Source organism: Ochotona curzoniae, unplaced genomic scaffold (genome assembly GCF_017591425.1).
Source record: "Ochotona curzoniae isolate NIBS_2020 unplaced genomic scaffold, NIBS_Ocur_1.0 contig_2321, whole genome shotgun sequence".
NCBI lineage: Eukaryota > Metazoa > Chordata > Mammalia > Lagomorpha > Ochotonidae > Ochotona > Ochotona curzoniae.
Window position 1 is genome coordinate 8,516,474 of NW_024465421.1, and position 121,896 is coordinate 8,638,369.

The 121,896-nt window shown below is 54.5% G+C and overlaps 7 protein-coding genes across 11 annotated transcripts; 3 read left to right on the forward strand and 4 right to left on the reverse strand.

Annotated features, from left to right (window-relative positions):
* Positions 1-12,927: 12,927 nt before the first annotated feature.
* Positions 12,928-24,532, reverse strand: FBRS (fibrosin). The gene is made up of 18 exons (XM_040973007.1): positions 23,002-24,532; positions 22,547-22,726; positions 22,010-22,045; positions 21,847-21,876; positions 20,805-20,853; positions 20,405-20,705; positions 18,804-19,102; positions 18,412-18,617; positions 18,254-18,298; positions 17,918-18,013; positions 17,672-17,740; positions 16,960-16,989; positions 16,563-16,634; positions 16,161-16,278; positions 15,977-16,057; positions 15,086-15,169; positions 14,717-14,924; positions 12,928-14,627 (listed from the first exon to the last, which is right to left on the reverse strand). Exons 1-18 carry the CDS (start codon positions 23,455-23,457, stop codon positions 14,042-14,044), a joined length of 2,946 nt encoding a protein of 981 aa, XP_040828941.1. The 5' UTR covers positions 23,458-24,532; the 3' UTR covers positions 12,928-14,041.
* Positions 24,533-25,454: 922 nt separating this feature from the next.
* On the reverse strand, positions 25,455-30,830 carry PRR14 (proline rich 14). Its single transcript, XM_040973008.1, has 12 exons — positions 30,593-30,830; positions 29,763-29,835; positions 29,475-29,643; positions 28,549-28,655; positions 28,281-28,470; positions 28,055-28,098; positions 27,747-27,877; positions 26,893-27,490; positions 26,665-26,734; positions 26,492-26,583; positions 26,194-26,265; positions 25,455-26,102 (listed from the first exon to the last, which is right to left on the reverse strand). The coding sequence occupies exons 2-12, from the start codon at positions 29,783-29,785 to the stop codon at positions 25,826-25,828; spliced, it is 1,773 nt and encodes a 590-aa protein (XP_040828942.1). The 5' UTR covers positions 29,786-29,835; positions 30,593-30,830; the 3' UTR covers positions 25,455-25,825.
* Positions 30,831-43,344: 12,514 nt separating this feature from the next.
* On the forward strand, positions 43,345-49,303 carry ZNF689 (zinc finger protein 689). Of its 2 annotated transcripts, XM_040973010.1 has the most exons (4): positions 43,345-43,998; positions 44,170-44,271; positions 47,141-47,152; positions 47,823-49,303. In XM_040973010.1, exons 1-4 carry the CDS (start codon positions 43,794-43,796, stop codon positions 49,004-49,006), a joined length of 1,503 nt encoding a protein of 500 aa, XP_040828944.1. In that variant the 5' UTR covers positions 43,345-43,793; the 3' UTR covers positions 49,007-49,303. The 2 variants fall into 2 exon arrangements, with proteins under 2 accessions (XP_040828944.1, XP_040828943.1); XM_040973009.1 differs by lacking the exon at positions 47,141-47,152.
* A 2,503-nt stretch (positions 49,304-51,806) lies between these two features.
* Positions 51,807-62,447, forward strand: LOC121151857 (zinc finger protein 764-like). Its single transcript, XM_040973709.1, has 6 exons — positions 51,807-52,631; positions 52,946-53,059; positions 54,057-54,537; positions 59,643-60,058; positions 60,206-60,319; positions 60,705-62,447. The coding sequence occupies exons 1-6, from the start codon at positions 52,436-52,438 to the stop codon at positions 61,613-61,615; spliced, it is 2,232 nt and encodes a 743-aa protein (XP_040829643.1). The 5' UTR covers positions 51,807-52,435; the 3' UTR covers positions 61,616-62,447.
* A 2,864-nt stretch (positions 62,448-65,311) lies between these two features.
* On the reverse strand, positions 65,312-66,628 carry LOC121151858 (formin-like protein 7). The gene is made up of 3 exons (XM_040973710.1): positions 66,187-66,628; positions 65,783-66,014; positions 65,312-65,330 (listed from the first exon to the last, which is right to left on the reverse strand). The coding sequence occupies exons 1-3, from the start codon at positions 66,626-66,628 to the stop codon at positions 65,312-65,314; spliced, it is 693 nt and encodes a 230-aa protein (XP_040829644.1).
* Positions 66,573-68,515, forward strand: ZNF768 (zinc finger protein 768). The gene is made up of 2 exons (XM_040973857.1): positions 66,573-66,748; positions 67,043-68,515. The coding sequence occupies exons 1-2, from the start codon at positions 66,661-66,663 to the stop codon at positions 68,479-68,481; spliced, it is 1,527 nt and encodes a 508-aa protein (XP_040829791.1). The 5' UTR covers positions 66,573-66,660; the 3' UTR covers positions 68,482-68,515.
* Positions 68,516-69,957: 1,442 nt separating this feature from the next.
* Positions 69,958-106,165, reverse strand: ITGAL (integrin subunit alpha L). 4 transcript variants are annotated; one of them, XM_040973015.1, is made up of 31 exons: positions 105,941-106,165; positions 104,825-104,927; positions 103,742-103,836; positions 103,574-103,641; positions 101,622-101,739; positions 101,055-101,185; positions 98,912-99,057; positions 95,847-95,979; positions 95,537-95,687; positions 93,271-93,344; positions 93,059-93,191; positions 89,744-89,895; positions 89,307-89,444; positions 88,867-89,064; positions 88,623-88,753; positions 87,374-87,534; positions 87,106-87,257; positions 85,003-85,089; positions 83,985-84,029; positions 83,831-83,904; positions 83,470-83,611; positions 81,892-82,002; positions 81,508-81,587; positions 81,312-81,398; positions 80,159-80,234; positions 77,088-77,201; positions 76,782-76,838; positions 76,575-76,673; positions 76,179-76,274; positions 75,177-75,287; positions 71,249-73,692 (listed from the first exon to the last, which is right to left on the reverse strand). In XM_040973015.1, the coding sequence occupies exons 1-31, from the start codon at positions 106,023-106,025 to the stop codon at positions 73,519-73,521; spliced, it is 3,522 nt and encodes a 1,173-aa protein (XP_040828949.1). In that variant the 5' UTR covers positions 106,026-106,165; the 3' UTR covers positions 71,249-73,518. The 4 variants fall into 4 exon arrangements, with proteins under 4 accessions (XP_040828947.1, XP_040828948.1, XP_040828949.1 ...); XM_040973013.1 differs by lacking the exons at positions 104,825-104,927; positions 105,941-106,165 and adding an exon at positions 69,958-69,976 and having other exon boundaries at positions 73,493-73,692; positions 103,742-104,303; XM_040973014.1 differs by lacking the exons at positions 104,825-104,927; positions 105,941-106,165 and adding an exon at positions 70,380-70,397 and having other exon boundaries at positions 73,493-73,692; positions 103,742-104,303.
* Between the last annotated feature and the right edge of the window lie 15,731 nt (positions 106,166-121,896).

Sequence of the window (121,896 nt, forward strand, 5' to 3'; positions counted from 1 at the left end):
TTGTTGCTGTCCCATCTTGAGGGGGCGAGGGGCCACTTGAGTTCCTTCTTGGGGTTTGGATGGATGGACCTCCCAGTAGCGCGGTGGCTGCTAGGGGCATCTGAGTCAGGTCAGACTCAATGCTTGGGGCCCTAGCCCCAGCCACTGCTCCCAAGGAGTGGGCTGAGCTAGGTGTGATCATGGAACTGCCACACTCACAGGTACAGGGACCGAGAATAATATAAGCAGGTCCAGGCTGCAGCACCCACATGTGCATCCTTAAACAAGGTGTGGGGTGTGCCAGGCTACAGTATTCCCCATATCATATTAAGGCAGGGATGGATGAGGCAGGCCATGCCAAGCAAGGACCTAGCATGCTTGAGATCCGGGTCTGGGAGTTGGCTGAGTGGAGAAACGTGGGAAACTCCCATAGTGGGCCATAGCTCCCGCTGGTGAGCCTGTGATCCAAGCCTGGGGATCAGGCAAGTTGGGAAACATAACTCCAACCGATGGCAAATGTGTGGGTTGGTTTTGGAAGGGGGCAGACTGGGCAGGGCCGAGCAAACTTTAGCTCACCAACCAATGTAGGAACCAGGTTGGAGTGCAGGTCGTGCCGGGCTAGGCTGTCACACCTATTGGTTTGCATGAGCCAAGAATGGGAGCAGACTGAGCAGGACTGGGTTGCAGCACCTACCAGCAAGAGTTGGGATTGTGGCAGGCTGGGTCAGACCAGGTTACAGCATCCAAAGGCAAAGGCCAAGACAGATAAGGGACTATGCCAAGCTGGGTCAGAGCAATCACTGGCACATGCAAAATCTGTGGCTGGGAACAGGCCTGGTTGGGGAGCAAAGGGAATGCCCTGGGTGGGTTCCCAATGGTGAGTGTGAAGGCCAGAGTCGGGGCTGCTATCTGGTCTGGACATAGCTGCAATCTCCCTTGGCACAAGAGTAGACTGAGTCTGGGGTGCAACAGACTGGGCTAGACCGTAGCACCCACTGGTGCTTCTGAGAACCAGGGTAGGTGTAGGACAGGCTAGGCTAGGTCTCTGCTTCTGCCGAGCCATGTGTGAATTGTGTCTGGGTGTGGACCAGGCTTGGCTGGGGTGTAACACCCAACAGTAAAAACCAGAATGGGTGAAAGCCAGGCAGGAAAGGCCACTGTTCCTGCTTGGACAGGAGGTGAACTAAGTAGGCTGGCTCATGGACCCACTGACAGGCACAAGATCTGGCATTGGGAGAGGTTTTGATGGAGGAGCTTGGGAAACTCCTCCGTCAGGGCACAGTCCCTGCAGATGAGTGCAAGAACCACAATAGGGAGCAGCCCAGACAAGGCCAGGAAATGGTACCCACTGGCATACATTTGGTGCAGGCCAGGGGTGAATCAGGCTGGGACAGTTCATATCACCCACTGGTGAATCTGAGTGCCAGAATGGAGTGTGGGTCAGGTAGGGTTGGGTTGCAACACAGCCCAGTTCACATGAGGGCCAGGACTGGGGACCAGCTGTGCTAGGCTAGGCTGTAGCCACCACCAGTATGAGCTGGAATTGGAGGGTGGGCTGAGCCCAGCCAGGCTACAGCACCCGCTGGTAAATGTCAAGGCAAAGCGGGCCATGCCAGACTGGTCCTCAGCACCCAATCAGCACACATGAGATAAATCGGGGAGGGAATGAAGCCAGAAGAGGGGCTGCAAGATGCATGCGTAAGTCAGAGAGGGCGAGGGCTGATTGGGTTTTCTGCAGCATCAGTTGGCAAATGCTGGCATGGAGGGCAAATTTGTCAAGGTAAACTGCAGAACCACCTGAAGAGTGCAGGGTCCAGGAATGGAGTGGCCCAGTAGGGAAACAGAGGGCATCTCCCTCTTGGGTTCCCACTGCAACTGGTGAGCATGAGAACCAGAACTGGGGCAGGTATGGCTAGACAGAGAGTGGCATCCGCCAGCATATGTGTGGGCTGGGTAGTGGGTTGGTTGGGTTGAACTAAACTTCAATGCCCATTGACATGTATGAGAGCTGAATGAGATGTGGGACAGATTGGATCAATCTGCTGTATACACTGGCAAGCACAGGAACCAGTGAAGGAAGTAGGCTTGGTGGGAGTTACGCAGGTCGCTCCAACTAGGCATCCGCCGCACCCATTGATGTACATGAAGGCTGAGTGTGTAGAGGGCAGGATCGGGCAGGGCTGCAACACCTATTGGTTTGTGTAGAGGACAAGGCTGGAGGCAAAACTGACCCAGCAATTGCAGCCACCAGCATGTGCATAAGTTGATTGGGGTGACAGGCTATGTTGGAGCCTGTATTAGCAGGCGCACACAAGAACCAGGTCTGGGATAACCTCAGATGAAGTTTCTTTGGGGATCCTCCCAACTGAATCACTGGATTCAGAACCCCAACGATAGAGAGAATTGCAGGCTCCATGGTCTGACCGTGGAGTGCATGTATCAGAGCTGGGCCTCCCCAATGGCTTAAATGGAGCCGTGGACAACATATCCAGGCGCACATGGAGGATATGGCAGTACATTGAAGTTAAAGAGGACACCTGGTACAATAACAGAGGACGGAGGACTGAACAATCAGTCAACTACCCCAGCCATGTGTTGGCAGTGAATAACTGGGCAAATGGAGACTCTAAGGTGGACTATGTCAGCCAGTGGATTCTGGAGAGATTTCATCATGCTTGGAACGGCAAGTTCAGCAGTAATTTGTAATTGTTGAATTATTGAAACCTCATGAGCAGGACCCTCAGAGAATGCCCAACGTCAGGGACCATGGGGTTGCGTGGGGTGGCTATCCTCCATCCCAGGGTGCAGAGGCATTTGGGAGACTGGATGCGACTTCTCTCCTTTTTCCCCCCTCCCCCAAGATACAGGAAGGAACAAAAGAGAATGTGGAAATGGTGATCTTACCCACCTTCCTATAGCCCTTGATCCTTTATCACCCTAATCAACTACGTAAAAATCATCAAAATTAAAAATATAATTTAGAAATCATAATGAATAAAAACAGAGTAAAAAAGTAGTAAGTAGATAAATCTTGAACGAAAACACTTATTCTCTATTCATGGTTTTCTTACTTTTTTATATTTTAGAATTCAGTTTACGTATGTATTAATAATAAAATAATACAGTAATTTTGATGATAATTCACAACTTGAAATGGACTCTCCCTTAGTCTGTCCACAGGGCTCCCTCCCCAGCGAGCCAGGAAGCCACGATCTTGAACTTTGTGTTTATGATTTCCTTCCCTTCAGTTTTGTACTTTTGTCCTCTGTAGGATGACTAAGCGAGGCACTCTTTAGGTTCTAGTGGTGTCTGGAATGTAGAACTACAACATCACACTACATGCAATCTGCAGGGTCGTGTCGCTTTTTTTACACTCCATAAAAACCAAGCACACAGTTCACTATGGCCGAGCCTTATTCCAATCCACTCATGTACAGTATGTTGTTTTGTCAAAGGATCCCAACATATCCAGCCCTCTTCCTGTTGAAGGGCACTTGAGGATCTTCCGAATGGATTGCTCGACTCATGTTCAGTGCAGCCACGAATATTTTGGGTATGTCCCTTGGAGCGTTTGGACAAAACTTGCCTCTGGATATTTGCCCACAGGAGAACTGCTAGGCTTTAAGGTGTGTCTGGGAATGTTCACACTCACGGGTCAAGGATACTTAGGTGTACTCTCATACCAGCAATAAACAGGAGACCTAGTGATATTCTCCAAAACTTGCTATTATTCAATTTTTTTTAAAGCTTACTTCTTTCAATTTAGTTGAAAGGCAAAGAGAAAAAGAATCATCGGACGGAAAATCTTCCTCTCTGTTTCTCCTCCTCTCTGTATATCTGACTTTCCAATAAATAAATAAATCTTTTTTTAAAAAAATCAATTCCCTTCTATACAGATTTCACCAGAGGCTCCAAAGAGATTATCAGGCCAGGCTTCCTTGCTTGCAATTCTTGTGTTAATCTAAAATGTTGGGCGCTTAAGTTACTGTCCCTGCCCGCTCACCGCTTGAGGGACCTGGCCTGAATTCCAATCCCAGCAGGTTTGGGGAAAATGTTTACTTACAAGAGGATCGAGGTGTTCACACCTCCACAAACATTAGTTAATTCCTTTCTCCCTTTTCGAAGTGCTAAATGGCTGCATTGGCCCCTTGTGTTGGTATTGAAACCATCAACGCCAGTTGCATTCCTGAGAGCCTCGCTGCTTCGCCTGTGGAGCGCGCGCGCCAACAGGAGCCGGACTTAGGGAAGGAGTTAGAGATCCGCCAGGCACCTACTGGTGGATCCCACAGGGGGTCCCACAGTCTTAGTGGGCACTGCATTCACAACATTTATTTAATGACAACCAGCCAAGCTTCTGTTACCCCGAGCTCCCATCACACCCCTGGTGCTGTGCAGGGCCTTTTCCATTGGCAGCTATGTTCAAGTCTCACGATCCTTTTTTTTTTTTGCTGTGTGTGGTTATCTAGAGCTCAGAGAGAGGTAACCAGCTCCAAATTATGAAGTAAGTGGCTAACAAAGCCAAGTACAAATTTCATTTTGTCCACCTCTTAACACTTCTTGAATCTTTAAAAATGTTTATTTGGACCTAGTGTGATAATATAGTGGTTGAAGTCCTCACCTTGAAATGTGCCAGGATCCCATATAGGTGCAGGTTCTCATCCCATCGGCCCTGCTTCCCATCCAGCCTCCTGCTTGTGGTCTGGGAAAGCAGTTGAGGACGGCCCAAAGCCTTGGGATGCTGAATCCATGTGGGAGACCCGGAGGAAGCTCCTGGCTCCTGGCTTCGTATTGGATTAGCTCCAGCCATTGCAACCTTTTGGGGAGTGGACCATTCATTGGACAGAAGAGCTTCCTCTCTGTCTTTCCTCCTCTCTGTATATCTGCCTTTCCAATAATAATATAAAAAAAATTTTTTTAAAAAAATTTATTTGAAATCCAGAGTTACTGAGAAAAGACAGAAAGATCTTCCATTCACTGGGTCGCTCTCCAAATGGCCACATCAGCTATGGATGGGTCAGACCAAAGCCAGGAGCCAGGAAAAAATCTTCAGGGTCTCCCACATGGGTGCAGGGGCCCAAGCACTTGAACCAATTGCTTTCCCAGGTGCATTAGCAGGGATCAGAAGTGGAGCAGGTGGGAGACCCTGCCTGTGGCCTGGGAAAGCAGTAGAGGATGACGCAAGTGCTTGGGCCTCTGTACCCACGTGGGAGAACTTGCTAGAGTTTCAATCACCTAGCTTCAGCTTTGTCCAACAAATGGATGGAAGATCTCTCTCTCGTTCTCTCCCACTCTGTCATTCTGCCTTTTAAATAAACACATCTTTGGTTGAAAAGAATACTTCCAGAAAAAATACCTGAGGATGTTGTAACAGGAAAGTCAAGGGAGGGGAGATAGGAAGGTCTCACTTGCTTATCTTGTACTGTTTTTAATTATTTTTCTTTTAAAATATTTGTTTGCTTGCTTGAAAGGTAGAGATACACAGAGAGAAAGCTGGTTCATTTCTCAAATGGCCTCAAGGGCTGGAGCTGAACTGATCCAAAGCCAGGAGCCAGGAATTTCTTGCAGGTTTCCAACGTGGGTGCACATGCTCAAGGACTTGGATTGTGTTCGGCTGCTTTTCCCGGCCACAAGCAGGGAGCTGGATGGGAAGTGGAGCAGCTGTGGACTCAGCCACCGTTCTGATAACAGATGCTGGTGCTGCAAGCCCTGGTTTAACTTGTTGCACCACAACACAAGCCCCTCACGTGATCCTTTCGAAAGTGACATTGTGGGGTCAGGGGTGGGGAGGTGGTAGCTGCTCCGACGCTGCTGGGGCAGCCTGCATTCCATCTCAGATCTGCTCCTCAGTCCAGCCTCCTGCTAAGGTGCACCTGGGAGGCACTGTGTGGTTCAGTCCCCTGACACCTTTCTGTGGGAGATCTGGGTAGTTTCTGCTTTTAGCCTCTAGTTTCGAACAGCAGATGCCACTGTGCCTTTCAAATCATTAAAGAAAAAGAAGTAGCCATTTTTGGAGTATCTGCTATTTGTCAGAATAAATGAATAAACAGCTGATCCTGAGGTGCAAAACAATGGTTGAACCCATGCCACTAAGAGGACAGGATGGAGGAGGGGACCAGACAGAGGGTCCGAAGAGGAAGACTCACAGGATTTTAAGATGTATGGCAAAATGCATGATTGCACTTATAACAAACACAAGTTCAAACACCTACATATCACATTGGCAAAGACCGATGAGCTCATTGCCACTGCGTGCTGGCAAGGGCGTGCCAAACAACCCCTCAGCACCGCTGGGAGAGCGACAACTGACTCTGGGGTAGCAGCAACCCAAACTTTGAAAGCGGTTTTCTTTTTGGGACTGAGGTTCCCCTCGGCATTTATCCCTTAGGTCTGTTTGCTCAGCAAGTGAAGTTGCTGTTTGCAATGCTGGTGTACCATTTCAGGATGCAGGTTCAAATTGCACTGCTCACACACCAAGGAAAATAGCAGGCAATGACCTAAGTACTTGAATCCTTGACCCCCGTGCTAGAGATCTGCATGGAGTTCCTGGCTCCTGGCTTTTCCCTGGCCCAGCCCTGGCTGTTGAGGCCATTTTGGGAGTGATCCAGACGATAAAATTCTGACTTTCAAATTTTTATTGGAAAGGCTGACTTTTTAAAAAGATTTATTTTTACTGGACAGTCAGATATACAGAGAGGAGGGGAGACAGAGAGGAAGCTCTTCTGTCCACTGATTCACTTCGCACGCGGCCGCAATGGCTGCAGCTGAGCCGATCCGAAGCCAGGAGCCAGGAGCCTCTTCCTGATCTCCCACATAGGTGCAGGGTCCTAGGCCACAAGCAGAGAGCTGGATGGTTAGCAGGGCCTCTAGGATTAGAGCCGGCACCTATATGGGATCCCGGTATGTGCATGCGAGGCAAGGACTGTAGCCGCTAGGCTATCGTGCCAGGGCTGGAAAGGCAAATTTATACAAAGGACAGATAGAAAGATCTTCCATGGTTGTAACGGCCAGAGCTGAGTTATTCAAAAGCCAGGAGCCAGGAGCTTCTTTTCAGATCTCCCACACGGGTACAGGGTCCCAAGGCTTTGGGTCATCCTCTGCTGCTTTCTCAGGCCATAAGCAGGGAGCTGGGTGGGAATAGGAACAGCCTGGATGCAAATCAGCGCCCATATGAGATCTCAGTGCTTGAAGGAGGAGCATTAGACAACTGAGCCATTGAGTGAGGACCATAAATAAATTAATCTTGCAACAAAAGTGACAAAAAATGATGTCTCTCCCTTTCTCTGTCACTCTACCTTTCAAATCGTTTTTTTAAAGCAATCTTTTTTTATTTTTTTCTAAATTTATTTTTATTGGAAGCTCAGATTTACAGAGAAAAGGAGAGACAGAAAAATATCTTCCATCCAGTGGCTCACTCCCTAAGTGGCTGCAATGGCTGGAGCTGAGCTGACCCAAAGCAAGGAGCCAGGAGCTTCTTCGGGGTCTCCAATGTGGATGCAAGGTGCATAGTGAGTGGGCTAGACCTTTATCTCAGCACCAACATCCCTTAACCATTCTCCAACCAGGGGAAGAGGGAGAGGGTGTGGAAAAGCAGCCCAGGCTTTTGAGCCATCCGCTCTCCTTTCTGGACCGCAGGGTGAGAGAGATAGAAGAGAGGGGTGGTCCCTCCAGGTCTCCAGCCCTGATGAAGACCCTGGCTCTACCCACCTCACTGGCCCCTGCTTTCCTGGGCCCAAGATTGAGCTGTGTTCTATCTGAGACAGTGAGTTCCAGCTTGGCTCACACAGAGTGTATGAAAGACAAACAACATTTCTTTTAAGCTGTGTGTTTCAAAACAAGAGACATACATGCTAGAACTCTGTGTTCTAGCAAACTGGAAACAATGTGAATGTTGGTTCTAGGGTGTCATCCCAGAATACCAGGCAAAGCCTTAAGAAGGAGGTAGATGTCTCCATCCGAAGATACAACCCCTAGGAAATAGTGACTTCAGACAGAAGCATCTCACGGCACTATCCTTTACGAAATCGTTTGTCTAAAAGAATTTCAGAAATTCTTTTCCAGTTGTCCTGAAGAAACAAGAATTTGAACCGTGTCTGAGCAGCAGGCCCTGAGCCCGGCACAGCGCTCAGCTGCGAGGGAGTGGACTTTGGCGGCCCTTGCTCTCAGACACTGAAGTTTTGGACTGTTTTCATGCGGATGACACTAGCTGCGGTGTCTCACTTGTTAAAAACAGACGACATGTGCTCGTGAGACAACATTCCCAAGTAACAGAATCACAAAGAGGAGAGCTGCAGCAGTGGCTCCACAGGCTAAGGTGCTGCAGTGATGCCCAGAGCTCACATCCGAGCCCGGTGCCAGGCCTGACCACTTCCGATCCAGCTTCCTGGTCACGTGCACCTCGGGAGGCCACAGATGGTGACCTTCGTAGTCAGATTCCTGCCACTCATGGGTGAGATGAGGATGGAGTGTCTTGCTCCTGGTTTAGCTTCGCCCAGCCTTGCTGTTGCAAGGTATCTGGAGAGTGAACCAGCAGATGGAAGATCTGCCTGTCATTTGGCCTTTCAATTAACTTTTTGAAAGACCAAACACTAGGTTTCAGGGCTAAAAGCTACTAAAATAAAATTAAAAAAAAGTGAAACTTATAACAGTGAGTTGTATGTTGAGTACACAGAACTAATCAACCAGAGCATTGTAGATGATAGACTACCAGGCTATACACTAAAGTATGAAATAATTATCTGTATGACCAGCTTTGTATAGATAATAAAGAGGGGGAAAGACTCAAAAATCTCTCCTATGGAAAAATCCCAAATATTCTATGCAGATACTCTGCATGCTCCTCCCCTGTGGTGTGGACTGTGGTCAGTGCCTGCTGTTGTCCTTCCGAAGTGCAGGAGGATTGGGGGCTGCTGTGCTACCCTGCAATGGTCTTAACCAGCACGGCCTGGCATCCTCCATCAGGGGCTCAAGGTCAACACCCACAGGCTCAATGTCAATGTCCATGGTGGTCAACATCCACACTGTCCGACCAGCTGGAGAACATGCATGGAACCTGGACTTGAAATGAGGACCACCACATCTCACCTCTACAGCCTCGCCAATCCACATTAAGATAGTGTGGGGCGAGACCTGAGAAGACCACGGACTAAACACAACATTGTATCATGCTGGCTTGCTGTAGGTCTACCCCACCTGCTACCTCTGGGAGAACAACTGCCGGGAACTCTCTGTACTAGCTTTGTAACTTTTTTTTTTGTGGACAATAGCCATGATCTGGATCCTGGATCCCCCGGGGGAATTCTGTACTACCTCTGTTACTTTCCTGAAGTACAAAACACTCCTAAGAAAAACAAAATTTAGGGGTGTTTTGGCACACTACATTTAAGCCAGTGCTTGCCAGCACCCCATAAGGGATTGGCTTGCCCACTGGTGTCCTCGCTGCTTCATTTTCAACCCAGCTGCCTGCCAGTACATCTGGGAAAGCAGGGCAGGACGGCCTAAGGGCTTGGGCTCCTGCCACCCACATGCGTGAGACAGATGGAGTTTCAGTCTCCTAGCTTTGTCCCGGCCCAGACCTGCCTGTTGTGATCATCTGGGGAGTAAACTAGTAGATGGAAACTCCTTCTCTTTCTCCGTTACGCTGCCTTTCAAATACATAAATTAATGTATGCCTTTAAAGTAAAAATTTGCGCCCGGCACGGTAGCCTAGAGCCTAAAGTCCTTGCCTTGAATGCACCAGGATTCCATATGGGCAGCGGTTCTAATCCCGAGAGCTCCACTTGCCATCCAGCTCCCTGCTTGTGGCCTGGGAAAGCAACAGAGGATGGCCCAAAACCTTGGGACCCTACACTCATGTAGGAGGCCTGGAGGAGGTTCCTGGCTCCTGGCTTCAGATCAGATCAGCTCCAGCCCTTGAGGGTGGTCTGGATGGGGTATCTTTTTCTGTCTTTCAAATAAAAATAAATCTTAAAAAAAAAAAAAAAAAAGTGGAGGAGCTCTGACTTGAGCCAGGTACTCAGCTATGGGCTGCAAAAGTCCGAAGTAGCAACTTCAACCTCCATGGCAGACACCCTGGAAAATTCTCCATCAATGGGAGTCTGATTCAGCAGGTGCTTGTTTGCACTCAATGCTGTGCTAAGGACCCTTCACATGTGTTATCTCATGTAACCACAGGGGAGAACCTGTGGACCCCAAAGGTCATTTCTCCCATAAAAGAAGTAATAGATCAAGTAAGTGGATCCCTGCCACCCACATGGGATACCTGGGTTGTGCTCCAGGTCCCCAGCTTTGGCCATGCAGCCCCAGCCATTGTTGACATTTGGAGAGTGAACCAGTGGGTGGCAGATCTGTCTCTGCCATTCAAGTCAACGGAAGTTCAGAAAATTACAAATCTACCACAGCTACCACAGTGAGCTTGTCCACTGTTTCTTAATGGTGAATGGTGTCATCTTCCCTGCCCAATGGTGGCTTTCTCAGGGAGAACCAGCTCTGAGCTAGGAACAGACATGAAAGCGTCCCTGGCGGGGGGGCGGGGATTGGTGAGGGGTGTAGTGGTTAAGCGCCCATGTGCTCAGAAGGCATCCCCCAACATTCATGACTGCCTGCTTCTCTCTGCCAACAGCAGTGAGCTCCAGGAAGTCTAGGGCCTGCTCTGGTTGCCTTGGCACCATGGCTGCCGGCTCAGTGCCTGGCACAATGGATGAAGCCAGCAGTGCCTCTGAGAATAGAAGGCAGCTCACACCCCGCGTCAAGTGAGCAAAGGGGTCCAGTGACTCAGATGCAGATTCAGCCACTGGATGCAGGGGACCCGGTTAGGAGAATTTGGGGGTGCCTGGGGGCGAGGGCAGACCAAGGGGAGGCTGGCCTCACATCTAGAAAAGATTCCACCAAATGAGCACTGCTGATGTCCGCACAGGCCAGGGAGGCAGCCCCGACTTCGAGAGCACAGAGGGCACATGGCAATCTGATGAGCTTGTACCCCACCTCCGAGGCCAGCCAGGGAGAACACGTACAGCTCTGAGGGTTCCTGGTGTTGTGAGCAGCTGCACACAGGGTCTCCCGCATCAAAGTACCTCTCCTTGTCTCTTTCTTCCACTGTAGCAGCTGAGGCTCAAATCTTCGCTGGACGCCTCAGAGGGACAAACTGAAATGCTTCCTCCCTATAGCAGCCGGCGTAGTAGGACATCCGTCCAGGTCAGCCTGGGGGCCAAGGCAAGGGCAGGCCCTCGGAGTCCAGATTAGGAGGCTTAAACAAAACAATCAGAAAGGGGCTGGCGCAGTGGCCTAGTAGCTAAAATCCTCACCTTGAACATGCCCGGGATCCCATATGGGCACCAGTTCTAATCCCACCGGCCCCATTTCCCATCCAGCTCCCTGCTTGTGGCCTATGAAAGCAGTGGAGGACGGCCCAAAGCTTTGGGACCCTGCACCCGCGTGGGAGACCTGGAGGTTGTTTCTGGCTCCTGGCTTCGGATCTGCGCAGCACTGGCTGTTGTGGTCACTTGAGGAGTGAATCATGAGAGATCTTCCTCTCTGTATCTCCTCCTCTCTATACATATCTGACTTTGCAATAAAAAAAAACTTAAAAAACATAAAACAAATGAAAAAACTCTGGAGAACCCTGGGGGCTAACAAGAAGCCCCAGGTTTCTAGCTTTGGATTAGCTCAGCTCTGACTATTGTGGCCATTTGGGAGTGAACCAGTGGATGGAAAATCTGTGTCTCTTCCTCTCTCTGTAATTCTCTCAAGCAGAATAAGTACCTCTTTTGAAAAAGATTGTTGGGCCCGGCATGGTGGTGCAGTGGCTAAGGTCCTCGCCTTGCACGCCCGGGATCCCATATGGGCGCCGGTTCTAATCCCGGAAGCCCCGCTTCCCATCCAGCTTCCTGCCTGTGTCCTGGGAAAGCAGTTGAGGACGGCCCAAGGCTTTGGGACCCTGCACCCTCTTGGGAGACCTGGAAGAAGTTCCTGGATCCTGGCTTCAGATTGGCACAGCTCCAGCCGTTGCGGCCACCTGGGGAGTGAATCATTGGACGGAAGATCTTACTCTCTGTTTCTCCTCCTCTCTGTATATCTGCCTTTCCAATAAAAATAAAATAAATCTTAAAAAAAAGAAAAAGATTGTTGAACAATAGTAAGGGGGCCCGGCACAGCAGCTTAGCAGCTAAAGTCCTTGCCTTGAATGCCCCAGGATCCCATATGGTTGCCAATTCTAAATCCGGCGGCCCTGCTTCCTATCCAGCTCCCTGCCTGTGGCCTGTGAAAGCAGTCAAGGACGGCCCAAAGCTTTGGGACCCTGCACCCGCGTGGGAAACCCCAAAGAGGCTCCTGAACAGTACAGCACTGGCCATTACGGCCGCTTGGGGAGTGAATCATCGGACGGGAGATCTTCCTCTCTGTTTCTCCTCCTCTCTGTATATCCGCCTTTCCAATCAAAATTAAAATCCAAAGAATAGTAGTAAGTATGAAAAGCAACTTACACACCAGCACATTTCACCAGCCCCTACTGAGGATGCAGTTACGTTAAGTGCAGGAACTTCCCCTGCCATGGCTGGGGTGGGGCCACCGAGTACTTTCCCTCCGTAACTTCTGTTTTAGGGCAACCACGGACTACCAAAAACTAACCTAGGTAACCTGGAGGCCTCTTCCACTGACCTCAAGAAGCTCCCCAGTGACTGAGTGGTTCCTTCTGGGAGGTGCCAGGGGTTTGGGGAATTCAGCAGGTAGAGAAGAGTGCTTCCCTCAGCGTCTCTTGGCACCATTACCCTTGGACAGTAACCTGTTCTTGGGGCTGAAGACTTGTGGGAGCCACAGGAGGGCCCTGCCCATCGCCCCATGCCCACATCCCAAGGTGCAGAGAGGACAAGGGCCATCTTGTTCTCCTCCCTCCTGTCCCCTGGAGCTTGACCCAGCACCACTTGGCAACTGAACACACTGAAGGAGCCAGGGGGCCTCATTGTAACACTCATTTTTATATAAATATCCGCAAGTCATGTTACAGAATAAAGCCCCACCGGGGAAAAAAGTCAACGTGACGGCTTTGTGAAACGGAGCCCTGCCTGTTAGGTCGGCCCTGGCCTGGAGGTGCCTGCTGCTTTGGGAAGGCTGGGCTGCTGTGGGCCTTGCCCCCCACTGCCCTGGGCCGACCCCCTTCTTTGGTGTATGGTACGTGGTGACCTTCTCGGGGGCCCCCACCATGGCCTGGGGCAGGGTTTTGTGGACAGGGTTCTGCAGGGCCCAGGAGTCCTGGGGGCACTTGGAAAGGGGGGCACTGAGCCAGTAACAGGTGGAGTCTGAGGCTTAGAGGTTGAGCCTTTTTTGGGGGCTGGGAGTGGGGGCACACAGTTAACAGGAACAAGTCAGGGGGAACCCAGGCTGTCGGCCCAGTGGGAAGCATCTGCCCTGTTCCCCAGCCTAGATCCCTTCCCCTGTTGGTCCACCTCCGCTTGGACCCCACAGTCCCACGGAGAAGTCCTGGGTTCCTGCCTGTCCCCACCTGGCTCTTGCCCCTGCAGTCCCCCTCCTTCCCCAGAGGCCAGAGGCTAGGGACACAGCACCAGTCTGAGGATTTAATTAACCAGGAAGGGGGCTGTTGGGAGGGGCACCCCTGTAAAAATGTACAAAAGGTCTGGGGAACTCTGAGAAGGGGTGATAAATATATACATGGGACCCCCTTCCTCTAGCCCCACTGCCCATGGCCTTGGGCGGGCATGGGGACTGGGGTGCCAGGTGAAGGGAGGGGCACTTTGGCCTCTGGCTTAATGAGCCCTTGGGAGGCAGGCCAAGGGCCTGGAGGCCCTTTGGGTGATAATGCACCTCACAGCCCTGCCTCTGGCCTCTGTCAGAACCCCATTCTCATGTATATGCCCCTTTCTGGTGAGGCTGCTCCCCACTGCTCACCCAGGGACCCCCTTGGCCCTGGCACCTGTTCTCCTGGGGCTCTTTAACCTCAGGGGTGGCTGGTGAGGTTACGACCTTTGCCCTCCAGCCCTGGCTTCAAACCTCAGCCTTAGGACCTTGTCCAAAGGGAGGGGGGATGGGGCTTGGCCCCTGGCTATCCCCTCCCTCACCTGTCAGCCCGTGTTGGGCCTGGTGCCCTGGGTGGGGAACCAGGCCGAGGTGCTGGCACAAGGGGAGGTGGTGCCCCCAGCAGAGCTCCTGGTGGGGTCTTGCTGAGAAGGTGAGGGGTTCCCGGGGCGGCTGTAGGGGGCGGTGGTGGTGCCAAACGGCTATAGAGCAGGGGGTGGGCTGGCTCCAGGCCATAGAGACGGGCAGCAGCCACAGCCCCTGGGCCGGTCAGCTCCTCCCCTGCCTCATAGAAGCGAGGTGGCCGGGCGAGGCGCGGAGGCCCTGCCAGCCAGGTGGGCTCCAGAAAGCCAGGGCAGCGCTCGGAAGGGCTAGGGCCCAGGTAGGGCGGCGGCCGTGGCCTTTCCAGCAGCAGGTGTAGGCCTTGGGGCCCAGTGGCTGCAGCAGCGGCTGCGGCAGCAGCGGCAGCGGCAGCAGCAGCGGCGGCGGCGGCGGCAGCGGCCTCCTCCTTCCGCTCCTCCTTTACCCGCACGGACTCCTTGGCAGGCCGGGCCCCTTCCTCACCTGCCCGAGTCTTGGGAGTGGCAGGAGAGACACGGAGCTGCGGCCGGGAGAAGGGGAGGTCCCTGGGTAGGTGCAGGGAGAGAATTGGGTGCTCAGAGACCATGGGGCAGGGCAGCGGCAACCGGCGGGGGGCGGGGGTGCAGGGCCCTACCTGTCCTTCTCCTCCTTGGTGAGTGTGGGCTCCCTCCGCTCCACAGGCCGTTCCTTGTCCGAGCCTGGTGTCCGGGCGGCCTCAGGGGGCCGGACCCAGGCAGGAAAGGCCAGAGGACTGCGGTGCAGGCGGCCCCATGGGTCTGGGGGGGAGGCGAAGGCTGGAGGGGCCCCTGGGCTTTCTTTCTGGGCAAAGACGGCGCCGGAGTCTGGGCAAAGGCAAAAGACAAAGTGCCATGGGCCAGCCACACCCCCAAACTCCTCCCCTCCTGCACACTGCAGGTGAACCACCCCCCACACACACACTCCCACTCCACCAAGCCCCACACCTGCTGGCCAGCCTGCCCGCTGGCCCTCCCCCAGCACTCACTGAATGTGGGGCTGCCCAGGCCTCCAAAGGCCCCATTGGAGAGGGCAGCCAAGGAGGCGAAGCTTGTGGGACGCCCAAAGGGATCTGTGATGGGGGGGAAAAGAGGATGATCAGAGCTCCAGGCCACAGCCCAGAGCAGGCACCAACTGTTTGCCAGGGGGCAGCTGCCCGGTAGTCATGCCTGGAGCCCCCACTTCTGACCACTTGTGCTGGCCACTCCCTGGGCCAGGCAAGGAAGGCCCTGAGCATCAGCTGTGTAACCACACCACAAGTCCCCCAGGTGGAAAAGATCATTTCCATTCGGAGATGATGACACAGGCTCAGAGAGGTGAAATGACTTGCCAAGAGTCAGCTAGCTGGGGGTGAACCTTCCACCCAGGGCCCCTGTCAGCACTACTCACCCTGGGCCACCTGCCCCATCTTGGCAGACCCTTGCTCCCCAGGAAGCACGCTCCTGAACACCCCTGCTACTGCCTGCCGCCCCCATGCAGGCCCTCTCCAGCCCGACTACCCTTACCTCAGACATGCGTCACACAGGCAGATGGAACAACACATGTCGCCATACACCTTTTCCTAGACTACCAGCTGAATCCCCACCTTGTCTATGCACCCTTGTGTGTACTCGGCCTCCTTCCATTCTCCTCTCCCGAGGGGCACATTGCTCCCTACACTGGCTACTTCATCCACAGGGCCTGAGCTGCTGCTGCATTGCTCAGAGGGGGAGATGAATTTGTCCAAGGTCACACAGCCAGGGGAACAGGTCATGCCGCTCCCCGCCCCCCTGCCCCTCCCCAGCCCCCTCCAGCTGCCTGGAGCATCTGCTATTTCCCCACGTCAGGCACGAGGTCTGAGAGGAACCTGGGTTGCCCCACGCACTCTTTTGGCTCTTACCAATGTGGGTGCTGGGGCTCAGGAAGGGTCCGTGAGCCCCGGGAGCTGCCGTGAAAGGGTTGGCTGCAGCGTGGACGGCACCTGGGGCAGAGAGGTGGGAGACGCTGATGAGGCTGAGTGGGCACAGGCCGGGCCTTAGGCTATAGATGGGGACCCTGTGGCCCTGTGCAGGCTGGCCACTCACCAGTCGCAGTGAAGAGGGAGGCCGGGTGAGAGAGCTCCTGCCCAGGGGGCAGGGCCCCATAGGGCCCGGGAAGGCAGGGCAGGAGGTCATTGCGGAAGTCAAGCTTGTGGGAGTCGCCCTGCGTGGGACACAGGGAGAGGCCAGTGAGCGAGGAGCTGGGCGGGTCCTGCTCTTGCTGTCCCACCCCTAGGGACCCTCAGACACCAAGGCAGGCTTGGAAGCCCATCCTGGGTGATTCTCTCTGCCCATACTCCTGGTGAACTGGAGAACAAGGTGCTAACTGCAGAGTGCTCAGTGGCCCTGGCACCGGAGCCCACTAGGTCCAGGCCCCCCTGATGCTTACTGCCCATTCTCCCACTACCCACCCTCTCACTGCCACTTTCCCAGCCCAGGCCCCAGTACCTTCATCTTCTCCTGGTGCCTGAGGATCATGTAAGCCACGCGCACGTGCATGGCGCACCACTTCCCTGGTTTCTGGCACCCCAGAAGGATGACAAAAGGGAGAGGAAAGGAAAGAACGTTTGCTCATCAGCTGTTCTCGCGAGGTTTGGCCCTGGGCCCGGCCTCGGCACACAACACCCCCTGCTTGTCACCCTGACAACTGAAGGATGACTCGGGGCCTGCCACAGCCCAGGAAACTGAGGCTCAGAGAGGTGCCTTGCATTGCCCAAGGTCTCGTGGCAGGTGCCCCTGAGCCAGGGAAGCTTTCCACACTTTGGGGCATCTCCCTCTTCCCCAAGCAGAATCCCCTGACACCAGTCCCCAGCCTCATGCAGCCTGAGGCCCTTGCCAAACTCACCCTCAAAGGTGGCCGGAAATGGTCGGGGATCTGGGGATGGCAAAGGAGAGGTTGGAAGCAATAGACCTGCCCCCTGCCCTGCTGCCTCAGTCCCATGGCACCCCACGGCTCAGGCACCTCCCTGAGACTGCATCACTCCCTCAACTCTCGCCTCAAGTCAGGCATCCAGTCCATTCTCCTATCCTCAGCAACGCCCCCCCCAGCCCGGTGTCTCTGACCCAAGCCCTCCAGAGGCAGCCGCAGGGGAGTGCTGGCCTGGAGCTGTGCCGTGCAGAGCCTCCTATGGTGGGGACCCATCTAGGATTGCTGTCAAAGCTGGAGAGCCCGTGGGCCAGCCAGTCTGTCACGAGACACAGCCTATGCTTTCCATCACGCTCCCAGAGTCCCAGGCCCGAGTGCGAGGCAAGCCAAGGCTCTGCCTTCTCGGCTACTTCACAAAGGGGCAGCTCACTTTTTAATTGGTCTATCGACAGAAGTCCCTGGTGTGATGTCATTTAGGAAAAAAAAGCTGAAGGACGCTACAAAGCCCACTCACTATCCTGAACACGGGACTCAAGGGACAATAATCTGAAGCTGCTGCTCCTTACCTGAGGTCCCTCTGACTAGACCCCCAGGGACACCCTTATTATGGACAGAAGGGAGGCATTGAAGGGTTTGCTCTCCCCTCAACATGCCTTCCAACTCCCCCAGGACCTGCCCTAGCCCCCCTCACCTGTGTCCCCTTCTGGGGGAGCCCGCTCGGCACTGGCCCCAGTCGTGGTGGCAGTTCAGGGTTCGTGCTCTAGGAAAGGCGAGTGGAGGGGTCAGACAGGGGAGCTGGCCCTGAGCGAGCCAAAGAAGGCTGAGGACCAAGCGGAGTGTGTGGGAACAGGGCAGGGGCAGGGCCTGGAAGGTCAGGAGCAGTGGGGAATAGAGGGAGGTCTGTGGATCTGGGGGTCTGGGCTTGACTGAGGCTCACCTTGGGCTGGAAGGCGCCCTGCAGGGAGCCAAAGGAGACTGCCGGTGGGAGGCCCGGCGGGAGCCCGGGCACTGCGGGTGGGAAGGCCATGTACGGCTGCAGAGAGAAGGGGGCTGGTCCAGGTGGGGCGAAGCGGGGCGGAGCAGCCCATGTCTGCACCACCTGGCAGTCCTCCAGCCTTCACCCTGTGTCCCCAGGGAGCACATGTGGGCTCCAGGCTCTCACATTGAAGGCTGCACCCTAAGAGTCAGAGCCTGCTGCGGGCATGGACACAGCCACACCCACACACCACCTACACTCACTCACACAAGCACACGCACACACACATTCACTCACATTATGTCGGAAAAGGCCTTCCATCTTTCCTGGATATTTCTCAAACTAGGGAAGAGAAGGGAAGAGTAAGCCGCCAGCCAGCTGCCCAGGGTCTGCCCCTGAAGGTCATGCCCGCAGGCCTCTGAAGCCCAGTGTCACCAGCCCAACAAGGAGCTCACCATGTGGGGGCCGTGGGGCGGCAGCAGGCCCGGGGGGTAAGGGGTGAAGTGCTGGTGGGTGTGCTGGTGGGTGTGCTGGTGCTGGTGGTTGTGCTGGTGGAACTGGAAGGCCAGGGGCCGGGCCGAGCCCCCTGCCCCCACCACCTCAGGGCCACCCTGGGCATTCAGGTAGCGAGAGTTCAGGTCCTGGCCGATCAGGTCCTGCTCTGTGGGAGGGGAGGGGAGAAGGCTTTCAATGTCCAGGCTGCTGGGGCCGCCTCCATGGCCCCAGGGGGACTGGCCTTCCCTCCTCAAGCCTGGCCAGCTGCTGAGGCCCAGATGCCCCAAAGCCAACTGGGCCCAAGCCCGGGGCTGTGGCCCCCCACCCGTCCCGGCCAGGACCCCAAACTCACCAGAAAGGGCGTTAGTGGCTGAGGCCCCAGGGTGCCCTGGCACCTGCAGCAGGGGTGGGGGTGGGGGCAGGGCGGGGCCAGGGGAGAGCAAGGAAGGGTGGTGGGGTGGTGGGGGGGGCCGCAGCCCAGGTGGGGGGAAGCCGTGGGTGGACAAAGGCAGGGGCAGTGAGGGCGTCGGGGGCCGGTGGGTGAGCTGCGCGGACGAGGAGGCAGATGAGGAGGAGGAGGACGAAGAGGATGATGAGGGGGGAGGCTGAGCCACGGGAGGGGCCGGGGCCTTGGGGGGCGGCCGTGAAGAGCTGGGGAGAGAAGTGGGGAGATGAGTGAGGGGGCTGGGAGGTGCCAGCTCTGCTGGGAAGGGGTAAGAAGCCTGGGTGACACGGTGACCTTGGTTCTCCGACATGGGAGGTGGCAGAACCTGGCCCCGGGGGTCTCCCCAGCCTGCCCCCTGGGAGCCCGTCCTGGGATGGAGGTGCCGCCCACACCCAACGGCTCTCTCTCTCTCTCTCTCTCTCTCTCTCTCTGCTCCCTCTCTTGGGTCTCTCGCTCCACACAGCTGCCTCTGCCACCTTGAGCCATCCCACCTCTGTTTCTGACTCAACCACAGTGCGTGACACATCACTCACTTTGATGCTTCGTTACCACAGGCCACCTGTGGTCCCACCCCGAGACCATGGAAGCAGTGCTGCGCCTGGCCTGGTCCGGTCCATGAGTCAGGAGACCTGGATTCTGGGCTCATCCTGCCTGTCTGCCCTGGGTGACCTTGAGCAAGTCACTGCCCCTCTCTGAGCCTTAGTTTTCTCCAAAACAGTAACAGTGGGAATGATGATGGCAAAGGGGGTCACCATAGCAGCGAACATGATCAGTCGATTGGAGCAATCACCCTCCCCCCTTGAGAGGCGCCTGAGTGCGCCAAGCACTGGCCACTGTTTTGGCAGCTAACACACATCTCCCACGCACCCCACGCCTCCCCACTTGCCACCAGAGCCACGGCCCCTCGGAGCTATACCCTCACTCTTTCACTCGGCCTCCCCGGAAGCCCCACAGGAGACCAAGAGGTAAAGGTACGAATCCCATTTTTCTCAAGCACAAGATGATTAACTTGTGACTACGCTGAGAAACGCGTTCAGGCAAGGCTTGGTGGTGTGCGTACACACTTTGGGAAACACTGCATTCTCTTGTAATTCACCTTGCAGCAAAGCAAGCTTTGAAACCAAAGGACTCGGATTTCATTTCACAGAAAGAGGAAACGGAGGCTCAGAGGGGTTAGGTGACTTGTCAGAAATCACACCGCTTGTACCGAGCAGAGCGTAAATTGGAATCAGGTCTGATGCCAAAGCCAGCACTTCAGCATCACTGTCAGCATTTCCCAAAGTATGTTTTGGAACAGACTGCCTCTAGCCGACGTGACTTATGACAGGTCCCTATAGCGAGGGATGCTGGGCCATGGCACCCACTGCATTCCCCCGCCCAGGAAAGTACAGAGGCCTCCGACCTGCCCTGCCACGACAGCTCACGCCTGCGTCACACACCTCTTCTGCGTCCTGCCCGAGGGCACCTGCCGTGGGCCCTGGCCCAGCTCAAGCCCCTGGAGCACTCACCTGCCAGTGCTGAGGTCCAGGCTGCTGCCGTAGGGAGAAGTGCGGAGGCCAAAGGGCGAAACCCGGAGCTGCAGCTGGGACTGGGGCGGGGGTGGCAGGCTGGGGGTGGCTGGCAGGGGCGCAGGGGGTGAGACAGGAGGCCGTGGGGCCGGAGGAGGCGGTGGCTCCTTTGGGGGGAAAGGCACTAGCAGCGGGTCGGGCCCTGGGGGCTGTTCCTGGCTCCGCTCCAGGCCCGACACTTTGGGGACCACGGAGAGTTTTGCTTCACAGTTCCCATTGAAGGCGCCGTGGGGGCCCGAGGCTGTGAGGGCAGGAGGGTGGAGGGCTCAGCTGGGGCTCACGCTCGCCCTCCCCGTCACTGAACCCTCCCTCTCCCCCAGCCCCAAGCCTTGGGACTGACCTTTGCTGGTTGAGACAGTGAAGGATGGGTCAAGGTCATCGTCAGAGACCTGGGGAAGAAGAGAAGACACATGATCAGCTTGTGGCTCGGACAGGACTGCAGCTAGAGGCCAGCCTCTGGAACCTGCTGGGACGGAATGGCAGTGGAGTACAACTCTATGCCGGGAACTTGACTGATGGTCATGGGACTTGTGAGCTTCGTGGGGCTTCAGCTCAGACAAGGGAATAGAGTGGCTGAGTGTAATGGGCCAGGAAGCACAGAAGGGCAGAGAGAAGGCAAATGATGACACAGCGTCAGGTGTCTGCAGGCCAACTTGCGTTGGCCTTCGACACGATACTCAAGACTCCGAGACTGCAATGTACTAAAACTCCATACAGGCAGTTTCTCCTGCAAATGGAGCCCTGTCCTGCGGCACAGGGGATCAGGTAGGCCCAGACAGCAGCCAGCCCCTCTAATTGGCCACGACAGTCCCTGGGAAGCCAATTTTCGAAAGAGAAATGGGACACACCCAGGAGGGAGCAAACATTTCCTTACAGGGGCCCAGCAGACAAGAGCCTTAACTGCCAGTACATGTTGTATCAGCGAAGCACCCGCAAGCCAGTCCTAACGGGAGGAGGTATTGTGGTGGCCCCTAGAAGGGCGATCTTAACTGAGCCCAGTGTTCTAGGGCCTAACCGTGGGAGCTGTGTGTACCCCAAATTCATGAGCACTGTCTCAGCCCCACAGTCACTCTGCGTTTTGCTGGAAAACAGGGCAGTTCTGAGGACTTTGAAAAGGGGCAAGATTGGAGGGAGCAAGGGGCACACCAAGACACAGAGTGTCCGCTCCCTGGTCAACTAGCCCTAGTCACCAAGAAACACGAAGTAAGCCATGCACTTTTCTGATGCCTGCCTTCCTCCCTGCCCAAGCCATCCCAATCCAGACTGCTCAAGGGTGGATCTGCCGACCACTCAGGGAACAGGCCTGTCCACTGAGACCCACTTTCCCACCTGCAACGCTGCTGCCACTGCCCCCTCCCCAACCCTGTCTAGTCCCCACTCACCCTCTCGTCCAGATCACTTTCTGCGTCACACTGTGAAGAAGGAAAGACAGCCGTGTCACCAGGGAACAGGGCTGGACAGGGCTGGGCACAGGGGCCAGGGTTGGACAGGGCTGGGTAGGGCAGGGCAGGGGGCCTGGGCTGGGGATGGTGTGAGGGCACTTACTATGTAGCCGGCTTCCACAGAGTGCCTGGAGGAGGCCTGGGAAAGACCCGAGTCCAGTGGTGAGGCCTGCGCCCCACCACCTGCTCTCCACCCTCAGGCTGCTCCCCCCACTGCCTTCCCCTCTTCCCCTTGGCTGCTGACACACCAGGCCCTCACATCTCCAACTCGCCCCAACTTCTGCCCGTGCTTGGGGGCTTTCCCTACCGGCAGCCCCCTCCTGAGCCCGTGGCTTCCTCATGGGGTTTTCGGGTGGCCCTGCCCCCTCCCGGATCCCCGCCTGCTATTTCTTTCCTGGCCAGCCGCTGCCTGCCGCCAGGGGCAAGGACCCCGCCTAACGGGTTTCTCATCCAGCCCCAGGCCCTTTGATGTGCCTCGAGACACACACGGGATCCCTGCAGACCCCGAGGGGGGCGGCAGTAGGGGTGAGAACCCCAACCTGTTGCCTTCATCTCTGCCCTTAGACACGGCAGAAATACCGCTGACAGTGGCCAACGCCAAGTTCAAGTTCCAAAGGATGGCAACGTGGGCCAAGCTCACCTCTTTCCTTCTCCGCTTATTGGGCCATTTTCGGGCCCGGTCCCCAGGGGGCCGCCCGGGCTCCCTATCCGAGCTGTCCCCAGGCTCCCCGGGGGCCCCGCTGGAGCCCCCCCTCTTCCGTTTCCCAGAATGCTTCAGCCGGTGTTCCAGTCGCTCCGGGGGCTGAAGCGAGGCATCTTTCTGTGGAGGAGGAGGAGGAGGAAGGACTGAAGCCCGGGGAAGGGGCAGGGACAGGGACAGGCTGCTGAGCCCGGGCCACCCGGCTGGTCCCCAGAGACTAATTCTACCTCCTCCCACCCCAGGGTGGGGCAGAGACCTGGCCAGAGAAGCCGGTTGCTCTGGTTTAAGGTGCCAGCATTACCCCCTCAACTCCACCCACTCCAGACACAGGACCCTTCTCTCAGCCCCCCTGTGCGACACCTTGCCCCCTAAGCCCCAACCCCCCCAGGCCTCACCTGCAAGGCCTCGAGGCTGGCGAAGCTAGCGATGGCGAAGCCATCGATCAAGTCCTCCTCTTCTTCTTCCTCCTCCTCGGGCTCTTCTTCGGCTTCCCCGTCTTCGCCGCCCCCCTCCTCCTCCTCCTCTTCTTCCTCCCCGCGGCTGCCCGAGCCGGCAGGCCGCTTCCGAGCTCGGGGGCGCGGGGGCCGAGGTCTGGGTCGGGGCCGCCGCCGTCGCGGGCCCCCGGGCCGCTCTCCAGACGAAGCTGACGACCAGGGCCTGGCAGGCGGCGGCGGCGACGAGGAAGACGAGGATCCGCGCGGGGCGGCCAGCAGGGCCCGGGGCGCGTCGCCGCCTGGCCCTCTGCGGCGCCGCTGCTCCCGGTCTCGGTCTCGGCGTGAGCAGCGCCGCCGCCGCCGCTCCCCCTCAGCTGCCCAGCCGGGGCCCGGGGCCGCGGCCGCTGCCGTCTCCATGGCGACCGCCCTCAGCGCCGCATCCGGAGGCGGCGGGCCCCGAAGAGGCCTGTCCGTAGGCCCGGGGTCGCAGGCGCGGCGCTGCCGACTGCACACAGACGAGAGGGCCACGGTTTTCCCCTTAAAAGCAGTACCTCAGGGGCCCCGAGTCTGCCCCGAGGCCGAGGCCCGGGGAACCGGCGCCGCCCCCGGGGCGACTAGCCCGAGGGCCCCCTCCCCTGCGGGGCCGGAGGGGCCGCGGCGGCGAAACCGGAGCGGCCGTCCCTTTAAGGCGAGGCCTCAAGTTGTCCAGCCCCTGGCCCCTTTAAGACGACCCGACGGTGTCCGTCCGGCCGAGCGCGGTGGCCGCCCCCTGCCAGGGGTCGAGGCTAGTCTCCCCGAGGAAGAGGAAGGGCCACCCCTTTAAAAGGGGCCGAAAGCTCGACCCGAAGCGCACACCTCCCCTTTAAAAGTGTCTCCAGTCCGCCGGCTCAAAGAAGCCACCCCTTTAAGGAGTCCAGGGTCCTTCCCACAGCGGGCCGTCCTTTCAAGGGCCCGGGAGTTGAGTTTCCAGTTCTCCACAAGCGGCCACTTCCCCTTTAAGCTGAGTTTAAAGGCCTTCTCGCGTGGGGGAGCAGGAGGTGGGAAACCCCACTCGCCCCACGTCTCCCGACAGCACAGTTCTGTTTGTCAGCTCGGGTCAGCGGCTTCCCCTTTAAGGCTGGCGTCCGAGTCCGCCGAGTTCCGCGGCCACCCCTTTAAGGAGATTTAAAGGGGCCTCGTCCGGGCCCAGCTCCTCCAGCCTCCGCCTCCGGTCGCCATGAAAGGCGCGAGGCGGGGCGGGGCCAGCCCTCCAAAGCCCCGGATGTGAGGCAACGGTGACGGGGAGCACTCCGCTGTCCGCCGACATAAAAGTCTCTTCCTCCTCTCCTCCGTCTCGGAGTGCCTCGCGCCCTAGGGGATCCGGAGCGGCCGTTGGGCAGCGGGGGGAGCTGCAGCACACCCTCCCGTCGTCTCCTGCGGAGTCTCGGGCCTCTCCTCCAGGACTTCCCAGCCCCTCCTCCCTCTTCCTCCTCTGCCGACACCTCCTTCCTCTTCTGCCCTCCTCCCACTCTCCGCCCCTCTCCCCTCACCCTCCAACAGGCGCAGGCGTTGATAGGTCGAGAGGGGACGTCAGCGTGAGGGGCGGAGTCCCACGCGGGGGGCGTGGACAACCCGTAACGCCTTCAGGGCCGGGATTGGGTGATGTCAGGGGGAGCTCCGCCCTTCCTCCTGACTTGGGATTCGAGTGGTTGGGAGTGGGTGTTTGGGGCGGAGCCCCGGCCGACCCCGCCTCTTCCTGCTCTTCGTTCATTGGCTCGCCTTGCGGCCGTGTAGGGGGCAGTTGGCCGCTGGGCGGCGCACGCAGCCGTTCCGCCGCCTGGCACGGCCCGAGGCCGCTTGGCACCTCGCGCATGCGCGCTGCCCTGCCGCTGGGCTGGCACCCGGCGATGGTCCCGTCGCGCGCGGGATGCAGGAGACGGCGTCCTTTGGGCGCCGAGTTCGGGGTGAGGGTGTCGCCCTGCGCCCCCGGAGCGCTAACACCTTGCTGTAACGGCCCGGTCACGTTTCTCGGGTGTCCGCTCCTTTTGGTAAGCACGATCCCGCGAGGCCGAATGAGCTGCGTTTGACGGAGGGTGCTTGTTGTGTGGCTGGGATTTGGAGAGGACCCTGTCACTCGCTTCTGCCGCTGCCCGGGGGACCGTGGCACTGTGGACCCGGCCCTTTGGCCCCTCAGCTCACTTCCTCACCGTGTCAGGCACCTGACAGGCACAAGTGTGGCGGATTGCACATCCGCCCGCATCTAGCAGTAGGTTATGGCCTGCGTGTTGGGAGTGGTTCAGGACCGCCTGGATCAAGGTCTGGGGCGGCTCCCTGATGGCAGTTGATCTGGCAGAATCCCGAGCTGAGGCCCAAGGCCTCCGTGTCGTGTGGAGCATCCCCATGTCAGTCATGACCCACACAGAACTGGCAAACCAAGAGTCGGGGGCGGGGTTGTGGCATACTGCATCAAGCTACTGCCATACAACTTTGATTCCTACCAATGCCTCTGGGAGGCAGCAGGTGATGGCCGGCAGGGGTGCCTTCCTGCCCGTCATGGAGATCAGGATTGATCGTTCCACAACCCTTCTGCGCCCAGTCCCCCTCCTTTCCACCTGTATTCCCCAAGTCCTTGGAGGACCCATGTGGAAACACTCAGCTAAACACGCCAAGAAAAAAAAAAAATCAGAAACATATGGAAAACTTTACTAGAAATATAGAGAAAAAATATATGTCTCAGAGGCTCCTCCCTCCCTCCCTCCAGGACGGACAAGTGGACGGACGGACAGATGATGGCACGATGACGCCTCTAGGTCCTGCAAGGCTGCTCCTCCTCTGCCTCCTCTTCCAGGAGCAGAGCATCCAGCTCCTCCAGCCGCTGCTGCAACAGGGGTTCCACATCCTGGCCGGTTGCCCTGTGGGCCGTGAGGGTCCTGCCTGCTGTGGCCCGCACACCCCGGGAGGGCCGCCGCGATCGGGGAAGGCTGCTGTCACGGAACTCGACTGCCCGCCGGAGCTTCTTTGAGCTGGTGAAGATCAGAGTTCCATTGCGCTCCCGGGGTTCCTCAAAAATGGTCTCAAAAGTCCTGGGGTGGACAGGCAGAGGACGGGCTCAGCAGCCTGCACCCCTGCCTCTAGCCATCCCTCCTCTGCCCTCTGCCGGTGGACGTGGCTCACCTCCGGCCTGTGGGCGATTGGTAATTCTTGTTTGTGTAAATTTCTTCCAAGCTGAACTCTTTCTTGTTCAACCTGGAGGGAGGGAAACAGGAGCCCACTGAGATGCCTTGGGCCAAGGGAGCCTCAGCAAGGGCTGTGTGGGTGAGCCAGGTCTGTGTTCACTCTGGAGGACATGGCAGTCAGGTGCTTATCAACAGATAAGAGTTTGTGCCAAAAGGAGTCCTCTGGGCTGGATGGATGCGCTGGGAGAGGGGATGGGAACCTGCACCTGCTAGGCCAAGGCTACTGCCTGCCTTACCTGATTGGCCGAGGCAGCCCCATGGGTGTCAGGTTTAGCTGAGGCCGGGCTGGTGTCTTGCGAATTCTGAACCGGGAAACCTTTCCCATGGTCTGCAAGAATGGAGCAGGGCAGGGGTGAGAGAACAGCCAGGGTCAGGGTCCTCCCAGCCCCGCATCTCTGCCCCTTCCTACCTTGGTCTCAGCCTTGGAAAGCACCTTGTCCTTGGAAGCCCTTGGCTCCTTCCCCTGGGTTGAGCCCAGTCTGTAGAGAGGGTCAAGGTTAGGAAAAACCAAGATAGCCATCATCCCATCTGCTGCCCACAGTACGCTCAGGGAAGACCGGCCCAGGTGGGCCCAGGCTGCAGCCAGAGCTCCCAGGCTGCAGCCAGAGCTTGTGGGAAGGTTTATGGAGAGAGCTACCTGGGTTCTGCTGGTTCGGAGAAGGCAGTGGATGCAGTGGACGCGCAAGATGTGGCGAGAGGAGGGGAGGCACCCCCTCCTGCAAGAGGGAAGACCTCTTTCCGGAGACAGGGCCGAGGGGGTGGGGGTGGTGCTCGGGCCATCTCCCCACCACCCACGGTGTGCCGCCGAGGCCGTGGCCGGCTTGGCTGGACTGGAGCAGGGGCCCGGGTACAGGTCCCCAGCGAACCAGGGGGCCCCAGATCGGGGCAGGAGTGGCTCCGGCTCAGTGAGAGCTTAGGGAGGGGCGCTGGGGGAGTGTGGGCCTGAGCCCGCCATTGGCGGATCGGAGGCCGGGGGCTGACCGCCTCTACGGGGCCCTGTCCAGCGCCGCTAGCCGGCTCGGTCTCTGAGATGGCGAGCTTCAGCTCCAGCTTCATAGGGGGTGAGGAGGGCGGGGGCCTTGGCGCTTTGTTGGGTGTGAGGAAGATGTCAGCAAAGCTCTCCAGCTTGGAGCGGACGGAACGGAAGAGCGGGGCCAAGCCCCAGGGACTGAGGCGGGGGCGTAAGAGGCTGGACGGTGGTGGGGCCGATGGGGGTTCCAGAGCAGGATCTGGGGCTGAGGAAAGGAGAGGGTTACAGGTGGGGACACCCTAGCCGCAGGCTTCTTGAAGCCCCATCTAGTAGCTGCTCTCCCACAAATGCCAAGCTGTATCAGTGGGGGAAGAAGCCCACCCCCGACATATAAGACTTTGGAAGGATTCGAAACCCCCATCTTCATCCACCAGACACTCGCCCCACCTCCACCTCTGCACCTCACACTGAAATTCCCCTGTAGCCACCCACCCGCCTCATCTCTCTGTGGCAATCCTCACCCGGTGGGGGATCCTCGGGGGGATCGGCAGGCAGGGCCGGCAGGGGCTGCAGCGAGGGTTCTAGGTCCTTGTGTGGAGATCTCAACCTGGAAACCGTGGTCGTGGCCGTAGTCGCGGTCACGGGCTCAGCTCTGGGGTGAAGGGGCAAGGTAAGGCTGGGTGAGCCTCTGGGTGCTGACCCGCGTCCCCTGCCCCTTAAGGCTCTGAAGGTGCTATGAGGTGCTAAAGGAACTTCTGCCTGCCCCACCCCCCCAGCTCTGGCTGTCACCTCGATACTTTGGCACTCCTGCAACCCCCTGCCATCTCACCTATTCTCTGGGTTGAGGAAGCTGGGGCTTTCGCTGGCAAAACCCTGGATCAGAAACAAAACAGAAAGAGGGTGTCTGTGGAAGAGCCTTGTGGGAACCCCTGAAGCTGGCTCCCCAGAGCCCAACTCTGAGCTCCCCGCTCGGGATCACAGCAGACCTTCCTGGGTGATCTGCTTAGCATCAGCCGTCAGTTCCTCCCAGACGCCCCGGCCCTGGTTTGCATTACCTCAGCTCGGGCCCTGGGGCCAGCGATGTCCTCCAACATCACCACCAATGTGGGCTGGCGGGCCTGGGCCCCCTCGGGAGCAGGGCCTTCCTCTAGGTCTAAGGCAGTCTTGGATCGCCGCTTCAGCGGGGAAGAGGCCTGGTGGTGACGGCTCAAGGGCTTCCGGCACAAATGCAGTGGGTCAGGGGGCCTAGGGAGGACCCGGGAAGGGGAGGGTCAGAGAGGCTTGGCTGGGAGCCCTATTTCCGCCCCTTCCTGCCCTGCTCACCTGGCCTGCGAGGACCATGTCGGGTGGGCCTGTCGGGGTGATGACCCAGGGGCCGGGCAGCTGTGCTGCCGTGGCGTCAAAGGCTCCTCCTCTGGCACCAGGGACCCCTTCAAGAGGAAGTGGTGTCAGGGCCTAAGGCCGGAGTGGACAGGCTCTCCCAGTACCTCATGGTACTGACAGCCAGGAGATTAAATTCCCCCAATAGGCAAGCTGGTCTGAGGGAGGAGGCGATCCCAGCAGCAGGTGTGGGTAATCCCCCTCAGGCCGTGGTGAAGAGGGTGGGGGTGGCGCTGGCCACCACTTTCAACACTTGGGTCTCCTGGGTCTGCCTTCCAGGTCCAGCTCCACTCTGACACCAGCTGCTCTCCAGAGCCACATCCAGAGGGGCATCAGGTAATGGCTCAAGAGTCCCTGCCACTCACAGATCTGAATGGAGTTCCTCGCCTTGGCCTTGGCCTGGTCTAACCCAAGCTGTTGCAGGCATTTGGGGAGTGAGCCAGTAGGTGAGTGCTTGTGCTCTGGCTCTCTCTGCCTCTCAAGATACATTAAAACTTCTTAGAAAAAGAGTGGCTTTTGGTGGGTAGTTGCCTTATCTTGCACCTTGATTGTTCCAATCTGGGTAATGGAACAAAAACTCCAGCTGGCTTCCTAAGGATGCAGGGTGGGGTCAGGAGCAGAGTGCTTCTCAGAGTTGCAAGGGCCTGTTTCCAACCTGACAGGGCGGTGAAGGGGAGAGGGCCGGGTAGGCCCTGCCCACTCCTTAGGTTAGAGAAGGGGGCAGCCAAACATGGTTCTAGCACCAGGGGTCCCCTGTCATTCACCAGATGTGAGAACGAGATGTCCAAACGATAGCCTCCTTCAGTAGGCAAAAAGGTCTGTCTGACTCTAGGACTGAAAACATGCTGGGGGTCGGGCGAGGGGCTCACCATGTGGGCAGTCATGACATCTTCCAGCACCACGGCCAGGACCCGCCGAGACGCCTTTTCTAGGGGCGAAGGGGCTCCCGGGGGCTGCAGCCTCGGCCGCTTCGGGCTTTGGTCTCCCCATAACGCTCGAGCCAAGGGCTGACGGCACAGACTCGGCCGGTCAGGGCAGCTGGAGGACGAGAGACGCTCAGTCGTTCGCTCGCTCTGTAGTTTCCCGGTGTGGCCACCAGGATCCCCATCCCAGTGTCTCCCGGGCTCCGCACGGGCAGGCGGGGTGCTCTCTCTCACCTGAGGTCCCGGGTCAAGTCCATGGGGGAAGCGGCGGCTCCGCGGGGTCCCCAGGGGGATCCCAGGCTGCAGCCTGAGGTGAAGGAGGAGCCCGGGAGCGGGCCGTGAGCGCCAGCCTCTCTCCCGGGGCTCCGCCCTTCATGGTCCACCCGCGCCGCTCCCGGGAGCCCACGGCCCGAGCTCGAGGAGCGCCCCCGGCCGGCCGGCCGCCCGTGGCGGGCGTTCCTCCCGCGGCCGCCGCCTCGCTCCGCGGATCGCTCGCGCCCTCCCGCCCGGCACCTGCCGCGGCCTCTCCAGTTCTCCCAGGGCCTCAAGCCTCCGGGGCGCTTTTATCTGTCCCGGCCTCCGAGGGGGCTCCGGTTCCGCGGGCTCCCTCCGAGACCTTCCTCTCCTCCCAGCAAGCTGAGTGACCGAGACTCTAACGCAGCCGGCGGCCCTCCCTCCCACCCGACGTCCCCCTAGACTGGATCTCCTCGGAAAGCCTCCTCCAGGCGCCGGTCCTCCAATCACACGCCGCGCGAGGCTCCTCCTCCCCCGCCGAGCCTCGGCGCCGCACGGCTCTCCGCGGGTAGGGGCGGCCCGAACTCGAACACCCCTGCCCTCAAGTCCGGATCCCGGGGGATCCTCCGTCAGGCAGATAACCCCCTTCACGCCAATCCCAGGAGGGCCCGCCCACAGGCCCCTCCGCCTGCCCGGATCCACGCCCAGCCTTCGCCTTCGCAGCCCGGGGACCAGATGGTTCGAGTGTTTCCTCGCTCGCACCCCCCCTCCCGCGCCCCGGCGCTTTCTCCAGCCTCTCCGTGCCGTCACTCCCGCCCCACGCCGCTTACCGCCGCCTCCCGCGGGTCCCCGGTCTTGCACAGCTCCCACCTCCGGCTCCTTTAAAACCAGCCTGGCCCGACACTGCCCAACCGCCGAGCGCGTTCTTCTCAGGGTCGCCGGGCACCTCCCAATCGCCGGTCGGCGTCTTCCGGGGTGGTGAGAAACTGAGTGAAGCCGCCCAGCGGCCACCCTCCCTAGAAGCGAGAGAAACCAAGTCTGGCAGCGCCGTCATTGTAGTTAGAAGCACATCTCTTAGTCCTCGGTGAACCGCAGAGGATGGGGTAGCGTCACCTTTCGAAGCCCCGGCGTCGGCTAAAGTGATAGACTAGATTTCTTGAGACACTAAGGCAGCCGGCGTGAAGCTAGAGTGCCGCCATGTTTCTTAAGGGCATCTTCCGGTTTTTTTCGTTTTTGAGGCCAATAAACGTCGACCAGGAGCTAACGATACATATGTAATTCCCAGTTTCCTAGAGCGGCCTTCTTTGAGGCCGGTTCCGGGATCAGCCTGGGCTCTTCCATTGGATTCTTATTGCATAGGATCCAAGTTCAAAAGCGGTTGCGGGGGTCCTAACTCCCCTTTGATCTGAGATCAAAGATTAGGGGAAGGGTATACCCTCCGGACTCGCTGGATCTCCCGGGAGCCTGGGCCGAGCCGAGATGGGCCGGAGGCCGAGGCGTTGTGCTTCCTGTCCCTGAAGTAGTGCACTTTTGACTTCCCAGGAGCCGGGGATGTCCGCGGACCACGCGGTGGGCTCAGCATGGACGCATTATTGCCGGGCACCCCTTGGAGCCACCCCTCTCAGAAGAGACCTGTCCGATGTAGGGTGTGAATAATCCCTGGGCGGGAGATAAGGCAGTGGGCAGTAGGTGGGTGAGATTCCGCTGCATCGTGGGATCTGGGCGTTGGCGTGGGAGGAAAATGTAGGTGCTGGGTTCCTGTACCGTGGAGGAGTCCTCAGCATCTGCCCAAAGCCCTTGTCTCCAGCAGTTCTTGTTTCACAGGATTCCCTAGTATTTTCTTCCTAAAACAGGAGTGGTTCTGAGATCAGGAAGAGGGAGAATGATGGAAGTAATGACATGGAGGAAGGATGCCCAGGAGAGAGCAGAATTGGTTAGCGGGCCAAGACTTCCCACCCCATAGGCAGGAGCGTGGTTGCGGTGCCAAATCAGCCACTGAAGCCTGGGGCGCTTCAATGGGTGGCCCAAGCCTGAGGCTGTTCCCGGGAGTCAGGGGCAAAACTCTATTCAGCAACTTAGAGACCTGCTCCACCTAGAGCAGCTGAGAGCTCAGGCGCAGTTTCCCTGGCCTGGGGGCGAGGGAGGGGGGTAAGCCTTTAAGAGCTCTGCCCCACCCCCTAATCTGTTCCGAGTCTCTAGGTCTAGGGAGCAAAGAAAGTCCCTGGGGCTGGGGATAGTACTCTAACGGGCCCTGGAGTTCACTGAAGGCTAACTATGGCACCTTACCTACCACCTGTATGGCCAATACGTGCCCAGGCTCATGGCTGGAACCTGGCTGCTGGTCGATCTTTTCTACCCAGGCCCCATGAGTAGAGAGCTGGATGGGAAGTGGAGCAGCTGGAGCCCATGTGGGATGCTGCTGTTGCTGAACTTGACATTACCTGCTATCACCACAATCCTGAGCCCTGAAGTTCAGACGTTTATGAAGCTACTTTTATTTACTTGAAAGCCAAAGAGAGACCAGCAGATGCTGGTTCACTCCCAAAATGCCAACAGCAAACAGGTCTGGTCCAAGATAGAGCTAGGAACCAGCAGGTCTGTCTGGGTGGTCTGGGTGGTGGGAATCCAAGTACTTGAGCCACCATCTGCTGTCCCTCAGGGTGCACATTAATTAAGGTCAGGAACAAAGCCAAGATTCAAACCAAGGCACTCTGAGAAGAGATGTAGGCATGCTATGCAATTTCTTTAAAAAAAATTATCTATTTACTTATTTGAAAAACGAGAGAGAGAGTTATTCCATCCTCTCTTCACTTCCCAAATGGCCAAAACAGCCAGGTTTGGGCTAGGCCAAAGCCATGAGCCTGGAACTCCATCATGGGGAGTTCCATCACAGGGGTGGCAGGGACCCAAGCAGTTGAGCCATCTCCTGCTTTCTCAGGCACAGTAGCAGGGAGCTGGATCACAGCAATGCTCTGATATGAGATGCTGGCATCCCACATGGGAGCAGCTGTGCCACAATGCCACCCTCCACACATATACCCTGTAAGCAGCATATCTTACCCAAGATGCCAGAGTCTATATGTACATCCTTGGCAGCAAGATTGCCACCAGCTGTGCCGCTTCCCTGACGTTCAACCTCTGCCCTGAAGCACCTACGTAGACAGCTCTGCACACTCCTGCCCAATTCAGCTGCCTCCCACCCCGGGGGCTCTTGTACCCCAGCCAACTTCAATTTTTTGGGGGGTGGGGGGAGCTGCTTTGGCCCTTGGTCTGCATGCTGTCAGAACAAAAAAACCACCTGACATCAGTTCTATCCCTGCCTTACTTCTTTCTGGTGAGGGATGGTAAGCTGGGCTCAGGCCAAGTGGAGCTGAGTGCTGAGGGTTTATGATCAGAATGTCGAGGCTGGAGACGGTGGAAGATCAGTGAGATAGCAAAAGTTGAAGGCAGCTGCCTATTGATATCAGAAATGGGGCAGGCATTTAAGCAGGCAGCTGTCCGGCTCCGAACCGGGCTTCTCGCTCCAGGCATCCTGGGAGGCAGCAGATGATAGGTCAAGTGCTTGGGCCCCTGCCAGTCACGTGGGGTGTCTTGGATGGGCTTCTGGCTTTCACTTGACCCAGCCCTAGATGTTTCAGCCATTTAGGGGGAGTGAATCAGCCTGTGAAAGATATTTTTCTCTCTCTTCCTTTCAAACAGATGAAAATATTTATTTCAATCATCAGAAATGGTGGCGTGTCACTGTGCCAGTTGCCAACTTGTCCTTATTTCTGTCTCAGCAAGAATGCATCGTGGTAGTAGTGGGGAGTGCTGGTTGTGGTCATGCTCCCATTTGTACCTACAGACACCTGGGGAGACCCTGGAGCAAGAGAGAGATGTTTTCTCTCTGGTTTCTGGAGTCAGCTACTGCAGTGGCTGTGGCCTCCCCCTACCCAGCTTCTGGGTTCTGTAGAGCAGGAGGCATCTCTAGTGCCCTGCACAGTGGCTGGTAACACGCAGTGGCCAGCTGCTCTCCCAGTGTCCTGCCTCACTGGTTTTGAGTTAGAGAAAATTTCCTGGGCCTGGCGCCGTGGCCTAGCGGCTAAAGTCGTCGCCCTGAACGCACCAGGATCCCATATGAGCGCCGGTTCTAATCCTGGCTGCTCCACTTCCCATCCTGCTCCCTGCTTGTGGCCTGGGAAAGCAGTTGAGGACAGTTCAAAGCCTTGGGACCCTACACCCATGGCTACTTGGGGAGTGAATCATTGGACGGAAGATCTTCCTGTCTGTCTCTCCTCCCTCTGTATATCTGACTTTCCAATAAAAATAAATAAATCTTAAAAGAAAAAAAAAAAAAAAAGAACTCTGTCCAGGTCTCGTGTGTGGGTGGCAGGGCCCTAAGGACCCTGTGATACAAGACAGCAGCGCTGTGATAGGAGATGCTGGCACTGTTCGTGTCTTCATGTGCTCCCCACCGGCTGACTCCAAATAGACCACATCCAGGTGGCATATGTTTGCACCTTCTGGAGGCTGTCCATGTGCAAACAGCTACGAACGTAAACCCTCAAGGGGAGCTGCGCTGGTGATTTAGATTCTGTGAGTGCGACCATCAGTGTCATGATTTTCCGAAATGACCAACAGTTCGTCATAAAGTTCCAAATGGGACAAAATACGCTCTTTCATCAATTTGTTGACGCCACAGCCCCCCCCCCCCAAAAAAAGTCAGGATAACAACTGTGCTTCTGTGTTCGGGTTTATAACACAAAAGGAATTTAGGTTTTTCTCTCAGAGAGTTGTAAACCTGTTGTCACCTACATCTGTGACACATGATAAAATTTATCAAGAGGTTTTGACCTGACACATCTGCCTTTCCAATAACAAATAAACAAATCTTAAATAAAAGTAAGAAAGAAATCTTAAAAAAAAAAAATCCAGCTCTTAGCTGACCAAGGCCCTACATGGGAGCTTTCCTGGCCTATGTAGAGTGGCTGATGGTTGCCAACAATCCTTGGCATTTCTTGGATGGCAGCTGCACCCATTCCAATCTCGGCTGCTGTTGTCGCATGCATTCTTGCTGTGTGTCGGCCTGTGAGCCTGTTTTTTTCTTCCAAAGATGCCAGTTGGACGGCAGCTTGTCTGAGTGAATGTGACCTCATGTTGGTTCAGTTATTAGAACAAACACCATGCTTACAAACAAGGTTGATCAGAGATCCCAGAAGCTAGAATTTGGGAACACAAACTCCTTTTTGGGGACTCAGTTCAACTGGTAACTGCTATATTATGATTACAATGATGATTATTTAATTTGAGGGGCAGAGATCGAAGGGGGCGTTAGCATTCTTATCTGCCAGTTCATTCCCCAAATGCCAGGAACTCCAATCAGGCCTTCCATGTGGGTGGCAGAGACACAACTGCTTGAGCCATCACCTGCTGCCTCCCAGGGTGCGCATGAGCAGAAGGGTAGAAGTGGGAGCTCAGCCAAGAGTCAAACCCAGGCACCTCAACATGGACTCCGCGCTTTTGAATTACTATGCCAATCACCCGTCCCCACAGTGTTATTTAAGTGTCACAGTTTTGCAGGGTAGGGCCTGGGATTCTGCTGAAGTTCAGAGCTGTGAGCTGACTGATTAAATGCTACAAAGCTAATGGTTAAGAGCAGAGCTGGGGTATCCAAACACATGCTACAGTGTGCTCATTTTATATGAACAGGATCTTGCCCAAAATGACCCTGACAAAAACTTTCCTTCAACTAGTCCATGAGAAGGGCTGGTGCCATGACTCAACTGACTAATCTTTCATTCTGTGGCATCAGCATCCCATATGGGTGCCAGTTTGAGTCATGGTTGCTCCACTTGCCAGCTCGGTGCTGGATCACACATTTTAAAACAGCTTTATTGAACTAGAACTTCCTTTCTTAAGGATTTATTTATTTATTTATTTATATTGGAAAGGCAAATTTACAAAGAGAATAAGATAAAAAGAGAAAGATCTTCCATCCACTGGTTCATTGCCCAAGTGGCTGCAACAGCCGGAACTGAACTGATCCAAAGACAGCAGTCACCACCTTCTTCTGGTCTCCCACACGGGTGCAGAATCCTAAGTTTTTGGGCCATCTTCTACTGCTTTCCCAGGCCTCAAGCAGAGGGTGCTAGAACTTCTTTCAGCTCACCAATTCACAACACATGGTCAGGGCCCGAAACAATGGCTAAGCTGGGTAATCTTCCCCCTTCAAGCACCATAAGCACAACTCCTTATGGGCGGCAGTTCATGGCCCAGCACTTCCTGCTTGTGACCTCAGAAAGCAGAAGAGAATGGCTCAAAACCCTGGGACCCTGCACGTGTGTGGGAGACCTGGAGAAAGCTCCTGGCTCCTGGCTTTGGATTGGGTCAGCTCTGGTCATTGCGGGCACTTAGAGAGTGAACCAGCAGGTGGAAGATCTTTCTCTCTCTGTCTCCTTTTCTCTGTAAATCTGCCTTTCTAATAAAAACAAGTAAATCTTTAAAAAAAAATTCACAATATACCGTTCATGGATTTTTGTGTTAGCAATACTTCATCACACCGTGAGAAGCTGCACAACTGTCAACTTCCATCTTCCATTCTCTCTCTGCATTTGTTGATTCTGGAAATTTAATATTACTTTCAAATAAAAGATTTATGGGGCCCGGTGTGGTGCCCTGGAGGTAGGGGTCCTCAACTTGCATATGCTGGGATCCCACGTAGGTGCAAATTTGTGTTCCAGCAGCCCTGCTTCCCTTCCAGCTCCCTGCCTGTGGCCTGTGAAAGCAGGTGAGGACAGCCCAAAACCTTGGGACCCTGTACCTGTGTGGGAGACCCAGAGGAGTTCCTGGCTCCTGGCTTCAGATTGGCTCAGTTGGGCCCAGCGCGGTGGCGCAGTAGCTAAGGTCCTCGCCTCGCACGCCTGGGATCCCATATGGGCGCCGGTTCTAATCCCGGCAGTCCCTCTTCCCATCCAGCTCCCTGCTTTGTGGCCTGGGAAAGCAGATTGGCTCAGTTCCGGCCATTTCAGCCACTTGGGGAGTGAATCATCAGACAGAAGATCTTCCTGTCTCTCCTCCTCTCTGTGTATCTGACTTTCCAATTAAAATTAATTAATCAATTTAAAATGATTTATTTAATTTTTATTGGAAAGTCAGATTTTATATGCAAGGCAAGGATCTGGCCACTAAGCAATTGCACCAGGCCCAACATTGCATTTTTTTTTTCAATACGTTTTATTTCTTCCTTTTTTTTTTTTTTTTTTGATAGGAATATTTTGCAGTGTCTCTGGGGACTTAACAACCTCTGATTTCTCAGGCAAAAGGGAGCATTACTCAAAATGTGTTGCCCCAGCTTTATGAACCAAGTTGCCTTGTACCTAGGCAAGTGTTACACTGCTGGGACAAAAGCTGCCAATAGCTTCCAGGTACTCTGAGTCTGATTAATGCTAAACCTCTGTTAGCTGCACCAATGTGCCTGCGAAGTTGTCTCTTCACTTTTTTTTTTTAAATTAATTTTATTTTTTATTGGAAAGGCAGATTTACAGAGAAAAGGAGGCATAGAAAGCTCTTCCATCTGGTTGACTCCCCAAATGGCTATAATGATCAGAATTGAACCAATACAAAGCCAGAAGCTAGGGGCTTCTTCTAGGTCTCCCATGTGGGTGCAGGATCCCAAGGCTCCCATGGGTGTGCATGAAAGCTAGACAGAAGGTGGGACAGACTAGGCTAGGCTGCAGCACATGCTAGCACATATAAAAACCCGGGCTAGGGGCAGGTCTGGCAGAAGCGTGGCGCCTGCTGGTGTGGGTGAGGACCAGGCCTGTGATGGGTTAGGCTGGAATGGACCACAACATCCATCAGTTCTCACTAGAGCTGGTGATAGGGGTGGAACTGATCAGGCAGCTGCATCCACTGGTTTGTGTGTTAGCTTGTGTAACTGACAGGTGGAACTTGACCCTGCACTGGCTGATGCACGCAGGCATCAACTGTGAGGTCACCCCAGGTGAGGTTTCTTGGAGGAATTTCCAACTGTTTTTTAAGGTATTTGTTTTTATTGGAAAGGCAGACTTACAGACAGAAGGAGAACTTCCCATCCTGCTGGTTCACTTCCCAAATAGCTGCAATGACCAGAGCTGAGCCCATGCAAAGCCAGGAGCCAAGAGCTTCTTCTAGGTCTCCCACATGAGTACTGGGTCCCAAGGCTTTGGGTCATTTTCTATTGCTTTCCCAGGCCACAAGCAGGGAGCTGGAAGGGAAGTGGACAGACTGGAACACAAACCAGCATCATATGGGATCCCAGGACTCATAAGGGGAAGATTTAGGCACTGAGGCAACATACTGGACTTAAACCCTGGCCGTAGGAACCCTGGAGTGCCTCCTCAGTTGCTGATGCCTGTGCAGTGGACAGTATGCCCAGATGCACACAAGGGACATGACAGCCAGCTCATCCAGGCCAGTAGAGGATGTGGAGTGCCTCGTCAGAGGAAGGAAAGTAGAAAAGGTTGGACAACTCTCCTGGCCGAGCTTTGCAGCAAGTGTCTGGGTCTGTGTTTGCACTAAGGTGGACTTGGTCAGCTAACAAACCTTGGATTTTGTCAACCCTGGTGCAAGGAAGCTGCTGACGTCTCAGAACTATCAAAACTACCCCAAGGCATCACTAAAGGACCGTGGCCCATCCCTGGGTGCTGATGTGGTTTGATAGCAAGGAAAGGCCCCCTTCCCACAACCCCAGCAGACCAGGAGAATAAAAACAGCTGAAAACACTTGTCCTACCCACCTTCCTCCATACCTCAACCCTCCATGCCTTCATCAAGGGCCCAAGATGACTCTCAACTATGTGAACAACAATAAAAGTAATTTTTTTTTTAAAGGAAAGAGGGGCCCAGCACAATAGCCTAATGGCTAAAGTCCTCACCTTGGACACACTGGCATCCCATATGGGCGCTGGTTCTAATGCCGGGGCCCTGCTTCCCATCCAGCTCCCTACTTGTGCTCTGGGAAAGCAGTCTGCACCATGTGGGAGACCCAGAAGAAGTTCCTGGCTTCAGATCACCTCAGCTCTGGCTGTTGCGGCCACTTGGGGAGTGAATCATTTGACGGAAGATCTTCCTCTCTGTCTCTCTTCTCTGTATAGCTGCTTTCCAATAAAAAGAAACTTATCTTTTTAAAAATTTTTAAAAAGGAAGGAAAATATTTTAAGGACCATGCTCACAGACAGGTTTGGGATGCAACGATCCCACACCCTAGCCAAGACTCCCACATTCTAGGTCGAAGGGGTCCAGGCGCAGCCCCTGAACCCCGAGTTCCGCAGAGGCGGCTTTGGATCCTTCCACCGCACCCACGGCCGCTATGGCTCAGTCTCGGGATCCTAGGGTCTCCCCGGAGCCTTCACTTGCTCCGCGCTTGTCCTCGGGAGACCCAGACCCTACGGCCCACGAGCCTCACAGAGCACCAGCATTCCGGGTATTCCACGGAAGTTCCTCTCGCACTCCCCCAAGCCCAATCACCTTGCGTCTTGTTTGGACGTTCGGCTGGAATTTTCCTATTAGGGGCGTGCGAGAGTAGAGGCGGAAGGACGCTCCCGTACACGTCGCGGGGGGCGGGCTGTAGTCGTCCAGGTTGACAGGAGGAGTGAATCTCTGCAGGACACCTTATTTAGTAAGATTCGCCAGCCTAAGCGAACGAGGGGACATCACACTGCTTTTGGAAACAGTTGGTGAAGCCGGAGTCGCCATGTTAAGTAAGGGCCTAGCTTAGACTGCAGCTCCAAAATGGGCGGTTTCCCCAGTGCTCAGAAACGCCCCGAGTGGGAGGGAGGGAAAGAAGCGTTTCCCGAACCGAAAGGTTAGGAGCGGTCCCGGACAGTGCCTGGAGTCCTCACTGTTCGCGCTTCAGATCCCACTCCGTGCCAAGGCTCCTGGGAGGAAGCAGATGGTACCTCGCAAGGTTCCTGCTACCCCCGCGGGAGCCAGAGAGAATTCCAGAGAGAGTTCCAGGCTCCTGGCTTGGGCTTGGATGAGACCCGGCTATTGGGAGGTGAAGTAGCCTTTCGAATAAACTAAACCAAATTAAACTAAAACCAAAGCTGTCCGTTTATTAATTTTTTTAAACTGATTATTAATTTGAATTTGAAAGGTAAAGTTAGAAAGAGGGAGAAAGAGAAGCAGGGAGTCTTGTGGCTGGTGGTTTCCTTCCCAAGTCGCAGCAGCTGGGGCTGGACCAGGCAGAAACCAGCAGCTTTTTCCGAGGCTCTCACGTGGGTGCTTCAGCAGGGAGCTGGGTCAGAGTGGACCTACTGGGACTGCGACAAAAGACTCTGTGGAATGCCGGGCACCGCACGCCTTGGCTTTACCTGCTGTGCCACGATGCTGACCCCAGGTTTCTATTTACTTGGAAAGCAGTTACACAGGAGAGTTCCTTCCATCTGCTGGTTCGCTCTCATAAGTAACCTCAATGGTTTACTACCTTTTCTCTATCTATTTTCATGCGAATGATATGGAGTGAGGTAGCAGCAATGTGGGCATAGGAAAGGGAATCGTATTTTTGCTCAGCCTGTACTGCCTCAGCTCTGTCTCTTTCAGGTAATCACTCCTGAAGTAGCTTCCAGCCAAGGCACCTAGACTGTACACAGCAAAGTCAGTGACGCACACACAGGATCCCAGCTTCACAGAGCAGCCAGCAGTGTCCTCCCACGGCGGCCGCCAGAGGGAGCCAGGGCTCCAGACTGGTCCCCCGGAGTCCCAGGCGGGTGGATCACGCCAAGAGGGGATCTGGGCACCTTCCATTCATTTCTTCCATTAAGGGAGGAAGCACAGAGGGAACAGAACCAGAAGGGTTTGTTTTCTTCGTGACTTTGTTTTTAAGCCATTGCTTTGTGGAGTAGTGGCTTGGCAGAGGGGGCTTCTAGTTAGGATCTGTGGAATTTTAGGCTGGGTGCATTGAATTCAGGGGGCTGAGTCCACTCCAAGGAGTCAGTAGAGGAAGTTCCTCACCCCACTACTGAGTTTGAGCTTCTCTATTCAGGAAGTGAGTTGATGACATTTATTATTAAGGCAGATTTACAGAGCAAAGGAGAGATATCTTCCCCGAGTGAGGCCAGGGCCTGATCCATCCCAGGAGTGTGTGGGAGCTGTGTGTATAATAACCCCCTAGAGACGGTTAGCACAAACAGCCCCACGCGTGCAGCTAGGTAGGCTTGGGCTAAGCATTACCACCTACCTGGTGCAAAGCACACGTTCCAACAGATGTTTTAGTTGCCAGATAACTGCCGCCTGTCAGCACGCAGCTGGTTCTGTGGCCAGGACATACTCAATCTGCAGACTTTGCGGGAATCAGCAAAATGGAAGGAGTGGAGGAAGAACCTAGCCGACCTGCCGGCTCAGCATACTGGCAAACAGACTTCAACGGCTCCCTAGCCCCATTCGCGTGCATGCATCCGCTGTTCTCTGGCAACTGCGTCTCAGTTTCCAACCCAAGACATCAGTGAGCACGCAGAGGTTGTTTCTGTTAAGGAGACAGTCCAACCCCTGAGCGCTGTGGGGAACCATGCCTGGGGGATTGGGAACTGTAAAGCGCTGGTAGGCTGGCTTTTGTTGTTATTTTTTTAGATTTATTTATTTGTAAGACAGATTTACAAAGAGAAGGAGAGAGACAGAGACAGAAAGAGATCTTCCATCCTCTGGTTCACTCCCCAAATGGCCAATTGGAAGCCAGGACTGTGGAGCTCCCAGTGGCTGCAAGCAGCAGAGGCTGGGTGTGGCCTGGGTGAAGCCTATGCTGAGAAAACAGTCAGATCTCATTCAGCTAACAGGATTTTGCTACAGGGAACATACTACCAGGAGCTTGGGCCTCAGGCCATGGTCACCACTACCACATGGTGACCGAGTCCTAGGCGGTCCCAGGACCGAGAGATCTCTTCCCTCAGGGTAAGGATTCCGTGAGGGAATCTTGGCTTTCACCACCCTGAACTCGGGGTCCTCCCTTTGCCTGCCAGATCACAAGCAGAGTGGCCAAGACTGCACACAGATCTCTAATGCAGGATGTGGGCATCCCAAGCTGTCACTTTACCCACTGCACCACAATGCCCACCCGTGTCTGTTCTTTGGAGCATCCCTTCAGGGTGACATGTGTAAGGATCTGCTCTAGTATCAACTTATTTATCTAGAGGCACAACCCTCCCCTTCCTTATACCCTAATCCCAGTGTGCTCACTTCCTAAACACCAGAACTGAGGTAAGCTTGCACTGATGGTTACATTAACCTACAATTTGGGGATTTAAACTTCTGCATGAGTCTGAGAGCAAAATCCCACTTAAGGGACTGGCACCATAGCCTACTGGCTAAATCCTTGCCTCCCATGCTCCAGAATCCCATGTGGGCACTGGCTCATTTCCTGGCTGCTCCATTTCCCTTCCAGCTCCCTGCCTGTGGCCTGGGAAAGCAGTCGAGGATGGCTCAGCTCTGGCTGTTGCAAAGGGAATCAGCAGACAGAAAGATCTCCTTCTCTTCTCTGTAAATCTTTCACTTGCTGGTTCACTCCCAGCGCCAGGCCCAAGACTCACCTTTTCACACTGTTGTCTAAGTCTGGGTTTACAGGAATGACTGCGTAGGCCAAAGTCACATTCCAGCTGGTCTACAAAGTAGAACCTTTGCAGGCTGTAACTTTTTTTTGAAATTGATTTTATTTTCATTGGAAAGTCAGATATACAGGGGAGGAGGAGAGACAGAGAAGACGACCTTCTGTCTAATGGTTCACTCCCCCCAAGGAGCCGCAATAACCTGGCCAGGTGAAAGCCAGCATCCTTGATGTACGTGGAATTCTACCTTAGCAAATGCATGGCAGGCAAAGGGACGACCCTGAGTTCAGGGTGGCGAACAGGCCCTGGCAATCCCAAACTTCCATCTTTGCCCCCTCCTTATTCAGAGAGATCCTGAAACTCAGAGGGCTTGTTGGAGAATTTTTCATCAGTAAATGCAGGGTGATCGCCAGCAGAGGCTCACGAAGGGGCAGTTTTGTGGTGCAGCAACACAAGCATTTCGTATAAGAACCGGCTGAAGTCTCAGCTGCTCCACCTCGGATCTAGCTCCCCTCTAATGCGCCAGAGAAAAGTAGCAGAAGATGGCATGGTCCAAGTGGGTGGACCCCTGCCATTCTCGTGGAAGACCCAGATGGACTACCTGGCTCAGCTCTGCCCTTTGAGGCCATTCGGGAGTGAATCGGCAGGTGGAAGATCCCCCTGTAACTCTACCCCCGCCAAAAAAGTTCCCTGCTGAAAAAAAAAAAATTATGAAGTTAACCATCCTTCGAAGCGCACGCTCCTCAGAAAAGCCACACACACACACCAACTAACCAACCAACCAACCAAAAAGCAGCCAAGGTAATCTCAGCTCCGAGTTGGACAAAATGGTCATGTCACTCATCCCTGTCCCTGTCGCTCAAACCCCTCCATCCTTCAGAGATAGGCTGCGAGCTTCTTCCCAATCCCTGCTTGGAGCTCATTGCTGTCCACCCATCCTAACGGTCCTGCTTCCTGTCCTGACGCATCCGCCGGCCCTGTTCAAACAAGCCGCCTTCGCACCCACCCAATCAGGACGCTGCATCTTCGGTCACCGCCCAATGAATGCGTGCGGTGGGGAGGGCAAAAAGCAGAGGGCGTGAAGCACAATCACGGCGCCATCACATTTGAGGGCAAAGAGGTTAGGGATCCGGCATGGCGCTCCGGTCAATAAAATCGATAGCTGGAAGCCGCCTATGTTCCAGGCAAAGGCTGTGCAGTTGCCGCGCCGCCATTTTCCCCAAAGGCATCTTCCGGTGCTTTTCACTCAAGTTAGGGCAGGAGTTTCCTGAATAACAGTGAAAGGTTTCCGTTAGCCCGGCACAGGCGGGCGATTCCGATTCCCTCCGGGCCTCCGGGTGGTGCCACGCTCAGTCCTGGGCCGGAGGCGGCTGCTAAATCCCGGGGTCCGCTAGCGCCCAGGGAGCCGAGCCCCGGTGGGAGACTGGTGGGGAGGGAGGGCGGGGAGGCCGTGGCGCCGGGGGCTTCTCGGGGGGCCAATGGCGCCGCCTTTGGCTCCTCTCTCCGGGCCGGGACCAGGAGAGGCCAAGGGCGCTCGGAGAAGGGGAAGGAGGCCGAGGGCCCTCAAGTTCGCGGACGTGGCCGTGTACTTCTCCCCGGAGGAGTGGGGGTGCCTGCGGCCCGCGCAGAGGGCCCTGTACCGGGACGTGATGCGGGAGACCTACGGCCACCTGGGCGCGCTCGGTGAGGCCCTGCCCACTCGGCTTCCGCGGGGGGAAAACAGGGGGGACGGGTAGGGGGCAGACCGGGGAGTCGAGCGAGGGTCCCGACCTGCGAGCGACGTGGGGCAGGGGGCGGGGGCGGGGATGTGCCCTGCAGGACACCGGCCGGCTCTGACGGCATCTCCTTTCCCAGGGTGCGCAGGTCCTAAACCAGCCCTCATCTCCTGGTTGGAACGCAATACTGAGGACTGGGAACCGGCCGCCTTAGACCCGCAGGACTACCCGAAAGGGCTAAGTGAGTGCGAAAAGCTTGTGCGCTGTCCGCAGCCCACCTGCCAGCGTCCTCGCAACCTTCCCGCGGGACTCCTCGGTGGGGCTAAAGGAATCCCACGACCCGACCATGACGCGGTGCACCTGTTACCTTGTGCATGTTGTCTCTCCCTCCCCCCCTTGAAGGTCTTGTCTGCTGGTGCGGGGCTGGGCTAGCAGAAGAAAATAAGAGTCCTCCCTTGTCATTTGCAAACAGCAACATCTGCAGGGCTCCTCTGGTGGCGGAGTGGGAACGAATGAATTGGTGCTCCTTGCCCCTCGTTGCCTTTTCACTGGGCCTGGACTGAATTGGGAGTTTCTCGAGTTTGGGTTGAAGGGAGTTAGTGGAGAACATGCCTGCCTGGGCGGCAGGGGCCTGGGCTGCCCTGTAACAAGCTGGCTGGCAAGGGAAGGACAGTGGGGCAGCCTCGCTGATGAGGCGCATCCCACTGCGGGGTGGCCCTAGGTTCATTGCAGGGGTGGATGGAACTGACTGGGTTGGAGTTGCCTGAAGGATTTGTTAAGGCCAGGGGCATTTCTAAGTTATTTCCCTTACTAGAAAGCTTCAGTTTTTTTTTTTTTTAAGACATTTTATTTTTATTGGAAAGGCTAAGTTACAGAGAGAAGATGAGACAGAGATCTTCCATCTGGTTTGCTCCCCAAATGGCTACAATGACAGGGGACTGATCTGATCTGATTCCAAACCAGGAGCTGGGAGTTTCTTCAGGGTCTGCCACCTGGGTATAGGTGCCCAAGGACTTGAACCGTCCTCCACTGCTTTCCTAGGCCACAAGCAGGTAGCTGGATGGGAAGTGGAGCAGCTGGGACATGAACTGGGAACCATCTGGGATCCTGGCACAATAACTGGAGGCTTAGCCCCTTATGTCTTGGCGTTGGTCCCCAGTTAGTTGTTTTTGAAGATTTATCTCTGTTTATTTGAAAGATAGAATTACAGAATGATAAAAGGAGAGAGAAAAACCCTCCATCTGCTGGTTCATCTCCCAAATGGTCACAAGGGCCAGGCCAAAGCTAGGAGCAAATAGTTTATTCCAGATCTCCCACATGGGTGCAGAGTCCCCAGCACCTGGTCCAGCTCCACTGCTTTTCCAGGCACATGAGCAGGGAGCTGGACCAGAATTGGAAAAGCCAGAATTTCAACTCTTATAGCATGCAGGTGGAGGCTTAACTTGCTATGCCACAGTCCCAACCCCCCAGTTAGATGTTTTATTTTTTAATTAATTAATTAATTTTTGCTAAGGTTGGCAAGTGACTGTCTGTTTTATCTAACTCAGGAAACTGAAACCAGGAAATTGGATGTGTAGGAACTTGGATTTTTTTTCTTTTTCTTTTATAAAGATTTTTTACTGGAAAGTCAGATTTACACAGAGAAGGAGAGACAGAGAGGAAGATCTCCCATCCAATGGTTCACTCCCCAAGTGGCCACAACAACTGGAGCTGTGCCAGTCCAAAGTCTGGAACCAGGAGCTGCTTCTGGGTTTCCCCCATGGGTACAGGGTCCCAAGGCTTTGGGCCATCTCTTACTGCTTTCCCAGGCCAGAAGCAGGGAGCTGGATGGGAAGTGGAGTAGCTGGGACATGAACCAGCACCCACATGGGATCCTAGTGCATGCAAAGTGAGAACTATAGCGACAAGGCTACTGCGTTGCCCCCCCCCTTTTTTTCCTCTTTATACACTGGTTGATATGGGTGTATATCCAGGTTTGAGAACCACTGGATAACATATTTCCACGGGCTGTAAACATGCTTATAGCATTCAAACCAAAAACCTTGCTCTGCCCCCAACCTGCTGAGTCCCAAACTGGCATAGGATCCAGCCACAGGCTTCCTAAGTCCACCTGCAGAGCTGCTGACTTCCAAGGATGCGTGCCCCAGGCACTGGCAGCTCACCCCTCGTTCCCACCTCCTGCCGTACCACTGTATACTACTTGGAGCCTCTGGGCTTTGCACGCTGCCTCCTTTGCTTGTCTATCACTGCAGTCTCACTAACATTCCCTTATGTTAACTCACCTTTTACAACTCAGCTAAATTAAGGGCTGACACCATTGTGCTGCAGATTAAGCCGCCTCCTGTGGCACAGGCATCCCATGAGGACACTGGTTCGAGGCCTGACTGTTGCACTTATGATCCATCCCTGCCAATGTATCTGGGGAAGCAGCAGATGGCCTAAGTCCTTGAGCTTCTGTGCCCACATGGGATACCTGGGAGAAGCTCCTGGCTCCCTGTTTCCAACCAACTCCAGCCATCAGGCCACGGGGAGTGAACTAGCCGATAGGAGAGCTTTCGCTCCCTCTCTATCTGTAACTGCCTTCGAAAAGAACAAAAAGACCTACATTAAATAAACTGACTCATCCATGGAAATCCATGCAGCTCTGAAATAGAGTAAGGATGCATGCTGATGGAATGAGCTTTAGATTAACCGAGAAAAATGCAGGTGCAGTAAAGAATATCTGAAGTGTGAATGTGTTATGTAAGAAAGGCAAAGGAAGAATTGTATTTAAAAAATACTGCAGGGTCTGGTATGGTGGCCTGGGAGCTAAAGTCCTTGCTTTGAACATGCTGGGATCTCATAGAACGTGCCGGGTTTAATTCCAGTGGCCCCACTTCTCATCCAGTCCCCTGCCTGTGGCCTGGGAAGACAGTTAAGGACAACCCAAAGCCTTGGGACCCTGTACCTGCCCGGGGGGGGGGGGGGGTACCCAGAAGAGGCTCCTGGCTTCCGATTGGCTCAGCTCTGACTGTTGCAGCCACTTGGGGAGTGAATCAACAGATGGAAGGTCTTCCTCTTTGTATATCTGACTTTCCAATAAATAAATAAATAAATCTAAAAAAAAAAAGCTGGAAAGAGGGGTGTTTCCCCTCCTGATGTTGCACAGGAGGTTTCCATCTCTACTATCTTTAACAAATCTTGCATTACACACTGAACAAAAAAAACTGGAGGAAGGGTGGGTTTTGGGCAGCAGTTTCAATACCTATATCCCCGGTCACAGTGCCTGCCCCCTCTTGAGTCCTACTTCCTGCCAAGATGCACCCTGGGAGGCAGCAGGCGATGGCTTGAGTGGTGGAGTCCTCCTTTCCCCATGTGGGAGACACAGACTGATTTCCTAGCTCCCAGCTTCGGCATGGCGCAGCATGCCCCACCTCCGACCCCGGCCAGATGGGTGATCTTTCTGTCAGTCTCTGTCTTTGCCTTTCTAATGAGTTGAACAACACTGGAAGAAATGAATGAATGTGAGTTCTACCTAGCTAGACACAGGGTGAGGGCAGAGGGAGAAATAGAGTTCCTCTATCCGCTGGCTCACTCTCCAGATGGATGTAAGGAAGTTGGAACTCCATTCGCGTCTCTCACTAGAGTGGCAGGTGCACGAATAGATGGGCCATCTGCTGCTGCTTTCCCAGAAACATTAATAGGGAGCTGGATGGGAAGTGGAACTGCCGGGACTTGAACCAGTATTCCCAGGGGCTGCCAGCGTAGGATCCCAGTTGCTGTTACATTAACTCGTCCCCTGTGTCCCTGTAGAAACCAGAGCCAGAAAGAAGGCCCGGGAGAAGGAAGAAATCCCACCCAAGGAAGCCCCCCGAAAGGGCAAGCGAGGGCGACGGCCCAGCAAACCCCGGCTCATCCCCAGACAGACGTCTGGGGGCCCCATCTGCCCCGACTGTGGCTGCACTTTCCCGGATCGACCAGCCCTGGAGAGCCACAAATGCGCCCAGAATCTGAAAAAGCCTTATCCTTGCCCAGACTGTGGTCGCCGCTTCTCCTACCCATCGCTGCTGGTCAGTCATCGGCGGGCACACTCAGGCGAGTGCCCTTATGTCTGTGACCAGTGCGGGAAACGTTTCTCCCAGCGCAAGAACCTGTCCCAGCACCAGGTCATCCACACGGGTGAGAAGCCCTACCACTGCCCGGACTGCGGCCGCTGCTTCCGCCGGAGCCGCTCCCTGGCCAATCACCGGACCACGCACACGGGCGAGAAGCCCCACCAGTGCCCGAGCTGCGGCCGCCGCTTCGCCTACCCATCGCTGCTGGCCATCCACCAGCGCACACATACGGGTGAGAAGCCCTACACCTGCCTGGAATGTAACCGCCGCTTCCGCCAGCGCACAGCCCTGGTCATTCACCAGCGCATCCACACCGGTGAGAAGCCGTACCCATGCCCGGACTGCGAGCGCCGCTTCTCGTCATCCTCACGCCTGGTCAGCCACCGGCGCGTGCATTCTGGCGAGCGGCCGTACGCTTGCGAGCACTGTGAGGCCCGCTTCTCGCAGCGCAGCACCCTGCTCCAGCACCAACTCCTGCACACGGGCGAGAAGCCCTACCCCTGCCCGGACTGCGGACGTGCCTTCCGGCGCAGCGGCTCGCTCGCCATCCATCGCAGCACGCACACGGAGGAGAAGCTGCACGCCTGTGACGACTGCGGCCGCCGCTTCGCCTACCCATCGCTGCTGGCCAGCCACCGGCGCGTGCACTCGGGCGAGAGGCCCTACGCCTGCGACCTGTGCGCCAAGCGCTTCGCACAGTGGAGCCACCTGGCGCAGCACCAGTTGCTGCACACCGGAGAAAAACCGTTTCCCTGCCTTGACTGCGGCCGGTGCTTCCGCCAGAGGTGGTCCCTGGCCGTGCATAAATGCAGCACCAAGGTCCCGGTCTGTAGCCCAAGATCTGCCCTAGGCGGGCATGGCCAAAGGGACAATGCCCTGTAGCTGAGGGTGGGGGCACAGAGGGGACCGACTGCCCCGGGTGTGTTTCCCCGTGAGGCCCAGTACCGGCGGAAGAACCCTAGCCGAGGCACAAGGAGAAGCCCGTTTCCTGTTCCACAAATGGGAACTTGGGCTCATCCCGCTGCCCCGGCTGCCTTACTGGGTGTGTTCGGAAGAGGCCCATTAGGAGAAGCGAGATCATGTGCCTGAAGGTCTCCCAGCTGCCCGATCCTATAGAGGCTTATGCGTATGGGCATCATTGCCCCTGGATCCCAGAGGCTGCCTGCTTTTGTAGCCCATGTGTCCAAAAGCTTGCAGGCAGTATGCTGCTTCTAGGGGGGCCCTGCTTGGCTCCCCACCCCACCCCGTGAGCTCATGCCTCCAGCCAGGAAACCTCCCAGAGAGGTCCTTTCATTCGTGGGATGAGGCTGACCCGGAGCTGTCAAACACCACGTGTTCCTTTGCTCAGAACTTCTCTCATTCCTTGTGAACATGGTGGCCTTTTGGATAACTACAGTTACATTGCACCCTCCACACACCGCCCCCTCCCACCCCCAATATTCAGTTTAAATATGAATTTGGTTATTCCTTCCTTCCATACATGGTTCCAGTTCCCACCCATGATGGCTCCCTCCAAACAGGCACTGGCTGCACCATGTCCCCTGTCCAGGTCGCACAGGAATGGGGCAGTGAAATTGGGATGGAATTGGACTGTGCTCTGCTGGGCTCAGCAGCGGCTGGAAAAGCCCTGGGAGCTGGGGGTGACTTCTGCCTGCTTTGGAATAAAAACCAGGTGAAGCTACTCAAGAGTGGCAGTGAGGGAGGGGGCTAGACACCAAGAGGATCCTGAAGCAGGCGAGTGGAGGCTTTACGGTCCAGGAGTGCCCAGGGGCCATGCAGCAGCAGCCTTGATAAACAAGTGGGCAAGTGCTCGGTTCAGCGTGCTAAGTCCGATGTGAGCGGGGGGCTGCTGCATGATGCTGTGGGTGAAGCTACACCGGCACCGGCAGCTTGTCAGCTACACTGGCCCCTGTCACCCAGGTGAGAGACCCAGATGGAGTTCCTGGCTCCTGGCTGTTATGGCCGTTTGGAGGGGTGAACCAGTGGAAGAAATTCTGACACTCTGCTTTTCAAACAAGCAAATAAACCTTTAAGAAATGTGAATGAGCTCTGTTACTTTGTGGAGGGCAGCTTTACCGAACTGGAATTTCTCCACATTTCTAGGCTCATCTCACATCCTAGAAGGTGGGGGTGGGGGCATCATCATCTTAACCCCACGGCTATTTCCTCTAACCTTCCTGATCCCAGCCTGAGTGAGGGAGCCGTTGGCATATTTGGTGGTGTGTAATATCCTCGGTGCAGGCAAGCTGCATTGCAACCCTGAATGAGCCACCCTCTGTCACTACCACCACTTGCCGGAATCAGGTCTCATTAAAAGATCTGGTGAATGAATTGTGTTCCTCGTAAAAGATGGAAAGCAAGAGGATTGCTGCTTGGTGGCAGTCCAGCCCTTGGGTCCAGGATTCCCGCCTGCAGTTGGAACCAGCTTATTTACTCTTCATCCTTGGCTAATCTTCACACACCATTTCCCAAGGGCCTAGATTGTAGCTCACAAGGTGAGGGCCTGATGTGGTGGGGTTTGGTTCTATAGTCTAGACCACAAAGAGGAGAGAGAACTTCCCCAGGCTGCCCAAGGTGCCAGGGTCTGAAAGGCTATTCCAGCTGTGATCCTGGCCTGGTATTCGGGTAGACCACCCAGCACCTGCTGACAAGACCTGATTTCTGCAGAAGGCTGTTAGAACCAAGAGAAGTTCTGTATAGCAGGCAGCCCAGTGCTGCTTGCCCAGCCACCACGGCCACACTCCCTGCCCTGACACTGGGCTGTCCTGGCTCCATGTCCACAAGCAAACCCAGCAGTCAGTCACCTGCTTCTGAGGTTCCTCCTGCCCCCAGGCTCCAGGGTCACCAGGGAGGCCACTTGTCTCAGCGGCTGGTCCTCTTCTCCCTGGAGACCCTCTGGCTCAGTGTCCAGCAGCACGCCTGTGCCGGACTACCCCACCTCCACTCCTTGGGGGCTTCTCCCCATTCGCTTCCTCTTCTCTTTTTCTAAGTCCCTCGTCTATCTCCCAGACACACACTTGGAACATGCTCAGATCCATCTTTAAAGCAGTTAACCATGAATTCTCCCTCTGGCCTCTGTCCCTGTCTCCTATCTTCAACTAAATTTCTTGAAACTCATTCTCTATACCCACTTCTGATTTCTGTCTGTACTTAGTCTCCTGAAATACCATTGAGAGCCATCCCTTGAGCTTCGAGGAGGTACTAAGCACCATGTTAAGCACTTGAAATATACACCAAGTCAGGTGTTTTTAAAAGTCCCATGGGGGCCTGGTGCAATAGCCTAGTGGCTAAAGTCCTTGCCTTGCATGCACTGGGATCCCATATGGGTGCCAGTTCTAATCCCAGCAGCCCTGCTTCCCAGCCTGTGTATGGGGGAGGAGATCTGTATACATGTTCCGTATGGACAACATATCCCAGATTGAGTCACAAGTATTTGCATCTAGGGATCAGAAAGAAGAATAGAGGGGAATGCCCTTTTCTTGACACGCTTCAGGTTTTTGTTTTGAAAACCCACAGATATGAATCAATTCATGAAAATGGACAGCGTGGCGTACCGGGAGATTCCAGGCTCACCTCGGCAGTTTCTCCACCCGCGGAGCAGGTGCAGGGGTGGTGCGTGCTTTCGCCATACTCTACCCAGGTTTTGCAGGGACTGGGCGTCTCCCCGCGAGGCCGGGATCACATCCTGTCCTCGCCAGGCCCAGCTGCTGCTGGGACCCCAAGGTCTTCTATGATTCTAGGGTTCAGGGGGGCTGAGGGGCCGCCCCTGGTCCTTTCAAACACTCCGCCGGTCGAAAGCCAACCACAGCATAGCTTCTTCATACCGCTGCAACCAATCATCAGCCGCCGTGTTGGCGAGTAAAGGAAGGATTTGAAGCTACGGGCTCGTCCATCTTTCTTAAAGGCAAAAGGATCTCGTGGATGTCCCAGCCGTCTCTTCCCAACTTTGTCCCTCAAAAAGGGCCTGAAGCGGCCATTGTATTTAAGGGCAAGTGGAGAAATGAGGCGAGAGAAGCCACCTAGGCGCCATGTTTGATATGTTCGAGAGGGCTGGCGGGCAATCAATGGCAATTGGAGCCAGATTGTCGCCATATTTTTTGAAGGCACCTTCCGGGTCCCCTAACCCTGGTGTCTAGAAGTGAATAAACACCCAGGAGTTTTTATTTGTCTCCCTCAGAATCCCTGAATCCCTGGCAGCCCCTACTCTTTCGGTTCCGACGCCAAGGCTGGGCGGGCCACGGACCCCCGCCGTGCTTCCAGGTGGCCGACGAAAGCGAAGTCCCGGGGAACAGGCGGCCGCTGCTCGGCCCCATGGTGCCGCCCCCAGCCCCGCTTCTGGCGCTGAGACCGGGGGAGACGCGGCCTGGTGGCCGGAAGCCCGGAGCCGTGCGGTTCGCGGACGTGGCCGTGTACTTCTCCCCGGAGGAGTGGGGGTGCCTGCGGCCCGCGCAGAGGGCCCTGTACCGGGACGTGATGCGGGAGACCTACGGCCACCTGGGCGCGCTCGGTGAGAGCCCCGGGTCCGAGCCCCTCCCTTCCTCCTCCTCCTCCCTCCCCGGGGTTCTTGATCGAGGCAGGCCCCCGACCCGCGCACTATTCCACCTCCAGCACCAGCCTTCTCCGACTCCCAGGGCTTCGGGTACCCCCTCGGGAGGCTGCTCACCCCGCCACGGCTGCCTTCAGGCGGGAGCGCTGCACATCCTGTCCAGGTGGAGTTGTCAGAGCTGAGCAGGTGCCCCGCATCCTGGTAGGGGAGGGGGGCGCACCTGCCCAGGAGCGCCTCTCGGCGGGGAGGCACTGAGATCCCTGTCTCTCTCCCAGGAGTCCCGGGCCCCAAACCAGCCCTCATCTCTTGGATGGAACAGGGGAGTGAGGCTTGGAGCCCCGCCGCCCAGGATCCCGAGGAGGGGGCACGCCTGGGTGGAGCCCTAAGAGGTGAGGGATTTGGCTCAGGTGTTGTTCTGCAACCCTGGTTTGTCAGGGGGTGGTAGCGGAGGGGGGCGGACCATCCCGCAACCATAAACAATGAGTTACATCCTGACGGAAAACCCTTCCAAAAAAAAAAAAAAAGTGGACAATTCCTCACTTATCACACTCATCATAGTTTAGTGGTTTGTTTTTGTTTTTGTTTTTGTTTTTAATTGGAAAGGCAGATTTACAGACGGGAGAAAGATCTTTATCTGTGGGTTCACTCCCCAAATGGCTGCAACAGCCAAAGCTGAGTGGATCCAAAGCCAGGAGTCAGGAGCTCCCACGTGGGTACAGGATCCCCAAGTCTTTGGGCCATCCTCGACTGCTTTCCCAGGCCACTAACAGGGAGCTGGATAGGAACTGGGGCAGCTGGGACATGAACAGATACCCATATGAGATGTTGGTGCTTGCAGTCAGAGGATTAGCTAATTAAGCCATCGCACCAGCTCTATAGCTACTGCTTTTCGACCAATAATGACATGCTTAAAGGGCATTCCAGCATCCCAACTTCCCAACAACCTTCAGAAATCAGAAAGCCATACTCAGTCCCCCATTCCCATTCAGAAAACACTCCACTGGGCCCAGCGTGGTGGTGGCCTAGGAACTTAAGTTCTCGCCTTGAACGCGCCAGGATCCCATATGGGCACTGGTTCTAATCCCAGCATCCAACTCCCTGCTTGTGGCCTGGGAAAGCAGTCAAGGATGGCCCAAAACCTTGGGACCCTGCACTGGCGTGGGAGACCTGGAGGAGGTTCCTGGGTCCTGGCTTTGGATCAGACCAGCACCAGCCATGCGGTCACTTGGGAGTGAACCAGCACATGGAAGACCTTCCATCGGATAGAGGATTTTCCTCTCTGTATACCTAACTTTGCAATAAACAAACAAAAAACACCCCGCTGTTGCTTAAGCTTGGTTCCTCCCAGAGTTGTTTGAAATATAGCTTAATCCCTGCACTTCCCAGGACACACCCCAAGCAAGCAGAAGGAAGAACCCCAAGAAGCGCTGGGAATCCCAGGAGCTGCAGCCTCGCCAGGGAAGGCTGGGCCACTTCCCGCCAGCCCGGAGCCGCTCACTAACAAAGCCATGGCCAAGGAGCAGCCGCCTGCCAAAGCTGCCTGGGACCCCACGGCCAGGGACGCCCAGGCCAGCCGGCGGCGGCACGTGTGCACGGACTGCGGCCGCCTCTTCACCTACCCATCGCTGCTGGTCAGCCACCGGCGCATGCACTCGGGCGAGCGGCCCTTCCCCTGCCCTGAGTGCGGCATGCGCTTCAAGAGGAAGTTCGCCATGGAAGCGCACCAGTGGATCCACCGCTCCTGCTCTGGGGGCCGGCGGGGCCGGCGGCCTGGTATCCGCGCGGTGCCGCGGGCCCCGGTGCGTGGGGATCGGGACCCGCCTGTGCTCTTCAGGCACTACCCGGACATCTTTGAGGAGTGTGGGTGAGGGGCTCCCCCTCCTCCCCGCACCACCCTGCACCTGGGGTTGAACTTGAGCCCCAGTGGCTGACCCTCAGAGTTGAGGACTTGGGAACGAAGATGCATCCTTGGAGCTTGCTTTCAAGGATATCTCATTTCCAAGCTTGTGAAACAGAAAAGTGCCTGTAAACATCCAAACAAGCCTGACACCCTGTTCCCCACCACTTTTGTAAAAAAAAAAAAAAAAAACAACCAAAAAAAAAAAAAACCCTGAAAATTTCTGGAAATGTCACTGTTTAGCAGGTGCTTTTTTTTTTTTTAATTTATTTATTTTTCTTTGAGAGATTTAGTTACAATGAGAGAAGATGAGATAAAGATCTTCCAAAGCCAGGAGTTTCCCCCAGATGGCCCCCATGGGTGGCAGGGGCCCCAGCAGTTAGGCCATTTTTCACCATTTTCTCAGGCGTGTTAGCTGGATCCAAAATGGAACCTCCGGGACTTGAACTGGTGCACATATGGGATGCTGGCATTGTAGATGGTGGTTAAACCTGCTACACCATGGTTCCAGCCCCAGTCTTTAAATCACGAAGCATCACTTGTTGAGCTGCCAGCTGAGGCAGAGCAAGGCTTGGTGCACGTTGGGCAGGACTGGTCCCTGGCAGGGAGCCCAGGGAGGCAGAGCAAGGGGGTGGGCGGGCAGAGCGCAGGTGCTCAGGTCCCCAGCCCTGGGCTTGGCATCTGGTCCTTGGTGAGTTAAATATCCACTCTCCTCCCAGTCTCAGCTCCCTCATCCGTAAAGGGAAGTCATGTCCACCCCAAGCTGTGACCATGAGGACATCTATCTGCTGTAGTGAGCGTGCAGTGAATAGCTGTTAGATGGGTGAACTATGGTGCACATGTCCCCTATCTCAGCGCCAGTGTCCCATATGGGCGTCAGTTTGAGCCCCAGCAGCTTCCAGTCCAGCTTCTTTTGAATACCCCTGGGAAAGCAGTGGAGGATGGCCCAAGTGCTTAGACTCCAGTATGCATGTGAATGAAGTTCTTAGCATAAGCCTGGCCCAGTCCTGGCTGGTGGGGCCGTTTGGGGAGTAAACCAGCAGATAGAAGATTTCTCTTAGACCTAGTGTGGTGGCCTAGTGGCTCAAGTCCTTGCCTTGAACGCACCAGGATCCCATATGGGTGCCGGTTCTAATCTTGGCGGCTCCACTTCTCATCCAGCTCTCTGTGACCTGGGAAAGCAGTCAAGGATGGCCCAAAGCCTTGGAACCCTGTACCCACGTGGGAGACCTGGAGAAGATTCCTTGCTCCAGGCTTCGGATTGGCTCAGCTCTAGCCCAATGTTGTGGTGACTTGGAGAATAAATTATTGGATAGAAGATCTTCTGTTTCTCTTCTGTATAACTGACTTTCCAATAAAAATGCAAATAAGTCTTAAAAAACAATTCCTCTTTTGCTCGTCCTCTCTTTATCCCTTTCAAATAAAAAACACTTTGGGATCCTATACCCATTTGGGAGACCCAGAGGAGGCTCCTGGCTTCAGATTGGCTCAGATTCAGCTGTTGTGGCCACCCGGGGAGTAAATCATCAGATGGAAGATTTTCTTCTCTGACTTTCCAATAAAAATAAATACATCTTTTTAAAAAAATCTTATTTTTAATATTGCTTACATAGCTGAGAGGGATGCACATCCATGTGGGCCCCTAATTAGGGTGGGGAGGGTCAGAGGAACTCCGGGTACTCCCAGTGGAAGCAGCAGTCCAGCAGAAGAATGTCCAGAGTTCCCGTACTAGGCCAATGAACTGACTGTCATGTCCTCCATGAGCATCTGGGCACACCATCCACTGCACAGGCCCCAGCAACTGTGGAGAGCCAGTCTTGACACATGCACTCCAAGATCCTGTGATTTTCATTGTAGTTGGAGTTTTGAATAAAGTGATCCAGTTGAGGGGCTCCCTCAGCAACCCCTACTAGGCTCACCACCAGCCCCATTTCCTTCACATGCCAGTATGTGCAACGGATCGCTCCAGTCTGTCCTGCTCCAGCCTGTCCTGCATTGATGCATACATCAATGGACACCGGAGCCTAGTTCAGTACAGCTGATTGCACTGTCCAGCCCACACTCATGCTGGTTGGGTGTCACTGTCTGTCCAGCCAGGCCAACCCCCCAGCCTTGTTTCTCATGCTCAGTGGGAGCTGCAGCCCATCAGAGGAATGTCCATAGTTTCCCTACCAGACCCACTCCTAGTCCTGGATCTTGCACTTTCCAGTTCGCTCTGTGGTTTAGCCTGACAGCACTTGCCCCTAGTCCCAGCACCGGCTAGCTGATGCTGCAGCAAAGCCTGATCAGCCTGCACTTACTCTGACTTATGCATGTACAACTAGATGTGATCATTTAGCTCAGCCTGACTCTCCCTCTAAATATGCAGGCCGATGAACTTTGTAGTTCTGCCCAGCCTGGTCTGCCCCCAATAGCTCTCATATTCACCAGCTGGAGCAATGGTCCAGCAAGGGAATTCCTGAGGCTCCCCTACTGTGCTTGCGTCCCCCTCCTGGGTCTTATATGTGCTGGTGGGAGCTGCAGCTCAGACTGGCATAGCTTGCCTCACCTTGGCATTCATCAGTGGATGCTGAAGCCTGGCTCACTCTGGTCTGCCCCTTGTTCCAGCTCATGCTGACAGGTGCTGCTGCCTAGCTCAGCTGAGCCAGTACCCAGTCCTGACCGTAATGTGAAGTGGCTGGTGTTGTGGCCCAACCTGACCTGCCTACACCCAGTCCTGGTTCTCAGCTCTGCCAGTGGGTGTTATCAACTAGCTCAGTCTGGCTTGCCCCCAGACCTGACCCACACATACAACAGTGGGTACCAAACTGGTTTAGTTTGGGCTGCTCCCAGCGGTGGTTCTTGTGCTCACCTGCAGGGACTGTGTCCTGACAGCGAGTGAGATGATTTTAATTTCTGGTCCAAGGGGCAACCTCTTGCTTTGGTAAAAGAATAAAAAGCTACAAGACAGTGAGAACGTACATGATTAGGGGCTAACAGTGACACAAAACAAAAAGCATGCAATAGGAATTTACAATGTATCACTTCAATGTAGACAGTAATAAAACAGCATGCCTCGGAGGTAGCTGTCTTTCCTGTAAATCTAAAAACTCCAAGACTCTATCTCCTGTCTGACTTCTGGTGTTTCAGGAAGCAGCAGCTTTGCTTGTAACAGGAAGCAGGTGTCTTTTTGCAGATTCCAGACTTCCAGGAGTACAGTCAGCTTCATAATTAACCCTTTCAATCTTCTACCCACTGGTTCACTCCCAAATGGCCACAACAGCCAGAGCTAAGCTGATCTAATGACAGGAGGCAGGAACTTACCCAAGATCTCCCACGCGGGTGCAGGGTCCCAAGACTTTGGGCCATCCTCAATGGCTTTCCCGGGTCATGAGCAGGGAGCTGGATGGGAAGTGGAGCTGCTGGGATTAGAACCAGCGCCCATATGGGATTCTGGAACATGCAAGGCAAGGACTTCAGCTGCAAAACTAACACGCCGGGCCTGAGACACAGTTATTCTATATCTACTGGTTCACTCTTCCAAATGACTGTAATGGGTGGGGCTGAGTCAGACTGAAGCCAGCAGCCGGAAATTCCATCTTGGCCTCCCGCATGCATGACAGGGGCCCAAACACTTGAGCCATGAACTGCTGCCTTCTTAGCAGGAACTAGACGGGAAGCAGTTAGAATCAGACCAGCACGTCACTTCTTCAGGCTTTTCCTGTTGTGTAAGAATACCCAGCTTGAGCTGAGCCTTTTGAGCTGATGTCTGATAAGATGTCACATTTCATATCAGAGTGTCTGGGTTCAAGTCCCAGTCCCAATTCTTGAATCTAGCTTTCTGCTAATGTACTTCTTGGAAGCAACGATGATGTTGATGTCAGTCATTGGATAACTGCTGTCACATGGAAGACTTGGAATGAAGGGGGAACGTCTGGAGGACTGAACCAGTAGATGAGAGTTCTCTCTCTGAAATTCATCCCTAAAGCATTGTGAGGGTTAAGTTAGCGAACAGACAGAAACACAACAGCTTGGATGGGAGCCAGCATGATGACTCAATTGGCTAATCTTTTACCTGCAAGTGCTAGCATCCCATAAGGACACCGGTTCGTGTCCTGGTTGCTTCACTTCCCATCCAACTCCCTGCTTGTGGCCTGACAAAGCAGTTGAGGATGGCCCAAAGGCTTGGGACCCTGCACCCATGTGGGAGACCTGGAGGAAGTTCCTGGCTCCTGGCTTTGGATCGGCATAGCACTGGCTGTTGTGGTCACTTGGGAGTGAATCATTGGACGAAAGATCTTCCTCTCTGTCTCTCCTCGTCTCTGTATATCTGACTTTGTAATAAAAATAAATAAATCTTTTTTAAAAAAATGAAAGTGGAAGGTCTTTCTGTCTCTTCTCTCTATAAATCTGATCTGCATTTCCAATAAAAATAAATACATCTCAAAGAAATGAAAGAACATAAAAATAAAAGATGGCAGGTTTGGGAGAGCGCAGCTGTGGTAATTTAGGATGGACACTGGCTCCTGTCACACGCTTAGTCGCTGAGCCTCTGGCTGGGATTCCTCACGGCCAGGCTGGCAGCTGTCCCTTACCCAGAATTCTCCTTCCTGTCTCATATGCCTTCATACTGGCCTGCAGCTGGTACAACACCTGTCCCACCACAGAGCCAGTCCCTCCTGTGCAGCAGGCAGGCTAGTGTGCCATCCCGGGTCCCTGTTGTGCTCCAGCTAGAAGCATGCCAGTTGGCTGCCCCAGTTCTCACTCGTTGTCCTTCCACCCGGTTTTTGAGGTACTGGGGGTTGACGTAGCGAGTGACCGCCTGCCCGGGCTCTGATTACACAAACCGTGCAGTGCCGAAGCTTAACGTCCCAATTCACAAAAGCCAGAAGCAGGCCCAGCTCGCGCCCACTTTCCCTTGTGTTCCTAGACCTGGGGCTCCCAGCTGGCCTCAGCCTGGCACTTGAAGCCGTCGCGGCCATTTTGGGTCCGGGCTTTAAGACAAAGCTCCTCCTAGACCCCGGATAGCGTCGTCGCTGGCGCGGCTGCGCAGGAGCAAAGTTCGGGCGGCCGCGTTGCAGCCATCTTTGATGAAGGCATGCCAGTGGTGGTTTTGTAGGGGCAAGCCAGCGGCCGGTACTTTGCATCCACTCCAGTGGACCCTCAAGAGACCATTGCCTGCTCTTTGGCGGCCCTAATGCCCGTCCTCCCGTACTGGAGCCCGGGCTTGCGAGGCGTACTCGAGTAGCGAAGGCTTCGCACAGACCGGCCCGGCCGAGGGAGACGCTTGGTCAGTGGACCAGGCTTGCAGTTCCCATGGCGCCGCCCCTGGCCCCGCTCCCCGTTCGAGAGTCAAACGGGGCCGGTCCCCAGGGCAGAAAGCCCGGAGCTGTGAGCTTCGCGGACGTGGCCGTGTACTTCTCCCCGGAGGAGTGGGAGTGCCTGCGGCCCGCGCAGAGGGCCCTGTACCGGGACGTGATGCGGGAGACCTACGGCCTCCTGGGCGCGCTCGGTGAGAGCCTCACCTCCCAACCCTGCCCTCCTCCCTTCCCTGCCGCGTTTCTGCGCCCTGCACGTGGACTGGGAGGCCCCTAGGTCCGGACAGTGGGTCCGGGAGTGGTGGTGGCATGGGGTTTGCCTTCTCCCTCCCCCACCGCAGGAGGTGGAGGTGCCAAGCCAGCGCTCATCTGCTGGGTGGAGCGAGAGGCGGAACAGTGGAGTCTGGATGCCCAGGACCCGGAGGTGGCCCAGGGTGCGACGAAAGTGGACACAGGTGAGGTAGAGGATGTTTAGGCCCCCGTGAGCTGCTTGCTGGGCATCTCACCCTGGCGCCTTCTGAATGACTCTCCTTTAGTTCAGGGTCATGATGCCCAGTCCTCCACAGGAGCTGTGTGCCCCCCTGCCAGCCCCTGATTTCTAGTTCGAGTTCTGTGGGCTTCCTTCTCTCCAACTTGTCAAAGTGCCCAGTGTCAGTGACCTTCCCCATTGCGCTCCCATTGGTCTGGAATGCCTCAAGCCCCTAGTCACGGTCCAACTGGGATGCCACCTCTTACCAGCTCTCCTCCAAAGCCAGCTCCTTCCTCTCCACCCCCAGCTCTCAGGGCAGCCCCTGGGGTACCCATGAATGAGAGCCTGAGCTCTCTCCCTTTATCTCCCAGAAAATTCGAGAAACAAGGACGACAGAGGAGGAGAACGGACTGCAGTCCTGGAGAAGGCCCTTGCCATGGACCCTCCTGCGCTGCCACCCACTGCCCGGGTGGCTTCTACTAGGCTGCCTTCTGGCCTGCAGAAGCCAGCAAAAGTGCCACGCAGGGGCCGCCCGCCGCTCTGTGCCCACCCCCTTGTCCCCCGAGCAGACCAGCGGCATGGCTGCTACTTGTGTGGGAAGAGCTTTGCGTGGCGCTCCACGCTTGTGGAACACCTGTACACGCATACGGGCGAGAAGCCCTTCCTCTGCCCTGACTGCGGTAAGGGCTTCGGCCAGGCGTCCTCCCTGAGCAAACACCGGGCCATCCACCGTGGCGAGCGGCCCCACCGCTGCCCGGAGTGCGGCCGTGCCTTCACGCAGCGCTCGGCCCTCACCACCCACGTGCGGGTGCACACCGGCGAGAAGCCGTACCGCTGCGCTGACTGCGGCCGCTGCTTCAGCCAGAGCTCCGCGCTCTATCAGCACCAGCGTGTGCACAGTGGCGAGACCCCCTTTCCTTGCCCCGACTGCGGTCGTGCCTTTGCCCACGCTTCAGACCTCCGTCGCCATGTGCGCACTCACACCGGCGAGAAGCCCTACCCGTGCCCAGACTGCGGGCGCTGTTTCCGGCAGAGCTCAGAGATGGCAGCCCACAGGCGGACCCACAGCGGCGAGCGCCCCTATCCCTGTCCCCAGTGCGGCAGGTGCTTCGGCCAGAAGTCAGCCATGGCCAAGCACCAGTGGGTACATCGGCCCGGAGCTGGGGGCTCCAGGAGCCAGGGCAACAGTGGCCTGTCTGCAAGCCTGGCCCCTAGCCCAGGGGACCTGGACCCTCCTGTGGGCTTCCAGCACTACCCAGAGATTTTCCAGGAATGTGGCTGAATGAGGGCCTCCAGTGGGACAAGGCTTGAGAGAGATGATACAGACGTTGACTGGGGTCCCAGGAAGACTCTGGGGCCTCCTAGGAGCTCACTTGATCCCTGGCCCGAGCTAGACCTGGAAAGGGTGGGACTGAGGTTGGCTTTGACCCCTGTTGGCTTCCTCTGCTAGCAGCTTGCTCCTCCGTGTTGCAAACACTAGAAACAGTCCCCTCGTGCTCTCCCACCCCAGCAGCCCCCATCTGGGACTGGGGAGAAAGGTCGCATCAGTACCCGAGGGTTCAGAGCATTGAAGCCCATTTGTTACTGTTATCTTCACTGCATAGCGGACACTCGAGTGGCCAGGTGCCGACCCCGGCCTTTGGCTGCCTTATTTATTCATGTATTTATTGTGCCCCATGCAGCAGTTTTAAGTTGTTAGGAATGAGTGGTTAAGATTACAAGTTGGGTATTTCAAACAAAAATTGGTTTCTAGCTTCTCTGGAAAAACTCAAAGATCCACATCTCAACCACAAACCCTACAATGAACTGAGGGGGAGGGGAGCCTGAACAGCAACCCCCTGCCCTCCAACAACAAGGCAGGAGCTGGAGCCAGGGGACCCCTCCCCTCCCTACTGTTTTGTCTCAGCTCTGGCCAAACATTGGTATGTGTCAAGCCCAAGCCACTGTCACAGCCGGCCTTCTGGCATTTTCCACTCACCTGACCTGTGGTCACATAGTTTTAGACCATGGTAATGGCGTTTGGGAACATGGGAATCTGTGAGCAGCTGCAGGAGAGAAGTAAATGCGGACTGTGTGTTGGTTCTCCTGTTGTATTTTCTGCTCGCCCAGTCCTGTTCACCGGCTCCTCCAGAGTAAAGATGAGGAGGACGTCCCCAGCAGGTCTTGTCTCAGTCCTGAACCAAATGGAACACGGGCTAGGCTCTGGCACCAGGCTGCTCGCTGCTTTCCAAGGGCAAGGCCCACGGAGCCCTCTCCTCATCCTCGGGGCTGCCTTGAGAGCCCATGGTCCATTCCCCCTCAGCCATCTTGGACACGGCCAGGAGGGTTGTGTCTCCCCTGAGTCAAAGGTTGAGTGTTTCTGTCCTGTGTTAGCTGGGAACCAGGAACTGCCACCTGCCCACAGTCACCCACAAGTGCAACATCAGGGTTGTTGGCAACTGCTGCCATCCTTGCACTGCTCCTGAGTGCCTCACTGATATCCCTTCCTGGGCATTAGCAGAGGCTAGGTACCAGGTGGATTTGCCATAGCACCCCACGTTAGACCCATGGCTAGGAGCGCGTGAGCACAGGCAGAGTGTGAGTTCTGCTCTCCATGGCCACCGTCACCAGCATCAGGGCCCCGCCAGGCAGGAGTGTGAGGTTAGATCTGTAGCCAAAGGGGTCACATGTTTGTGTCCCCAAGTCCCTTCCTTGCACTCTGGGGTCCTCTTTTTTTAAAAAAATATTTATTTATTTTTATTTGAAAGAGAGAGAGGGAAAGACAGATCATCCATCCATCTGCTGATTTATTCCATAAATGGTTGCAATGGCTGGAGCTGACCGGTCTGAAACCAGGAGCTTCATCCAGGTCTCCCATGTGAGTTCAGGGGCCCAAGCACTTGGACCATCTTCCTCTGCTTTCCCAGGTGCATGAGCGGGGAACTGGATCAGAAGTGGAATAGCCAGGACAGGGACCCAGCACCCCATACAGGATGCTTGGCACCATAGGTAGAAGATTAGCTTGCAATGGCACTGCACCAGCCCAGGTCCCATGATCCATCTGCCATCCATTCCTTTGTGGGCAGGATCCAACCTTGGCCAGCTGATGTCAGCAGTGGGCTGTGGCAGATGGCTGCCTGCTGCTGGCTGGCACCTCACTTCCCCTTGGAAGTAGCAGGAACCAGGTCCCAGCCAGACCTGTGCGTGATTCCTTCCTATGCATCTATCCCAGCCCTGTGTCCTGTCCCACCTTCAGGAGGTATTGTCAACCCAGAGAAGCTTGTAGAGAAAAGAGGGAAAAACTCTGGTGGCAGAGACAACACAGGTGACATCAGGAGCTGACTCCATGCCAAGGTCTTCAAATCTGTCCATGCTTAGGCCTCCGGCCTTGAGTTTGGCTGGGATGCCACCTTATCACAAGGGGAAAACAGGGTGCAAAGAGTTAAACCAGCTTTTAAATTCCTGCTCTGTCGCTTCAGCCCTCAACTCTGTCCATCACCCAGAGTGGCACTTGAGGCTTGCAACACCAGTTCTCAGCTCAGACTCCAAGCCCAGGACTGCAGCCTGCCCTTGGCCTTCAATTAAAGGAGCCATCATGGCTCCTGGGAGGTGCATGGGTGCTTTGAAGTCTGGGAGACTTGCTCGGGGCCTTGGAACAGATCCGACTTCTCTGCCATGACCCAACCAAAGTCCAGGCTACACCCCAACTCCTCCTTGGTTGTGAGGGATACAGCTAACCCAAAAGTCTGGAAGACTCAACTCAGAAGCAGTTTACAAACAGGAAGAAGGTTTGGGTTTTTCTTGGTTCTTTGGGAAGAATGCTTGTTTGTACCAGATGGAATGAGATGTTAAGGCCATGGCTACCTGGCACATCCCTAGCTTGTCCAGGCCAACTGAAATAAAAGTGAGACTTGATGGTTCCAAAGAACCACAGAAATCTCAGGAATGTTTGTGGTATCTTTTTAGGGTCAGAACACATACGCATGTTGATGACCCATAGAAGTTAAGACTTGCCTTTTCAACACAGCATTTTCAAAGGAAGACCTCTTTGCTTTGGATGCACATGGAGCATGTTTTTGGCAACATGGCTACGGGCTTTTGCCCAGGACACACTCACCTCATTTTGGAGTGCTGGCTCGGGGCCTGGCTCCTCTGTATCGCAGGCAGCTTCATGCCAATGTGCCCGGGAAAGGCAGCATGTAGAAGACCCAGATGGAGCTCCCGGGTCCTGACTGGCTTGGTTCAGCGGCTGTTCAGACTATTTGGGGCATGACCAGCAGATAGAAAATATTCTATTCATCTGTCTCTCTCTTAGTCTCTCATCTCTTCTGTCACTTTGCCTTTCAAATAAATAATCCTTAAAAAAAAAAAGTAGTGGGGCACAGGCTCCAACAACTGTGGGAGACCCAGTCCTGACATATGCACCCCACAGTCAGACCACAGATCCTGTAATTTCCCTCATAGAAGGAATTTTGAGCCCAGTGGTCCAGACTCTGCTGGCATGCCCACGTCTGCACTCCACATATCTTCAAAAAGAAAAAAAAAAACACAACTATGTTGGCACACTGGTATACTTAACACAAATCTGGCATTAACCAGACCCAGAATGGCTGCCAGCTACTAGCTGCTTTTCTCCCAGCAGTTTAACACTTGCGTAGGTGCTATCCACCTAGACAGTTGCTTGCAGCTGGGGTCCAACCCTTCTCTTGCCACACTGGTCTCAGTGGGCTCCTGCAGTTCTTTTCAGGACAGTATGGTTGTGTCCCCACTAAAAAGCGGGAAAAGAACAAGAATCAGATGATAAAGTCTTCCCACTGTGGCTTCCTCCATTCCAAGTCTCATTAGATTCTCTTCCATTCACATCAGGCGGGACTGCCTTCAGAACTAGCTCCTTCTGTGCAATCGCCCTCAACTCTCATCTTGGGGGAGCCCCACCTCCCAGGGAGAGAGAACCCAGGAACCAGGGCAGCAGGAAAGAAAGGGGTCTTGGGAGGACCCCCTAGGCAGACACCTGGAACCTGGTCGAAGGGGGAAAAGTGCGGAGGCGGCCATGTCTGCTTCCAGAGCCTTTGGCTTTTCATTCTTCAGAGATAATGGAGGGCACAGGGGGGCGGGAAAGGTTTTAAAAGCACAGGGCGGGCTGGAAGGCAGACAACGGGCAACCCGACCTCCCACTCGGTCCCGCAGGCCCTGCTGGCGGACCGCGGAGGTGGAACCGCCCTCGGCGTCTCCCGCCAATCCGAATGGCGCCTCCCACTCCCCGGACCCTTCCCGCCCCGCAGTCGGCGGCGTGGAGGGAGGCGGGCCATCAAAGGGCACGAGCCCCACCAGCCAATCGCTCGGCCCCCTGACAGGGAGGGGCGGGGCCTCTGGAAACGGGAGGCGGGGCCGTCTCCTTGGCAACGATCCTAGCCCTCCTGGAGTTGCTGGGGGGGAGGGTGGAATGGGAAGAGCGCAGAGGGGCGGGGGCCGGAGGAGTAGGCGGGTGGACGCGTTGGGGTCCGGGCTTGGAGTTCGATCGGGGGGTCGCAGGCTCAGAGCATCGGTCAGGCCAGGGCGCGGAGTTCGCCCGGGTTCCCCAGATGCGGCCGGAGCTGACCCAAAGGCCTGGGAGAGGAGAGGAGCTAGACGCCGCCCCCGCTGGCGCCGCTCCTTCTCGCTGACCTTGGTCTCGCTTGTCGCCTCGTCCTTGGCCACACGCACTGACGGACACAGGGCCCGGGAGATCGGCCGACTAGGCCCAGGGCGCACGGAGACCACCTAGGCCAGAGCGCATCCACCGGCCCGGCCTCTCCCGCGGGCTCCGGGGCGCCGGGTCTCCCCGACCCCGCCGCGGGGCCATCCAGCCCAGGGTTAATGCCAACGAGTTCCCACCTCCAGCCGCTCCTAGAGAGGCCGCGGCGTTAGCCAGCGGGGGGAACTGGCCGCGGACGGACACTTCCTGTGCTGGGGGAGGGAGTAGGGCAGTCGCAGCCCAACCCGGGGCTCGGGGTGGGGGGCGGCCAGACGGCGGGGTCTCGGGCGGGGAGTCGTGGGTGAGGGGGCGTCTGGGCGAGTCGTGAAGCCCCTCATTTGCGAGGCCTTGACGCGCTGACGGCCGAGAGGGCCGCAGGGCAGGCCGAGACCTTGGGGAGGGGAGGCGGGGCCGGCTCGGGGAGGGGCCGGTGGGCCGGGGAGGCCCAGGGTCAAGACGTCCGGCCTCGGGCGAGGGACAGGCGGAGTTGGGGAGCCGGGGCTCCTGAGCGGCGTGGAGAGGACGGGTGGCGAGGGCTCGGGTCTCAGGGCATTCAGGCCGGGTGTCAGGATCGTCCGCCATCGCCACTACCGCCGCGCTGGGAGCTGGCGGGGATGGAGCGGGAGGCGTCGCCGTGGGGCCTGGAGCCCCGGGATATGCAAAGTCCAGACGAAATGGGGAGCTCTGAAAGGTCCCCCCAAGGTGAGGGAGGACTGCCCCTCCGAGGATTATATCTGGGAGCCAGAGGAGAAGGGGTTGCGGTCTGGGGTAGGGGGGTCGGAGACATGGATACCTGGGACTTTGGAGGGGTGTGGGGAAGGCAAGGAGCAGGGGACCAGGTGCCCGGGCCTGTCCCAAGCTGAGGGTGGTTTTAGCACCTGCCCATGGCCAGCGGTCCTGGCTGGGGGGAGGGAAGACAGGTATGGCAAATAGCTGACCCAGTGACCTTCCAAGTCCCACACAATGTGGGTTTTCTGTAATTCTCTGATCCTGCAGGCCCCATGAGTGAGAATGAGGAAGAGGACGGTTCGCAGGAAGAAGGCACTGGGGACTATGAAGTCGAAGAGATCCCTTTCGGGCTTGAGCCCCAAAGCCCAGGGTTTGCATCCCACAGCCCCAGGTTTGAGCCGGAAAGCCCAGGGTTCGAGTCCCGCAGCCCAGGGTTCACACCCCCTAGTCCCGAGTTTGGCCCTAGAAGCCCTGATTCTCAGGCGCCTGAGTTGGAACCTAGGAGCCCTGGCTATGAACCTCAAAGCCCTGAGTTTGAATCTCAGAGTCCTGGGTGTGAATCCCAGAACCCCGAGTTCAAAACGCAGAGCCCGGAAGCAGAGGCTGGAGAGGCGGCAGTGCTCCTGAATCCTGAAGCAAGGAATGCCGCTTTGAGCAGCCTGCCCCTGGGGGTCCACCCTCTGGACTCCTTTACTCAGGAGCTTGGGGAGCAGTCCGCTGGTGACGTGCCCCTGGGACCACCTTTTGAGATGCCCACGGGGGCCCTGCTGACACCACCCCAGTTGGAAATGCTGCAGAACCCCCTGGGTCTGACGGGGTGCCGGCGGGGTGGTCGGTCTCGGGGTGGCCAGGGCCCGCGGCCTAACATCTGTGGCATCTGTGGAAAGAGCTTCGGCCGGGGCTCCACCCTCATCCAGCACCAGCGTATCCACACTGGCGAGAAGCCTTACAAGTGCGAGGTGTGCAGCAAGGCCTTCTCCCAGAGCTCCGACCTCATCAAACACCAGCGCACCCACACCGGTGAGCGGCCCTACAAGTGCCCCCGCTGTGGCAAGGCCTTCGCCGACAGCTCCTACCTGCTCCGCCACCAGCGCACCCACTCGGGCCAGAAACCCTACAAGTGCCCGCATTGCGGCAAGGCCTTCGGCGACAGCTCCTACCTCCTCCGGCACCAGCGCACGCACAGCCACGAACGGCCCTACAGTTGCCCCGAGTGTGGCAAGTGCTACAGCCAGAACTCATCTTTGCGCAGCCACCAGCGGGTGCACACCGGCCAGAGGCCCTTCAGCTGCGGGATCTGCGGCAAGAGCTTCTCCCAGCGCTCAGCCCTCATCCCTCACGCCCGCAGCCATGCCCGGGAGAAGCCCTTCAAGTGCCCCGAGTGCGGCAAGCGCTTTGGCCAAAGCTCTGTGTTGGCCATCCATGCCCGCACCCACCTGCCAGGCCGCACCTACAGCTGCCCCGACTGCGGCAAGACCTTCAACCGCTCCTCCACCCTGATCCAGCACCAGCGCTCGCATACAGGCGAGCGGCCCTACAGATGCGCCGTGTGCGGCAAGGGCTTCTGCCGCTCCTCCACACTGCTGCAGCACCACCGGGTGCACAGCGGGGAGCGGCCCTACAAGTGTGATGACTGCGGCAAGGCCTTCTCGCAGAGCTCCGACCTCATCCGCCACCAGCGGACCCACGCAGCAGGCCGCCGCTGAAGCCCTGGCTCCGCTTGGGGGGTGGGGAGGTGGGGGGCAGAAGGGGAAGGAGCAAGGGGTGGGGGGGGGCTGGGAGCTAGAGAAACCGTTGGAGAGGAGAGTGGGTGGGCAAGTCGGAGGAGTGGAGGGTTCTAGAAGCAGAGGTGCCAGGGTGCAGGGGGTTGCATGCCCTGGAGACTTGCGGGAGGATGGGCTAAGCAGAGGGGGTTGGAGGGAGGCCAGAGCAACAGCAGGCGTCTCTGGGAGAGATTGGGAGAGAGAGGTCAGTGGAGAGCTGGCCTCAGCGCAGCACGCTGCTTGGTGCCGGCCTTGCTTGGCCAGGGGCTAGCTGGGGTGGGGGGAGGGTGTGGGAGGGGCCTTGGTTAGAGTGGGGTAGCTTAGATTGGTAACTGCTAAGACCCTCGCTGTCAGGAAGGGGTAGAAGGGTAGGTGGGGTGTCGAGGGGGCCTCTTGCGTGTAAACCTCAGCCTCCCTCATCTTAGGCTCTGGAGCCCCTGAATTCGAATTCAATAAAACTATCTTTTCTGTGCTAAGAGAGACTGGTCCTTTAGATCTGGTGCCTGGCCAGCAGGAGGCGCTCATCCCAGCTGAAAACCAGCCGGGGGGGCCCTGGGGGCTCCTAAGATCCTGTCACCCAGATCTGCTCCTTCTGTGCCCCCCTGCTTCTGAGGGCTAAACTGGCAGAGGGTACCCAGCAAGCCACCGGGGGTGTGGGCAGTCCTGCTGGGCTGCCGTGCCTTTATCCTGCTTTCCCACCCAGGTCCCTCACGCTCGTGCTTGGCCCCTTGGGAGTGTATGGGGAGTTAGTGCCGTATTTGAGTCTAGCCTTGGGGACGTCTTAAGAAAGTGGCTGTCAAGAACATGGCAGTGCCCTGTCAAGGCCTTCCTCTTCCATGAGAACTTGAGAGCAAGTACCTGGAAGACGCAAGTGATGCAAAGGCTAAGCTTGAATTTTTTTTTTTTAAAGATTTATTTATTTATTGGAAAGTCAGATATACAGAGAGGAGAGACAGAGAGGAAGATCTTCCGTCCGATGATTCACTCCCCAGGTGAGTGCAATGGAAGATGTTATGCCGATCCGAAGCCAGGATCCAGGAACTTATTCCAGGTCTCCCACACGGTGCAGGGTCCCTGTGCTTTGGGCTGTCCTCGACTGCTTTCCCAGGCCACAAGTGGAGCTGCTGGGATTAGAACCGGCACCCATATGGGATCCCGGCGCGTTCAAGGTGAGGACTTGAACCGCTAGGCCACGCTGCTGGGCTCGCTAAGCTTGAATTTTAAAGATTTGTTTTTTAAAGATTTATTTTTAAATTTTTATTGGAAAGGCGGATTTACAGAGAGAAGACAGGAAGATCTTCCGTCCAATGATTCACTCCCCAAGTGAGCGCAACGGTCGATGCTATGCCGAGGAGCCTCTTCCGGGTCTCCCACACGGGTGCAGGGTCCCAAAGCTTTAGGCCGTCCTCGACTGCCTTCCCAGGCCACAGGCAGGGAGCTGGATGGGACGTGGGACTGCTGGGTTTAGAACCGGCGCCCATATGGGATCCCGGGGCGTGCAAGGTGAGGACCTTAACCACTGCACCATTGTGTAGGGCCCATAAGCTTGAATTTTAAAGTGTTTTTTTTTTTTTAACCCAAATATATTTGCATTTTATTTTTTAAACAGATTTTTCTTCAAAAGGCAGAGGGATAGGGAGATAGAATCTTTCTTTTTTAAGATTTATTTTATTAGATTTATTTATTTTTATTGCACAGTCAGATGTATAGAGAGGAGAAGCAGAAGATCGTCCATCTGTTGATTCACTCCCCAAGTGGCCACAAAGGCCAGAGCTGCGCTGATCCGAAGCCAGGAGCCTGGAGCCTCCTCCATGTCTCCCACGTGGGTGCAGAAATCCAAGACCTTGGGCCATCCTTTACTGTAGTTTTTGGAAAGAGCAACAGAGACAGCCAAGGAATGATCTTCCGTGTGCTGGTTCACTCCTTAAATGTCTCAAACAGCTAGGACCAAGCCAGGCCAAAGCTCGGAGTCAGGAACTCAGTCTGGATCTACTCCAAAGACTACACGGACCAAGGCATTGAAACCTCAACTGTTCCTCCCAGAACCTGGACTAGTAAGCAGCCAGAATTGGAGCACATAGGCTTGTACCCAAGCCTGAACCCTTCCAGGTGGCCACTATGGCCAGAGCTGAGCTAATTTGAGGCTGGGAGTCAAGAGCTTCTTCCAAGGCTCTCACATTGGTGCAGGAGCCCAAAGATCTGAGCCATTCTCCACTGCCTTCCCAGACCCGAGCAGGGAGCTGGATGGGAAGCAGAGCAACAGTGACACGGACCAGTGTCTCTGGGACGCTGGCACTGCAGATGGAAGATAATCCTGATGTGCCACTGCACTGGCCACAATATTACAGGGTTTCTTTTGTTGTTACATATATATTTTATTATTTGAAAGGCAAAGTTAGTTACAAAGAGAGAAGGAGGGAAGAGTCTTCCACCTGCCGGTTATCCCTCCCTCCCTGCACCCTGCCGTGTCTGTGACAGCCAGCACTGGGCCGGGCTGAAGCCAGGAGCTCAGTGTAAGCTTTTCACATGGGCAACAGGATTCCAAGCACCTGAACCATCACTGCTGCTTCCCTGTGCCAGGTGTGCTGGGAGCCGAGTTGGGGCTGAAGCCGGTTGTGAACGTGGCTCCTCTAAAATGACAAGTGTTAGGTTGCCTGCCTGGCCCAGGAATCTTGGTGTTTCTTAGATGGACTAAAGGGACCCCACAGCATTTAAGGGTCCCTGGATTCAGCATCTACTGGAGGCCAAGGGTTTGGTACCGCGGATGCCAGGGAGGCCTAGGTTCTCCTTCCAGGACCACACAGCCTCCGAAAAGGAAGCAAAACATGCATGGACACAGGGACAACTTCACAGTGCCTGGGAGTGTCCATGGATGTAAGAGACATGGAGCAGGGCTTGGTGGCAAGGGGCCCAGCAGGTGTGAAGTTACGGGGGTGGGGGAGACAGGGTGGGCCTTCCTGGTGGGAAAATGTGAATGAGTCTTTAGGCACAAGGATGGCTATTCCTATCCTCCCAGGAAATTCACTTTTTTCATCAAACCTTGATGAAAATATTTCAATTTTTAAAATTATGCCTTTGAAAGGCACAGTTATGCATGTATAGAGAATCTTTCATCTGTTGGTTCATGTCCCCAAAGGCTACAACATCTGGTGTTGAGCCAGGCCTCAAGCAGAAAGCCTGAAATTCTGTCCTGGTCTCCCACATGGGTGGCAGAGGTCCAGGCACTTGGGCCACCATTTGCTGCTTTTCCAGGGAGCTGGGATGCAAACTGGCATATGGGATGCTAGCTCTGCAGATGTTGCTTTAATCTAACACCAGCCCTGTTAAACATTTCTCCCACCCCACCCCCAGTGGTTGAGGAGGCTGTTTTGAGTCTTGGGTGCCAGGCAGCAGGGGGCCAACAAAGGCTGCTGCTTAGGGTACCACAACGCGGTCTTTCACCGCGCAGGCAGGCAGGGCCCCTCCTGCCTGCCTGTTTATTCTCCAGAGCTAGGCCAGGGAACAGGCCTTGGAGCCGCTCACTGTTCCTGCAGACCACCAGAGGGCAGCAGTGAGCGTTCCCTCTGTCTTCCCTATAGAGCGGTGGAAAACTCCTTCAGTCCATGCCTAAAGGGATGTAGACTCCCTTGTTCATGACTTACCAAATGCCCTCGAAACTCTTCACGGGTTCTGTATCTCTCTCGTCCCTAACCCACTTGTAAAAATTAATTTGAGAGACAGAAAGACAAATCTCCCATCCACTGGTTTTTTTCCCACATGTTCCCAGTGACTGGGGACCAGGCCAGGACAATTCTGGGAGCTGGGGGTGTAATCCGGGTCTCCCACACGGGTGGTTGCAACTGTCACCCCTGATTCCCAGGGTGAGCATGAGCCAGGAGTTGGAGGCGGGAGCCAGGGCTAGGGGCTGTACCCAGGGACTCCCGTGGTGATGTGGGCACCTTACACACCTGCCCCTGCTTCTCTGATGAGTTGCCTTACAGTGTCATGTGCAGGTCAGCATTTGAGAAAAAGAGGAAAGCCAAGAAGCGCTGAGCAGCCTAGGCCCACAGTCACACGGGTGCACGGGACGTCATGCTGACTGGGTGTATGTCCTCAGGCACAGGGCTTGGCACCAGGGCTGCAGGGAGGAACCTGTGAAAGGCTGGGGGAGTGAGGGCTGGAGCAAAGCCTGGGAGGGCGGAGCCCGGGAGGCTGGGGATCCCAACTTCACCATCTCTCCAGGATGCCTCACTCATTCAGTGAAACTGTCAACTGCGTGCCTAACCCTGTGACACCACTGCAGGGCAGGGCTCGCTGTCTGCCACACATCAAGTAAACCATCAGATATGAGCAACTTGGGGATGAGGCTGGGTTGCTGAAAGGGGTGCAATGTGCAAAGCTCATGGAGCCGGAACAAGAGGATGCGAGGTCTGAAGGCCGAGTGATGGCTAGCCAGAGGAGGAGGCGGGGAGAATGTTCCAGACACAGTCGGGGCTGGCTGGGTAAATGCGGTGAGAAGGGAGGAAGTGTGGTGTGTGAGCAAAGCAGGGGTCACTGGAGCTGGGAAAGGTAGGTGGATGCCTCCAGAAAAGCCTCTGGTCCCTAGCCCCAGAGCAGGTGTCTGTGATGGACACAGTGACACTGAAGGGACTGGCTCTTTGGAGGCTGGCTGGACTTCAGGCCGGAGGTAGCGCAGGGCAGGGCTGCGGGGTCTGAGGCCTCTGGAGACCCTGGAACGGCTCTAGGGCCCATGACTGTGGCTCCTCCACATTCAGACCCAGTGTTGCTGGCCCAGGAGGAGGGGGACCGGGTGATGACTCCAAGGCCGCAGCACGTAGCCTCCCTGGCCAGCCTGGCAGCAGTTTTTCATCATGAGCCTGCAGGGGCAGCAGCAGGACGAGCTCCAGGCTCAACACGGGCAAACTGAGGCCTGAGGAGAGGCAGGGACTGGCTTGGGACACACAAGGATACACACAGGGCTGTGTGCGGCAGCCTGGGGCCTCAGTCCTTGCCCTCGGCTTCTGGCGCCTCCTTCCCTTGTAGTGGCTCCAGGCACCCTGTGTCCTCAGCTCCTTCTGTAGGGGCCAGCGGCCCCAAGTCTTCCCCAGGGAATCCATTGGGGATGTCTCCGTCTGCCTCCATCTTTTTCTTCAGGTTCCGCTTGAAGAAGCCCACCTGCAGAAAAGCAAGTCTAGTGAGCGAGAAGTGCAGTGGGCTTACACCTGCCACCTGAGGGAAAACTGTGAAACCTCACCCTGTTAGTAAGGCGTGGGGCCCTGGTCACATGGGGCCCACTCCGGGCTGCCCGGAGGGGACTTGGCTATCCGGGTTATCAGCTTTGTCTTAGGAGCACTGCTTGGAGTCCTGGCTATTTCACTTCTGATCCAACTCCTTGCTAATGCACCCAGGAAGTCAGTGGTAAAAACCCAAAGGCTTGGGCCCCTGCACCCATGTGGGAGACCTTAGATGGAGTCCCAGAGCCCTGGCCTCAGCTTGATCCAGTCCTGGTCCTGGTCCTGCAGTCATTTGAAGAGTGAGCTAGCAGACAGAAGATGGGTCCTTGTCTCTCTCTCTCTCCAAATGGCTGACACAGCTAAAGCTAGGATCAGACCACAGCCAGGATCCAGGATCCCAGTCTGGTCTCCCATGTGGATGGACAATACCTACAAATACTAATGGGAAGAATTAATATTTCTACAATATTTATCTTAAAGATTTATTTGTTTCTTTCTTCCTCTCTTCCTTCCTTTTCTTTTTTTCTTAGATTGTATTTATTTTACTTGAAAGCTCACGGTTTCAAAGAGAGAAAAGGAGATGGAGAGAGAGAGATCTTCCATCCACTAGTTCACTCCCCAAATGGCCACAATAGCCACAGCTGCCACAGGAGCCAGGCGCCTCTTCTGAGTCTCCTATTTGGGTGCAGGGATCCAAGGACTTATGCCATTCCTCACTGCTTTCCCTGGCATATCAGCAGGGAGCAGGATTGGAATTGGAGCAGCTGGGAGTAGAATCAGCACCCACATGGGATGCCAATGCTGCAGTCAGAGGATTAGCTCACTGCACCACAGCGCTGGTCTCTATTTTGTGTTTATTTGAAAGACAGTTCTAGAGAGAGGAGGAAGACAAAGAGATTGCTCTTCCATGCACTGATTCACTCCTCTAGTGGTCACATTGGGCCAGACCAAGAAGCTAGAATTCCATCCTCTTCTCCCTCATGGGTGGCAGGGACTCAACCACACTTGACCCATCCCTTGCAATAGAAGTGGAGTTGAAATTCGAACCCAGGACTCTGATAGAAGATATGGGTGTCCAGAAGACGTGGGTGTCCCAAGTGGTGACTTCCTCATGCCCCAAGTGCGTGCCACTGCCCCTGCCCTTCAGACTGGGAGGGCCACAAAGGAGGCAGGGACCATATCTGTGCAGACTGCCTCTCAATGGAGCACCGGGTGCCCGGAAGCCCTCCATGCGTGGGCGTGTCCCCCATCTCCCAGCCCTCCCAGGGTGCTGTCGGCACTGGGCCATTCTTGCCTGCTCCTGTGCCAGACGTGGGGGTAGATGCAGGCCTCTTCCAGAGTCTTGGCCCTGGCACTCCCTCCCAGCCTGGCAGGCTTGGTGGGCCTATCCTGCCCCTGCCCCTGCCCCTGCCCCAGGGTTCAGACCTTGTAGAGTGCCAGGAAGATGAGGAGCAGCAGCATCAGACCCCCGAAGCCGCTCAGCAGGTACACTTGTAGCATATTCTTCTCCAATACCACGTCCACCTTCATGACCAGCTGGAAGGCGGGAGAGCCACCTGCAGGTGCTGTGCCCTGCCTCACCCCTCCAACCCTCCAGTACAATGTCGCAGAACCGGGCTCTGGCTCTGGGCCCTGTCCCCTTCCCTTGGGCCACACGCTGCCATCACTTGGCCAGTGTACCTCCGTCACCCCGGGTGCGCCCTCAGCCTTGGTGGTGGTGGTGGGGCTTCCCAGCTTAGCTCAGCATGCAAAGCCTCCACAACTCTGGCTCCCTGTTCCTCCCCTCCTCCAAGCTCCTGTTGCCTGCTCGTTCCTGGCCCACTAGTCACAGTGCAATCCTGCCTGCCCTCACACCTGCCCCAGTGCCTTGGGACTCTGGGTCTCTACTGTCTTACTACGGGGTTGGTGTTAACCCCTATTGTTAACTCCCTCGTTCTCAGCTTTTATTTTTAATTTGAGAGGCAGAAAGACAGTGAACATTCCCAGATGCTGGTTGGTTCACTCTCTGAAGGTCTGCAACAGCCAGGGATGGGCCGTGCCGAAGCCAGGCGCCAGGCACCTACTCTAACTCTCCTACATGGGCAGCAGACCAAAGTCCTGGAGCCATCACTCACTGCCTCTCAGTGTTTGCCTGAGCAGGAAGCTGGAATAAGGAGCAAGCATCACACACTGAACTCAGGAGCTTCAGTGTGGCATGTGGTTGTCCCTGATCTGCCACTCCTGTCACCTGTCACACAGCCCCATCACAGACAGGTGGCCCCGTTCACCCCCAGGGCTGGTTATGGGTGGGGAGAGGTAAGGCTTGGGCTGGTGCTGAGTCCTGACCTTGTTCCACACAGTCCCTCCATTGCCTTTCTAGTTCTGCCCCAGGCTCCCCACACCCTGTGTGAGATACGTTTTGGAGGGTTGCTGGGGGGACAGAGGTACCTGGGCCATGGAGGCGTTGCTGCCGTACAGGTGGAAGTGCTTGCTGCTATTGAAGGAGATGAAGAGTGAACTGCAGAGCCGTGACATGGAAGAGGCCTGTGGGGGCGCGAGGACGGGTCAGGACCAGGAGGGATGGGGCCCTGGCACCCAGGGTTTGGGCCGCTCATCACCCATCACTGTTACCACAGGCAGGAACCCAGGAGAGTGTGGCGTGGCTTGCGATCCACTCCACCTCGTTTTCTGTAATGGAAGCCAAGATTTTCCCATCTAGACCACCCAGGAGCCACCCTCAGGGCCCCTGGAAATAGCACGGTAAATTCCAAACACAGTGTGGTTCTCTGAGTCACGGAGGAGGACAGCAGCACCCAGGCTCTGCCCACCGGCAACAGGTGCTACCTCAATCTCGCCCGCCAGCTCTATGGTCCCAAGCACTTGGACGAGGAGTTGTCGCCTGAAGACGGTGGGACAGCGAAACTGGGCTCCAGGGAGACAGGGCTGCCGTGGGGGAAGGCACAGAAGTGGTCAGGGTGGCCACTATCCCCACCACCTGCTGTCTCGCCCTGCCTCGCCCCTGGCCCACTGCTCAGCTCTGGGATCCCCTACCTCATCCACGCTGGGCAGCCTGTTCAGGTCCTCGAACTGACAGGTGACAGGAGGCTCCTGATGGGGAGGGGTGGTGGGGCCAAGTCAGTCTGGGGCCTTCCCAGTTCTAGAGAAAACTTGAGCATCCTCCATCACCCCCACCAGCCCCACCCAAGCCCCGCTAAATCCCATGGGACTGTGATCTGCCCACTCTCCCTGCTGTCCCACACCCAGCTTTGCCCTCTGTACCCTGGGCAAGTTTGCTCACTCCCACCCCCCGCCCTGGCACCCCACATATCCCAGATCCCCTCTCTGGGCTACACTCACCATCTGTACAGTCCACGTGTAGGTAATAGGCCCCTTGCTAGGGGACCCTGGCACCCCGATCAAGGCCTCCAGTACGGGCGGGCTATGATCGTGCACGGAAGGCTGGATCCGCACCTGGCAGCAGACAGAGGTGGGTGACTGCAGGGCTCGGTGCCACCCTGCCCAGCGCACCCCTCACACCCCTTCCCATCCTTGCTGGGCGAGGCCTGAGGACTCTTTGAGGCCTCCCAGGGTTCTATGCGGTTCCCTGTGCCTGAATCCATATGACTGAGTTTCCTGAGGATGGGCAGGGGCTACGGCTTCTCCCACCTCCAAGTCCCTGGCAGCTGACATGACATCAGACAAGGAGAGATACTAACAGCACTTATGCAAAGCAGGATGGGAAAGACGTTGCTAACCACACTGACTTGGGAAACATTTCCGGACGACTTTTCATGTCAAGAGAAATGCACAGGAAAGTGGTCTAGGAGTGGGAGCAGGACGGTCAAGCAGACAATGTCCGTGTGAGCCACATGGCCTGTTGCCGTTCATCCAGTAGACACTGGGAACGCAGCGTACCAGCGAACTCCCAAAGGCCCAGGGTCAGGCGCAGATTTGAATTTAACTGTGAAAGGTGATTTTTTTCAAGGGTTTGTTTATTTTATTTGGAAAGGTGGATTTATAGAGAAGGAGACACAGAGAGAAAGATCTTCCATCCGCTGGTTCACTGCCCAACTGGCTGAAACAGCCAGAGCTGAGTCAATCCAAAGCCAAGAGCCAGGAGCTTCCTCAGGTCTCACATGTGGGTGCAGGGTCCCAAGACCTTGGTCTGTCCTTGACCACCCTCCCAGCCCACAAGCTGGGAGCCAGATGGGAAGTACAGCAGCTGGGATGCGAACTGGCACCTATATGGCATCTGCAAAGTGAGGATCTAGCTACTACGTTACCATACCAGGCCCTGAAAGATGATTTTAAAAATGTATTTGTTTGCTTAAAAGAAACTGCTTCATCTTCTGGTTAATTTCCCAAATTCCCACAACAGCTGGAATGGGGCCAGGCTGAAGCTCAGAGCCAGGAACCCCATCTGGGTCTTCCAGGTGGATGCAGCATCTAAAGCACCAAGCTATCACCATTGCCTTGCAGGGCGAGCAGAAGCAGGCAGCTTGAGCTAGGACTCCAAGCCAGGAACTCAGACAAGAGGACCTGGCATTTGACAAGTGGCACCTCGACTGCCATGCCAAACACCCACCCCAAGCTCAGCCTTCTAACCCCAGGTTTCCACGAGCTTTTTGAAGCACCCATATGATACGTATTATACATACTCTTCAGTGCACAATAAAGCGCACTCTTGAGTTTGGCCTAGTGGCTAAGACATGCGTATCCTACAATGAGGCATGGGGTTCGATGCCCATCCCTGGCTCTTGACTCCAGCTTCCTGCCTGTGCATACCCTGTGAGGCTGCGATGATGGCCCAGTCGTGTGAAAGTCCTGGACGGAATTCCTGGGTCCCAGCTTTGGCTTTCTAAGCCTGGCCAGCAGCTCTGCAGGCATCTGGGGTGAACCAGCAAATGGGAGCTCTTTGTCTCTCAAAGATTTTTTTTTTTTAACCAAAAAGGAGAATGCTCTGAACAGGTTAATGGCCATTCTGCAGGTTTCAGCCTGTGGTCGAAGGGCAGCCTTCTGCTGGAGCCCACAATGGTTGCAATGACCATTTGGCATGGCCGATGTCAGGTCATGGACTTGAACCTAGAGGTCTCCATATGGAGATGCAGGCTGGAGAGGCAGACGCTGTACCATTCGAACACCTGCAGCCTCGTCGGAGAGCCTGGCTGGAGACCAGCTTCCTGCGAAGGTGCACTCCAGGGGTGCTCGAGTGCTTGGGCTCCAGCTGCCCACATGGGAGACTCAGAGGGAGTTGCAGGCTTGGGTCTGGCCCAACGCCAGCTGTTTGGGGGGGGGGCATGTGAGAAGTAAACTGGCAGATGGAAGACTTACGTGTGTGAACCTATCTCTCTATCTTCATCTGACTTTTAAAGAAATACACAAATACGTGCTTAAATCTCACTGCTTCTCTGTAGCAACTATGTAAGCTGGGCAAGCTCCTGCCCTGTCTGCGGGACAGACTTCTCATCTGTAAAATGGGACTGAGTGGCACTGCAGGGGCTGCCCACAGAAAGCACGGATATAAAACCTGGGCTTGCCGTGTGGGCACGAACCCTGTTGGATTTTTTGCTGACTAGCACCTACCCAACTACTCAAACTCCAACAGTAGCTCATGTTATGTTAGATCAGGCCCCCAGGGGCCTGGCGCAATAGCCTAGTAGTGGCCAAATCCTTGGTTTGCATGCGGTGGGACCCATATGGGTGCCAGTTCATGTTCTGGCTACTCCACTTCCCTTCCAGCTCCCTGCTTGAGGAAAGCAGTTGAGGATGGCCCTGGCACTGGCATGGAAGACCCGGAAGAGGCTCCTGACTTCAGATCTGTTCAGCTCCGGCTGTTGTGGCCACTTTGGGAGTCAACCACTGGTTGGAAGATCTTTTTCTCTGTGTCTCCTTCTCTCTGTAAATCTAATTTTTCAATTAAAAAAAAAAAAAGAACAGGACCTGCAGCTTCTGGGGTTGGCACTGTGGCCTGCGAGCCTGGCATCCCACATAGGTGCCAGTTCCAGTTCCCTTGTTCCATCTCCAATCCAGCTCCCTGCCAACATCCTGGGAAAAGCAGTGGAAGATGGCCCAAGTGCTTGGAGCTCCTGGATTTGGTCTTGCCCGCCCTTGGCCATTGTAACTATTTGGGTTGTGAGATGAGTAGATAGATCTTTCTTTTTCTCTAACCCTGCCTTTCAGTTAAATGAATAAATCTTAATAAAAAAAAGAAAAAAACCTAGGTCCTTTCGCAGACTCCCCATCGCCCTGAAGTTGGGTGTTTCTGGGAGTCCCCAGGCACTAGGAGATGCAGTAGGCACCATCACTTGTAAGGGACTGGAGCAGGTGGCGGCTGGGCCGGCCAAGGATGGCGCTGTGTCCCCGCCCCCAGGGTGGGGCTGAGTGACCTGCGATGACTCACAGGGCCCCCATCCCCTTGAGGTTCGCACCTGGTAGATGTGCTGCACGTGGTGGATCTTGGGGCCTTTGGGGGTGAAACTGACATACAGTGTGGAGTTTTCCTGGCTGTGGAGAGAGGAGCAGAGATGAGAGTGGAGGAGATGGAGACCCAGCAGGGGCCCAGCGGCGGGGTGGGGCGGGGTTGGCCCACAAGCATGATCCAATTTCAGCCTTGTGAGGATTGGCCTTTTGCTGTCTTTCAGAAATGAAGGCTCACCCGTTACCTCGCCTGATGGAGGAACAGGCATCAGGCCTTGGCCTCCCCGACATGTTCCACCTCACCAGTGCCTGCTGGGTCCCGGGCATCTTAAAGCATACAAGCCCAGCACTACCTTCCCCACCCGTCTTTTTCCAACCCTCCTGATCGCACCCTCGGAGGCTGGCACGTTCCCATGCGACATGCATGTAGTCAGGCCTGAGCCTCTTGGTCAAGGCAGTCCTTCCACTGCACCCCTGCCTGCACCTGCCCCAGGCTGAGCCCGGCCATTCCCAGCTTCCTGTATTTGATCTTCACCTGTGCTCTTACCCAATGTCTCCCACTTTGGGGTGACCCCTACTGGGTCACCCCACCTGCTCCTGGTACCTTCCAACCTCCCCCAACCCGCACTAATGGCTCCTCTCATCAGTGTCAGTCTGGCTGGCCTTCAGGCATGAGTCAGCTTGGGAAGGCTGGCCTGAGACCCCGGCCACTGAGGTCTACGGCTTCCGTCTGAGCGTGGCCTCCACCCTTGACCCTGAGCTTCCTGAGGGTCACAGCCCTTGTGAATACTTCTCCCTCCTCTATCCCCGCTCAAAGTGTTCCTGGGCCGGCCAGCGGCTTTACCACAGACCCTGGCTGCAGGACCAGTCGTGAGGGCCAGGGTCTGCCTCCTCTGAGCCTCTCAGTTTGTTCGGCAGGAGAATGGGGCAAGGCGCATGCTGCCCTGTGGCCTCAGGGACAAGCCCGCAGCCATGTGGCCATGCACTGCAGAGCTGGCCCTGTGCTTTCTCTGCCCAGAAGCGCTGACCTGACTTCAGGGCGGGCAAAGGGCTGCCCATGTGGAGTGCTGAAAATGCTGGGCTGTGGCTGGAATCAGTGTTCAGAGGGGAAGTGGGCTCAGGGAAGGTCAGGGTGGGAGGAGAAGGGGGGAAGGGAGGACTCACTCCTCGATGAGGACGTTGATGGGGTACAGGACTGGAATTGTGGTCATGGCTGAGTTGTCCTCAAGGAGACCTACGTCCTCGTTCTCACTGTGTTGGGGTGGGAGAGAAGGAGGTGGGTTAGGAGGAGAGCTTGGGCCAGGATCCCGGGGTGGTCCGGGGGGTGGGGGTAGGGTGGGCCCGCTCGGGGGTGGCTCACCAATCTATGTGGGCGTGCAGCTCTACCAGGTCACCCCAGGAGCTGTTCTGTAGCGTGTTGAACATCACTTGGATAACAACCTGAGGGGAAGGACCAGACAGGGGTCTCAGGGGGCAGCCCTGTCCCGCCTCCTATAAGCCGGTGCAAACTGTGAAAACTCCGGGCCAGGGGTTTCCCTTACACAGAGTGGGACAGTGGGGTTGTGAAGGGCGGGGCCCCTCAGGATTCCAGCCCCAAGCGCATCCTGAATCCTCCCACCTGCCAGGGGACATCTCACACACCTCTCCCTCTGGGTAAGCAAGCCCTCACCAGCCAGAGAGTGGCCCAGACACCCTGCCCACCGCCTACCCCAGTTCCTGGCCTCTTCCAAGCTCCAACACTCACCTCACTGCCAGCTTTAAAGATGGGAGAGCTCACGTTGCAAGTGAGGTTCTTGCTCTGGAGCCTGGGCTCCTTGGAGTATTCTTCACAGCTCACAGGTATGTAGCTATGTGGCTTCAAGGGAGAAGACGGGCTGTCAGGATGGGCAAGGCCATAGGCCCTCAGGGCCCATGTCCCCACAACTCCTCCCTGCACCCCAGGCTCTATCCCCACCATCCTGTAATCTGAGACAGGCAGAAGCAAAATCTGAGAAGCAGATGGGGGCCTCGTACTAAGATGAGCCCTGCACCCCTGCATGTCACAGAGTGAAACCAGAAGTGATGGTGGGAAGGGTGCACTCACTGTGGCTCTATCAAAGCAGAGAACAGAACATTTCAAGATGGTGACAAGACTGCTGCATCTACACAGTCAACAACTGTTTTTTTTTTTTAAGTCTGTATTGAATCTATTTGCAAGGAGCGAGTGAGTGAATGAGAGAAAGACAATGTTCCATGCAAATGCCCACAATAGCCAGAGCTGGGCTGACGTCCCGAGCTGGGAACTCAATGCAAGGCAACCCGGGGGGGGGGGCAGGAACCCAATCATTTGAGCCATCACTGCTGCCTTACAGGAGCTGGAACAGAAGTGCAGCAGCTGGGATACAAACCAGCACCCACATGGGATGCAGGCGCTGCTGATGGCAGTTTTGTGTGCTGTGCCACCTTGCAGCCCCTCACCAACCCAAGCTCTTTTGAAACAACTGCTGCGCAAGGCATTGGCTCTAGAAGTTAAAACACCATTTGGGGTGCCCGTATTCCATATTATAGTTCCAGGGCTCAAGTCCCAGACTGACTCCTGGATTCTAGCTTCCCGCCAATGTCTTTCAAATAAATAATAACTCGCCTTCTTTCACTCTGCCTTTCAAGTAAAATCAAAGTAAATTTTTCTAGGGAAAAAGAAATCAATGGAATAATGAATGAGATCATCCCCGAAAAACACTTTGGTTTTTGCTGTGAAGGAAGTGAACAAACCTCGGTAAATCAGCACATTTTAAGAAAGGATTTTTTGTTTGTTTTAATTTGAAAAAGCATAATGATACAGAGGGTATGAGTGAAAGATCTTTCATTTGCTCTCTCACTCCCCAAATGGCCACAACAGCCGGTCTGGCCCAGGCCAAAGCCAGGAACCTGGAGTTCCTTCCGGGTAGCCCACGTGGGTGTCAGGAACCCGAGTCCTTCAGCCATCCATCATTACCTGCTGCCTCCCGGGTGCATCAGCCTGGGGTTGGGCTGGAAGCAGAGCAGCTGGGACTCGAACAGGCACTTGGATGCACTTGGCACATTCTGCTCAAGCGGAGGGGACCTATCCTGAGACCCGGGAACCTCTGCCACACACCCCTTGTCCCCTGACCCTGTGGCCAGCTGTCTCCTGCCTCGTGGTTGGTGGAGGAGTCCAAAGAGAGGTTCAACCCTGCCTCTGGGATCACGGGGCTGGAGGGTGACCAGGAGGCTGAGAACCAGGATGGGACCCTGCAGCGAGACCCCTGTACGGGCCGAGTGGGCTGAGCCAACAGCCGGAGGTGCTGCGGGCAGCCAGGCTCACCTTGAGCGCTTCCACCTTGCGGAAAGAAAGTCCCTGGGGAAAGCGGAGGACCAGCCGCACCCAGTAGGCATCCTCTCCCCGGTTGCTCAGCGTCAGCTCCACGGAAAGGCTGGCCGAGGGCATCAGGTGCAGGGCGCTGGATCTGGTGGGAGATCCAGGAAGAGCTAAGGCGGGTACTCACCCAGAAGCAGCAACTGGGATGCGAGGTGGGTAAGGGGCAGGACCTAGAGTGACCACGCCCCCGACTGAGGTTCCCCAGCTCCACCCACCCTTCCCGCATCTCTTAGAAAAGGCCACCTGAGCCTCTAGGGAGGGCAAGGGGTAGTCCCCAGGACACGGGGGAGGTGAGGGGCTTGCAGACCTGGCAGGAGGGAAGGCCAGCCTCAGGTCAGCTTCGCACTTCTTGTCTTCCCCACAGTTCTTCTCGAAGGGGAGCTGCAAGACCAAGCGGCCCGGGTGAGCAGGAGCTGCAGGCCCGGGCCTCCACCTGCCTCTCTGCACCACACCCCGCATACCTCCTTGGTCTCCGAGTGCGGCGCGGGTCTCAGGATAGGCTGCACCTGCAGAGCACAGGCCGGCGGGGTGGAGGGTGGTTAACACAGGAGGCAGGGCTGCAGGGGCTCAGCCGGCCTGGCCTCCGTCTGTGCCCTGCCCCACCTGGAGCCTTCCCAGGGGTTAGGATTTTATCCCACTGGAGACCCTGGAAGAATTTGGTAGATTCTCAGCTGTACTTTTTAGAAAGACTCCACCTGCAGGCCAGCTGCTGAGCGGTCTGTAGACTCTCCCTCACGGGGCTGGGGTCCCAGCACGCACACCCAGACCTCCAGCAGCCATGGCACCACAGTCAGGATCATGACCTAAGTCTCCCTCGACCTGTCTTTTTGTGGGAGGCTAAAGCTGCCTTCCCAGCTGCCTTGAACTTGACACTGAGGGGCAGGATGGAGGCAGAGAGTCAGGAACAGCTGAGCTGGGATTCTTGCTGGTCCCACACTGTAACTTCATCCCTTCACCTGTCAGTCTAACAAGCATACACCTGTTGCCTCCAGGGGGCGCCAGACGAGGAGTGCTTTGGGTGGGAGTGTGTGTCCCCACCCCTTCTTTTATGAGATAGTGGCAACCCACGTGGCTCTGTCTGCCTCTAACAAATGCACGTGAGCCAAACAGAACAGCCCCATCCCTCCATCAGGGCGAGCTCAGGGTCTCCAGGTGGCCTTCCAGTTTGCATCCTGAGTGGTGCTGGGAGCTGATGTCGCCCAGGGGCCGGAAGTAGATTTGCTGAGAAGAACCCACCCACTCTTGTTTTTTCTGGGGAGCCCCCAGAGGCCCAACCCCCACCACTGGCTTCCCTTCTCCCCACACTTGGTTTTCAAACTTCTCTAAGTGCAGTTTCTCTTAAGGAAGCCAGATTTGGTTCCTACAGCTTGCTACCCGAGTCTCCAGGATGGGATGGTCCCTTCTTGCCAAGTGGACTTGCTGCTCTCCCCCACCCCCACCCCAGTCATCACTGGTTCCCCCCAGCCCGTCTGCTCTCACCGTCATCTGTTCCCCGGCTGGCCCCTCCTCCCACAGAGAGAAACTTAAGGAGACGTTGATTGGGGAGATGAGGTCTTGAATGCACACCTAGGGACACAAGAACAGGTTGACATTCCCCACGATAAAAACAAATTTAACGACTTAAACAAATTTCAATGACTTACGCTCTAATCTTATATTTTTATGAAAAATTAATGAAGTGAGTACTGAGCTCAGTGGACGAGACACCCTCATCCCACAGGGGAGCGTCTGGGTCTGAGCCCCCACTCAGCTCCGATCTAGTGTGCACTGCAGGAAGGCAGTAGATGACGGTCAAACACCTGGGTCCCTGTCACCCACAGGGGAGACCTGGGCTGAGTTCCAGGCTCCTGGCTTCACTTTGGCCCAGCTCTGGCTGTTATGGGAATTTGGGAGTGCATCAGTAGATGAAAAAACTCCATGTCTCTGTTTCTCTTTAAAATAAACAATAAAATGATTTTTAAAAAAACTAGTAAAGCTATAAATGCCCCTGAATAAATGGACATTTAAAAATAAATACTTAAAAGACCATAATAATGGAGATTCAGACCCATTTTTTTTAGTTTTTATTTTTTTTTTAAAGATTCATTTTATTTTTCTTGGAAAAATATACAGATATACAGAGATGAGGAGAGACAGAGAGGAAGATTCTCCATTTGCTGATTCACTCCCCAAGCAGCTGCAATGGCCAGAGCTGAGCCAATCCGAAGCCAGGAACCTGGAGCCTCTTCCGGGTTCCCACATGGGTAGAGGGTCCCAAGGCTTTGGGCCATCCTCCACTGCTTCCCAGGCCACAAGCAGGGAGCTGGATGGGAAATGGGGCTTCTGGGATTAGAACCGGCGCCCATATGGGATCCCAGGTGTGCAAGGTGAGGATTTAGCCGACAGGTTGCTGCACCAGGCCCCAGACCCATTTTTTTAAAAAAGATTATTTTAAATATTTATTTAATTTTATTTGAGAGGCAGATTTACAGAAAGGAGAGACAGAGAAAGGTTGATCTTCTATTTACTGGTTCACTGCCCAAATGGCTGCAACAATCTGCAGCCAGGAGCCAGGAGCTTCTTCTAGGTTTCCCATGTGGATGTGAGGACCCAAAAACATGGCCCAAAGAGAATGGACTTAATTCATGCTCTGCTGCTTTCCCAGGCCACATTTAGAGAGCTGGATCGGCAAGTGGAGCAGCTGGAACTAGAACTGCTGCCTGGGACATCTGGATCCCGTATCAGAATGCCTTTGTTCAAGATCTGGCTCCAGCACCAATCCCAACTTCCTACTAATGCACCTTGGCAGGCAGCAGGTACGGGTGGAGCCTCGGGTCCCTGTCACCTGGGAGCACTTGCGCCATGGACTTCTGCCTCCCCGGGTACAGAATAGCAAGAGGCTGGGCTGGAAGTGGAGCCAGGCCTTGAACCCAAGCATGCATTCCATTCCCAAGTGGGCATTCCAAATGGTGTCTTAATGTCCACCTCAAACAAGGAGTTTTTAAAAATAATTGTGGGGCCCAGCGCAGTAGCATAGTGGCTAAAATTCTTGTCTTGAATGCTCCGGCATCCCACAGGGGTGCTGGTTCATGTCCCGGGGCCCCACTTCCCATCCAGCTCCCTGACTGTGGCCTGGGAAGGCGGTCGAGGTCTGCTCAAAGCCTTGGGACCCTGTGCCTGCATGGGAGACCTGGAGGAAGCTCCTGGCTTCGGATTGGCTCAGCTCTGGCCATTGAGGCCACTTGGGGAGTGAATCAGCAGGTGGAAGATCTTCCTGTCTCTCCTCCTCTCTGTATCTCTGACTTTTCAATAAAAATGAATACAACTTTTTTAAAAATTGTGAAAGCTGAATGAAGTGTTACTCGATGAGGTGTGCACAGAGTAGGGAAAATAGCACACGTACGTTGCAATGAGAACCGCATTAAAATACCTTACGTGAATACAGTAAAAACCAGCAGCCAAAGGACTAAGGGTGTACTGACTGCCCGGCTGCAGGACTGGCAGGACAGAGACCCGCATCACCTGCACCACCAGCACCTGCTGCCACCTCCCACCTCCGCCGGCCCAGCCGCCCCTCCCAGGCACCGGCGCTGGCTCCCTTACCGGGAAGTGAAACCAGAACTTGGTGCAGGACTGGACGGGCGTGACAGTCGTGTTCCCACGGAGCTCCGACTTCCCGCCCGGGAACAGCCCCCGGCTGCGGGTCCGATGGCCGTCCAGCTGCAGGGTGTACTTGAGTCTGGCCACTAGGGGGCCTGGGCAAGAAAGAGGCAAGTGTTGGATGAATGGAGAGATTGTGTGTGCTGTGTGTGTGGGGGGGTTGCTGCGTGGGCGCAGGTGGCTGCTCTAGGGAGCAGGGGACAGCACTGACCTTCGAAGCTGGGGCTGAAGGACTTGAGCTGGAAGCAGACTGTGACGTTGACACCTTCCTTCTTCTGGCTGGCGGCTGAATAGGAGCACTCCACCTCGTGCACCGGGATCTCGACCGGGAGGAAGGACATGGCTGTGATGATGTCCACCACGGGCCGGGAGCTGCAGGACAGGAAGCAGCTAAAATCACCCCCGGGGCCTCGACTGCACACCTCTCCTCAGGTCTGGGGTGCTGCTGGGGAGGGTTCAGGGGACCCTGTTCTCTCGAGCCAACCTCAGCCTCCCTGTCTCTCATAAGCACCGTGGTGATGACGCTCCTCACTCTACATAGTATCTCCTGACCCCATGTTCATTAAGATGCCAGAGCTTTTTACACCTCAAAGTCACACTGAGCGACCTCCACGCCTATGACCCCTCAGTGAGGTCACGTGCCATTTAGGGAAGACAATTTGAGCTTTTTCATATCCATGCCAGGTCGCTGGCTCTTCAATGCTGGCCTTTTTTGTTATCCCAGGGTGCCTTGGGGCACGCTGGGATTTCATATGCATTAGAGATGGAGAGGGAGCTCTTTTTCCATTCGTTCCGTCCTCCCCAAATGTCTGCAACGACCAAGGCTGGGCCAGGAGCCAGGAAACTCACTCGGGTCTCTCCAAGGATTGGAGTTACCACTGCGGCCTCCTAGGGTACATGCTAGCGGCAAGCTGGAATCGGGAGCGAAACTGGGACCTGAACCCAAGTGTTTTTTCTTTAAAAAGGTAAAGGCGGAGTTACAGAGAGAGAGAAGGAGAGACAGGGAATCTCCTAGCTGCTGGTCCACTGCCCAAATGGCTGCAGTGGCCTGCGCCGGTCCAGGAAGATGCCAGAAGCAAGCAGCTCCTTCCAGGTCTCCCACATGGGGGCAGGGGATCCAAGGACGTGAGCCATCCTCCACTGCTTTCGCAGGCCGTTAGTAGGGAGCTGGATTGGACTGAACCAGATTGCACTTGGGTCCCTACTACCCATGGGAGAAGCCAGGGAGGAGCTCCTGGCCCCACTCTGGCTGGTGTGGGTACCTGGGGAGTGAACCAGCACACAGGACTCTAATTACGGTGTAAAACTTCTCTAAGAAGAGACGCTGCCCCACAGGGTGGGCTGGTGACCAAACAAAGTGATGGCAGAAGCTCTGGGCACACCAGATCAGGTACCTGGTGGCCACCAGTGGGACAAGGGCCGAGGGTACCAACATAGGTCTCGTCCACGTGCCAGCTCACCTGAACATGATCACCTGGCCCTCGGCGCCCACGGCTACATCGGGCAGGCCGTCGCCTCCCAGGTCCTTCACCCCGTGGATGGAGCGTCCAAACCAGTGAATTCCGGATGACACCTGAGTCCCTTCTATCCGCTATGAGGAAGCACAGAATTCACACTGAGCCGAGCTGGGAAGGGAGGGAACAGATGGGATTGTGGGAACTATCAGGTGGGGGTGGGGTCTGATTGGCAAGTGGGGCTCCTCACCTGGCTGGGTTGGGGGCTGAGCCCTTCCTGCTGCCCATTGAAGATGTACACGGCCCCCTGTGCCTCCAGTGGGGCTCCCACGGCCACGTCCAGCAGCCCGTCTCCATTGAGGTCCGCCAGGGCGGCGATCGCTGCTCCAAAGCGCCCCAAGGGGTGGCCAGAGTCCCCGTGTAGCTCTGAAACCCTCTGGAACCCTGGCTGGGAAGGAGCAGGGTGGCAGGTCACACACTGAGCCCCCAGCAGGTGTTCCCAGTACAGGGGTTCCTCCCAGAAACAGGCGGGCCTGTGGGGTCTAAGGAGGGGCTGTGAGGATGTAGGGGGCCCACCTTGTCCCTGAGTGAACATGGGCTCTGGGCTTGCCTGTTGTGCTAAGTATTTGTTCACCCCATAATGGGGACTCCTTTTGCCTTGGCCTTCAGCTCTGGGGCGGGGAGGCCCACCTGCTTTCTCTGGTAGATGAACACCCGACCTCCTCTCTGCTCCCCATAGAACAACGGGGCTCCCACCAGTAGCAGCTCCGTCTCCCCATCTTGGTCAAGGTCAACACCACAGAGCTCCCCTCCAAAATAAGAGCCAATCTGTAGAGGGAGGAGAAGGGTCTGATATAGAGCCCGTGGGGATGGCAGGGATGGCAGGACACCTGTCCCTCAGGTGTTCCAGCCCAGGCTCCAGCCATGCCTGCAGCCTGGCAGCCTGGGCAAGGCTGGCATTAGAGAGGGTAGGTGACAGGGCTGACTGCCAAGAGTAGATGGGATGGGCAGTGTTTGGCAGGGCACCTGTCACCGTCAGCGGGGAGATGCTTCTTGCTCGGACACAGGGGTGTGCCTCCTGTCACCAGCTCCTGTCCTGCTCAGAGGACCCCCCAGGCTGTGCTCACCTGGGACCCAGCTATTTCCTGCACCTGGCTCCAGGGTCCTTGGACGCTTTGCTTTTGGAATAGCAATACTTGCCCCACATGCTGGTACCGGGGGGCTCCTGTTGCCAGCAGGGATGCATTTCTGAGCGAGGGCAGCCAGGTCACAGTGTAACCTGAGAGAGAGGGAGGGAGAGAGGGAGAGAGAGAGCCTCTGAGTCAGAAGTCCAAAGGATGCTACCTGAGCACACACAGCTAGGAAAATGTGGCCACAGCTCGGCCCATCTGAGGATCACCCAGGAAGATGACAACCTCTGTGAATGGATATCTTCCATCTGTTGGTTTGTTTCAAATGCCTGCTCAGCTGGGGCCGAGCCAGACCAAAGCCTGCAGTGCAGAACCCAAGCCAGATGTCCGACATGTGTGACAAGGACTCAAGGACTCGAGCCCTCAGCTGCTGCTTCCCAGGTGGTACGCTAATGGGAAACTGGATCAGAAGTGGAAGGGCCAGGCCTCGAACCAGGCTCTCCGATGTACGTTGTGGGCATCCCCAGCGGTATCATAACCGCCAAGCCACATGCTTCTTTTTCTTAAATAATAAAGTTGGAAATATTCATAGGAAGAATACAAAGTTGGCATGAATATTAAAGATAAAGCAAGGGACCTAAAAAGCTGGCACGCATGCTCAGAGCTTCCACCTCAGGCCTTCTTCGTGGTATGGGAACCTGGAGCTCAGGACTGGGCTGGAGTCAGGAGTCATTCACAGTGAGGCTGAGAGCATGGATGAGTCAGCACCCCAAGGGGGCTCCTCTCTGCCTGGGCTCGGAGGGTGAGTCATATGCCCTGCAGAGCGGGGGACCGGGGCTGAGGCTGGCCCGGGCCGCTGCTCAGTCATGTGTGTTCCTATTCCTGAAGCTTGGGCAGGGAGAGACCACCCTTGGCAGTCACAGAGATGAGGTCTCAGTGTCTAGAGCCACTATGACCCACTGTGACCTTGATTTTCTCATTTGTAAAATGGGCGCAGTGCCCACCTCCTAGGGCAGTGTTGAGAACCTACTGCGGCTGGAAAGTGCTCAGCGCTGCTCCCTGCACACCATGGCCCTGGGAGCGCAGTGGGAGCATGAGATATGTATTTTTAAAGATATATTTGTTTGAAAGAGTTACAGAGAGAGGAGAAGGGAGAGATATCTTCCATTCACAATGACCACAATGACCGGAGCAGAGCTGATCTGAAGCCAGGAGCCAGGAGACTTTTCCGGGTCTCCCAGGCGGGTTCAGGAGCCTGTAGACCTGAGCCATCCTCTGCTGCTTTCCCAGGCCACAGGCAAGGAGCTGGATGGGACCTGGAGCAGTCAAGGCAACAACCAACGCCCATATGGAATGCCAGCACCACAGGCAGAGGTTTTACTGACCACACCATAGTGCTAGCCCGTATGTTTATTTTTTACAAACTCACATAGATGAGCATGTTTCAAAAAGCTTGTGGAAAGATGAAACAAAAAGATCAACTTATTTTGATGTCATAAATAATGTTGAGTTGGGCTCGGTGCGGTGGCCTAGCGGCTAAAGTCCTTGCTTTGAACGCGCTGGGATCCCATGTGGCCGCTGGTTCTAAACCTGGTGGCCCCACTTCCCATCCAGCTCCCTGCTTATGGCCTGGGAAAGCAATTGAGGACGGCCCAAAGCCTTGGGACCCTGAACCCATGTGGGAGATCCAGAAGAAGTTTCTGGCTCCTGGCTTTGGATTGGCGCAGCTCTGGCTGTTGCAGTCACCTGGGGAGTGCTGTAAGAATGCAAGGTCACATGGGGGTAGTGGCGTTTAGTGGTGGATATTTGGGGCTAAAGTCCTGTACACTACTGCCCAGCAGTTCCGTGACCCTAAGCAACTTAATTAAATTCTCCTCGGCTTAGCTTCCTTATCTACAAAATAAAGATTACAAAAATGGGGGCCAGGGCTATGGCACATCAGGCTACTCTGGGGGAGGTGATCCTGCTGCCATGTGGGGGGCAGATGGGTCCCTGCTGCCATGTGGGGGGCCTGGATTGAATTCTGGTTCCCAACTCTGGCCTGGCCCAGCACCCACTGCTATTGGGCATTTTGAGTCCATCTACCTACAAGGCTTGCCTGGCATTCCTCACGTGGAAAAGCATCCAAAGAGCTGCACAGAGCAGGCATCTCCAGTGCCCTCGTGTGGCAGAGAGCAGCAACAGCAACAGTGGATTGACCAGACTTCTGTCCACTGTGCTTGGCCTCCAAGGTGTGCTTGGAATGGACTAAAATCTTGGAGTTCTTAAATAATTCAAGAGGAAGAAGCCTCAAAAAGGAGCCACGAGTCCTTCTTCTAAAAAGGCAGTTGTTTAACATGCACCTGGTATGCTGGCATTCCGTATAAACCCCAATTTGTGTTTCAGCTGCTCCACTTCCCATCCAGCTCCCTGCTGATGGATCTGGGGAAGCAGTGGAAGAGGATCCAAGCGCCTGGGGCTCTGCACCCACGTGGCAGCCCTACGAGGAGTACTGGGCTGCCGACTCCAGCCTGACCAAGCCCTGGTCATTGAGGCCATTGGGGGAGAAAAGCAGCAGATGGAAGATCTCTGTTATTCTCTTTCATGCCACCTAAATCTGCCTTTCAAATAAAAAGAAATCCTCAAAAAATAATAAATAAATAAATACATACATAAATCTATCTTTTTTTTTTTTGAAGAGTTCTCCAGCTACACACAAAACCTGTGACTGAGTGGTGAACAGAGGGGTCACCATTGAGAGGTCAACAGTCACTTCCTGAGCAGCAGGGGGTCCTGCACCGGCGCAGGGCCAGACGGGGAAGCACCCGGGTCACGGGAAGGGAAGGGCCTGAGTGAGCATGGTCCCCCCACACGTCCCGTGCTTTGACTGTGGTTTCCGTGGTCAAGTAGATTAATCTGAGCTAGCCTAAGGGTGGATGGTTGGAACAGTTTTTGGGGACAGCGGTGGCTTCCAATTAATTGGCTGGTACCTAACTGGGGGGCAGAAGGGCAAGGGGAACTTCAGTCTGGTGTGTGGGCCTTGGATGAGGGCCAGGGTTGGGCTGCCATGCATGAACCACGGTCCCAGGGAGGCTGTACAGTAGAATTAGCTGGCTTGGGAGGGGCTATCCCTCCAGCATCAGCAAGACCCCATGACATCCAAACATGAGAAAATGCAGAATAGGAAGAGCAGGATAAATACCCAAGTAGAACTATATTTACACACTAGCTTTGCTCGTGTCAGTTGCTTATTCATCATTATCACTATTTCTAAAGCCAAACTGAGCTTTTCTCTCTCTCCTTCCAGAAGCCAGCAGAACCCAGAAGTCTCACCCAGGTACCCCGATTTTGCTTCCGGTATCAGCGGTTCGTTGCCAACAAATGTGGCATCCTGAAAGTCGGCCTTGAGGTCGAGAAAGCCCCCAGTCCAGTCCATGGCTCCCACGGCCCCCACCACGGCGTGGCCCTGTCCGGGGAAGAAGATGGGACAGAGTCAGGGCTCTGGGGGTGGGGCCAGCCGGGTGCTCTCCAGCCCCTCCACGTACCCTGCTGAGGTCGGCGCTGATGCCACTGGAGGACAGCTCCATGTTGAAGGAAGTCATGTCCTGCTTGCTTGTGCCTGAGGGACAAGGGACAGGAGAGCAGGCTGAGACACAGGAAGCGCTCAAAGCAGGGATGCTGGGGGACGTGTTGTCACACAGCAGTCAGCGTGCTGGTCCAGTCCCGGCTGCTCCGCTGCCCATCCAGCTTCCTGCTGATGTGCCTGGGAGGCTGCAGACGGTAGCCAAGGTGCATGGTTCCTGTCACACGCCTGGATGAAGCTCCTGGCTTCCGCCTGGCCCAGCCCTGGCTGCTGTGGGCATTTGGGGAGTGACCAGCAGATGGAGATTCTGTTTCTTTCTCCCTCCTTCTCTGGTGCTGTCTTGACCTCCCACTGTTCATCTTGCTTAAATCTGTAATGATTGCATTTGTTTCCTTGTTTACCATCTTTAACCAGTTTGAATATGAACTCTGCTTTCACAACAACCCTGAGTGTCCTATTCACAACACCTATTACACAGCTGTTGCAAGCCTGAACCAATAAAACGGGCAGGCATTGTGGTACAGTGGGTTAAGCCGCTGGCAGCCACTGGGTTGCTCTGCTTATGATCCAGCTCCCTGTTAAAGCACTGTGGAAGGAAGCAGACGATGACAGCCCAGAGCCTGAGCTTCTGTTACCCACGTGGGAGACCAGGATGGTTTTCTAAGCTCCTGGCTTTACCTTGAGCTACTGTGGCCATCTGGAGGAATGATGGATACCAGTGGATACAAGATTTCTCTCTGTCACTCTTTCAAAAAAGTCAGTAAGAATGAGCCCTCAGAAAGGACAGTGGTCTGGCTGAAGTTGCATAGTCAGAGGCATGGTGGATTCCCGGGCTGCATGACCAATCCTCATGGCTCCTTTCATTGAACCATACACCAAGCTGGCTCCTGGCACAGCAGAAATCACCCTCTTCCCACTCAGCCCTCCATCTGCTGATTGCAATGGAGCCTTCACTCATCCTAGGGCGAGGCGGAGGGCCCATGGGCTCTGCACACTCAGCCCTGGCCAGCTGGCCCAGATTGAGATGGGCTCAGAGGAGAAAGGAAGGAGAGACGCCTTGTGGGCTCAGATGAGACACGGGCGAGCTCCAAGGGGAGAGATGGGATTTCAAGGAAAACATACCAGAAGCTGGGCTGACCTCACCACTTGGTGCTTCTTCTAAGGAGGGCGCCTAGCAGTGACAAATGTCCAGCTAGTGCTCACTGCTGTTGTTGTTTTTTCTTTCAAAGGCTGAATGACAGACGGAAACATTTGTGCACATGCGCACGCACACACAGGTGGAGATCTTCTATCCACTGGTTCGTTCTCTAAATGGCTGCAGTGGCTGGCACTGGGCCAGGCCACAGCCAGGAGACCAGAACTCCATCCAGGTCTCCCACATGATGACAGGAAACCAATTACTTGAGTCATCCTCCACTGCTTTCCCAAGCAACATTAGCAGGGAGCTGGACTGGAAGTGGAGCAGCTAGGACTCCAAGAACACTTTGATAAAGAAAGGCCACTGTAGAAGTGGTAGCTTAACCTTCTGGGCCACAATACCAACCCTTTTTATTATTCAGGTTTTATTTATTTGGATGGCTGAGTCACACACACACACACACGCACACACACACACACACACACACACACACACACGTTCCATCCTCTGATTCACTTCTCTGATGCATGCAGCTGTCAAGACTGGGCTACACCAAAGCCAGGAACTAGAAACTTCACCTTAGTCTCCCAAGAGGGTGGCAGAAACTCAACCACTTGAGTCATCATGCCCTATTTCCCAGGCACCTTAGCAGGAAGATGGATTAAGAAGCACAACAGAGGGGATTCAAACTAGCACTCCAATATGGTGTGTAGGTATCCCAAGTGGCAGTTTAGCCCACTGTACCATAAGCCTGTCCCAGTGATGATGATGATGATGATGATTAGCGTGTCCTAGGTGAGTGTTTGGCTGGAGGGTGTGGGAAGGAGGTGTCTACTTCCACGAACCAGTTCACATCCCAAATGGCTGTAGCTAGGAGCCAGGAACTCAACCCAGGTCTCCCATAAGGGTGGTTGGATCCCAGGCACCATCACCGCTTGTGCGCCCTCTCCCCCAAATCCACCTTAACAGGAAGCTGGGGTCCGGAGTCAGAGGCAGGACCCAAAGGTGGGTGCTGTGAGGTGAGGGCCTTGCTCCCAGGGTGGGCATTTGAGTACAGCCTCGTGGTCCCCATGCCAGGCTGACCACTCACCCTCAATGGCATAGATCTTCCTCTGCAGCTCCGTGAACAGATCCTGGAGCTTCTCAAATGTGTCCAGAATCTTCACAAACTCTTCTGTGGGCTTGGAGGCGAACTTGTGGAGCGCCTCCTGGCTCTCCTTGGTCTGGAAAAACTTTCCGATCTGTGAGGGAGTGCGCAGCGTTAACTGGTGGCCCACTGACCTCCTGCCAGTTTTCAGTGAATTTCTTTTAAGACTCAACCCCAGAGAGAGAAGATCTTGGGGGTTCAAGAATAGGAGGGGAAAATGAGATGTAAGACGCAGTGCAGCCTGGGCCCGTACCCCGATGATGTAGCGGATGATGTCCTGGGCTGCGTCGATGCTGCCGCCGTCAGTGGCCTCCCCATCGGTAATGATGATGAGGACTTTGGTGGCATCTGGCCGGGCCCCCAACTCTGGCTGAAACACATGTTTCCTGTGTCCAGGAAGAGAAGATGTGTGACTTCCCAAAGCCAGGGCTGAGGTTCATCATTTTCTTAATTATTTTTATTAAACAGTTATTATTATTATCTTATTTGAAAGGCAAAGTGTCAAGGAGAAAAGGAAAAGGAAAATTTTCCATCAGCTGGGTTACTTCCCAAATGGTCACAACAGTCGGGGCCAAAGCCAGGAGCCAGGAGCTCCATCTGGGTCACCCACACGGGTAGTGGGAACTGAAGCACCATCCTCCCTTGCTTTCCCAGGCACATTAGCAGAGAGCTGGATTTGAGCAGCCAGGACTAGAATCATACTGCTAGAGGATGCTGGCATCACAAGCAATTGCTTAACCAGCTGTGCCACAATCTTGGTCCCAAGCAGTACACAGCTCTTGTGGGCACAGCAGCTGGCTTTGTGCAAAGCCTCTAATCTATGGCTCTGCCCTGAGTACCCGCTGTCCCTCAAGCTTCTGGGCACATGGACATGTGCCTGCTGTGGTCCTGCTGCTGGAGCTCCCTGCCACAACCCTCCACTCCCAGTGGTGCAAGCCCTGGCACTGCCCCTCTTCCGGGCCCCTCTGCTGCCTCCTTGGCACCCTCCGTCGTCCAATACCAGCCCTGCAGCCAGAGAGTTTTTGTTTGTTTTGTTTTGTTTTTCTTTTTTAATTCCTGTGCTCAGAAGCCAGAGGCTCCTCACGAAGAACCCCAAGGTCCACTGATCATGGAACCTCCTTTCTCCCCTCACACTGCTCTCTGTCCAGGCTCCTGGGTCTTTCCTATTCCCCCCTGCCTGGAAAGCCACCCCTGAGCACAGGCACAGCTTCCCAATCTCACAGACAAGATGCTGTTCGAACGTAGCTTTTTTTTTTTGGCTGGGTGTTGTGGTGTAGCAGGTGAAGCTTCCCCACGTAGGGACATCTGTAGCCCACATCAGGACTGCCTAGTCTGAGTTCCAGCTACTCTGCTGATCCAGCTGCCTGCTGATGTGCCTGAGAAAGCAGTGAAGGATGACCCAGGTCCTTGAGTTCCTACCACCCACGTGGGAGACCAGGATGGAGCTTCTGGCTCCTGGTTTCGGCCTGGGGCTCCCGGTGCACAGAGATTTTTCTGTCTCATTCACTATTGCATTCTCAGTACCTAGAGTGCGGCCAGCTACTTCCCAGAGACCAGTTAGGAATAATTTTTCTATTTTTCAACAATTCTGAAATGCATCAAAGAAGGATATGCAACAAAAATGATATGTGCCCAAGGAAGCCTGAACCACTGACCAGCTGGCCCTTTGGGGAAGCAACTGCTATCTCCTGATCTAGAAAAAAGCCCGAAGCCAGGTGCCCAGCGAGTATCTATGATGTTCGCTCCCACATACTTTTGTTCCCAGCACGAACACCTTTTAGGGTGTCGCTCTCAGCCTGGGGGGACTGCTTTCTCTAAGAACCCAGGGAAGCGGGCGGATCTTGGGGGTACAGTGGATTAAGTCACTGCATGAGATGCTGGCATTCCATTATCTCTTTCTTTGTCCTTCTGCCTTCCAAGTAGATGAAAATAAATAAATAGTTAAAACAAGCCCGAGGAGGACTTTTTCTAAGACTCCCACAGAAGGCGGCTCCAGAATCCGCCTCTGTGCCATGAAACCCCCATGACAAGATAGCGCCAGCTTCGTGCTGGGGGACCCCTGGACATCTAACCTAGACCTGGCTGATTAGAATTTATCTACCGGGCCTGGCATGGCCTAGCTGCTAAAGTCCTCGCCTTGAACATGCCAGAATCCCATATGGGCGCCGGTTCTAATCCCAGCCGCCCCACTTCCCATCCAGCTCCCTGCGTGTGGCCTGGGAAAGCAGTTGAAGACAGCCCAAAGCCTGGGGACCCTGCACCCGCGTGGGGGACCTGAAGGAAACTCCTGGTTCCTGGCTTTGGATCGGCTCAGCTCTGACCATTGCGGTGACTTGGGGAGTGAATCATCAGACAGAAGATCTTCCTCTCTGCCTCTCCTCTCTGCATATCTGACTTTGCAATAAAAATAAAATCTTTTTTCAAAAATTAAAAAAAAAAAAGAATTTCCCAAAAACTGTTCAGCTGGACTGAGGCTGCCATTTGCAGAGCAGAGGTAGCCTGACCACACCCCCGGCTAGGCCTTCGACAGCAATGGTACAACATGGACATGAGCCACCAAAGGAGCCTGGGAGGGGAAGCGCTGGGCTCTGGTGTGCTGAAGTGCACATGTGTCGGTGCCAGCTTGCGACACAAGGTGAAGACTCGCAGCAAGAAGACCAAGTGCAACGATGCAAAAGCTTCCTCCCACCACGCCACTCGGCAGGACGGTAAGCCCAGGAGGGTCCCACGGTGAGAGATGCAAGCCCTCTCCCTCCCCAGCTTGATCTCAAGTTCCTCTAATGTTTAAAGGAGACAATTTTAGAACACACTACACCCTCTCGACAGCATCTAGCCGGTCCACCCAGGACTAAACCTAAATTCTATATTGCAGATTAGGTTTCCCAACGTGGGACTCAAGCATCATGAACAGTTTAAGGAGAAAATTCTCAAGGAGAATTTTTGGCCATTTTGTTTCAAATCTGAGTTCCAAAGCTGATCCTCAGTCAGGGCGTGAGTCTAGCTTGAGCTGCCGGGGTTCACACTTACTTGCCAAGTCTTGATTTTAGAACTTTCTCCATCCCCGCCTCGTGACTTGGCAGTAAGCCCTACCCCGGGGAGCTCTCCCGGTAGCCACTGCTGAATCTCTCCTCTGAATGGAGTCACCACAGGGCAGATTTCTGAGGCTCGGCACTGCGATCGTCTGGATTAAAATGGCTTCCCCTGTGTCCACACCATAACGCACCCCTTTCCCTACCGGCCTGTTGCGTCCCCATGCCACGCAGTTGGAGGATACCGGCTCACACAGGACAGGTGGATGCGCACACCACGGGAACTCACGCGACATAGGTGATGGCCCCGAAGGTGTTGGTTAGCAGCTGCATGTGCTTTACGTTGGCCAGCAGTATGTCAGGGTCCTTCTCTCGAACATAATCCAGGAAAGTAAATTCTGTTTTATAGTCCGAAGAAAACTGAACAGCAGCAAACTAGAAAACAAAGAGAGAAAGGACGGGCAGTGGATCTCTTCTTCTTGTTTGTCTAATCCAATCTCTCCTTCTACCCCATTTTTTTTTTTTTTTTTAGAGATGTATTTATTTTGCTTCAGTGTGGTAGCCTGGAGACTAAAGTCATCACCTTGTGTGTGCCACCGGTTCATATCCCGGCTGCTCCACTTCCCTTCCAGCTCACTGCTTGTGGCCAGAGAAAACAGTAGAGGATGGCCCAAAGCCTTGGAACCCTGCAACAGCATGGGAGACCTGGGGGAGGCTCCTGGCTCCTGGTTTCGGATTGGTTCAGCTCCGCTCATTGCAACGACCTGGGAAGTAAACCAGCAGATGGAAGATCTTTCTCTCTGTTTCTCCTTCTCTCTGTAAATCTTATTTTCCAATGAAAACAAATAAATCTTTTAAAAAGAGAGAAAGATACACTTATCTGTACTACAAAACTAGATTTACAGAGAGAAGAAGAGACACAAAGAGAGATATTCCATCCGCTGGTTTATTCCTCAAGTGACCACAATATTCAGAGCCGTGGCGATCTGAAGCCAAGAACCAGGAGCTTCTTCTGGGTCTCCCATGTTGGTGCAGGAGCTCAAGGACTTGGGTCTTCTTCTGCTTCTTTCTCAGTCCATTAGCAGGGAGCTGGATGGGAAGTGGAGTAGCTGGGACACAAACCAGTGTCTAGATGGGATAATGATGCTTCAGGCAGAGGTTTAGCTTTCTATGCCATGGTGCCAGTCCCTCCCCTTCTTCCTTTTAAAACTTTACTTCTTTAAAAAGCAAAGCAACAGAGACAGAGTTCCCATCCATCTTGCAGTTCACTTCTTCATGCTCAGTTTGGTCCTGGCAGGGCCTGAGGGTGGGAGCTGGATCTGACACAGGGGAAGCAGGAAGCCAAGCATCTGGGCCATCCCCATGGTTTCCCTACTATCTGCCTTGGCAGGAAGCTGGGTGCAGGTGCAGGAACCAGGGAACAAACCCAAGGATTCCCTGTGGGTGTGGGTGCCTTCACTGGCATCTTCAGCTTTGGTTGCACACCTGACCCTCCCCACCTTTCCTTTTCATACAGGACCCACATGACTCACTCCACATCCACGCATCCAATCACTCTTCTGACAAGGAGGTAATATGAAATAAACACAGACATTCAGTGAAATAAACCTCTGTCTTCTGAGCTTCTTCCTGCCTCATCAGGGACGAAGGGGAGTGGCTCACAGTAGCCATCTTAGGGTCAACTGACCCTAGTTAACCTGACACAGGTGTATGGGCCGGGAACAGCCACCTGAGGCCAGGCCACTCAGAAGCTCTTCTCTGAGAATTTGAAGTCTGCAGGTAGAAGGCTTGACCCAGCAGAAGGTTAAGCAAAACAAACAGGCCAGCCTTGTGATATACTGGGTTTAGCCTCCACCTGTAATGCTGGCATCTCACGTGAGTGTTGGTTCAAGTCCCCGCCACTCTACTTCTCATCCACATAACTGCTAATGCACCCGGGAAAGGACGGCGAAAAAGGTTCAGGTGCTTGGGACCCTGCTAACCACATGGGACACAGACTAGAGTTCTGGGCTCCTGCCTTTTGCCTGGCCAAGCCCCAGCCACAGTGGCCATTTGGGGAGTGAACCAGGAGATATCTTGTCCCTGGTTCTCAAATAAACATAAAACAAACACCAAGAGAAAAATAAATATTCAGGAAATCTCCATGTGAATTTGGGAGCTATCCACAAGGACCCGTGAGCTTGGCTAGCCCATGGATCCAGCTCATAGAGTAATACAACGTGGTCAACCAAAGCAGAAACAGAAACTGAAATGAGAACCAAGGAGGATGCTAGGAGCCGTCTACTTCCTAGAGCTTGCTCCTTTCCGGGGTCCATTTACAACCTCACCCTGGGACCTAGAGAGACCTCCTTGGACAAGTTCTTTTTCTGGCTCCAGTCAGGTTAAGCAAAGACCTGTGGCCCACAACAGACACTCTCAACTCGTGTACTCACCTGGTAGGAAGAGTTGCCGAGTTTCCTCATCACATCCTTCATGAAATCCAGAATCTTCTGGAATTCATTTTGCTGTAAACTGAGTGAGCCATCAAACAGGAAGACGAGGTCCACGTTGCCCTTTATGCACTCTGCAGAGGCATGCAGAAGGTGTCTGGTGAGACCAGCCAGCTGCTGCCGCACCCATGAAAGGCAGCTGTTTGGTGGTATTTTAACTGTTAAAACTCAGCACCATCTGGGTAGGCATTTGGCCTAGTGGTTAAGACACACATGTCTCACTGTGGAATGCTCAGGTTCGATTCTTCCCTCTGTTCCCAGTTCCATCTCCCAGCTCCAGCTTCCTGGGAGGCAGCAGGTGGTTGCTCCTGTCATCGGGTCCCTGGTACCTCCACGTGGAAACATGACTCGATCTCCTGGCTCCCAGCGTCAGCCCTCCGCCTAGCCCAGTGCTACTGCTGCAGTGGGCATTGGAGGAGTGAAGTGGCAACCAGAAGCTCTACCTTGTCTTCCCACCTCTGGACGCAGCTGCCAAGATCAGACAGAAACAGCCAGTTGCCAGTTCCTTACCCTGATAGCCTGGGCGCCCTTGCAGGACAGGACTTCTCAGAGGCTGGTTGAAGAGGTAGCACAGCCCGCTCAGATAGGTGTTCTGGTCACATGTCCGAGACAGCCCAGGGTCACAGACCTGAAGAAGGCAAAGCAAAAGGCCCGGGGGTTCCTCTTGCTGCTGTCCCCTGGACACCGTCACCAAGGGTAAGAACCTTCCCAGACCATGTCCCTTTTCTCCACTGCCCAATGTGCAAAGCAAGGCAATTTTGTCCCCACCCTGGCCCTGCCATCCATCCCTGCATCCATTCTACCAACACTCAGGGCTCACTTGGCACTCCTTTTATTTATGGTTGGGCCTGTGCTTCACTTCCAGAGGTGGTACCTGCTTTTGCTAAAGACAGGGAAATAACTTTACTCAAAACCCATCAGAGAAATAGATGGCGTGGGTCTAGGACCAAGTGTTTCTGTCTTAAGGCCCAAGTCAGTCATTGGATTCAACAGTACCCACTGCCACACACAAATGAACCGATCAGACCCCAAGTCTCCACTGTTTATCACAGCAGAGGCTTCCCTGTGATGCAGCACCTCTGGGCATTTCTAATTGTCACGTCTTGCCAGTCAATGCTATTGGATTGCACTCCCCTCCCCCCATCAGAACACAGTGTCAGGCCTGACCCGCAAGGGTAGCTAAGTAAAGAAGCTCTAGTTCAACCCTGGGTCAGAGTTCCACTCAGTTGCTCTTCTAGCTCTCACCCAGCTACGTCAGAGGATGCTGGCTGGGATACACAAGAGATCAATGGGAATAAATCACTGGGGGAATCTGACCTGGGCCTTACCCTAAGGGCTGGTGCTGTGACCTAGGCATGGTAAAGCTTGTGATGCCATAGCCCATTCAAGAGGGTCTGGTTGAGTCCTGATGACTCTGCTTTCAATCTAGCATCTTGCTGATATAGCTGGGAAGACAGGGAAGGCTAATCCAAGCGTCTGGATTCCTGCCACTGACGTGGGGAGATCAAGATGGAATTCCTGGCTTTCAGTTTTAGCCTGGTCCAGATCTGGCTGATGCAGTCGTTTGGGGAATAAACCAGTGGATGAAATCTCTCTCTCTCTCTCTCCTTCTCTCTCTTTCTATCCAGCTCTTTCATATAAATAACTAAATCTTTTTTTTTCTTTTTTAAGATTGTTTTTATTGGAAAGTCAGATTTACAGAGAGAAGGAGACACAAGATCTTCCATCCACTGGTTCACTCCCCAAGGACCGCCAATGGCCAGAGCTGAGCCAATCTGAAGCCAGGAGCTTTCTCAGGGTCTCCCATGCAGGTGCAGGGTCCCAAAGCTTTGGGCCATCCTCCACTGCTTTCCCAGGCCACAAGCAGGGAGCTGGAAGGCAAATGGAGCAGCTGGGATACGAACGAGCACCCAGATGTGATCCCAGGGCATGCAAGGCAAGGACTTAGTCATTAGGCTACCGCGCCGGGCCCAAATAACTACATCTTTAAAACAAAAATAGTAATAACTGAAACCTGCACTGTGGTGTACAGCAGGCAAAGCCACCTCCTGCAGTGCTGGCATCCCATACAGTCCTGGCTGTTCCACTTCCAAACCAGCTTCCTGCTGATTGCCTGGGAAAGCAGCAGAGGATGGCCCAAGAGCCTGGGGGCCCTGCATCCTGTAGCACACCCAGAAGAAGCTCCTGGCTTCAGACAAGCTCAGCTCCAGCCATTATGGCCATTTGATAAGTGAACCAGAGGATGGAAGAGTTTTCTCTTTCTCCTTTTCTCTCTCTGTAAATCTGCCTTTCAAATAAATACATCACTCTTGAGAAAAACAAAAAAAAAAGTAAAATTTGCTGGCTCGCAGTTGTTTCTCAATAAATACTCCAACTCCATTTGATCCTTGCCCTTTCTGTCCATCTTTCCTGCATTCAGCTTCGCAGGTGCCAGTACCATCAGCCCCCGACACAATCCTTACCAACAGGTCTCCAGCTGTGGGGTCTGTCGCCAAAGTCATCCCCAAGTACTTGGAGGTGTAGTTGGAACCTGTGGGCAAAGGAAGAATCACAGACAGTGTTGTGGAGGCTGGCCTTGAACCCCCCCCCCCAGAAACTTCACGGCCCAGGCCTCCTCGCCAGCTACTCACCACCCAGGCTGACTGGCAGGCAGTGTCCAGTGCCCGGCTGGCACTCGTAGAGGCTTCCTGTGCTGTTCCCCTCGCCCGGAGCGCCCACGACAACCCTAAGTGAGAAATCTGTCCACTGAGGAGCAGCAATTCTTTGTGCACCCACTCTTTCCTTACACAGGGGTGTCCACGAACTGACCCCAAGTCCACCCTGGGTTAGGTGTCTCAGGGCCCTCAGCTGCTCTCCTTCAGGAAGATGGGGGGACAAGGACTCCCAGTTCCCAAATCTGCCTCCAGAACATTTGAGGTGGGGGAGGAGGCTCCTGGTACCAGTGCTATGATGGCACCCGGGAATGCCCACAGCCATGAGTCCAGCACCAGCAGGGCTCCCTGCTCAGGCGCACCCAGGGAGGCAGCAGGGGAAGGCTTGGGGACTGGGTCCCTGCCACCCACCTGGAGACCTGTTGTGGGAATTTGAGGAGTGAACTAATTCATCAGTTTGTCAACAGATCTCTGTCCCTGTTTTTCTTTTCCCTTACTTATTTGAAAGGCAAAGTTACACACACACACACACACACACACACACACACACACACACACAAACACATGAAGTCTTTCTTCTGCTTGTTGATTCAAAAAAATTGCAATGGTGGGAACTGTACCCACCCAAAGCCAGAAGCTTCCTCCCGGTCTCCCACCTGAGCGTGGGAGCCAAAGCCCTTGAGCCAACCTCTGCTGCTTTCCCACGTGCATATTCAGGGTGCTAGACTGGAAGCACAGCAGCTGGGACTCGAACTGGGGCCCATTGGGGATGCCAGTGCTACAGGTGGTGGCTTTACTGACCTACCCCACAACCTTAACTCTAACCCTCTGCTTTTGAAAAAAAAAAAAAAGTAAACCCGTTGCTTTTGTTTTAAGTAAGAATAATAAACTTATACGTAAAAGGGGGCACAGGACAGGATGCAGACACTTAAGGGGGTGTGACAGCTCGGGATCGCAGAGGCCTTGCCCCCCCACTTCCCAGGCTGCTGGGCCTTTCCTGAGCTGTCCCACAGGCAGCCTGTGCCCCCAGGAGGGCCTGGCGGGAACAGGGTCGCAGCTCACCTGTCTCCGACCTGCAGCACACGGTAGCCAAAGTGCCTCCCTGCCGGCGGAAAGGAGAAGCTCTGGGCGCCTCGTACCTCCAAGTTGTAGCCAGTGGCCGGCACTGTGGGAGGAGAGGAGGCGTCAGGCTTCCAGCACCCCCAGGGATCCCCTAAGCTCCCGCTGTTGCTGTCAACCCCCTCAGTGGCCCATGGATGCCAACCTCCCCCCTCACAGGACTTTGACCTTGGGGAACATAAAAGTCAGGACTTGCTGCCCCCCACCAGTCCCCAGAGCCAAGGCCAGCTTCCTCCGTGGTCTGAGGACCCAACTTTCGGTGACACAACTTTCGGTTTGACCTCTTTGGCAAAAGGCAGGATGCAGTGGGAGCAGAGAGCCCAAGGAGCCCGGGTGGGGTGGGGGTAGAGGTGTAACTCGGAGCCCAGGCAGGGACTAGAACGGGGACGCCCCAGGGACAGGGCTGCGCTCCCCCTGCACAGGTTCCTCCCCTTGTCAGGACCACGGCGCCCACCGGGGAACCCAAGTGGGCAGCCTCAGGCTTCCTCCCACAGACCCTGTGGGTTAGCTCCCCTGGCTCCTGTCAGGCTACCGGCTCTCACCGGAAGCTCCCCCTGCTCTGCATCCGGCCAGGGACCAGCGGGTCAGGGGGTCCAGTCTCCACTTCCCCCCTCCACCTAGAATCACAAACTCTCCACTCCCCCACTCCCAAGAGCCTGGGCAGCATGGCCCACCTTAAACTATCTTTCCCTGTGTCCCAAATTCCTCCCAGGCCCGGGGGTTGGGTCACAGCATCCAGGGATGATAGGGCTGCTGGCCAATGCACTTGTTGAGGTGAAGAAGTGAGAGCAGAAGCGTGCTCAGGGAGCCTCGCGGTCAAAGCTGCTACAGACCAGAGCCTGCGTTCTCCGCCCAGCTCCAGCGGCCTCCACCACCTGCCCCAGGCTTCCCCATCTCCCTTTTCCCCCACCAACTGCCTATGCAGTGGGCTCTGGCCTTCTTTGTCTTTCTCTTCCCTTCCTCGCTCCCTCTCTGTCCACAGCTGGTCCCAGGTTCAGGGTAGCTTCAGCAGTCTCCTCTGTCACCAGGGCATATCCCCTGCCCTGCCCTCTTACCTACCCCAGAGAAGCAACCCGGACAACACGAGCCTCGTTAGGAAGATGGTGTGAGATCGCTTCATCCTCCAGCGGCTGCAGGGGGCCATGGGCCCACGGGCAGTCTGAGGGCCCTTGGGACTTGGTGTAGCCTAGAGGGAATGAAAGAGGGAAATGATAGCGGCCCGGGGCCTCAGGGCAATGGGAGTTTCTCACAGAGGCACCAGACCGGGTGACACTGGGTGCCGTCGGGGCGGCAGGGGGGTGCCTGAAGGGGTTGTGAAACCGCATGGGCTCAGAGAGGAAGTGTGAGCAGCTTAAAGACACTTCCTGTGCCGCCTTGTATTTTCACATCATCCCATGGTGCCTGCTGCTGCCTCAGTTCAACCTGCCAGCCATCCTTGTTGTCTCTCACCAGCACACCACCTGGGGACCAGGCCTCCCCAAATGGCCATAACATGCAGTACTAGGCTGACCCAAAGCCGGGAACCAGGAGCTTCTTCCAGGTCTCCCGCCATGGATGCAGGGATCCAAGGCTTTGGGACATCCTCTGCTGTTTTCCCAGAGCATTAGCAGAAGAGCTTATAATGGAAATTGAGTTCAAACCAGCCCCCATATGAGATGTTGGCACTATACGAAGAGGATTAGCCTGTTGAGCCACCACATCAGCTCCTCCATTTGGGTTCCAAACAATAACAAACGAAATCCAAGAATAGAAGAAAACATTTGCCTCTCATATCTCTGAAAAGGGATTCAGAATACATATTTTTAAATTCTTATAATTTACTAATAAAAGGGCAAATGTCCTAACTGTTGAAAGAGCATAGGGTTTAAACAGTTGCTGGAGGAATGGAAGGTCTTTCTCTATGTCTCGCCTTCTCTTCGTAAATCCGCTTTGCTTTTCCTTTAAAAATAAATGAATAATAAAACAAATAAACAAAAGGAATAGGGTACTTGTTCATGCTGTAATATGGATATATCTTGAAACAATTCTATATGAAGGCCTGACATGATTGCTCAGTGATTAAATCCTTGCCTTGCATGCACCGAGATCCCTCATGGGTGCCAGTTTGTATCCCAGCTGCTCCACTTCCCTTCCAGCTCCCTGCCTGTGGTCTGGGAAAGCAGTGGAGGACGGCCCAAAGCTTTGGGACCCTGCACCCACATGGGAGACCCGGAGGAAGCTCTTGACTCCCAGCTTCAGATCGACTCAGCTCTGGCCATTGTGCAGCTACTCAGGGAGTGAACCAGTGAGTTGAATAAATTCTGTCTCTTCTTTCCAATAAAAATAAATAAGACTTAAAAAGAAAAAGAAAAAGAATTATGCTACATAAAAGAAGCTAGTCACCAAAAATCATCTCTTTCCCTCTCTCTGAGTCTTTGGAATGAATAAGTAAACCCTTTTTGAAATGAGAAAGGAAAAAGAAAGTAGATTAGTGAGTACCAGGAATGGGAGAATAAGGAATGGACAGTGAGTATTTTTGGAGTCTCGGGTTTCATTTTGGAGTGATGAAATGTTGTGGGGTTATGTAGTGGTGGTGATTTCACAATTCATGATCATATTAATAGCCACTGGGGTGGGCCTTAGAACAGAGCAGATGGAGCCACAGCTGGGGACTCTGGCTTCCCATGTCGGAGAGCCTGAGATCAAGGCGGCAGCTTCTCCACTCCCTCGCCAGTTTCCTGTTAAAGTGTCAGGGAGACAGACAGAAGCTGATGGCACCGTTGTTTGAAACCCTGACTCCACGTGGGAGACCAGGGAGACCAGGATGGAGTTCTAGGCTCCTGGCCTCAGCCCTGGCTATTGCAGGCATTTGGGGAGTGAACCAATAGGTGAAAGATTTTTCTGTCACTCTGCCTTTCAAATCAATTAATTACTTTAAAAATCTATACTGAATTTTACTTCTTGAAATGAGAACTTTTTAGTGATATGTGAATAACATCTGAATAAAAAACAAATAATAATACATGAAATTATGCTTATGTTTTTTTTTTAAAAGCGTAAGGACATACAAGCAAACTCTAAGGAGTGGTTGCATCTGCCGAGTGTGTTTCATGTGATCACCGTCTTGTCTCTATGTTTCTTTACAAGGGTGCACACTTTATTACTTCTTTCGTTTTTAAGATTCACTTATTTATTTGCAAGTCAGAGTTACATACAGAGAGAAAGTCTTCCGTCTGCCATTTCACGCCCCAGGTGGCTGTAACAGCTGAGGCAGGGCAAGGCTGAAGCCAGGAGCCTGGCCCATCTTTTGGGTCTCCCACATGGGTGTAGCAGCCCAAGTCCTTGGGCCATTTCTGCTGCTTTCTCAGGCTCAGTAGTAGGGAACTGGATCAAAAGTGGAGCAACTGGGACTAGAATCGACACCCTTATGGGATGCTGCTCTGCCTTCACGCTGGCCCCCCAATGTACCATTTCAAAAAACAGAATAACCACTTTAACAACACAGAGAAATATTAAAAACACGACAGAATAGAGGAACTGTGTTTACTCATGGGAAAATGGGAAGGGCATTTCAGATTCTCCCCGGACTGTGAGGAAATCCTACTCAACTTGCAAGGTTACTGCCAAGGTCACTGCCCAAAGAGGCTTCTGTAGATAATTCCCATCTGAAGAACCAGGAAGCTACAGCACAAGAGCAGATGTTGTAATCAGATGATGTCAGAGAGGGTTCTTAAAAAAAAGTTGGGCCCAATGCAGTGGCCTAGTGGCTAAAGTCCTCACCTTGCATGTGCTAGGATCCCATATGGCCGTCAATACTAATCCCGGCAGCCCCGCTTCCCATCCAGCTCCCTGCTTGTGGCCTGGGAAAGCAGTTGAGAACGGCCCAAAGCCGTGGGTCCCTGCCGCTGCATGGGAGACCTGGAAGAAGATCTGGACTCCTGGCTTGGATTGATGCAGCCCCGGTCATTGCGGTCACTTGGAGAGTGAATCAGTGGCTGGAAGATCTTCCTCTCTGTCTCTCCTCCTCTCTATATATCTGACTTTGCAATAAAAAAAAAAATCTTTATTAAAAAGTTCAAATCAGATAGTTATACTGATTTCCTTGATCTCTGGCAGAGCCATTCCAATTCCCATAGAACCAAATTCTTCTGTTTTGTTCCAAAATTGCAGAGATTATAGCTCAAATTTTCAGCATTACAAACTTTTAAAATATTCATCCCTTATTCTTTTTTTTTAAATTATTGATTTATTTGAAAATCAGAGTTACAGAGAGAGAGGCAGAGATGAGGAGAGAGGTCTGCCGTCTGCTGGCTGATTTCCCAGATGGCTTGCAACAAGCCTGTTTTGGGCTGAAGCCAGGAGTGAGGAGCTTCTTATGAATCTCCCACATTTGTGCAGAAACCCAAATACTTCCACTTTCCTTTCCACATCAGTAACAGGATAGCAAGTGGAGCAGCCAGGACTCCAAAAGGTATCTATACGGGATGCTGACACTGCAGGCAGTGGGTTAAGCTGCTATACCATAAAACTGGCTCCAAAGTCTTAGATTTTTTTTGGGGGGGGGGGAGTCACCCAGCTGTAGGCAACTGGCTGGATTGTCTTGTAACTAAACAACTGGGCCACAGCATCTGCTGGCATGTGCAAGACCCCAAGGCTGGGAATGGAACTCATGGGGAAACATCAGAGACTCCCATTCCAGGCCACTGCTTCCACTGGTAAGCGTAAGAGCTGGGACTGGGGGCAGGCTAGGCTGCTGCACTTGCTGACAAGTGCCAGAACTGGGTGCAAGTCATGTCAGCCTGGATTGCAGGATCCCCAATTTGCACTTATGGAAACTTAAAATGTATTAGAGGCAACAGGTAGGATATATGAGAAAAAAGGGACAGAGGAAACTGCCTCAAAGCTTCCATTGCTAGACTAGGTTTATGCGTACTTTTCTATTGGCAAGTACATTCATTTCTGGATTTTCCCCCAATATTTATTGATTTGTATTGGGAAAACAGATTTACAGAGAGAGAGAAACAGAGAGAAAGATCTTCTATCCACTGATTCACTCCGCAAGTGGTCATAATGACTGGAGCTAAGCCAATTTGAAGCCAGGAACCTGGAACCTCTTCCGAGTCTCCCACATGAGTCCAGGGCCCCAAAGCTCTGGGCCATCCTCTACTGCTTTCCCAGTCCACAAGCAGGGAGCCGGATGGGAAGTGGAGCTGCTGGGATTAGAACTGCCGCCCATATGGGATCCCAACATGAGCAAGGTAAGGATTTAGCCATTGAGCCATTGTGCCAGGCCCTCAATAGCTTTTTAAAGTTTCATTTATGTAATTTATTTGAAATGAAGCGTGACAAAAAGAGAGAGAAAGTGATGCTTTCTGCCAGAGGCCAGCTCCAGCTGAGTTGGGAACTCGAGAAGGGTGCGTGGAATAGGCATAGAGGGAAAAGAAATGGACCACTACAATTTCAGGATCATAATGGACCATGCAAGGAAGCTGTCCCCTTTATTTATACAGAAGCAGTCACAAACTCTGGCACAGACCTTTCACATCATGGAATTACATCCACTCGACCACAGAGTTACGGGCCCGAGCAGTACAATTACAAAGTTTTCTTTAGGGGCAGTTTGACATAGCTTCAAGGGGGTCACAATTTATAACAGCTGGAGAGGTGAGTGAGGAAGGATTGTGCATTCCTTGTTTATCTCGGCCTGCCAGCCCCTGCCTGCTCTCCTCAGGTCTGCGCTCCAACCTTGGAGCCGCCTGTGACAACCAGACCCCGATGTTGGATTATCTATGGGTTAATAATGCTGGAGCCTTGATTTATGGGGATTGGGGCTTTGGCACTAGTTGGTCATTAGGCCTGCAAGCTCACACAGTTAGCCAAGCAAGTAAGCAGGAGTTACACAAGCAAAAAGAATTGCAGTTAGCAATGAGCCATGTTTACTCCATTTTGATTTCAACTCTGCAATGGACAAGTGAGTGTTTCCAAGGATAATTCTGCCAATTGTTTCACCTTAAGACAGGGCATTATCCATTCTGACATTGAGGCCAGGAATTCCTCAGTAGACAACACATATTAATCAGTAATATAATCCTACTACAATTCTCATTCTACTACTTATCTTATCAGTTAGAGGAAAAAGTATATCACAGAGGGGAAACGATAAAGATCAGAAACAGAAAAACTGCATAGATTACCACTACAAGTAGCACTCAATAACCCTAAATTAGTTTGAAAGCAAATTAGTTTGCATAATACAAGTTAGCTTGTATTATGATGTTAGTACAAACATTCTTGAGCTCTTCCAGCCAATGAGCCATAAGAGCAACTGAGACAGCACACATTGTTACAGGCCCGTTCACCAGGATGTGATCAGCAACATTAACTCCCAAGCTCACATTGCTGGCGGGGGCAAACAACAATGCCTCAATAGATTACAGAACTCTTAGCAGGGTGGTTGGGTGTCCTTGCAAAGGGAGGTGGAACTGTGTTCAGGTGGTTGCAGAGACGTCCACTGGGCCCTGCCATGCAGCGGGAAGCTCCCCGGGTCCTGCCAAACAGGGGAGCTGTTCTCTTCACAGCTTTGTGTCATCCATACCTGCTGCATGGACCCCAGCAATTTTGTCTGCTGGTTCATTCCCTCCAACGGTCATAATAGCCAGAGCTGGGCCGTGCCAAAGTCAGGAGCCAGGAACTCCGCCAGGGTGTCCCAGGTAGACATCAAACTTGAGCACTGGGCCATCTTCTGCTAGCAGGGAACAGGAAGTGATCAGACACACTCTCTCGTGCCTGACCTGGTTACATTTTCTAAAACTGGGTTTGGTTATTTGTCACCCCATTTCCTTAGCATTTGTGAAGGTAGTTGCTCGCATGAGGGGTTGTTGCTATTGATGCTTCTGTAGCAATTGTTACAGGGTGTGACTCGCCTATCACTGGGTCAGATCTCAAAACAATAATTGCATCACAGGGTTGGCCAGTTGAAATCAGCACAGCTAATGGCGGAATAACTGACCAGAAGAGAAAGTAAGCAGAGCCAGAATTATTGGATGCACTTGCAAGAAAGCATTGAGCCCAGAAGTCAGGCAGAGGCTGACGGCCAGTCACCATGGCTCGTGATCTGAGGGAAGCATCTGTAGCAGCTGTCCCTGCTGACTTAGGGTGACTGTTGCCAGAAGCTTGTTTGCAGGGGAACATCCGAAGGATGCTTGTGATTGTACAGCCTACAGTTCAGGAAACACCCTTATGCCTGCACTATTTCCTTAGTCATGGTGGGTTTTCTATGGTCCATGAGCTTTTCCCAAGTAGGTGATATGCAGCTGGATGGAGCTGGTCAGCTACCTTGGGACCATCCTCCACAAGTACTCCACAGACTACTTCAACAAAGTGTTTGCACCTGCATCGTTTGGGAAGCATAAACCTTGACTTTTCACAGTTTTAAAGGCTGGGCAGCCCAGGGATCAAGGTCAGGGTCTGCTTCGAAGGCGGCACCAGCTCATGGCGTCCTCCTCATGGTCCCACTTCTACCCCCTTTTGCACTTGGGATTAAGTTCAAAGGAATAGAAGCTTTCAAACCCTCGCATTCTGCCTGTGATCTCCCCAAGTTCATATCCTTCCCACAAAATACATTCATTCCATCCTAAGGGCCTCAGAAGTCCCCACTGGGTCCAGCATCATTTTTAAAATCTGAATCCAAAGTTTCACCTAAACCTCATCCGAGCCAGATTTGAGTGGCATTTTTAGTGTGATTTGTCCTGAGGCAAATTCCCCCTCTGGTTGTAAACCTGTGAAACTCAACAGATCCCAGGACACAACTGCAGGACAGGCACAGGCACAGAAGCTGGGTTTCATTCAGAAAGGAGAAATCAGGAAAAATAAGTAAAAGCCAGTCCCGACCACACACAACATCCAAAACTGCAAATGTTAAATGTTTTTTAAAAGATGATTTCTGCATAGTTCTCAAGGCAATCCCAGGTGCCTTGGAAAGTTAGGCGGAGATGGCTAGGTTCTCACAGCTCATGCCCTCTGAGCACCCACAGAGATGGCACAGTTTGGATGCTGCCAACATGTCCTTCCTGTGCCCTCCTGAACCACACCTGAGTGCACTTGAGACTTAGATCAGCTAAGGAGTGCTGCTGTTAGAATGAATGAATAGAAACTTGAGGTAGCTCTGGGCTATCTAGGGTCACTCCTTCCCCTGGGTCACTCCCCAGGTGGCCACAAAGGCCAGAGTTGGTGCTAGTCTGAAGCCAAGATCCAGGAGCTTCTTCCTAGTCTCCACATGGGTATAGGGGCTCAAGCTCTTGGACCGTTTTTGTTGTTGTTGTTGTTGCTTGCCCAAACTCATTAGCAAGGAGCTGGATTGGAAGCAGAGCAGCTGGGACATGAACCAGTGCCCATACAGGATGCAGGCAGCATCGGCGGTGCCTTTACCCATGATCCACACCACCAGTACCTTTCCCCAACACCTCATCTCGTGCAACCTTCACCAACACAGGAGTCTTGAAGGGACATGTACATCTAAAGCACAATAGGACAAGGAAACTACAAGGTGTTAATTAGGAAGCTTCCAATATTCTAGTCAGGGGCTCCAACAGGAAGCAGCAGGTGGTTCCCCTGAAGCCTGGCGGCCGAGATCACAAGCTGGGACCACAGCGGGGAATTACTGAAGCAGGATGCATCCCACACATGTGAAAGCATGCGCGCACACACACACACACGGCAACACCCACACAGGGAGCAGTCTTCCTTCTTTACTCTCTGGCTTCCTTTGTGACCTGGCTTGCCTGTGCTCTGAGGACAAGATCTTCTGGGCCACATCCCTGTGCCCTTGCTGCTGTCTGATCTCTCTCTCTCTCTCTCTCTCTCTCTTTTTTTAAGTATTTATTTTTATTGGAAAGGCAAATTTACAGGGAGATGGAGAGACAAAGGAAAAGATCTTTCATCTGCTAGCTTACTCCCCATACAGCCGCAATGGCCAGAGCTGAGCTGATCTGAAGCCAGGAGCTTTTTCCAAGTTTCCCATGGGGGTACAGGAGCCCAAGGATGGGAGTCACCCTCTGCTGCTTTTCCAGCTCATTAGCAGAGAACTGGATCAGAAGTGAAACACCCGGGACATGAACCTGTGCCTAGATGGAATGTTGTAGGTAGAGGAGTAGCCTACTGTACCATGGTACTGGCTAATGAAATGCTCCTTTTGCCAATTCCTCCCACCCACCCCAACTCCCTGGCAGCCTCTGATCGGCTTTCTATCTATACAGCTTTACTATTCCAGAATATTGTATAAATGAAATCCAATCATATGCCTGGTTTGCCTGCTTTCATTGACTTGGCATATGTTATTGAGAGTCCTCCACAGGGGTGCAAGTCCAAGGTCTCAAACAGCTGAGTCACAGTCACGATTACCACAACTGCTTCCTGTTCACCCACTGGGTGACATTTAACTTTTTCCAGTTTTTAGCAACTCTGAATAGAATTGCTGTCAGTATTTGGGCACAGGCTTCTCTATGGGCTAATGTCTTCACTTCTCTTGCATGTATTCCTAGGAGTAGGATTGTGAGACCACGTGAGACATGTAGTTCTCCCTTTGTAAGAAATTGCCAGACTGCCCTCAAAAGGTAATGGGCATTGCCACCAGCAGGACTCTGAAGTGACACTAACAAAGCAGAGGATGCCCTAAACACAACTGATACTGTATTCTGTGCAATAGGATCCATGGAGACTCAACATCAGGTATTTGACATGTTTATTTATTTTCGTCTACAGAGAGACACACAACGAGGCAGAGCTTCTAAATACTGGTCACTTTTCAAATGTCCCAATAGCCAGAGTTGGGTCAGGAGGAAGCCCAGAGCCCAGGATGCCATCTCAGGCTCCCACGTGGCAGGGGCCCAAGCACTTGAGCTGTCATCTGCTGCTTTCCAAGGTGTACATTAGCAGGAAGCTGGATTGGAAGCAGAGTGTTGAGGACTTAACTGGGCACTGTCACATGGGATGTGGGCAGTGCAAGCAGTGGCTTAACCCGCTGAGCCACAAGGTCCACCTTTCAACATATTTAATTTGGATGTCACGCTGTTTTTCATATTTAATTTAGAAAAACAATTCTTTGAGATACATGTGGCTATAGTGGTGACAGCTGGGCTGATCTGAAGCCAGGATCCAGGTTTGTTTTAGAGGCATTTCATGGGGTAAGGGAAGGAGTTGTGCAGTGCGGGGCCAACATGAGGAATGCTTCCCACATGTGCTTCTTTCTCCGCACCCCATCTTCACCTTGACCCAGGCCTGCACTAACATTCCATGTTTCACAGCGGCCTCCCTGCTGATTTCCCTTCTCCTTCCCACATCCACCTGAAGCAGACAGGGTTCAGGGAGACGCCTGGGCTCAGCGGCCCCTCTCACCAAGGGCAACAAATGGAGTCCTGGATCAGTTCTCCTTGTCCTCTCACCTCTTTTCTCAACTGAAAAACATGGGGATTCCAGTGCTTCACCTTCAAGTGTCATATAAAATAAGCCCTGAGTCCCGTCCACATCCTTTTTCCTCCTTGGAAACCCGGAACTGATCACCACCTTCGGCTCAGTCAAGGCCCTCCGGTGGTTCCCTGCTGCCTAGCCATCAGCCCAGTCTGTGCTGCTGTCACAGAGTGCCTTGGGCTGATTTGGCTCATGCTTCTGGAAGCTGTGAAACTCAAGATCAAGGGGCCACATCTGGAGAAGGCCTTCCTCATTCACAGACACAGCACTCCTGCATAACAGACACATGCACAAAAACCCAGACACAAACACATACACACTCAGACACAATTCAGCAAGTGCACACACTGCCATACACAGGAGAGGAAAATGAATGGAGCCTGAACCTCTCCTAGTGCCATAAAGAAGAGCATTCGCAGCTGGTGCTGTGGCATAGCTGCTTGAGCCACTGCCTCAAGTGCCAACATCCCATACATACACCAGTTCAAGTCCTGGCTGCTCCACTTCTGATCCCACTTCCTGCTAATGTGCTTGGAAAAGCAGTGGGGAATGGCCCATGTGCTTAGGTTCCTACACCCACATGAGAGAATGGATGAAGCTCCTGGCTTCCCCCTGAGCCAAGTGAGAGCTGTGTCTGGGCATGGACCAGGTGTGGCTTGGCTGCAACACCCAACAGTAAGAACCAGAAAGGATATGGGCCAACTGGACAGGGACATTGTTCCTGCCAGGACAAGAGGTAGATGAAGTCAAGGACCCACTGGTGCGCGCAAGATCTGCCACTGGGAGGAGACTGCTTAGAGGAGCTTGGAGAGCTCCTTTGTCAGGTTGCAGTACCTTCAGGTAAGCACAAGAACCAAGACAAGAAGCAGCTCAGACCAAGTCAGGTTACAGTAACCACTGGCATACATGTGGGTCAGATCTGGGGTGGACACAGTTTGTATCATCCACTGGCAGATCTGGGAACCAGGATGGGGAGCAGGAGGGACCAGGTCGGGCAGGAACACCAGCCAGTTCACTCTGGAGCCAGGAAAGGGGCTGACTGGGAAAGACTAAACTGCAGCACCAACCAGCATAAGCTGGAACTGGGAGCAGGTTGGATTGAACCAGGCTTAAACACCTGCTGGTAGATGCCGAGGTGAAAAGAGCCATGCCAGTCTGGGAGTGGATGCTGTGTCTGTGAGCCCTGGGGATGGAAGGATTGGTAGGTCCTTGCTGCTTGGTGGGTGCTGGGTTCATGAGCCCCAGGGGTGGGATGTCTGGTAGGGCCTGGGTCATCTGGTCTGGGTCCTAGGGCTCACCTGCATGATGGGTGCTGGGTTCCATGAGCCCCAGGGTTGGGGGTCCTGCCAGGCCCAGGTCACCTGGCCCAAATCCATGGCACCACCTATGAGAACTGGTTCTCCACAGTGTAAAGGATGGAGTGCTGGATGGTAGACCATGTGGACGTAGAGGATGTGGTAGTCCACTGTGGCCTGCAGAGGACATCTGGTACCATAGCAGAGAATGGAGAACAAAACATATGGACACTACTTTTGCCAAAGGACAACAGCAAATGTCTGGGAGAATGGAAGCTCTAAGGTCTACTTAGAATTAGTGTCAGCCAATGGACACTAGCAGGGACTCCTCATCCATAGATTGGCGAGATCATCAACATTTCAGAACTATTGCATCTACTTGGGAAGAACGTTTGGAGCGTGTGCTACGTTGGGGCCATGGGTTGATATCAGGTGGCTGTTTCCCATCCTCAGGTAATGAGAGGATTGGGAAGCTGGATATGGCTTCTCCCCTTATCACCTCCCCCTCCAGGAAATGGAAAGAAGAAATGGAAAGTTTGGAAACAATGATCACACCCACTTCTCTCTAGGTCTAGCTCCTTCTCACCCTGATCAATATGTAAACTTCACCTAAAATAATGAAGAACAAAAAAAAGCATTATTCATTTGTCAGAACAGAACTCCTTTTCTCTGCCCAGTGTTTGTGGCACAGCGGGCAACTCATTCACAGTGTAGTACTCTGTATGGAGAGACAGCCACTGGACTGCCAAAGCAAAGATAAGGAACTGGAAAACCTCATAGCTGGAAACAATTCATATTGGAGTTTTTAGTTAAAATATCACTGAGAATGTCACCAAAAAATATGTATTTTGGGGACCTGCATTGTGGCACAGCAAGGCAAGCTTCGGCCTGCAATGCCATCATCCCATATGGAGTCCCAGTCTGAGTCCTGCCTGCTCCTCTTCCAATGGGAGAAGATGGCCCAAAAACTTGGGCCCTTGCCACTAGTCAGGGAGACCCAGATGGAGCTGCTGGTTCAATTCTGGTCATTTGGGGAATGAGACAGCAGATGGAAGATCTCTTTCTAAATATATGTATATATTTAGACATATTAATAAATACATATATATATCACTCTGTTTTTCCAGTAAATAAAATGATTTTTTTAAAAATATTTTATTTATTGGAACGGCAGATCCACAGAGACAGAAAGAAAAATCCACCTGCTGGTTCACTCCCCAGATGGCTACAACGGCCAGAACTGAACCAATCCGAAGCCAGGAGCTTCTTCTGGGTCTCCCATGCGGGTACAGGGTCCCAAGGCTTTGGACCATCCTCGACTGCTTTCCCAGACCACAAGCAGGGAGCTGGATGGGAAGTAGAGCAGCTGAGACATGAATGGGTACCCAGATGGGATCTCAGGGCATATGCAAGGCAAGGATTTAGCCACTGAGCCATTATGTGAGGCCCTCAGATAAAACATTTTTTTATATAAGAAGATTTGGTTTCAAAACACACAATGTAAGTCTTGTGTGTTAACTAAAAACATGTTTAAAGAGATGTGTTTGTTTGAAAAGCAGAGTGAGAGAATGAGAGAGACACACAACAGAACTTCCATGTTTTGGATTCCCTCCTGAAATGACCACAGCAACTGGAGCTGGATCAAGTTGAAACCAGAAACCAGAAATGTATCCAAGTCTCCCACATGGGTGCAGGGGCCTAAGCACTTGGGCCATCTCCTGCTGCTTTCCCAGGCGCATTAGGAAGGAGCTAAATTCGAACAGAGCAGCCAAGATGCAAACCAGCACCCTGATGTCGGTCAAAATATTTTTTTTCAATTGAAAAAAAAAAAAGTTTTGAAGTGAGGGGAGAACAGAGCAGCTGTGCAGGGAACTAGACATAGCGAGAGACAGGACACCTGTTCAGCGGCCTGTCTCACTCCGATTTCTTTACTTTCATCCTGAGTCGTACTTCTCAGCCACTCTGCAATAAATCGAAGATCAAAAAAGCAAAGATGTGGCAAACAAGGAGCTTGAGGCAGACCTCTGACCCACACAACTGGCCACACCAGGCTGTGGCCGGATAACCAGGCCAGGCTTCTTGCCTCAAACACCGAAATCCAGGTCAAAGCCAGCACAGACACTGCTGGCTGCCCTGGGCAGGCACAGGGCTCCTAACCCAGGCTCTCCACCCACCACTTCCTCCTGGGGGAAGATGCCTGTGACAGCTTGGGTCCCCACGGGCCTCCTCTTCCCCCTCCCCCACCTGCCTGGAGGGAGCACAGTGGGCGGGGCTTAGAGGCCCACTGGGCCCTTGTGACCTCACAGCAGCAGGACCTGGGCATCCTAAAGTTCTAGAAACTCACCCTGCATCCTTAGAGAGGGCTGTACTGGCCTGCCCAACAGGTAGGAACTCACAAGGATGGCAGTCCTGGTGGTGGGAAGGGGGCCACACACGGTGCCTGGGAGCCTTGGGTCCAGATAAACTCAGCCCAGGGTTTCGTTTCCAACCTCTAGGTGAATGATTTTTTTTTTTTCTAGTAACCAGGTGCAGGTAACACCCTAGCTGTCCTGTTGAGAAATTCCCTTCCCCTCTCTTCCCCTCTCTGGACCCAGGTTCCTTCTTTTGTGTGGGGAGTCTCCAGAAAGTTCCAGGAAAATGTGTATTGTGAAAAGGTTGGCATGGGTTTCAGCATTTTGGGGCACTGCAATAGCTTAGTGTTGAGTTCCATTCCCCACAACTTTTTTTTTTTTTTTAAACAGGAAAGTGGGTAAGACTATTATTTCCAGATTTTTTTTTCCTGTATCTGGAGTAAATGGGGAGATAAAGGGAGAAGCTCCACCTAGTCTCCCACCCAGCCCAGGTCCCTCATGTCCCACAACTTTTTGAAACACCTGCTTCTGTGACTCATTCGACCCAGGACTCACAGGTCTGTGAATTCAACCAGAATCACACTGACCCTCCTAGGCCCCTATCGTTGCCTTATCACCCTGCCTGCCAGCACAAGCCCTCTGGTTTCCTGCTGGCTCCCCCACCCCTATTGCAGAAAGCCCCATAACCTTGCCCTTGGCCTCCACTTCCTGATGTGTGGGATGCCTCGGCCATCACACTCTGGCTGCTATTTTCTTTATTATTATTTAAAGATTTATTTTTATTGCAAAGTCAGATTTACAGAGGAGGAGGAGAGACAGAGAGGAAGATCTTCTGTCCAATGATTCACTCCCCAAGTGACCACAACGGTAGGTGTTGCACCAATCTGAAGCCAGGAGCCAGGAACTTCTACCAGGTCTCCCACGTGGGTGCAGGGTCCTAAAACCTCAGGCCGTCCTTGACTGCTTTCCCAGGCCACAAGCAGGGAGCTAGATCGGAAGTGGAGCTGCTGGGATTAGAACCCACGTCCATACGGGATCCCGGCGCTTTCAAGGCGAGGACTTGAGCCGCTAGGCCAAGCCCTCTGGATGCTATCTATTCTCTGGCCAAGACATTAGACTCAGAAATGCTCCTGGTGGGCCCTGACCCAGCTAGCGCCAGAGCCAGAGGGGAAGGGGACGTGGCAGAGCTGGGGAAAGTGACTCTTGCAGCTGTGATGATGTCATGGTAATTGGATTTTCCGTAGCCAGGCTGGCGAGGGCTCCTTTCGTTTTTACCAATGTCTCTCCCTCTCTGTATGTTTCTCTCTCTCTCTCTCTCTCTCTCACACACACACACACACACACACACAGTGCTTCCAAAAGTTGGTAGGAAATGCACTTTGCAATTTGTGTTATCTATATTATGTATCTGAAAGGCAGAGAGAGAATCTCCCGTTTGCTGGTTCACTCTGCCGTATGGTTGCAATGGCCAGGGCCAGGCTGAAGCCAGGAGCTGAGGACTCCAGCTTCCCATGGGACGGGCATGTGATCACCACCTGCTGCCTCTCAAGATGCATTAGCTGCAACTTAGAACTGAGAGTGAATGGGGGTCAGTGCCGTGGTGTAGTAGGCTAAGTCTCCACCTGCAGCATAGCATCCTATAGGGGCCCTGGTTTGTGTCCCGGCTGCTCTACTTCCCATCCAGCTTCCTGCTTATGCCCTAGGAAAGCAGGAAAGGATGGCCCTATGCCTTGGAATCCTGCACCTGTGTGGGAGACCTGGAAGAAGCTCCTGGCTTCGGATCAGCTCAACTCTCGTTGTTAAGGTCATTTGGAAAGTGAATCAGAGGGTAGAAGATCTCTCTCCTTCTCTGTAAATCTGTCTTTTCAATAAAAAAGAAAGAACTGAAAGTGAAGCCAGGACTTCAACCCATGTATTCAGATATGAGATGCAAGTATTGCAAGTGGCTGTCTTAACCACAGTGCCAAACTCACCCTGGAATGAAAAGGTTTTTATTTTGCTACAAAGGTTTTTATTTTGAAATCCATTTACAGTTTTGTATATAAATATGTAACATGTTTTGTGTCACATGTTCCATGAGCTTGAAGATCCATCATTTACCTGAAGTTCAAATTGTGGGCACCTGCATATCTTTTAATCCCACTTTTCGGGATCTGTTGTGAAGTCCCTTAGTATTGAAATGGCAGCCATTGTGCTACAGGAAGAGCGCCCTCCCCTCTGAGGACGGAGGCTTCCTGGGCCTCCCCACCCCCGGAGTCTCCTCTGCTCTTCCTCCTCAGAAAGTCTGCGGGTAGGGTCTCACTTCAGTTCTCTGCACAGGCCCAAGGAGTCTGGAACTGCCACAGTGGGCCACGCCCAAGCTTAGCCTGCTCCACAGACAGGGCAGCGGGGTGGTGGGGACCTCTGCCTGGTCTTCTTGTGACACCAAGAACACCCTGCCACCATTCTCCCTTCCAGCAGCCAATGAGGACATTGTCCAGCCTCTGAGAGTGCCCCTTGAGTCCTTTTCGAAAAGAAATCAAAGAGGGGGAGGGAGTGACTGGAGTGCCCAGGGGGCAACCGCATTTTGCTTAATTATTTTGCATCACTGAAAGCTATAATAACATTATAACATTGATATTAATTGATACATTAATACGAATTACTATTAATATATATGCTGTCACCACTTACTGGACACTTCCTGATCCCTCCCAACACTCTTCCTCCAGCTGAATATTCCTGAAGCCCCTTCCTAGCTTTGGTTGCTTGGCCAACCCTCCTGGTGCTTAGGAACAGGATCCGGAGGACCACCTTGGGCGGCTATCACGAAACCCTGGGAGCAAACCAGACACAATCGTTCTCCCCAAAGACTGGAAGAGGGTATCACATCTCCTCTAACCTCATTGCTCACACACACTCTCTCTCTGGGCTATCTTTGTCCACC

What these genes read in the sequence shown, in the direction of transcription:
- ZNF689 (XM_040973010.1), top strand. Translation starts at nt 43,794, where the DNA reads ATGGCGCCGCCTTTGGCTCCTCTCTCCGGGCCGGGACCAGGAGAGGCC. An exon ending in CGGCCACCTGGGCGCGCTCG is followed by an intron (nt 43,999 to 44,169) that starts GTGAGGCCCTGC and finishes CTCCTTTCCCAG; the next exon opens with GGTGCGCAGGTCCTAAACCA.
- LOC121151858 (XM_040973710.1), bottom strand. Translation starts at nt 66,628, where the DNA reads ATGGCGGACGATCCTGACACCCGGCCTGAATGCCCTGAGACCCGAGCC. An exon ending in CTCTCTAGGAGCGGCTGGAG is followed by an intron (nt 66,015 to 66,186) that starts GTGGGAACTCGT and finishes TGTGTCCGTCAG; the next exon opens with TGCGTGTGGCCAAGGACGAG.
- ZNF768 (XM_040973857.1), top strand. Translation starts at nt 66,661, where the DNA reads ATGGAGCGGGAGGCGTCGCCGTGGGGCCTGGAGCCCCGGGATATGCAA. An exon ending in CTCTGAAAGGTCCCCCCAAG is followed by an intron (nt 66,749 to 67,042) that starts GTGAGGGAGGAC and finishes CTGATCCTGCAG; the next exon opens with GCCCCATGAGTGAGAATGAG.
- FBRS (XM_040973007.1), bottom strand. Translation starts at nt 23,457, where the DNA reads ATGGAGACGGCAGCGGCCGCGGCCCCGGGCCCCGGCTGGGCAGCTGAG. An exon ending in CACTGTCTCAACCAGCAAAG is followed by an intron (nt 20,706 to 20,804) that starts GTCAGTCCCAAG and finishes CTGCCCTCACAG; the next exon opens with CCTCGGGCCCCCACGGCGCC. An exon ending in AGGGCGCCTTCCAGCCCAAG is followed by an intron (nt 17,741 to 17,917) that starts GTGAGCCTCAGT and finishes CGCCTTTCCTAG; the next exon opens with AGCACGAACCCTGAACTGCC.
- ITGAL (XM_040973013.1), bottom strand. Translation starts at nt 104,087, where the DNA reads ATGGCTGTGGGCATTCCCGGGTGCCATCATAGCACTGGTACCAGGAGC. An exon ending in CTTCAGCCCCAGCTTCGAAG is followed by an intron (nt 87,258 to 87,373) that starts GTCAGTGCTGTC and finishes TTTCTTGCCCAG; the next exon opens with GCCCCCTAGTGGCCAGACTC. An exon ending in CGCACTCGGAGACCAAGGAG is followed by an intron (nt 83,905 to 83,984) that starts GTATGCGGGGTG and finishes TTGGTCTTGCAG; the next exon opens with CTCCCCTTCGAGAAGAACTG.
- LOC121151857 (XM_040973709.1), top strand. Translation starts at nt 52,436, where the DNA reads ATGGTGCCGCCCCCAGCCCCGCTTCTGGCGCTGAGACCGGGGGAGACG. An exon ending in ATCTTTGAGGAGTGTGGGTG is followed by an intron (nt 54,538 to 59,642) that starts AGGGGCTCCCCC and finishes TCTTTGATGAAG; the next exon opens with GCATGCCAGTGGTGGTTTTG. An exon ending in CGGCCTCCTGGGCGCGCTCG is followed by an intron (nt 60,059 to 60,205) that starts GTGAGAGCCTCA and finishes CCCCCACCGCAG; the next exon opens with GAGGTGGAGGTGCCAAGCCA.
- PRR14 (XM_040973008.1), bottom strand. Translation starts at nt 29,785, where the DNA reads ATGGACTTGACCCGGGACCTCAG. An exon ending in CCCCGAGGATCCCCCACCGG is followed by an intron (nt 27,491 to 27,746) that starts GTGAGGATTGCC and finishes TCCTTTCCTCAG; the next exon opens with CCCCAGATCCTGCTCTGGAA. An exon ending in TCCGAACCAGCAGAACCCAG is followed by an intron (nt 26,735 to 26,892) that starts GTAGCTCTCTCC and finishes CCCTCTCTACAG; the next exon opens with ACTGGGCTCAACCCAGGGGA.